The 144179-nt window shown below is 41.1% G+C and overlaps 4 protein-coding genes across 10 annotated transcripts in view; 2 read left to right on the top strand and 2 right to left on the bottom strand.

Annotated features, from left to right (window-relative positions):
• The window catches only part of LOC103013021 (ribulose-phosphate 3-epimerase-like), a 733-nt gene extending 323 nt beyond the window's left edge, over positions 1-410 (bottom strand). Inside the window, exon 1 of the mRNA XM_028163819.2 lies at positions 1-410. This exon is cut by the window's left edge and continues 323 nt beyond it. Coding sequence (XP_028019620.2) covers positions 1-397 — 397 coding nt within the window. The 5' untranslated portion in view covers positions 398-410.
• Positions 411-31189: 30779 nt separating this feature from the next.
• Positions 31190-67474, top strand: NFE2L3 (NFE2 like bZIP transcription factor 3). Its single transcript, XM_007171530.2, has 4 exons — positions 31190-31855; positions 60227-60394; positions 65394-65477; positions 66210-67474. The coding sequence occupies exons 1-4, from the start codon at positions 31274-31276 to the stop codon at positions 67467-67469; spliced, it is 2094 nt and encodes a 697-aa protein (XP_007171592.2). The 5' UTR covers positions 31190-31273; the 3' UTR covers positions 67470-67474.
• A 4253-nt stretch (positions 67475-71727) lies between these two features.
• HNRNPA2B1 (heterogeneous nuclear ribonucleoprotein A2/B1) lies at positions 71728-82126 on the bottom strand. Of its 6 annotated transcripts, none has more exons than XR_450121.2 (13): positions 81900-82125; positions 79091-79126; positions 78883-78993; positions 78569-78715; positions 78048-78258; positions 77795-77896; positions 77640-77720; positions 76867-76929; positions 75483-75602; positions 75105-75227; positions 74351-74433; positions 72833-72968; positions 71728-72277 (listed from the first exon to the last, which is right to left on the bottom strand). XR_450121.2 is itself a non-coding variant. In XM_007171508.2 (12 exons), the coding sequence occupies exons 1-11, from the start codon at positions 81903-81905 to the stop codon at positions 74372-74374; spliced, it is 1062 nt and encodes a 353-aa protein (XP_007171570.1). In that variant the 5' UTR covers positions 81906-82125; the 3' UTR covers positions 71728-72277; positions 74351-74371. The 6 variants fall into 6 exon arrangements, 4 of the variants coding, with proteins under 4 accessions (XP_007171570.1, XP_007171568.1, XP_007171572.1 ...); XR_009008888.1 differs by having other exon boundaries at positions 72896-72968; XM_007171508.2 differs by lacking the exon at positions 72833-72968.
• Positions 82127-82855: 729 nt separating this feature from the next.
• CBX3 (chromobox 3) lies at positions 82856-93351 on the top strand. Of its 2 annotated transcripts, none has more exons than XM_007171512.3 (6): positions 82856-82874; positions 84331-84382; positions 87309-87451; positions 88878-89040; positions 91568-91662; positions 92019-93351. In XM_007171512.3, the coding sequence occupies exons 2-6, from the start codon at positions 84359-84361 to the stop codon at positions 92143-92145; spliced, it is 552 nt and encodes a 183-aa protein (XP_007171574.1). In that variant the 5' UTR covers positions 82856-82874; positions 84331-84358; the 3' UTR covers positions 92146-93351. The 2 variants fall into 2 exon arrangements, with proteins under 2 accessions (XP_007171574.1, XP_007171573.1); XM_007171511.2 differs by lacking the exon at positions 82856-82874 and adding an exon at positions 83023-83150.
• The last annotated feature ends 50828 nt before the right edge of the window (positions 93352-144179 follow it).

Raw genomic sequence — 144179 nt, 5'->3', positions numbered from 1 at the left:
CAATGTCCAAAGATGGGAACTGGGTCCTCAACCAGTGAACCTTTGGCATCATATCTTCCATGAATTTCTGCCCTCGAAACCCAGGTTCCACTGTCATAACCAAGGCCATATCTATCTGATGAGCCCATGGTGCCAAATACTCAACTGTAGTTCCTGGTTTGATAGCAAGGCCAACCTTCATTCCATTCTCCCGAATGTCTTTGATCAAAGCCCCCGGGTTTTCAGTAGCTTCAAGATGAAAAGTATATTGATTGGCTCCTGCTACAGCCATTGGTTTTACCCACTGTTCCGGCCTGGACACCATCATGTGCATGTCAAAGAAAGGGTCCTGGCCTAGCTGCTTTTGGAGGCTTTCTACCACAGGGTGACCAAAGGTGATGTTGGGAACAAAATGCATCCAGGTGCAGATAATCAGCCCCAGAGTCCAGCGTCCGGAGGCACTCAGCCCCTAAACTGGCCAGGTCGCCGTTGAGGATGGACGGGCCAATCTTGCAGCCGGATGCCCTTCTTTCCTATTTAGAGAAGACCCTTCAATATTTCTTTTAGTGTAGATTTGGTATTGCTGAATTCTTTTAGTTTTTGCTTGTCTGAGAAATTCTTTACCTCTCCTTCTATTCTAAATGCTAATCTTGATGGGTAAAATATCCTAGGTTGCAGGTTTTTTGAATATATCATGCCACTCCCTTCTGGCCTGCAAAGTTTCTGCAGAGAAATCAACTGATAGCCTTATGGGAGTTCCCTTGTAACTGACTCTTTGTTATTCTCTTGCTGTCTTTAGAATCCTCTCTTTAACATTTGCCATTTTAATTATAATATGTCGTAGTCTTTTTGGGTTCATCTTGTTTGGGACCCTCTGTGCTTCCCGTACCTGGATATCTGTTTCCTTCTTTAGGTTTGAGGAGTTTTCAGCCATAATTTCTTCAAATACATTTTTTGATCCCCTTCTCTCTCTCTTCTCCTTCTGGAACCCCTATTATGCATAGGTTGGCATGTTTTATATAATCCCATAGATCTTATATGTTGCTTTCTTTCTTTTTTTTTTTTTTTCATTTGTCTTTCTGTCTGCTCTTCTGTTTGGGTGATTTGCATTGTCCTGTCTTCCAGATCACTTATTCATTCTTCTGTGTCATTTAGTCTGCTATTCATTGCTTCTAGATTGGTTTTTATCTCAGCAATTGAATTGTCTATTTTTTATTGGTTCATGTTTATAGTTTCTAGTTCCTTGTTACAATGATCTGTGTTTCTATTGATAATCTTTCTTAATTCAGTTAGCATTTTTATTACCACCTTTTTGAACTTGGGGTCTAGTAGACAGGTGAGCTCTGTTTCATAATTTGTTCTTTCAGAGGATTTCTCTTGTTCTTTTGATTGGGTGTAGTTCCTCTGCCTTTTCATTTTACTTAACTTTCTCTGTCTCTATGAATTTAAGAGAAACAGTTATCTACTGTGGTCTTGAAGGGGTGTTTTTATGTGAGAACATCCCTGTGTAGACTACGTATGTCCCACGTTTTTCATGCAAGGGCTGGTTTTGGTATGGACACCAGTCACATCTTTCCTCAGGGTGTGCTGGCTGTTATCCCCTGGACAGGGGGTGTGGTAGGTGTTGTAGTATCTAGAGCCTGTGCAGGATATGAGATGGGGCTTCCTCTCTTGCCACCCTGGCAGGGGTGGGGTCTGCCCCCCCCCAGTTGTTGGATTAGAAGCCCTGAGGGTTGGGTTCTGTCAGGCTCCATTGCCCTTGAGTGTGAGCCCTGCCTCAAAGGAGGTGATGCTGAAGCAAGTGAGGACCTATGCACGGCCTACACAGGCAGCTGCAGTTCCGCTCAGAAGCTGCCCAGGGTCACAACCCTTTCTCTGTTGTGTTTGTCCCAGATCTAGTGCAAGGCTGTGGTGTGGAGTAGCCTGGGGCTGGGGGTCGGGGTGTAGTGGCTGCAGGAACTGAGGTGGCTGTGCTGCCCCCTGGGATCTGGGCTGCCTCTGTGGCAAACTTCTCCCAGGACGCGTCTGCCCCAGACCTAGCGCTAAGCTGCGGTGTGGAGTGGGCGGAGCCAGGGCTCTCTGGCTGGGAGAGAACCCATGCAGACTCCTGAGCACACTGACAATGGCCATCACTGCAGAGGGAGTCTAAATTTTTAGCAGGCTCCTGGGGGGACCCTGATATACACTGCAGTTTGAGAACTGTTGAATTGTACTTGTTCCAGAAAAACTCCTCGCAAGCATCTGTATTTCCCTTCTTGCAAATATAACTCTTTGTCCCATCTGCTCTAAATGGCAAACAGTATTCACCGTTAGCTTGTAAAAATACTTCACATACGTCTTGGAAAATCTTTTAATCACTTTACTTTCTTTTCTCTGAGCACTTCTTTTTATCTTTGAGCTTTGGAGTGCCAAAGTGAGGTCAGTCCTAAATACTTTTTTGACCAACACTAACATCAAAAGGACTTCACTGTAATCCAGCTCATCTAAGCCATTTTCACCATTTATCTTCAGCCCAGTATTACCAAGGAGCTGGTCAGTGGATTGAGAACAGTTTATCACACTGACAAAAGATCAGGGTTCACTGAGCCACCAGACGTGTTTGGGGGCCACAGGCACTCAACTTCTTCTCCTGCCTGTTCCCTGGGAAAGGTGGACATGAGGAATCCCTCTAAGTCTTTGGGCAGTGAGGGGGACCCAGGCACTTGCCCCTGACCTAGAGAAAAGCTTTCGCATCTCATGCCTTTTCCTCTGAAGTTCAGTCTGCCTGGAATGGCCATCCCCACCTGCCGTGCCCATAAACTCCTATCCATCCTTCAAGTCCCAGCTCAGAAATGTGTAGTGATAATAAAAGCAATCATCATAAATCAGGTTTCCCTCTTCTGTTCTATCCTAGCATGCTATAATTTCCCTTTATAGCACTCATCAAATCTGTAATGATATATTTGTGTGAATATTTTATAAGCATATGTGTATCCTGGTTGACCAAAAGCTACATGAGAGCAAAGACCATTTGCCTTCTCACACTTGTACTTATAGCCTATTACCATGTCTGGCACATAGTAGGTACTCAGTTAATATTACTGGATGAATGAATTGATAGGTGTACATTTATTGAGTACTTCCACTGTGTCAGGCCCTGGGCTAAGTGCTCCTGATATATGGTTTGTTTTAATCTTCCCAGCAACCTTCTGAGGTAAGTATTATTATTACCTCTGTTGAATAGATAGGAAGTTGAGGCTCAACGATGTCTTGAGAATTTGTCAGGGTCACACAGCTAATAAGTAGGAGCACTGGGATTTGATAATAAATTTGTGTACCTCTAGACCTCAGCTCATTTGAAATGGTCACCCCCCTGTTACCTTCTTGGACACCCAAATACTAGTTAGTTGTTTCTTTGCTGTTTTTTTCTCATATCATGTCAGCTATTCCTCTATTACCACACTTACCACGTTACATCATCAGGATTTAAATATGTGTATCTTTGAGCTCCATGAGTGCATGGAGTTTATTCAACCAGCAGGCCAATTCCAACCACCTCATCCATACCCAGGTGCAATTACAATGCCGGACAATAAGTACCCAATTAACCCAGGATCAGTCTCTCTCAATACCTCATTGTCCCCTCCTGATAAAGAGAACAGATGCCATTAACGTAGGTTGACAAAGTAACCAAATGAACAAATAGCTCAGAGGCAGACCAACCATATATGGAAACTTGACATATGAGATAGTGGCTGTGGGAAAAGGATGGAGCCAGGACACTTGGTTATCCACATAAAAAGGAGTGAAGGGCTTCCCTAGTGGCGCAGTGGTTAAGAATCCGCCTACCAATGCAGGGGACGCGGGTTCGAGCCCTGGTCCGGGAAGATCATGCCGCGGAGCAACTAAGCCCGTGTGTCACAACTACTGAGCCCGCGAGCCACAACTACTGAAGCCCGCACGCCTAGAGCCCATGCTCCGCAACAAGAGAAACCACCGCAATGAGAAGCCTGCACACGGCAATGAAGAGTAGCCCCTGCTCGCCGCAACTAGAGAAAACCTGTGCACAGCAACAAAGACCCAATACAGCCAAAAATAAAATAAATCAATTTTTAAAAAAAGAGTAAAATTAGACTTCTATCATATACCATACACAGAAATTAATTCTTAATGGATTAAAGACTTCCATATGAAAAACAAAACTTACAGATATATAAAATGAGTAATTGCAGTGGTAATTAGGGAAATAAAAATTAAGACCATGATAAAATAATCATTTTAAAACCACTAAATTTGCCAAAATTAAGAAATCTTGTAATAGTGTTGGCAAAGATTTGGATCACTGCTGGTAGGGGTGTGTGTGTGTGTGTATGTATATATATAATTTTAGAAAAAAGTTTGGTAATATCTAATAAATTGTTATAGTCATACTATAGCATATGCAGTAAAAAAAAAAAAAATGATCATGTGCAGTTCCTGTGGAAAACAGCATAACAGTTCCTCAAAACATGGGATTACCATATGATCCCGCAATTCCACTTCTGGGTATATACCCCATGGAAACGAAAGCAGGTACTTGAGCAAATATTTGTACAGCCATGTTCATAGCAGCATTATTCACAAGAGTCAAAGGTGGAAGCAATCCAAGCATGCATCAATGGACGAACAGATGGACAAAATGCTGTGTGTATATATGTATATATACAATGGAATATTATTATCCCTTTTAAGACCATTGGTTAACTGATGCCAGCTAGTGCTGGACCTCCAGGATGGTGAAAGTTCTGGAAACTCTGAAAGGGAGGAAAGGCTGAATGAGATGGGATGCTGGTCTAGAAAATGCTCATGGGCTTTTTGGACAGTCTAGTTTAGAAGCACAGCTACTACTCTTTGCTAGGCTGAAGCACTGTTCTCTTCTCTCCAGGAAGTTCATTCTCTCTGATTAAGTGAGCCACCTCAGAAGGATCCAGATCCACAGAATCAGCCTGAAAAAGGAAAAGCCAAGTTGGAAGACACAAGAGACCTAACTTCAGGTATTAGAAAACCTGTCTTATAGACATGCCTTCACTCTGGGCCATTCAGAGAGGAGGCTGGGTATTTAGAGGCCACGGGGAAACCGTGTAAGCTTAGATCTGGGCAAGCATCCACGAGGTAGGCTGCCTGTGAGGTCCTGGGCAAGGTCAACCATATAGGCTGTCAGAGGTTCCAGGACTGGAGGCTGGGGAAAAGAGAGAAGATGACGGCTAAGGTCCTCTCTCACTCTGTGACGATAATTCAAATGCATCCAAATGTTAGACACCCCACCCGCCAGTAACAGCCCTCAGTCCTAGAACCACTCAGTCGACATCTCTTTTGAGTTGAGTTTTCTCTCTAATTGTTCCGTAACCCATTCTGATCTTACCATGAACCATCTTAGCCCTTTGAACATAATCTGTGCTCCCTGGAGAATTAAAACTGCTGCCAAGGCTTAGGTTTTACTATTGATAAAGCAAGCCGTGCATTTCACTAATAAAAAGCTGCTTAAAGCAGATGCATACATTTATTTTTTCTATGTTCCAGAAGGGTCATAGTTTGCTACCTCTTCTATAAACGAGTCTACCATCTTTTCAAGGTTTTCTCCCACATGCATTTTTAAAGCACTACCATATTCTGCCAACAAAAGTTCTGGAAGCTCACAAGATACTGAACTTGAAGATTTATATAAACAGCCACAGGCAGGTCTTTTCTGATACTGTCCAAGACACAGTAATGAAGAGGAACTCACAAATAAGTCAACTAAGTACAGTCACTTTAAAACCACAGATGGAAACGAGAGGCCACTGCAAGGTTTTGATCGATGCTGATGCCAACTTGAACACCGTGAGAAACGTGATGCCGGTGTCTTTTCCATCTGGCAGTTTCTTTTCTTAGCAGTAATTAAATCAGTGAAAATTGAATATAGTCATGCGAGTTGCTCACATTTTTTTAGCAGCAATCATGAAACCCAAATCCCATCGGTACACTTTGAAAATCTACAACTGGCAAATTTTTCAATGTCAGGTCCACGCTAGTTTATTTTGCAGGCTACTCCAGGGAAGCCAGGCATCAGCCCAAGTCTTCCCTGCAGGCAGGAGGAAGGCTTCTCCTCCAGAGCTGCAGGCGGAGCCCACTGGGCTCTGTGTCCCTTCCCCGGCACCATCCGGGTGGTGTCACCGTGAAATTTTCTGCGTGTGCTGCCAGCACTGGCATCCTGTCAAATCCTGGCCCAATACTTCAAGTGTGTATACGTACAGCTGATTCACTTTGTTATACAGCAGAAACTAACACAACATTGTAAACCAATAATGCTCCAATAAAGATGTTAAAATAAATAAATAAATAAAAATAAAAAAAATACTTCAAGCATGTGCTGAGTCAGAACAGGTGCAGGAATTAAGTAACCGCTTTGTACCCACATTTGCATATTGCAGCTCGTGAGCAAGTTGGCTCAGGTGTGCTTCCTCCTTTCTTTGGCCATTGGTTTCCCCTGCCCAGGATCAGTTGGCTGCCAGGCATGACCTGAAGGGTTACTTCATCACTGTCATTTGATGCGTTCCTGACAGCATGTTTGAAGTTGTCCTTTCATTCTTGTGAGGCCACTTCTTTCTGTTGTGGAATCACTTCTCCCCTCAGAACATACAAACATGCACTACCTACACGTGCCCCTGAACCTGTGTCTGGAGACCCTCAGGAAAGGGGAGCAATCATGACTTTGGTCTTAGGAGCATCTCACTACCTTTCTCCTCACCCAGACTGTGAAGCCAGGAAAAGAAGCAGAGGCCACCTTTAGAGACGGAGTAGGGAAAGTAAGGAGCTGACTCAGACTCACAAAGAACCTAGCAGTCAAGAGTGCAGACTTTAGCACCTCGTGCTGAGTGGGCAGTGCCAAATATGGACCTACTTTTTAAAGTTAATAGTGATTATGAAATAGGGGCTGGCTCTCAGCGTGACACAGGAACTGAGGCTGCTGCTGACGAGGGAACATCAGAGCAGTGTGTGGGGAACCTAGATGCCAGTGAGGTTTGCCCTTAACACACCAAGCTGCCGTGTGACCCCAAAACAGAAAGGTCTGAACCAAGGGCTGGGGTCCACCAAACTGGTCAGAGGTGGTGCTGAGAGAAGACAGAGGGACGCAAGTGGAGGTGAGAGGTGGGAAGACCTAGATGCCCAACGTCCAGGATGCTTTCATACCCAAGCACAGGGCTGAGGACACGACCTAGAGAGGAAATGGCACAGATAAGAAAAAGAGGCAGGAGGGCGCTGGCAGAGTTAGAGAGTAAGGCGGTTGCATTGACATTCTTAAAAAACAATTTTTAAACAAAACCAAATATATATTTCTGGACCCTGAACTGGAAAGGAAGATCCTTCCAAAACAAAAATGGGAGTGGGTAGGATCAGAAGGCAAAAGGGCTGTTAAAAGCAGTGACTTGGTCTAGTTTTAGCTAATTATATACTGAGATGAAACAGATCCCATGTCACCATGGGGGGATGGAGCTGGAGCCCCCCACTGTGCTGGCTGGTGGGGGGCTGGTTCTGAAAGCTGGGCCAGTGAGCACGCAGAGCCCCCTGGAACCGGTGCCGACAGGCCAGGTAGCAGGGGACACGGAAGCCTCTGGACACTGTGACGTGTGGACAGTCAGCTCTACTTGCCTGGCAGTTTCCGGGCACTACCCCCTCCCCACCTTCACCAGGCTATTATCAAGAGAAAGGAAGGCTGTGTTCAGTGATCCTAGGGAAGGTTTTCCCTTTTCTGATGCAGAAAATAAAAAGGAAAAACAAGCTGAGTCATCAGGAAAAAGAATTATAACCTGATACTAAGTTTAGTTGAAACTTTTGTGACTGTTCTAAAGAGAACAGATGAGAGACACGTGGGAACCACTGGAGAAGGAGGCCAGGAGGGGGACTCAGGTAACCTAGGGACAGGGGTGTGAACATGGCCATGACCCCCTTTTTCCTAGGGAGACAGGAGCAAACTGTGATCTGGGCCTACTGGCATGGAATGGGGCTCTGCAACCTTCCCTATTCCAAAAACGGGCGGGTGTCTGTTGAGTTCAAGATCCAGCTCTCCCCTCCCTGGCTTGCCCACAGGCAGAGTCCCTTCCCTCTCTCCTTTGCTCCTGCCCACCTGCCCTGGAGCCCCCCTCCTCCCCACTGCTTACCCAGCACCCCAGCAGCTCTCAGTGCCCAGCAGCTCACGGATCTGTCCTCTAAGCCCACCATTTAATCATAACAGGTAAATCTCAACACTTTACTAGGTGCCAGGCACGGTTCTAAGTGCTTTTGCATATCTTAACTCCTTTAATCTTCATAAACAACCCTATAAGGTAGGTATTACTTTTATCCCTCCCTGGGAAGACAGGGGCACAGAGAGGTGGAGTGACTTGCCCAAGGTCACACAGCTAGTGAGCAGCAGAGCTAGCATTTGAACGCTGGAAGTCTGGCACCAACATCTGTGCTCTCAACCGCTCCATTATCCTGCCTCTCAATGCCAGCCTGTCCTAGGATGCTGGATGTTAGGTTGTATAAGTTAATTTTTTTTTTAATTTATTTATTTATTTAATTTTTGGCTGCGTTGGGTCATCATTGCTTCACATGGGTTTTCTCTAGTTGTGGCGCGCGGGGGCTACTCTTTGTTGTGGTGCGCGGGCTTCTCATTGCAGTGGCTTCTCTTGTTGTGGAGCACGGGCTCTAGGCCCGCGGGCTTCAGTATTTGTGGCACGTGGGCTCAGCAGTTGTGGCTCGCGGCTCTAGAGCGCAGGCTCAGTGGTCGTGGCACACGGGCTTAGTTGCTCCGCGGCATGTGGGATCTTCCTGGACCAGGGCTCGAACCCATGTCCCCTGCGTTGGCAGGCAGAGTCTTAACCACTGCGCCACCAGGGAAGTCCCTAAGTTAATTTTTAGGTTAGGCCAGTGAGGCCTCCCACAAGCATACTCGGCCCTGCTTAACTCCTGAGCCCATCAGGACCAAGGCAGATGACTTCCAGGGTCCTGGCACCCTGCCCAACTCTGGCCAGGCCCCTTCCCCGGTATCCCCAGCAAATCTCTGACCTTGAACCACTCTACACTCCGGCTGACCTTCATTACCGCCTCTGCCTAGAAGCCCCAGTTACAGCACACACTTCACAGAGCTGGGTCCTCTCTTTAATAGTGAAATGGCCCAGGGTTTCCACTTTCCCCACACTGGATTGCTCACTACTCTTCCTCCTACCAGCCTCCTCCCACTCCCCACAAGCCCCTGCTACCCTGCTGAGCCCACCTAAATGATGAGGGCAGGCACCACCTTTGTGTCATGCTTCTGGCCTCAAAGGTGCAGATCACACAGCATTTTGCATGGCTGGTTGACTGGTTAAAAACTTTTAAAAAGCAAACTAGTAAGTGAAATGCATTAAAGTGGCCACGGGAAAGGAGTTCTGTCAAATTCCTGACCTTAGAAAGTCAACCAAGGAGTCTGCTAGACCCTCTCTCCACGTGACATCTGTGTTTAGCATTATCTAACCACGCTGACGTGTGGGTGGTGGGACAGAGCCCCCAGCAGTGTGACCCAGGGAAACATGAAGGGGGACCTCGGCATGGTTTGGGGGCCGTGTGGAGTAAAGCAATGAGGAGTAGAGAGGAATGATAAGCAGCTCTGGCTTACACATCAGTGTGGTGCTTCTCTAAGGTTTATCACAGGTGTCCATCAGACACTTAAGATTGAGGTGATGGGTGAAATTGATATTTGCTTCTTTGACTCAAGCATTCATTCCCAAGGACATAATCTCAATTCAGAGTTTCCAGGTGAAGCTTTGCCAGAAATACTGCCAACTCTGCTGTCCAGGGATTTTGCAAGAATACAGTTAACTTATGGCCACTAAGTGATAATAGAAGCTTCTGGGGACTGTCAGGTCAGTTCCAAACAGCTAAGAAACACATAGGTATAAATTAATTAGTAGTATTTTTTTTATTTCTTTTTTTTTTAAGGCTTTATTGAATTTGTTACAATATTGCTTCTGTTTTATGTTTTGGTTTTTTGGCCGCGAGGCATGTGGGATCATAGCTCCCAACCAGGGATCGAACCCGCACCCCCTGCATTGGAAGGCGAAGTCTTAACCACTGTACCACCAGGGAAGTCCCTAATTAGTAGTATTTTAAGTAACCTAGACACTAAAACAACATTCTCCAAAGCATGTTCCAATGGATAATAAGAATAAATATAAAGAAAAAAATATTCATAGTCAAATAAACTTGGGAAATACAGAGTTAAAGCTAAATAGGATTTTTGACTACACAGCTTCCCAGGGGCCTTAGCATGTGAGTGAGCACTGCAGTCTGCAGCAAGGGAATCCATCATATGCAGCTTTTCTCACACTTTTTGGTCACCAGCCCCCCTGCCCCCCGTTTTCTTCTCCTCATAGGAATGCATGAACTTGGTTGCCCAGAACAGTGCTGCTTTAATGTTAACTGAAAGTAAAATGGTTAGACCACCTCGACCTCTATGAGAAGTGTGCTGTTGGAACCCTATTGGAATAGGCAGTGGTCATCAATAGTGGCTAAAATCAATAGATGAAAGGCCCACAGGGAACATTATCATATATGGATCAGGCTGAGGCCAACTGAACCCACCGATGAGTCCTAACACCACAAAAAGACACTCCTAGGGATTAAAACAGGTGTTCCAGCAAAACGGTACATGAATGTTCATAGCATCACTATTCACAGAAGTCAAAAGGTGGAAACAACCCAAATGTCTATCAACTGAGGAATAGATAAATAAAATTCCACACAATGAAATATTATTTAGCCATAAAAAGGAATGTAGGGGACTCCCCTGGTGATGCAGTGGTTAGGAATCTGCCTGCCAATGCAGGGGACATGGGTTCAAGCCCTGGTCCGGGAAGATCCCACATGCCGCGGAGCAACTAGGCCCATGTGCCACAACTACTGAGCCTGCACTCTAGAGCCCGCGAGCCGCAACTACTGAGCCCGTGTGCCACAGCTACTGAAGCCCACGCACCTAAAGCCCATGCTCTGCAACAAGAGAAGCCACCACAATGAGAAGCCCGCGCACCATAACAAAGAGGAGCCCGCGCTCGCCGCAACTAGAGAAAGCCCGCGCGCAGCAACAAAGACCCAATGCAGCCAAAAATAAATAAATTAATTAATTAATTTTTTAAAAAAGGAATGTAGTACTGACACATGCTAGAAGCATGCATGAACCTTGAACACATTATACTAAGTGAAAGAAGCCAGTTACAAAAGGCCACGTATTACATGATTCCATTTATATGAAAAATTCAGAGAGACAAAAAGCAGATTCATGGCTGCCAGGGGCTGGGGAGAGGGAGATAGGGAGTGACTACTTAATGGGGACAGAGTTTCTTTTTGAGGTGACAGAAAAGTTCTGGAATTAGATAGTGGTGGTAGTTGCACAACATGGTGAATGTACTAAATACGACTGAATTGTACACTTTAATGTGGCTAAAAGGGTAAATTTGACGTTATGTATATTTTACCAAATATAAGAGAAGGAGAAAGCGAGGCAGGGCATACCTCCTAATGGGGTGTAACAGGAAGTTCACAGCACCTACCATGAGGTAGTCTTGCCAAAAAATCCAACTTGGTTATGCATCTAGAGCCAACTACCAGTTTACAGGAAAAACAAGGGGAAAGAGGAACATATTCACAACTCCATGGGGAGGCATTCAGCAAAATCCAAAATGAGGGACATCTAAGGAACAAAAGACCAAGTTTCTTCACAAATAAATGACAGGAAAACAAACAGGAAGGACGAATAGTCAGATTTTGAAAGATTTATAAGAACTAACACCCAAATGCAACGTGCACGTTTGGATCCCAATTTAAACAAATCAACTATTTTTAAAAAGCATTAATGAGACAACCAGGAAAATCTCATGACTGACTGGATTTTTTATGATCTTAAGGAATTACCGTTAAATTTGTAGGTGTGATAAGGGTCTTATGGTAAAGCAAAACAGAAAGATTTTATTTTCAGAGCTATATACTGAGGCATTCACAGATGAAAAGATATGTCTGGGATTTGCTGTAAAGTAATTCAATGTGAGGAGGGGGAGGAAAATACTAATACAGAAGAAACAACATTAGCCATTAATTGATAACTGCTTGAAACTGGGTATTCTATCTAATTTTGTATTAAGTTTGAAAATGTCCATAATAAGAAGTTTTTTAGAAAATAAATTGCCGAGGGGACTTCCCTGGTGGCGCAGTGGTTAAGAATCCGCCTGCCCACACAAAGTAGTGTACTCATCGGGACCCAGGGGAAGGAGCAGTGACCCCAGGGGAGACTGAACCAGACCTGCCTGCTAGTGTTGGAGGGTCTCCTGCAGAGGCAGGGGGTGGCTGTGGCTCACCATGGGGACAAGGTCACTGGCAGCAGAAGTTCTGGGAAGTACTCCTTGGCGTGAGCCCTCCCAGAGTCTGCCATTAGCTTCACCAAAGAGCCCAGCAAGGCTCCAGTGTTGGGTTGCCACAGGCCAAACAACCAACAGGGTGGTAACCCAGCCCCACCCATCAGTAGTCAAGCGGATTACAGTTGTACTGAGCTCTGCCCACCAGAGCAACAGCCAGCTCTACCCACCACCAGTCTCTCCCATCAGGAAACCTGCACAACCTCTTAGATAGCCTCATCCACCAGAGGGCAGACAGCAGAAGCAAGAAGAACTACAATCCTGCAGCCTGTGGAACAAAAAACCACATTCACAGAAAGAGAGACAAGATGAAAAGGCAGAGGGCTATGTACCAGATGAAGGAACAAGATAAAACCCCAGAAAAACAACTAAATGAAGTGGAGATAGGCAACCTTCCAGAAAAAGAATTCAGAATTATGATAGTGAAGATGATCCAGGACCTTGGAAAAAGAATGGAAGCAAAGATCGAGAAGATGCAAGAAATGTTTAACAAAGATCTAGAAGAATTAAAGAACAAACAAACAGAGATGAGCAATAAAATAACTGAAATGAAAACTCCACTAGAAGGAATCAATAGCAGAATAACTGAGGCAGAAGAACGGATAAGTGACCTGGAAGACAGAATGGTGGAATTCACTGCTGCAGAACAGAATAAAGAAAAAAGAATGAAAAGAAATGAAGGCAGCATAAGAGACCTCTAGGACAACATTAAATGCAACAACATTTGCATTATACAGGTCCCAGAAGAAGAGAGAGAGAAAGGATGCAAGAAAATATTTGAAGAGATTATAGTCGAAAACTTCCATGTTAATGGGACAGGAAATAGCCACCCAAGTCCAGGAAGCACAGAGAGTCCCATACAGGATAAACCCAAGGAGAAACACGCCGAGACACATAGTAATCAAATTGGCAAAAATTAAAGACAAAGAAAAATTATTGAAAGCAGCAAGGGAAAAACGACAAATAACATACAAGGGAACTCCCATAAGGTTAACAGCTCATTTCTCAGCAGAGACTCTACAAGCCAGAAGGGAGTGGCATGATATACTTAAAGTGATGAAAGGGAAGAACCTACAACCAAGATTATTCTACCCAGCAAGGATCTCATTCAGATTCGATGGAGAAATCAAAAGCTTTACAGACAAGCAAAAGCTAAGAGAATTCAGCACCAGCAAACCGCTCTACAACAAATGCTAAAGGAATTTCTCTAAGTGGGAAACAGAAGAGAAGAAAAGGACCTACAAAACCAAATCCAAAGTAATTAAGAAAATGGTCATAGGAACATACATATCGATAATTACCTTAAACGTGAATGGATTAAATGCTCCAACCAAAAGACACAGGCTTGCTGAATGGATACAAAAACAAGACCCATATATATGCTGTCTACAAGAGACCCACTTCAGACCTAGGGACACATACAGACTGAAAGTGAGGGGATGGAAAAAGATATTCCATGCAAATGGAAATCAAAAGAAAGCTGGAGTAGCTATACTCATATCAGATAAAATAGACTTTAAAATAAAGAATGTTACAAGAAACAAGGAAGGACACTACATAATGATCAAGGGATCAATCCAAGAAGAAGATATAACAATTATAAATATATATGCACCCAACATAGGAGCACCTCAATACATAAGGCAACTGCTAACAGCTGTACAAGAGGAAATCGACAGTAACACAATAATAGTGGGGCACTTTAACACCTCACTTACACCAATGGACAGATCATCCAAAATGAAAATAAATAAGGAAACAGACGCTTTAAATGACACAATAGATGAGATAGATTTAATTGATATTTATAGGACATTCCATCAAAAAACAGCAGATTACACTTTCTTCTCAAGTGCGCACGGAACATTCTCCAGGATAGATCACATCTTGGGTCACACATCAAGCCTCAGTAAATTTAAGAAAATTGAAATCATATCAAGCATCTTTTCTGACCACAATGCTATTAGATTAGAAATGAATTACAGGGGAAAAAACGTAAAAAACACAAACACATGGAGGCTAAACAGTATGTTACTAAATAACCAAGAGATCACTGAAGAAATCAAAGAGTCAATAAAAAAAAAAACTAGAGACAAATGACAATGAAAACACAACAATCCAAAACCTGTGGGATGCAGCAAAAGCAGTTCTAAGAGGGAAGTTTATAGCTATACAAGCCTACCTCAGGAAACAAGAAAAATCTCAAATAAACAATCTAACCTTACACCTGAAGGAACTACAGAAAGAAGAACAAACAAAACCCAAAGTTAGCAGAAGGAAAGAAATCATAAAGATCAGAGCAGAAATAAATGAAATAGAAACAAAGAAAACAATAGCAAAGATCAATAAAACTAAAACCTGGTTCTTTGAGAAGATAAACAAAATTGATAAACCATTAGCCAGACTCATCAAGAAAAAGAGGGAGAGGACTCAAATCAATAAAATCAGAAATGAAAAAGGAGAAGTTACAACAGACACCGCAGAAATACAAAACATCCTAAGAGACTACTACAAGCAACTTTATACCAATAAAATGGACAACCTGGAAGCAATGGACAAATTCTTAGAGAGGTGTAACCTTCCAAGACTGAACGAGGAAGAAATAGAAAATATGAACAGACCAATCACAAGTAATGAAATTGAAACTGTGATTTAAAATCTTCCAACAAACAAAAGTTCAGGACCAGATGGCTTCACAGGTGAATTCTATCAAACATTTAGAGAAGAGCTAACACCCATCCTTCTCAAACTCTTCCAAAAAGTTGCAGAGGAAGGAACACTCCCAAACTCATTCTATGAGGCCACCATCACCCTGATACCTAGACAAAGATACTACAAAAAAAAGAAAATTAGAGACCAATATCACTGATTAATATAGATGCAAAAATCCTCAACAAAATACTAGCAAACAGAATCCAACAACATATTACAAGGATCATACACCATGATCAAGTGGGATTTATCTCAGGGATGCAAGGATTCTTCAATATATGCAAATCAATCAATGTGATACACCATATTAACAAATTGAAGAATAAAAACCATATGATCATCTCAATAGATGCAGAAATAGCTTTTGACAAAATTCAACACCCATTTATGATAAAAACTCTCCAGAAAGTGGGCATAGAGGGAACCTACCTCAACATACTAAAGGCCATATACGACAAACCCACAGCAAACATCATTCTCAATGGTGAAAAACTGAAACCATTTCCTCTAAGATCAGGAACAAGACAAGGATGTCCACTCTCACCACTAGTATTCAACATAATTTTGGAAGTCCTAACCATGGCAATCAGAGAAGAAAAAGAAATAAAAGGAATACAAATTGGAAAAGAAGAAGTAAAACTGTCACTGTTTGCAGATGACATGATACTATACATAGAGAATCCTAAAACTGCCACCAGAAAACTACTAGAGCTAATCAATGAATCTGGTAAAGTTGTAGGATACAAAATGAATGCACAGAAATCTCTTGCATTCCTATACACTAATGATGAAAAATCTGAAAGAGAAATTATGGAAACACTCCCATTTACCATTGCCACAAAAAGAATAAAATACCTAGGAATAAACCTACCTAGGGAGACAAAAGACCTGTATGCAGAAAACTATAAGACACTGATGAAAGAAATTAAAGATGATACCAACAGATGGAGAGATATACCATGTTCTTGGATTGGAAGAATCAACATTGTGAAAATGACTATACTACCCAAAGCAATCTACAGATTCAATGCAATCCCTATCAAATTCCCAATGGCATTTTTTACAGAACTAGATCAAAAAATGTTAAAATTTGTAGGGAGACACAAAAGACCCCGAATAGCCAAAGCAGTCTTGAGGGAAGAAAACGGAGCTGGAGGAATCAGACTCCCTGACTTCAGACTATACTACAAAGCTACAGTAATCAAGACAATATGGTACTGGCACAAAAACAGAAATATAGATCAATGGAACAAGATAGAAAGCCCAGAGATAAACCCACGCACCTATGGTCAACTAATCTATGACAAAGGAGGCAAGGGTATACAATGGAGAAAAGACAGTCTCTTCAATAAGTGGTGCTAGGAAAACTGGACAGCTGCATGTAAAAGAATGAAATTAGAACACTCCCTAACACCATACACAAAAATAAACTCAAAATGGATTAGAGACCTAAATGTAAGACTGGACACTATAAAACTCTTAGAGGAAAACATAGGAAGAACACTCTTTGACATAAATCACAGCAAGATCTTTTTTGATCCACCTCCTAGAGTAATGGAAATAAAAACAAAAATAAACAAATAGGACCTAATGAAACTTCAAAGCTTTTGCACAGCAAAGGAAACCATAAACAAGACAAAAAGACAGCCCTCAGAATGGGAGAACATATTTGCAAACGAATCAATCAACAAAGGATTAATCTCCAAAGTATATAAACAGCTCATGCAGCTCAATATTAAAAAAACAAACAACCCAATCCAAAAATGGGCAGAAGATCTAAATAGACATTTCTTCCAAGTAGACATACAGATGCCCAAGAAGCACATGAAAAGCTGCTCAACATCACTAATTATTAGAGAAATGCAAATCAAAACTACAGTGAGGTATCACCTCACACCAGTTAGAATGGGCATCATCAGAAAATCTACAAACAACAAATGCTGGAGAGGGTGTGGAGAAAAGGGAACCCTCTTGCACTGTTGGTGGGAATGTAAATTGATACAGCCATTATGGAGAACAGTATGGAGGTTCCTTAAAAAACTAAAAATAGAATTACCATATGATCCAGCAATCCCACTACTGGGCATTTATCCAGGGAAAATCATAATTGAAAAAGACACATGCACCCCAATGTTCACTGCAGCTCTGTTTACAATAGCCAGGACATGGAAGCAACCTAAATGCCCATCAATAGACGAATGGATAAAGAAGAAGTGGTACATATATACAATGGAATATTACTCAGCCATAAAAAGGAACGAAATTGGGTCATTTTTTGAGATGCGGATGGATCTAGAGACTGTCATACAGAGAGAAGTAAGTCAGAAAGAGAAAAACAAATATTGTATATTATTGCATATATGTGGAACCTAGAAAAATGGTACATAGATGAACCAGTTTGCAGGGCAGAAATTGAGACACAGATGTAGAGAACAAACATATGGACACCAAGGGGGGAAAGCGGCAGGGGTGGGGGTGGTGATGTGATGAATTGGGTGACTGGGATTGACATGTATACACTGATGTGTATAAATTGGATGACTAATAACAACCTGCTGTATTAAAATTAAAAAGGTACTAATAGGGAAGGACTCTAAGACACATCAATAAGTGAGAAAAATAAGGTGTAGAATGGAGTTATAATATGCTGCATTTGCATAAAAAATAAGAATTATTTTTCTTTTTGCAAAAAAAAAAAAAGAATCTGCCTGCTAATGCAGGGGACACGGGTTCAATCCCTGGTCCGGGAAGATCCCACATGCCGCAGAGCAACTAAGCCCATGGGCCACAACTACTGAGCCTGTGCTCTAGAGCCCACATGCCACAACTACTGTAGCCCACACCCCTAGAGCCCATGCTCCGCAAGAAGAGAAGCCACTGCAATGAGAAGCCCATGCACTGCCACGAAGAGTGGCCCCCGCTCACCGCAACTAGAGAAAGCCCATGCACAGCAACAAAGACCCAACGCAGCCAAAAATAAATAAATAAATTAATTAATTTTAAAATAGAAAAAAAGAAGATAAATTGCCAAGAAGCAAATGAAAAGAACCTAGTCTTGGACATGAGGAAATTTTCTTATCATCAATCCTCTTTGTAAATGTAGGATGTTAAAACTGGACCTAAAGTTTGTAAGATCAGGATTTTTCTATATTAATGAGGTTTTTTTCTTCCAGTTTTATTGAGATATAAGTGACATACAGCACTTATACAGATAAGCTTAAGATACATAGCATAATGATTTGATTTACTTACATGGTGAAGTGATTATCACAATATGTTTAGTAAACATCTCATATGGATACAAAGTTAAAGAAATAGAAAAAAATTTTTTCCTTGTGATGAGAACACTTAGGCTTTACTCTCTTAACAACGTTCATCTATAACACACAGCAGTGCTCATTATATTGATCATGTGGTACATTACATCCCTAGTGCTTATTTGTCTTATAACTGGAAGTTTGTACCTTTTGACCATCTTCCTCCAATTCCTCCTCCCCTCACCCCTGGCCACTGGTAGCCACAAATCTGATCTGTCAGATCAGGACTTTTATCCTTTGTGCCATATTTTAGACTAAAAATGATCATTCTCATAACGCAGAATGGAGGTTAGTTACCTTTAGAGTCAAGAAAAGTAAAAACAAAAGCTAGAATTTTCAGTACTTACTGTGCACAGTGTTTGAAGTGTCTTCCATGTATTAATTTCTTGTTCACAATCTTCTGCTGGCTTCCCATCCTACTCAGAGTAAAATACAGAACCTTCACCGTGCTATGATGTCCAGCGTGAGCTGGCACCGGATACTGCTCTCCCTTCTACCCCATGGCCTCCCCTTATTCCTTGAACACAGTTGGTGCTCTTCTGCCTCAGGGCCTTTGAACTTGCTATTCTCACTCGCTGGGTTATGCTTTTCCCCACTGAACTGCGTGGTGCTCTCCCTCACCTCCTGCAGGTCAGACTTTCCATGTCTCCCTCTGTATGTAACATGGGTGTGTGCACCGTACACCCACCATCAGTCTCCTCCCCTTCAACCCTTTTTCCCTGCTTTATTTATTTATTTTTCTTAGCATGTATCACCCTCTGATAAATTATTTATTGTCTGTCTGCCCCCAGTGGATTACAGACTCCATTAAACCTGGGGCTTTGTTTTATTCACAGAAACATGTTCTCAGAACAATGCCTGACACATAGTAATGTTCACTGAGTATTTATTGAATGAATGCATAAATTTAGTCCATATAAAAAGCCATTAGAGAAACGTACCCATGTATCTTTGGGGGCTGAAATATATGTTTCCATAGTGGCCAAGACCCTCCGGTTTAGCTGGATCTAGTTAACCTGGGCCAAGATGTCCCAGATGCAGAGCAGTGTGGGAAGATCTGCCCTCCTGGTTCATTCCAGCCTACAGCAGGGACAGCTAGAGGGCCTACAGCCCTCTTGAGGCTGGGATGACTGCTCTTTTCCTGAGAAGAATGAGATTAGGTGAAGGTCCCACTGAGGGCTGGCGGCATCTACTGGAAATAAACTTGGAAGAAGTGACATAGCTGGATAAAGTGGGGAATCATAAGAACGTTATGGAATGTTCGAGGTTCCCAAATGAATGTGTTCTCAGGGGAGAGCTGACAGTACACAGATGGACTGAAATTCTAAGTGGCAAACATCCCACTGAGCCGTACTCTGGAGGAGGAGGACTGGGCCCTGAAAGCCGTCAAATGTATTTTGAAGAATTTCACTCCGACCTGAGATGATCTCTTCAATTACTCTTCAGGTTGCTGTTCAAAGGAATCTGGGTTTTCTCCAAAGGAAGCCAGGTGACCAGGTTTCCTTTGGAACCCAAGTCAGGCAACTAACCATACTTCAGAAGCTGGACTCTGTGTCTTATGCCTCCACCCTAAAACTTCAACAGAACTGAGCTTCCATATGTCGTAGAACAAAGTAGGGAGCTTATCTGCTTAAGAAACAGCACGGTTGAAATAATAAAACTCTGAGAAGGAAGCTGTGTCTCATCTTACCAGCTGCTTACTTCCTGAAAAGCTGTACAAGAAAATAACATGTTCATGATGGGAATGTTTAAATCAGCTAGGTGATCCTGCTGATTAAAAGATTCCTATGGGAAATATTTTGGTAGAGTAAATAATCCTTAGTTTATAGATTCAAAAATGAAACACATTTCTAAACTTCCCATTTTCACACAGCAAAGTCTCTCTTTACATCAGCCTGTTTCACCTCTGAAAGCCACCTTGCTGAATTTCAGTATCAGTTATGCCAAATAACCATCTCTTGGCTGTGAAAGGATTTTCCTGCAGCCTCTCAAAGACAAGGACAGATGGCATTCCATTGGGGGTAATCCCAGCTCTTTGTTTTAGCAAATATTGACACTAATGTAGGAAACAGATCCAGATACTGTTTCTTCCTAACTCATTCTGGCAGTCCTGAAGGTTTGGAGATATGTATTGCAACGGAATTGGGAAAGTGCACTTACCACTGAATTAAGAAAGACATACATCAGGGTGAGTCATGTTCATGGTTAATTGATGCTTGTAAGAGTCACAAAGTAGTAAATAACACACTGTGATCACAAAGCACTTTCAAACAGAAATAAGACAGAAAGGGAGAAAGGAGGCAACTGAAGGAAAATGCGCTCCAAAAAAATTCCAATTACTGTATGAAACTCTTTTTTTTAAGATCCTTTCTAATCTAGATGTTAGTAACAGCAAGGTTATGATAGTTTTATTCAGAAAATTAGGGAATATTTACTGTAACTCAAAATTAGGATATACTGATGAAAAGGACTGAAAGTCATCATACATGGTCCTTTCTGGAGAGTAACTGGCAGACTATATCTAACTACTCCAAAAGTTTATATTCTTTCACTCAAAAATTTTGGGGAATTTATGCTATATAAATAATCAGATATGTGCCCAAAATTATGTCTAAAAGAAGTTTATTGTAAAGTTGTTTATAATAGTGAAAATATATGAAAACAACCTAAACATTTATCAGTAGTAAACTCTTTAACTAAATCAAGGCACATCTGTGTTCTGGGATATTTTGCAGCTTATAAAGATGACAATGTGGAACTATATTTGCTTATAGTGGTTTTTAAAAAGCAGTTACAAAAACAATTTGTTACAAAGACAAATTATTTTTATAAAAATTGTTATATAACTTACATATGGTATTATATAAATTATAAAAATTATTTTTATAAAAATAATATAAATACAGGTGTGTATACTACGTTAGAAAAGTAGTTATCTTGGGTGGGGAAATTCTAGGTGATTTCAAGTTCCTATTTCCTTTCTCTCTCATCTGTTGGTGTTGTTTTACAAGGAGCACATATTACTTCTATCATCAGGAGGAAAACTGAAAATTATTTCAAGTTTGTAGGAAGGAAGTCACAGATAAGTTTTTATCAACTTCTCTTACAAAAGCCCGACGAAGTGTTTTGCTGGGGTCTCCCAGCAGGTGAGAGGTGGGGGATAGGACAAGAGTCAGTGCAGATGGAGCCTTGAAGGTAAGACACAAGGACGAGGCCCAGGGTTCAGGTGGTTTCCAAGACGAGCCACCCACCCATCTGCCCTTCCCTGAACAGGCCTCCTGAGTGCTAATGTCGTAACTCCTGTTTCAGCGACGCTCCTTCCTCTATCCTGCCTCTGAGGTTGCCATGAACATGGCGGTACCCAGAGTATCCCAGTCTTTACGCAGGGACAAAAATCGTTCTTCTAGACTAACAAGAACAAAACAAAAAGAGAAGGAAAATTGTAAAATATGTGTATTACATTCCTAGAAATGCCATAACAAATTACCACACAAAAACTTGGTGGCTTAAAACAACAGAAATGTGTTCTCTCACAGTTCCAGGGACCAGAAAGTCTGAAATCAAACTGCAGGCAGGGCTGTGCTCCCTCTGAAAGCTCAAGGGGAGAATCCTTCCTGGCTTCTTCCAGCTTCTGGTGGCTTGTTCAGCATTAACTCCAATCTCTGCCCCTGTCTTCACATCACCTCCTTCTCTGTAGGTGTGTGTGTCCTTGTCTTTCTCTTAAAAGGACACTTGCATTGGATTCAGGGCTCATCCTAATTCAGTATGATGTCACCTCAATCCTTACCTTAGTTACATCTGCAAAGACCCTATTTCCAAAAATGGTCACAGTCTGAGGTTTGGTGTGGTGACGTGAAATCAGGGGGGGTCTATCCAACTCACTACAGTATCATAGACAACATTTGGTCAGCAAGCAGAAACTATGACTAGTATATAGCTTTTCAAAAGGTGGGTGAAGGCAGGCAGAGGTTGGCAGGGGCTCAGAAGCAGATCTAGATGGCCCAGGAAGCCCTGCCTTCTGTTCTTGTATCAATAGTTTGGCAATCAGAAAGCTGCTGCTGAGTTAAGTTCAGATAGAGATTCCAGAATTCAGGAAGATAAAACTAGGAATTAGAGAAAACCAGCAGGGACAAAGAAACAGTTAGGCAGGAATTGGTTAATGATGTGAATCAGTAAAGAGAACATTATAGCTGCTATCAAAAATACAAATATGCTTAAGGGAGATGATTAAGCGAATCAGAGAGTTTAGGTGCTAAACTAAACCTCCGTTAGATAATTTTAAAAAACCGTCAACCTTATTAAATAATGATCAGGGTCACTGGCCTCAAAACGAGTTTCTTATAGCAAAGGAGCAATACATCAGTCCTCTGTAAACTGCACTTATATTAATTCTCAATGGTGGTTGCTTGGGTTTTCTGCTTTGTGAATGATCAGTGACTTTCCCCACAACCCAACTTATGTGCTGCTTCCCTATCATCAAATAGTGTAAAGTTGGAGAGTGAAGATCAATGGGAGTGTTAGACTTTCAAAATGTCATCAGACAGGGGCATGTGCAAAAAAAGTAAGGAAGATGCATCACAAAGATGCAAACTTGTCAGAGAGAGATGCCTTTCAGATTCTTCTTCTAGTTGGAGATGGTTAAGAGTGGAGTGTATTGTCTTTTGCTTTCTTTCTAAAGTTGTGTGGTGGTGCTTTAGGTCTGATAGCCTCATAGTTAAGTGAGAACACAGACCTGGTAGTAATTTTTATTTTTCAGGTTTTAAAACTTTTTATTTGCCTATTTTAAAAAATTGTGCATTCCAATAATTAAAATCATTTGAACAACAACAACAACAAATGGCACTCTGATTAAACTGCATTTTACAGCCCGCAGGACACTGTGGACCAGCTTGCTCTTTACTCTGGATTTCACTGTCGTCCCACCCAGCCTCCTCCTTCACCAACATGCAAGTTCTTTTCCTTCCCTGCCAGCCAGACAGGCGGGCAGATGGGAGAGGCAGGCACGGCCTTCGTTGTCAGTAGTTCTCCATTCTTTGATGTGAAAAGGGGCAGCACAGTCATTTAAACTTGATCCAACCTCTTTGCATCTTACAAAGTTAAACAGCTAAAAGAAGTAAAATAAGGAGGCAATGCTTGTGGAATGTACAGTGCGTATTGGCAGTGCACGCCTCATTTACGACTCACCTGCTTGCTTCTCCTGTTCAATCATTTCTTTTGAAGGCAGTGGATTTTTCTCTTGCGTTTCTGTTTTCTTCAACTTCGACTTATTGAATTTATCAATCTCACCTATATCAGGTTTGTCAGACACGGTTGCAGAGGAAGCAGAGTGAGTTGCGAGCGAGTGAAAGTCTGGTCTGCGCAGTGGTCACCACCGAGTGCCCGAATTTGGTAGTAATCTAACATAAGTCCTCAGTGGTCACCAAGACTTTCAGGGACACTCAAGGTGAGATGGGAACTTAGAAACCTGTCCAGTTCAAGTTCTGACTGTGCAGGTGAGAGGCGCAGTGTCCAGAGATGTAGGTGCCCTTCCCAAAATGACTTGCTTGGGCCAAGCTGGGATTAGACTGTGGAATCCCAAGTTCTCGCCACGTATGTACCATCAGCTTTGACCATTCTCATCAGGCAGCATTTCTGTTTTCTTTTTAATTTTATTTTATTGAAGTATAGTTGATCTACAATGTTGTGTTAATTTCTGCTGTACGGCAAAGTGATTCATACATATATATACATTCTTTTTCATATTCTTTTCCATGATGGTTTGTCACAGGATATTGAATGTAGTTCCCTGTGCTATACAGTAGGACCTTGTTGTTTATCCATTCTATATATAATATTGATAGTTTGCATCTGCTAACCCCAAACCCCCTCCCCCTTGGCAACCAAAAGTTTGTTCTGTATGTCTGTGAGTCTGTTTCTGTTTCATAGAAAAGTTCATTTGTGTCATATTTTAGTTTCCACATATAAGCAATATCATATAATATTTGTCTTTCTCTGTCTGACTTACTTCACTTAGTATGATAATCTCTAGGTCCATCCATGTTGTTTCAGTCAGCATTTCTTAAACACTCAGACTGTCAGTGTGAAGTGCTGCTGTACCTTGAACAAGCCATTCTAGTTTTGCATTTGTGTGCTAATTGCCTATGAGTGGCTAAAATAATATTTTTAGTCAAAAAGAGCTAGATACCCAGTAGTGCTGAATAAATGGTTTCTGAATGAATAGAAGACCAAGGGACAGATGTGCCAAAGACAGGTATCCACCCTTTCCCTTTGGTCTTGGGAGGACAGTTAGGCCCACCTTCCAAGCCTCCGCTGCACTTAGGTGAGGCCACACGGCCAAGTCCTGGCCAGTGGCATGTGAGCGGAAGTCGTGGGGGCCACTTCTGGGTTTGGCCCATACAGTCCTCCTGTGCTTGCTCCTTTCTCTCTTTCTCCATATGCCAGCTGAACGGAGAGGACGCTGAGGACCCAGAGGAGGACAGAGCTGCATAAGAAGAGGGCCTGTGTCCTCAAGTGACCCCAGAGAGCACAGACTCCCCTTATCCTAAACCCTCTTCTGGACTGTGAAATAAGAAAGTAAACTTTCACCGGGTTAAGCCACTGAGTGTGGGAGTTGTTTATTATAGTGGTTCGCCACCCTGGCTAGGTTTGTGGTTAAACGGAACAGGCCCACGATAGCTTAGGGGTCCAGCATTCTGGATGTGATAGACAGCATGAGGGTTGGCAATGGCAGTTCCCCTTTGCTCCCAAATGTCTCTACTGCAGACTTGTAGATTTCTCATTCCCTGCCGACCGGCCTCACTCCAATGTCCCCTAGACCTCTCTTCCTAATTTCCTTTCTGTCCCTGCAATCCCCTTACACACACACACACACGCACACGCACACACACAGCAACTGCAAACTTTGGAACCTTGACCTGAATGTAAGAATTCACACCACAGAGACTAGGTGGGGGGCAGCAAGGCTATTTAGCCTGTGAGTTCCCTGGCACAGGCCTGGCCTTACACATACTTCTCACATGAAGAGTCTTATGCCCCCAGATCAGTGGCATGCATTTCACCCTGTGCATATCCTGCTTCCCTAATAAGACTGTAAGCTCTTGTCTTACATGTCTTTGTATCCCAATGACTGTCACCAAATGGGTGCCTGCTTTGTCACTGATGGTAATTGAGGCTGACATGGATCAATAGGAGTCAAAACTGTGCAGGGATCGCCAAAGAGCCAAACCACACAGGGTGCTCTAAAAACAGAGATGGTTATTTTTGTGTAAAAGATCAAGAAGGTGGAGCATCGTACAGAGAGACAAAACCAATACTTCATTTCCCCTGAAACTCTGCAGAGAAGATAAACTGTGAGCAGATTTTACACCTTCAAAAGCTGTGGGAAGGGCTTCCCTGGTGGCGCAGTGGTTGGGAATCTGCCTGCCAATGCAGGGGACGCGGGTTCGAGCCCTGGTCTGGGAAGATCCCACATGCCGTGGAGCAACTAGGCCCGTGAGCCACAATTACTGAGCCTGCGCGTCTGGAGCCTGTGCTCCGCAACAAGAGAGGCCGCGATAATGAGAGGCCCGCGCACCACGATGAAGAGTGGCCCCCACTTGCCGCAACTAGAGAAAGCCCTCGCACAGAAACGAAGACCCAACACAGCCATAAAAAAAAAAAAAAAAGACAAAACTGTAGTTCCCAGAGGCTCTCATTAAAAAAAAAAAAAAAAAAAAAAAAGCTGTGGGAAGAATGCAGTGATTGAGGAAGGGCATTCTCTCCTGCAGGAGCAGGAGGTTGAGTCATGAATAAACAAGCCAGACAGCACAGAGGAGGTGTGAACTTCAGTGGAAAGTGGAGAGATTGTGCATTTGAATTCTGACTCTGCCATTTACCACCGACATGTCTGTGGGCACAGGGTATCATGACCCTGAACCTCAGTGTCCTTATCTAGACAATACAAAATGGAGGTAATTTCTACTTCATAGAGTTGCTGTGAGTAGTAAGTGAGATTGTGCCTGGAAAGGTCCCAGCACAGAGCAAGGTTCAGTACATCGCAGCTCCTCCAGTGAATGCCATGTGTGAACACACAGATGGTGATCATCACCATCCCAAAGTCCAGAGCAACTTTCAGAAGATTATAGGCTAATAAGAGAATGAGGATAAACTCTTCCTCTTCATGAAGTATCAGTTGATTCATCGTCACCAAGACTGGTAGATATTAGATCGCAAATTAGGCCATTCATGAACCTATTTTGCAGAAGCCTTTGGCAAAATGTCTCAACAGTTGCAGAGTCATTTAAATTCTAGTGACTATGCCTGTTTTGAAACTAGCTATGCTTAATTCTTCCTCCTAGATAATATGACTTATATCTTAATTTATGTCTTAGATTTTTAATACGCTATTAATCCTGGAAATTTTTTGCTTAACCCTGGAATTTCTACCACGAATTTAAATTTCTTGTAGCTAATATTAGCAGAAACTTTCTAAAAGAAGGATGCCAATATTCGGACCTGTTTTCTTTCTTGCTTATTTTGGATAGATAAAAGAAATTGCCATGGGAGAAGATATTGATACTTGTGCTCGCCTCACACCAGCTGACAGTGCCAATGTTTTAGTGATATCTTTCATGCCGGGTTACAATCTTATATTTATAGGGGTAAGCCAGATTATTGCATGAAGGGCCCAGAATGTACTGCTGTAATGTTACTTCACAGTTATAAATTATTCATGGAGAATATCACTAACCATACTACACAACTGCAGTTGCATTTTTAGTTTTTCCTTCCACTTGTCTGATGTCCACTTCTGACACAAGTTGTGTTAGTTAACTAGGCTGTGTAACAAATTAACTCCACAACTTAGTGGCTTGAAACAACATTTATTACCTTAGAGTCATTTCTGGGTCAGGAATCCATGTGCAGCTTAGGTTCATCCTTTGGCTTGGGTCTTTCACAAGGCTGCGATCAAGGAGTTGGCTAGGGCTACCATCATCTCAAACCTCAAGCAGGGAAGGATCTGCTTTACGCTCGCTCAAATGGCTGTGGCAGGCCTCAGGTTCTCACTGGCTGTTGGCTGAAGACACCAGTGCCCTGCCACATGAGCTTCTATATAGGGATCCTCGCAACATGGCAGCCCCCCCCCAAGAGGGAGACAGCAAGAGATGGAGAGAGAAGGTAGTGCTATGGTCTGAATGCTGGTACCCCCCCAAAATTCATGTGTTGACACCTAACCTCCAAGGTGATGGTATTACAAGGTGGGGCCTTTGGAAGGTGATTAGGTGATGAGTACAGAGCCATCATGAATGGGATAAGTGCCCTTAAGAAAGCAGCTGAGAAAGCTCCCTTGCCCCTTCCGCTCTGTGAGGATACAATCAGAAGCCAGCAGTCTACAACCCAGACAAGGGCTCTCACCAGAACCTAACCGTGCTGGCACCCTGACCTTGGACTTCCAGCCTTCAGAACTATAAGCAATAAATTTCTGCTGTTTATAAGCCACCCAGTTCTATGGTATTTTGTTATAGCAGCCCGACTAGGATAGTAAGCAAGACAGAAGACACTGAGTCTTTTTGTAACCTAATCTTGGAAATGACATCCCATCGCTTTTGCCATATTCTGTTTGTTAGAAGCAAGTCACCAGGTTCAGCCCACACTCGAGGAAAGGGGAGGACCAGAAGTCATCTTGGAACCTGCCCACCTCACAAGAATGCATTTAAGGCAGTGCTTCTCAAACTAATCCTGCTGAAGGACCAGCTTTTTTCCCCCCATTTGTTATAGGTCAGTACTTCCGTACAATTAAAAAAAAAACTCATTTCTAGACAAATTAAGTAACGAAAGTACACAGAAGCAAACCCACTGATCATGGCTTGGTTGTTGCAACAATGTCAAATTACTATAAACATTTCTAAACACTCTCAATTCTATTACTCTCCTCATCTGGACCAGAAACAGTTTGTGGACTGATCCCAGTTTTGGACTATCCTTTGAGTAGCACTGATTTAAGGATTTTAATAAACATAGATGACTTTTCAAGACTTTTACAAGGCAGTGGTGGAGGTATTCTAGAAAAGAAAAACAAAAAAGAAACCCCAACCAAACAAAAAAACCCATTCTCACTCCACTCTCTCTGCCTTCCTAAAAATGGGACCTTTTGTTATGTTGAAGGTCAAAGGTGCGTAGGACTGATTATGAGTCTCCTGTTTCATATTTGGCCTCAGGGTCCTTTCTGTGCCCCCCTTCTCACCAGTCCATAATCCACACATTTGAATTGAGCAGTCTGACAGATACTATGATTATCAGCTCACATTTTAAAGGTGGAGGGTCAGCCTCTTCGCCAACTACATTAGGAAGGAAGTTTGAAGGTCCTTCCTGTTCCTAGTCTATTCGGATCCCTCAAAACGCATCTCAAGTGTAAATGCCTCAATTCAACTCAAAAAAATATGTCTTGAGCTCCGACTGCGTGCGAGGTTCTAGGAGATACCACCTTAAAGAAGGTACCATCTCTGTTCTCACCTGGTTTACGGCACTTCCTGTATAGTCATTTATATCTCCAAAATATTTAGGCATTTGAGAACATTCTTTCCATCCCTAATGAAATCATTTCCTATCCTTCACAGTGTCAGGCAGTTCAGTGGGTCCTCAGTAAAAACTGAGGTAAATATCTGAATTCAGCAGACGTTAACCGAGCCCAGAACCTGAATCCCTGTCCAGGGACTAAGTGCTGTGAACAGGGCTACTGTTCCAAATCTCACTAACCCTGCGAGTGTCTCTCTTCCAGCCTCTTCACCACCCCATAAACCCACCCCCAAGGCTTAAAGCGGAAGCGACTTTTAAGAAGTCTGCTTCTGGGCTTCCCTGGTGGCGCAGTGGTTAAGAATCTGCCTGCCAATGCAGGGGACACGGGTTCGAGCCCTGGTCTGGGAAGATCCCACATGCCGCGGAGCAGCTGGGCCCGTGAGCCACAACTACTGAGCCTGCGCGTCTGGAGCCTGTGCTCCTCAACAAGAGAGGCCGCGATAGTGAGAGGCCCACGCACCGTGATGAAGAGTGGCTCCCACTTGCCGCAACTAGAGAAAGCCCTCGCACAGAAACGAAGACCCAACACAGCCATAAATAAAATAAATAAATAAAAATAAGAAAATAAACAGGAGCTGTTGTTTAAAAAAAAAAAAAAAAAAAGAAGTCTGCTTCTGCTCCCCTGGTTCTCACGGGGCAAACTGACATCTGGTGTGAAGTTCTCATTACAGTAGGCCCAAGACAGAGGAGAAAACCAGGTGGAGGAAGGGGCCTTTAAAAACAAGTCTTGCTCAACTTCTTACACAACTGCCAGCCCTCAGGTAGGCATCACCACCTTCTCCCTCTCTGCCCTCCCCACCCCGCCCCGGAAGGAAATGAGAGTTAATAAAACCTACAATGGCAAGGCCCAGGGCTGGGTACCACGTGGGCACAAAGGTGAGCCAAACAGCTTTTTTGCCCTCAAGAAATCATAATGGGCAAATCAGAACAATTTCAACTACAATGCAAAGTGAAAAGTGCCAAGTGTTGCAATGTTGGCATATGGAGAAGTCACTGTGGGAGAACAGATGGGGGAAGAGGATCACAAATGGTGAAAATTCAGAGGATGTATCTTTGGGTTAAGCCTTGGAGGATAGGTAATACAAATAATGGGTAACACTCAGAGACTGCTTCCTACCTACCAGGTACTGTGGTTGGTGGTATACACACGGCTCATTTGGGGCTCACAACAGGTGTGCTGAGGGGGTGCTCTTATTAGTCCCATTTCACAGTGAGGAAACTGAGGCACAGAGAGTGACCAATTTGTCCAAGTTTCCAGGCTAGTAAGAAATGGAAGGGGATTTGAAGTCATGCATGATAACTCTTAGCGCTGGTGCTCTTAACCCTCACTTCAGGAGCAAAGGAGACCATGAGGGAAGGCATAGCCTCGTGAAGGGGTAGCCCAGGACACAGGGAAGAGTCTGTGAGGCTGGAGCACAGGGTGGGAGTGGGGGGAGGCGGGAGGGAACAGAGAGCAGTGCTGTTTGATCCTTACGGTAGCAGTGGAATCTATATGTTGAACTCTGGGCTTTACATATAATATTTCCTCTGACTTCACCACATCCCCATTGGACAGGTACTACTATCCCCATTTTACAGATAAGAGAACTGAGGCACAGAGAAGTAACTTATTCAAGGTCACACGACTGGTAGTGGTGCTGAGATGTGAACCCACTGTGCCAGCTCAGTGTTCTCGTGTGGCTGGAAGCCCTTTGCGTGCTGCCCAGTGCCTCGACTCCTCCCCCCCTCCCCCACCGCCCCAAGTCTACACATCCTGTCCATTCCCACCCACCTTTACCCCGGACCCCCTACTCCCAACCCGCGAATTCAGCCACAACCGCCCAGCCCACGGCCACAGGGTTGGGGGCCACTTGGCGCCCAGAACAACTTCTGCTCCCAGAAAGCTTTGCGTTCCCCCCCGAATAAAGAGCCTTTGAGCCCGGGAGCCCCGCCCCGCGCGGGCCTGGGGCGGCAGTGGGCGCGTCCCCGGCGGCGGCGCCCGCGGCCCGGGGCGGGGCCTGGTTGCAGCGCGGCGCTGCGGGGCAGCGGGGCGGCTAAGCTGGCGATTTCTGCGCGCAGGTGGCTCCTCCTCCGCCTCTCCGGAGCCGCAGGCACCTGGGAGGCTGCGGTGGGACTGTTTTTGTGCCCGGCTCCGGGGGTCCGAGACGGCCGCTGCACGCCCGGGTCCATTGTTTCTGTCTCCTCCGGGCAGGTGCCGGCGGCGCTCAGCGGCCGCACGTGCCCAAGCGGCGGCCGGCGCTCAGGGACCCGCTGGCGCCGGCAGGGGCGTCCCCGGGCGCGCGGCGGGGGATGAAGTACCTGAAGCCGTGGTGGTCGGACGGCGACAGCCTCCTGCACCTCACCATCCTGCTGAGCTTGGCGGGGCTTCGCCTGGACTTGGACCTGGACCTCTACCTGCTGCTCCCGCCGCGGACCCTGCTCGGAGATGAGCTTCTGCTCCCGGGCGGCCCGACGAGCCCTGCCTACGCGCTCAGCCCCTTCCCGGCCTCGGGAGGGTGGGGGCGCGCCGAGCTCCTGCACCCCAAGGGCCGGGAGCGGGACCCCGTGGCGCCGCCGGAGGGCCAGCTGCTCCGGGAGGTACGCGCGCTGGGGGTCCCCTTCATCCCCTGCACCCGAGTGGACGCGTGGCTGGTGCACAGCGTGGCTTCCGGGGACGCCGACGGGGCCCACGCGCTGCTCGGCGCCGCCGCCGCCGCCGCCTCTTCGGCCGGAGGAGTGGGCGCCGGCGTGAACGGCGTTAGCCAGGCTGCGCCGGGTAGCGGCGGGAATCCCAGAGCGGCTCCGAGTAGCCCCTTGGCCGCCGGGGAGGAGGAGAAGGCTCCCGCGGAACCGACGGCTCAAGTGTCGGACGCCGGCGGACACGCGAGCGAGGTAACAGGAGAGCGGGACGCGAGCGGGGTGCTGGGGGACCTGGCCGGCAGCCCTGGAGGGTAGCGAGGGACCTGAGGTGGGGCACACCTGCGTTCTTCCACCCTCCGCCCCCGGGGAGTTGCGGGTTTGCGGGCGACTGTGCGCCTCTTTCTTGTGAATCCGAACGAAGCCTCCTAGTGCTGTCGCTGTGGCTCTTAACGCTTTTGGGAATGAAGTGCGTGAAATCATGCGTTAGGTTTTAGAGAACACCTTTCCTGTGTTTGACGGTGATCAAGGGTAGTTCGGGAGTGGGGAGGGGAGACGGTATGCTGGAAATTTTCTGGCCCACTCTCTTCGTTCGGTACCTCGTGTAAGCTGAGATGTCTTTTTCTGGAACCGAAGGAGGCTTTGGCCTCCGGGAGGATGCACGTTTCTCTTAAGAACCACGCACCCGGCCCACCGCGGTGGCCCCCTCTGGATTTTAACCCATTGCAGTTCGTTTTTTGATGCGTCCCTGGATTAAGCAGCTGTGGTTAGTGTCAGCTCCGAGGCTAGCGCACAAACGGACGTGCTCGTACTTAACCATCCCCCACGCCTAACAATCCTCCTCCCCTCGGAACTTGTGTAATCCCTTTTTAGCATAAAGAAAACAGGTACCCTGACAGTCACCTAGTGACTAACAAGTCCCCTTTGGTTTGTAGGTTCAAACCTTTCAGTGTAACTTTCTTTTAAAACAAAGTTCACCGAGATCTGTTGACTGAAGCATCTGGGGCTCCCAATGGCGAGTTGGAGTCTAAAGACGCAGCACAGCAATTTCCACAAAATGGCCTTATCCAAAGTTTCCTCAAAGGGACCTTTTTCATTCTCTCTTGGCCCAAACCTTAGTGTTCACAATCGGTAGTAATCAACAAGAGTTCCTTGGACGTTGTTTTTTGTGGACTGCAATCTTATGCAAAATGGGAATTGGGGCCAGACTGGTTTGTTTGCTGCTCTTCAGAATTGCCCTGTTTTTGTAGGCAGTTGCCAGACGAGCTTCTCCACCCTCTCCTGGAGGGGTCATTGTGCCGAAGTGCTGGGTGATTCAGTGTTATGCAGATCTGATCCCTTCCTCTTCCTGGGGCCGGAACTAATGGCGAGGGGGTGGGTGAGAGTCTCGGTGGGCTCCTGTCTGTTCAGAACACCGGGAGGGGAAGATTCTTTCAGCTCGCTCGTCCAGTCTCTCTCTACCCTGTGGGGTGGTCTCCCCTGAATCCCCTGCCCCTGCAGGAGTGGTACGCGCTGCACTGCTACCTTTCCCGATCCTGCGACATACATGGATGGAAGCCAGTGCGGGCTGCCGGCCCAGATGGCACCCTGCCCTTATCACAGCTGAATGCCAGCCGGCCTGCAGAATGTGCAGGGAGGGAGACGAGGCTGTTCGCTCTTCAAGGACTTCCCTCCCCGGCCCAGCCTCTCCTGGTTGATACCTAGTTAGAGCAGCAAGCCTGCCTTGGGGGCAGCTCTGAGGACCTAGGCCCAGCCAGACCGTGGATACCCTTGAGCCCAGATTTCCTAGGGGAGAGGGTGAGGTTCACACCGGGCCATTCTTCTGGTGGTGCCTTCCCCAGCTGGCATGTGTGGACCTGCTGGACCGTGGTAGCTGCTGGGATGACCTGGTTTTGTTCATTCTGACGATGATCAGCTGTCGAGCACCTTAACGGTTTTTCACAGCCAATTCACCTTTATGGGTAACACCTTTTACATGCCCTTGTGAGGTCCACAGGCCAGGCATCCTTATATCCAATTCGTATTTAAGGAAAATAGAGGCCCAGAGAGGTTGGGGGGCTTGGCTAAACCAACACAGTTAATGAATGCCAGAAGTGGGTCTAGACCCTGAGCTTCCTGGCTCCCAGGCTGGCACATTAAGCATCTACGCTGTACTCAGGTTTTCTGTGCAAGCTTGCAGCTGGAATGGGGCAATGCGCCCCACTCCTGACCCCAGCACCACTGCTCTCCAATGCTGGATTGACTTTTAAAAGCAGATTGTACCATCCATAATGCCAAAGTTACGATTTGAAACCATGACTCTGGAGAAAATGAGCTGAAAAAACAGCACTGGTGTTTGCAGTCAGCAAAGCTGCATGTTGGAGCATCACATAATAATCTGCCCTCATATAGGTTACTTTAATCTCCCCAAGTCTCAGTGTCTCATCTGTTGAGTGGGAAAGTAATGCTTACCCTCAAGGGTGTTGTGCCAGTTAAGTAGGAAAAGCACGTGGGAAGTGCCAGCCCAGTGCCTGGGATGTAATTGTTGTTCTCTTCTTTTGCTCCCATCCTCAACCCACCCTCCTTAACCTGTCCCCACTCACATTATTCCCTTTTGTCTTGTTTGTCTATATGTCTGGCTTGGTTGTTTGTTTGTTAAGGGGGTGGGGTGTGTTGGAGCCAGACTGCCTGGTTTGGGATCCCAACTGTACCACGCATTGCTGTGTGACCTCGGGCCATTTCTTAACCAGTCTGTGCTTCATTCGCACCTGCACAATGGTGCCTACCACAGGGGTTGTTGTGAGCATTAAACAATTCATTCCATGCAACAGGCTTAGAACTGTGCCTGTCCCGTCTTAAACGCTCAATAAATGTTAACTTCGAAGAGAGTGAGTGCTGTGCCCCATAGGAACATCATAGGTTTGTTTTGTTTTAAAATAGATAATTCTGGTGGCTTACATTTGAGTTGTAGGAGATTCCAGTTTTATAGTGTAACTTTCCATGATTTTTGTACATGTGCAAAAATATTTTGGAGTAGGGGATTTTCCAAGTATCAAAAGAAGTACTGCTTTGGTTTCACTTCTTAGTGGGGCTAATCATTAGCTGCAAACAGTATGTGGAATTCCCCAGGGTAGACAAACTTCCCTTCGTAACCACAGCCATTCACTCCCAACCCATGAAGCGCATGTTCTTCAAAGTCATGCATGGGTTAAACAAAGAAATGAACAGTTGTTGCAGAATTGTGTGTGTGAGCATATTTGAAGATGGGGTGACTGCTAAAAGCCAGCATCCGTATTTCAGAGAACTGTTGCCACTTTAAAACTGAGAGGGGCTGTGGTCATCTTGATGTGGTTTCATGCCCTGGGACAGACGGGGACCCTCTGCTGGGAGAGGGGTACAGCAGGACCTCAGATTTACTGTCCTTTGGACTTGGTTTCTTCAGGTCACAGGAAGAATCTGATACAGTCAATATTTGCTTCTAAAAGTAAAGGGAAGGGAAAGAAGGTCCTTGATTGATAAAGTAAAAGTTGGTTTTTGTTTCAGAATCAAAGATAGTCCCTGATGCCCGGGCAATTGGAGATAGATGAAATATCAAACACTTGCCAGTTTTCAGCTCACAACCATGATACAGAGATAGTCTTATATGTAATTACATCCGTTGCAGTACAAGGTTTCACAGTAGACTTTATTTTACTTAGTAAAATATGCAGTGAAGATGCACCTATGGTCTTCTTATTGGAAAGGATGGCATGCGTCACTGCATCAGTGTCCTAGGGCTGCTGTGACAAAGTACCACAAACCAGGTGGCTTAAACAACAGAAATATATTGTCTCACAGCTCTGGGGGCAAAAAGTTGGAGATAAGGTCTCAGCAGGGTTCCTTCGCTCCTAGCTTCTGGTAGTTTGCTGGCAATCTTTGGCAACCCTTGGTTTCTACTGCATCACCCCAGTCTCTGCCTTCTGCACGTGGCGTTGTCCCTGTACGCATGTCTGTAGCCAGATTTCCCTCTTTATAGGACACCAGTCATATAGGATTAGGGGCCCACCCTACTCATCCTAACTAATCACGTCAGCAACGACCCAGTTTCCAAATAAGGTCACATTCTGGGGTACTGAGGGCTATGACGTCAACATATGAATTTCAAGGGACTCAATCCAATCTGTTATGCAGTCACCATCTCTCTTTCCTGGCACCTCTTGGGGTGTTCAGCTTGCTTATCAAGTATGCTCCAGTTGTTGAAAACTAAGTCAGCCGTCCTGGACACAGGCAGGCTATGCGTAGTGGCATTTGCAGAAGGACTTGGTATAAGTTCATGAGCAAATTGGGGTTTTTTGCTGGCTTGACGTGCCACAGCCCACAGGAGCCTTACTCCAGACTTCTTCCAGTCAGCCCCCTTCACCTGAAGTGGTAGGTTACAGAGAGGTCATCTCTGCGGCGTATGAGTCTCCTCTTCGTTCCCCCCACTTCTCAGCTCAACTCAGAATCTGCACCGGCGAGCAGACCCAGGCAGGCTGTTCTAGTGGTCAGTGTGCCGGGCCTGGAGTTAGACCAGCTTGGGTAGCTGTAGATCTCAGCTCACCGCTGACTCGTTATATGACCCAGAGCACAGTTCTTGACCTCCCCGTGCCTTGGTTCTCATATCTGTAAAATGGGATGGTACGAGTACCTTCAGGAGCTGTTGTGAGGGTTAAAAGAGATCACGCAGGTTCAGCAGGGTTGGTACATGGTAAGCCCTCGATAATGTTAGCAGCTGCTGTTAATTCAGCGGGGCCTCTCTAATGCCCCTTCCCAACTTATTCCTGTGCGTTCCGTTGCCACATGCAGGTTTCCAAAGCACGCCTTGGTCCTTACCATTTTCGTCTGGGGAGCTTTCACTAGCTCCTCATTACCTACCAATTTGATATTTTGTCATTCAAGGCTCCCCGTTTGGCCAGTGTGGCTCCCCTAGCTGAGCTCATCTCCCTCTGGTCCTCCACCTGTAGCCTACTTTCCCACTATAACCTTCTCCCTTCCTTTTCCCCAGACAGCCCAGTGCTTTCCTGCCTTTTACTTTGTTGCCTTTGCCCAGAATGCCTCCTTTCATTCCTCTCAAGTCTTTTACTGTTAAATTCTGACTTCTCTCCACTATCACCTCATCTACAAGCATTTCCTGTTCTTTCCTTTGACCCTATTGCTCTTTGTGACATTTCTTCTGTGGGACTTGCATCCTCTACTTTGAACCGCAGTGTCTTGAGTGTGGAAACTGGATCTTTGCTTTTAACCTGCAAATGGCGCCCAGGGACGGGGTTGGGAGCAGAGGCCAGTTCAGCGCTCCTCATCCATCCTCCACGTTGGCTCTGCAGAACTTCCAAGATGCTGTGAGCTTGAATATGTCTTGGGACCTTCAAGGCCAGAGTCCCAACCAGAAAGTAGGTCATATCTGAAATCCTGATGGGCCATCTGACCACTTAATGCCAATTTGAGTGGATGGGGCAGTGGCAAGCAGACTTGCAGGTTGGCATCATAATTAATCAGGTGGTGAAACTCAGGATTGCCTAAAGTGATAGTGACCTTGTTAGTGACCTTGCCCAGAATACACAGGTCACTGTTCTTAAGCACTGAGTAAACCATACCTCCCTCCCACCCACTACAAAACTTAAAACGTAAAAACAAGCTTCTCCCATTTGTGGCAGCCTTTCGATATGAATAATTTATTCTCAAAATCTAGTTAAGGATCTGCATTAATATTCAAATACACTTCTGGAGAGTTGGAGTAGGCTGAGGCTCAGGTACATAGCTGGGTGGTTTTTGGTTGAGTTGCAGGTGGTGGTTGGCAGAGTATGGGCAGTGGCTAGAAGCAAGGCACGGCCTTTTGAGATTGGGTGCACCCGGGTTCCCATCGGCATCAGCCAGCATTCTCTAGAGAACACAGCCAGTATGAGAGGTGTGTGTGTGTGTGTGTGTGTGTGTGTGTGTGTGTGTTTTAAGAGACTTATTTCAAGGAATTGGCTAGCGTGTTTGTGGAGGCTGGGCACATCCAGACTCTAGGGCAGCTGGAAACCACCAGCAGGAGCTAATGCTGCAGGCTTGAGGCAGAATTTCTTCCTCAGGGAAACCTCACTTTTGCCCTTAAAGGCTTTCTTTCAACTGATTGGATGAGATAAGGCCCACTCAGATTACCGAAGTTAATCTCTTCTACTGAAGGTCACCTGGCGGGTTAGCCACAGCAGTTAGCCACATCTACAAAATACCTTCACAGCAACACCTAGGTTAGTGTTTGATTGACTTCTAGGTATGATAGACTGGCCACGCTGACACCTAAAACTAGTCGTCACCCCATCCCAGCTCCGTCTCTTCCTGGGCAACCTCCATGAGCCGTGGTATCCAAATTGTAAAAGGAGAATATTAACCTCTTTCTGGGAGAGTTTGAGGATTAAATAATGCTGTATGTTAAAGGACTAGGACCATTCCTGGCATGTTAATAAATATTCAACCGATGATTTGCTCTCAGTGCCCCTGAGCTGGGGGTTGAATCCCCAGGAAAGTCCTGTCTTCCAGAGGACATAACGGAAGACTGCTAGGTCATGAAGTAGGCCTTGGGCGTGTTGGGGAGGCAGAAGCCTGAAGGCTCATCTGAAGGAAGAGCTTCTCAGCCTTTCTTTAGAGCTGAGTTTCTCATCCCAGTGACTGTATCAATTACCTCGTTGCTTGTTACAATGTAGATTTCAGGACCCACCCCAGACTGGCTGAATCAGAGCCTCTCAGCTGGGGCCTGGGATGGGTTCTGCAGTTTAGAAGACCTCCAGGTGATTCAAGCTTGACCTCAGCCATGGTGTTCCTCCCCCAGGGCCTTTGACTACCCAGCAACGTGTGAATGGAGGGGGTGCCTGGCTGAAAACTGCCTTTCTATGAATTGAAGGCCCAGAAGAGCTCATGGACTGGGCCACAGTTACCTGCTTGGGCAGCAGGACCTGGGCTAGTGCCCTGGTTTGCCAGCTGTTTTTTTTTAAATTGTTTTCTTAACATCTTTATTGGAGTATAATTGTTTTACAGTGTTGTGTTAGTTTCTGCTGTACAACAAAGTAAATCAGCTGTACGTATACATATATCCCCATATCCCCTCCCTCTTGCGTCTCCCTCCCACCCTCCCTGTCCCACCCCTCTAGGTGGTCGCAAAGCACTGAGCTGATCTCCCTGTGCCATGCAGCTGCTTCCCACTAGCTATCTATTTTACATTTGGTAGTGTATAGATGTCCATGCCACTCTCTCACCTCGTCCCAGCTTACCCTTCCCCATCCCTGTGTCCTCAAGTCCATTCTCTGCATCTGCGTCTTTATTCCTGTCCTGCCCCTAGGTTCTTCAGAACCTTTTTTTTTTTTTTAGATTCCATATATATGTGTTAGCATACTGTATTTGTTTTTCTCTTTCTAACTTATTTCACTCTGTATGACAGACTCTAGGTCCATCCACCTCACTACAAATAACTCAATTTCGTTTCTTTTTATGGCTGAGTAATATTCCATTGTATATATGTGCCACATCTTCTTTATCCATTCGTCTGTTGATGGACACTTAGGTTGCTTCCATGTCCTGGCTATTGTAAATAGTGCTGCAGTGAACATTGTGGTACATGACTCTTTTTCAATTATGGCTTTCTCAGGGTATATGCCCAGTACCGGGATTGCTGGGTCATATGGTAGTTCTATTTTTAGTTTTTTAAGGAACCTCCATACTGTTCTCCATAGTGGCTATATCAGTTTACATTCCCACCAACAGTGCAAGAGGGTTCCCTTTTCTCCACACCCTCTCCAGCATTTATTGTTTCTAGATTTTTTGATGATGGCCATTCTGACCGGTGTGAGATGATATCTCATTGTAGTTTTGATCTGCATTTCTCTAATGATTAATGATGTTGAGCATTCTTTCATTTGTTTGTTGGCAATGTGTATATCTTCTTTGGAGAAATGTCTATTTAGGTCTTCTGCCCATTTTTGGATTGGGTTGTTTGTTTTTTTGATATTGAGCTGCATGAGCTGCTTGTAAATTTTGGAGATTAATCCTTTGTCAGTTGCTTCATTTGCAAATATTTTCTCCCATTCTGAGGGTTGTCTTTTGGTCTCGTTTATGGTTTCCTTTGCTGTGCAAAAGCTTTTAAGCTTCATTAGGTCCCATTTGTTTATTTTTCCTTTTATTTCAATTTCTCTCAGAGGTGGGTCAAAAGGGATCTTGATGTGATTTATGTCAGTGTTCTGCCTATGTTTTCCTCTAAGAGTTTGATAGTGTCTGCCCTTACATTTAGGTCTTTAATCCATTTTGAGTTTATTTTTGTGCATGGTGTTAGGGAGTGTTCTAATTTCATACTTTTACATGTACCTATCCAGTTTTCCCAGAACCACTTATTGAAGAGGCTGTCTTTTCTCCACTGTATATTCTTACCTCCTTTATCAAAGATAAGGTGACCAGATCAAGCCTCTTAGATACCCTCAACCACCAGAGGGCAGACAGCAGAAGCAAGAAAAACTACAATCCTGCAGCCTGTGGAACAAAAACCACATTCACAGAAAGAGAGACAAGATGAAAAGGCAGAGGGCTATATACCAGATGAAGGAACAAGAAAAAACCCCAGAAAAACAACTAAATGAAGTGGAGATAGGCAACCTTCCAGAAAAAGAATTCAGAATAATGATAGTGAAGATGACCCAGGACCTCGGAAAAAGAATGGAGGCAAAGATCGAGAAGATGCAAGAAATGTTTAACAAAGATCTAGAAGAATTAAAGAACAAACAAACAGAGATGACCAATACTATAACTGAAAAGAAAACTCCACTAGAAAGAATCAATAGCAGAATAACTGAGGCAGAAGAACAGATAAGTGACCTGTAAGACAGAATGGTGGAATTCACTGCTGCAGAACAGAATAAAGAAAAAAGAATGAAAAGAAATGAAGACAGCCTAAGAGACCTCTGGGACAACATTAAACGCAACAACATTCGCATTATAGGGGTCCCAAAAGGAGAAGAGAGAGAGAAAGGACCAGAGAAAATATTTGAAGAGATTATAGTCGAAAACTTACCTAACATGGGAAAGGAAATAGCCACCCAAGTCTAGGAAGCGCAGCAAGTCCCATACAGGATAAACCCAAGGAGAAACACACCGAGACACATAGTAATCAAATTGGCAAAAATTAAAGACAAAGAAAAATTATTGAAAGCAGCAAGGGAAAAACGACAAATAACATACAAGGGAACTCCCATAAGGTTAACAGCTGTTTTCTCAGCTGAAACTCTACAAGCCAGAAGGGAGTGGCAGGATATACTTAAAGTGATGAAAGGGAAGAACCTACAACCAAGATTACTCTACCCAGCAAGGATCTCATTTAGATTTGATGGAGAAATCAAAAGCTTTACAGACAAACAAAAGCTAAGAGAATTCAGCACCAGCAAGCCAGCTCTACAACAAATGCTAAAGGAACTTCTCTAAGTGGGAAACACAAGAGAAGAAAAGGACCTACAAAAACAAACCCAAAACAATTAAGAAAATGGTCATAGGAACATACATATTGATAATTACCTTAAACGTGAATGGATTAAATGCTCCAACCAAAAGACACAGGCTTGCTGAATGGATACAAAAACAACACCCATATATATGCTGTCTACAAGAGACCCACTTTAGACCTAGGGACACATACAGACTGAAAGTGAGGGGATAGAAAAAGATATTCCATGCAAATGGAAATCAAAAGAAAGCTGGAGTAGCTATACTCATATCAGATAAAATAGACTTTAAAATAAAGAATGTTACAAGAGACAAGGGCACTACATAATGATCAAGGGATCAATCCAAGAAGAAGATATAACAATTATAAATATATATGCACCCAACATAGGAGCACCTCAATACATAAGGCAACTGCTAACAGCTATAAAAGAGGAAATCGACAGTAACACAATAATAGTGGGGGACTTTAACACCTCACTTACACCAATGGGCAGATCATCCAAAATGAAAATAAATAAGGAAACAGACGCTTTAAATGACACAATAGAGCAGATAGATTTAATTGATATTTACAGGACATTCCATCCAAAAAGAGTAGATTACACTTTCTTCTCAAGTGGGCACGGAACATTCTCCAGGATAGATCACATCTTGGGTCACAAATCAAGCCTCAGTAAATTTATGAAAATTGAGATCATATCAAGCATCTTTTCTGACCACAACGCTATGGGATTAGAAATAAATTACAGGGGAAAAAATGTAAAAACCACAAACACATGGAGGCTAAACAATACGTTACTAAATAACCGAGAGATCATTGAAGAAATCAAAGAGGAAATAAAAAATACCTAGAGACAAATGACAATGAAAACACGACGATCCAAAACCTATGGGATGCAGCAAGAGCAGTTCTAAGAGGGAAGTTTATAGCTCTACAAGCCTACCTAAAGAAAGAAGAAAAAAAGTAAACAATCTAACCTTACACCTAAAGAAACTGGAGAAAGAAGAACAAACAAAACCCAAAGTTAGCAGAAGGAAAGAAATCATAAAGATCAGAGCAGAAATAAATGAAATAGAAACAAAGAAAACGATAACAAAGGTCAGTAAAACTAAAAGCTGGTTCTTTGAGAAGATAAACAAAATTGATAAGCCATTAGCCAGACTCATCAAGCAAAAGAGGGAGAGGACTCAAATCAATAAAATCAGAAACGAAAATGGAGAAGTTACAACAGACCCTGCAGAAATACAAAGCATCCTGAAAGTCTACTACAAGCAACTCTATGCCAATAAAATGGACAACCTGGAAGAAAAGGACAAATTCTTAGAAAGGTATAACCTTCCAAGACTGAACCAGGAAGAAACAGAAAATATGAACAGACCAATCACAAGTAATGAAATTGAAACTGTGATTAAAAAATCTTCCAACAAACAAAAGTCCAGGACCAGATGGCTTCACAGGTGAATTCTATCAAACATTTAGAGAAGACCTAACAACCATCCTTCTCAAACTCTTCCCAAAAATTGCAGAGGAAGGAACACTCCCAAACTCATTCTATGATGCCACCATCACCCTGATACCAAAACCAGACAAAGATACTATAAAAAAAAGAAAATTACAGACCAATATCACTGATGAATATAGATGCAGAAATCCTCAACAAAATACTAGCAAACAGAATCCAGCAACACATTAAAAGGATCATACACCACGAACAACTGGGATTTATCCCAGGGATGCAAGGATTCTTCAGTATATGCAAATAAATCAATGTGATACACCATATTAACAAATTGAAGAGTAAAAACCATATGATCATCTCAATAGATGCAGAAAAAGCTTTTGACAAAATTCAACACCCATTTATGATAAAAACTCTCCAGAAAGTGGACATAGAGGGAACCTACCTCAACATAATAAAGGCCATATACCACAAACCCACAGCCAACATCATTCTCAGTGGTGAAAAACTGAAACCATTTCCTCTAAGATCAGGAACAAGACAAGCTTGCCCACTCTCACCACTATTATTCAACATAGTTTTGGACGTTCTAGCCACAGAAATCAGAGAAGAAAAAGAAGTAAAAGGAATCCAAATTGGAAAAGAAGAAGTAAAACTGTCACTGTTTGCAGATGACATGATACTATACATACAGAATCCTAAAGATGCTACCAGAAAACTAAAAGAGCCAATCAATGAATTTGGTAGAGTAGTAGGATACAAAATGAATGCACAGAAATCTCTGGCATTCCTATACACTAATGATGAAAAATCTGAAAGTGAAATTAAGAAAACACTCCCATTTACCATTGCAACAAAAAGAATAAAATATCTAGGAATAAACCTACCTAAGGAGACAAAAGACCTGTATGCAGAAAATTATAAGACACTGATGAAAGAAATTAAAGATGATACCAACAGATGGAGAGATATACCATGTTCTTGGATTGGAAGAATCAATATTGTGAAAATGACTATACTACCCAAAGCAATCTACAGATTCAATACAATCCCTATCAAATTACCAATGGCATTTTTTAAGGAACTAGAACAAATCATCTTAAAATTTGTATGGAGACACAAAAGACCCCGAATAACCAAAGCAGTCTTGAGGGGAAAAAACGGAGCTGGAGGAATCAGACACCCTGACTTCAGACTATAATACAAAGCTACAGTATTCAAGGTAATATGGTACTGGCACAAAAACAGAAACCTAGATCAATGGAACAAGATAGAAAGCCCAGAGATAAACCCACGCACCTATGGTCAACTAATCTATGACAAAGGAGGCAAGGATATACAATGGAGAAAAGACAGTCTCTTCAATAAGTGGTGCTGGGAAAAGTGGACAGCTACATGTAGAAGAATGAAATTAGAATACTCCCTAACACCATACACAAAAATAAACTCAAAATGGATTAGAGACCTAAATGTAAAACCGGACGCTATAAAACTCTTAGAAGAAAACATAGGAAGAACACTCTTTGACATAAATCACAGCAAGATCTTTTTTGATCCACCTCCTAGAGTAATGGAAATAAAACCAAAAATAAACAAATGGGACCTAATGAAACTTCAAAGCTTTTGCACAGCAAAGGAAACCATAAACAAGATGAGAAGACAACCCTCAGAATCGGAGAAAGTATTTGCAAATGAATCAACGGACAAGGGATTAATCTCCAAAATATATAAACACTCATGCAGCTCAATATTAAAAAAACAAACAACCCAATTAAAAAATGGGCAGAAGACCTAAATAGACTTTTCTCCCAAGAAGACATACAGATGGGCAAGAAGCACATGAAAAGATGTTCAACATCACTAATTATTAGAGAAATGCAAATCAAAACTACAATGAGGTATCACCTCACTCCTGTTAGAATGGGCATCATCAGAAAATCTACAAACAACAAATGCTGGAGAGGGTGTGGAGAAAAGGGAACCCTCTTGCACTGTTGGTGGGAATGTAAATTGATACAGCCACTATGGAGAACAGTATGGAGGTTCCTTAAAAAACTAAAAATAGAATTACCATATGACCCAGCAATCCCACTACTGGGCATATACCCAGAGAGAACCGTAATTCAAAAAGACACATGCACCCCAATGTTCATTGCAGCACTATTTACAATAGCCAGGTCATTGAAGCAACCTAAATGCCCATCGACAGACGAATGGATAAAGAAGTTGTAGTACATATATACAATGGACTATTACTCAGCCATAAAAAGAAACGAAATTGAGTCATTTGTTGAGTCGTGGATGGATCTAGAGACTGTCATACAGAGTGAAGTAAGTCAGAAAGAGAAATACAAATATCGTATATTAACGCATATATGTGGAACCTAGAGAAATGGTACAGATGAACCGGTTTGCAGGGCAGAAGTTGAGACACAGATGTAGAGAACAAATGTATGGACAGCAAGGAGGGAAAACTGCGGTGCAGAGAGGATGGTGGTGTGCTGAATTGGGCGATTGGGATTGACATGTATACACTGATGTGTATAAAATTGATGACTGATTAAAAATAAAGAAAGAAAGAAAGAAAAGAAAGAAGTTTAAAAAAAGGAAAAAAAAAACAGACAGACAGAACCCTAGGACAAATGGTAAAAGAAAAGCTATACAGGCAGAATCACACAGAGAAGCAGACACATACAAAAAAAAACAAGAGAAAAAAAAAGAAAGATAAGGTGACCGTATGTGCGTGGGTTTATCTCTGGGTGTTCTATCCTGTTCCATTGATCTATATTTCTCTTTTTGTGCCAGTACCATACTGTCTTGATTACTGTAGCTTTGTAGTATAGTCTGAAGTCAGGGAGCCTAATTCCTCCAGCTCCATTTTTCATTCGCAAGATTGCTTTGGCTATTCGGGGTCTTTTGTGTTTCCATACAAATTGTGAAACTTTTTGTTCTAGTTCTGTGAAAAATGCCAGTGGTAGTTTGATAGGGATTGCATTAAATCTGTAGATTGCTTTGGGTAGTAGAGTCATTTTCACAATGTTGATTCTTCCAATCCAAGAACATGGTATATCTCTCCATCTATTTGTATCATCTCTAATTTCTTTCATCAGTGTCTTATAATTTTCTGCATACAGGTCTTTTGTCTCCTTAGGTAGGTTTATTCCTAGATATTTTATTCTTTTTGTTGCAATGGTAAATGGGAGTGTTTTCTTAATTTCACTTTCAGATTTTTCATCATTAGTGTATAGGAATGCCAGAGATTTCTGTGCATTCATTTTGTATCCTACTACTCTACCAAATTCATTGATTGGCTCTTTTAGTTTTCTGGTAGCATCTTTAGGATTCTGTATGTATAGTATCATGTCATCTGCAAACAGTGACAGTTTTACTTCTTCTTTCCAATTTGGATTCCTTTTACTTCTTTTTCTTCTCTGATTTCTGTGGCTAAAACTTCCAAAACTATGTTGAATAATAGTGGTGAGAGTGGGCAAGCTTGTCTTGTTCCTGATCTTAGAGGAAATGGTTTCAGTTTTTCACCACTGAGAATGATGTTGGCTGTGGGTTTGTGGTATATGGCCTTTATTATGTTGAGGTAGGTTCCCTCTATGTCCACTTTCTGGAGAGTTTTTATCATAAATGGGTGTTAAATTTTGTCAAAAGGTTTTTCTGCGTCTATTGAGATTATCATATGGCTTTTATCCTTTAGTTTGTTAATATGGTGTATCACATTGATTGATTTGCAAATATTGAAGAATCCTTTCATTCCTAGGATAAATCCCACTTGATCATGGTGTATGGTCCTTTTCATGTGCTGTTGGATTTTGTTTGCTAGTATTTTGTTGAGGATTTTTGCATCTATGTTCATCAGAGATATTGGCCTGTAGTTTTCTTTTTTTGTGACATCTTTGTCTGGTTTTGGTATCAGGGTGATGGTGGCCTTGTAGAATGAGTTTGGGAGTTTTCCTCCCTGTGCTGTATTTTGGAAGAGTTTTAGAAGGTCAGGTGTTAGCTCTTCTCTAAATGTTTGATAGTATTCGCCTGTGAAGCCATCTGGTCCTGAGCTTTTGTTTGTTGGAATATTTTTAATCACAGTTTCAATTTCAGTGTTTGTGATTGGTCTGTTTATATTTCCTATTTCTTCCTGGTTCAGTCACAGAAGACTGTCTTTTCTAAGAATTTGTCCATTTCTTCCAGGTTGTCCATTTTATTGGCATATAGTTGCTTGTAGTAATCTCTCATCATCCTTTGTATTTCTGCAGTGTCAGTTGTTACTTTTTTTTCATTTCTAATTCTGTTGATTTGAGTCTTCCATTTTTTCTTGATGAGTCTGGCTAATGGTTTATCAGTTTTGTTTATCTTCTCAAAGAACAGCTTTTAGTTTTATTGATCTTTGCTATTGTTTCTTAATTTCTTTTTCATTTATTTCTGATCTGATCTTTATGATTTCTTTCCTTCAGCTAACTTTGGGGATTTTTTGTTCTTCTTTCTCTAATTGCTTTAAGTGTACGGTTACGTTGTTTATTTGAGATTTTTCTTGTTTCTTGAGGTAGGATTGTATTGCTTTAAACTTCCCTCTTAGAACTGCAATTGCTGCATCCCATAGGTCTTGGGTCGTCATGTTTTCATTGTTATTTGTTTCTAGGTATGTTTTGATTTCCTCTTTGATTTCTTCAGTGATCTCTTGGTTATTTAGTAGCGTATTGTTTAGCTTCCATGTGTTTGTATTTTTTTACAGTTTTTTTTCCTGTAATTGATATCTAGTCTCATAGCTTTGTGGTAGGAAAAGATGCTTGATACAATTTCAATTTTCTTAAATTTACCAAGGCTTGATTTGTGACCCAAGATATGGTCTATCCTGGAGAATATTCCATGAACACTTGAGAAGAAAGTGTATCCTGTTGTTTTTGGATGGAATGTCCTATAAATATCAATTAAGTCCATCTTGTTTAATGTATCATTTAAAGCTTGTGTTTCCTTATTTATTTTCATTTTGGATGATCTGTCCATTGGTGAAAGTGAGGTGTGAAAGTCCCCTGCTATGATTGTGTTACTGTCGATTTCCCCTTTTATGGCTGTTAGCATTTGTCTTATGTATTGAGGTGCTCCTATGTTGGGTGCATAAATATTAACAATTGTTATATCTTCTTCTTGGATTGATCCCTTGATCATTATGTAGTGTCCTTCTTTGTCTCTTGTAATAGTCTTTATTTTAAAGTCTATTTTGTCTGATATGAGAATTGCTACTCCAGCTATCTTGTGATTTCCATTTGCATGGAATATCTTTTTCTATCCCCTCACTTTCAGTCTGTATGTGTCCCTTGGTCTGAAGTGGGTCTCTTGTAGACAGCATATGTACGGGTCTTGTTTTTGTATCCATTCAGCCAGTCTGTGTTTTTTGGTTGGAGCATGTAATCCATTTACATTTAAGGTAGTTATCGATATGTATGTTCCTGTGACCATTTTCTTAATTGTTTTGGGTTTGTTGTTGTAAGTCTTTTCCTTCTCTTGTGTCTCCTGCCTAGAGAAGTTCCTTAGCATTTGTTGTAAAGCTGATTTGTTGGTGCTGAATTCTCTTAACTTTTGCTTGTCTGTAAAGGTTTTAATTTCTCTGTGGAATCTGAATGAGATCCTTGCTGGGTAGAGTAATCTTGGTTGTAGGTTTTTCCCCTTTCATCACTTTAGATATGTCCTGCCACTCCCTTCTGGCTTACAGAGATTCTGCTGAAAAATCAGCTGTTAACCTTATGGGGATTCCCTTGTATGTTATTTGTTGCTTTTCTCTTGCTGATTTCAATATTTTTTCTTTGTATTTAATTTTTGATAGTTTGATTACTATGTGTGTTGGCATGTTTCTCCTTGAATTTATCCTGTATGGGACTCTGTGCTTCCTGGACTTGATTGACTATTTCTGTTTCCATGTTAGGGAAGTTTTCAACTATAATCTCTTCAAATATTTTCTCAGACCCTTTCTTTTTCTCTTCTTCTTCTGGGACCCCTATAATTCGAATGTTGGTGCGTTTAATGTTGTCCCAGATGTCTCTGAGACTGTCCTCAATTCTTTTCATTCTTTTTTCTTTATTCTGCTCTCTGGCAGTTATTTCCACCATTTTATCTTCCAGCTCACTTATCCGTTCTTCTGCCTCAGTTATTCTGTTATTGATTCCTTCTAGAGTATTTTTAATTTCAGTAATTCTGTTGTTCATCACTGTTCATTTGCTCTTTAGTTCTTCTAGATCCTTGTTAAATGTTTCTTGTATTTTCTCCATTCTGTTTCCGAGATTTTGGGTCATCTTTACTATCATTACTCTGAATTCTTTTTTAGGTAGGTTGCCTATTTTGTCTTCATTTATTTGGTCTTATAGGTTTTTATCTTGCTCTTTCATCTGTGACAAATTTTTTTGTCATTTCTTTTTTGTTTGTTTTTTTGATGGTGGTGCTGTATTCCTGTCTTACTGTTTGTTTGGCCTGAGACGTCCAGCGCTGGAGTTTGTAGGCAGTTGGATAGAGCTGGGTCTTGGTGCTGAGATGAGGACCTCCGGGAGGCCTCACTCCGACTGATATTCCCTGGGGTCTGAGGTTCTCTGTTAGTCCAGCAGTTTGGACTCGGAGCTCCCACCACAGGAGCTCGGGCCCGACCTCCGGCCTGGGAACCAAGATACCTCATGCGCACAGTCCAGCAGCAGCTCCAGCCTCCTCGCTCAGTCTCTCACTGCGGGACGCCAGCTGTTGTTTTAAAGTTAAAGCCAGATCTCTCTAGTTCCTTGCTGGGGGTGGGGAACTAGCTTGCCCCCAAAACTAATAATGAATGCAGAACTAACTTGCAAATAAGTGCAGTTTAAAATTAACTCGTGCTTAAGTTCTAGAACAGGCAATGCTAAGGTAAAAATATGAGAACAGCAGAGAACTTTCTGGGGAGGTAGAAATGTTCTACCTCACAGTTGAGGTGGGAGTTAAAGCATTTGTCAGAATTGTACAGCTAAAGTTTATGCATTTCTGGCCGGTGTAAATCCTACCTAAAAACTGAAAGAATAATTGAGTGATGGGGAGGGGGTGGCAGTATTAGGGATATAAGAATGGCAAGTAATTGTTGCAACTGGGTGTGATGGGTACCTGGAGGGCTTACTGTATTCTGCTTTCTGTTTACTTTATGTGCTTGAAATTTTCCATTATAAAGAAAATACAAAAACATCATGCATTTTGAAAGCCAGTTGGCCTGTCCCCCGTGCTGGAGTAATCTAGCATTAAATGAATCATAAATGAATGTCTGTTGCTCCCCTGCCCCACCCTCTCCCGGTCCCTCAGCCTGCACCAGGCGTGACTTGCAGGAGAAGCAGCTCCTTTTAAAATCAAAGCCTGCAGGTTGGCGTTCATGCCCTTGTATCCTAGGTGTTGAGGCTCCTGTTTAGAAACACTGGTTATTTTCATGCCCAGCTTCTCCTGATGGGCAGTCGCATTGCGTGGCTGTCTCGGCCACGTGGAGGATGCCCGCCAGTGTTCTAGCTGCCTCCCTGTCTTCTCCAGGGGCCTTCAGAAGTGAGTTCAGTCTATATCACATGTTATGGTGGAAAGTTTCCAGCACATATAACAAGGGGAGAGAATGGAGACTGGATAATGGAGTCCCGTCCCTGTCACCAGCTTAACAGTCACCAGTGCAGGGCCCGTCATAGCTCATCTGTCACACCCCCTGCCCCTCCCCCCATTATTTTGAAACATGTCCCAGACATCATTTCTTGTGATTCTTGTACCAGCTCTTTGCAGGCACTTAGCCAAGAGAAGAGAAAAGCCTGGTTTTGTTCCTCTCTCACTCTTCCCACAACCTTCACCAACTCCCAAAATCTTCTATAAATATTTTAGTATATATCCCTAAAATATAAGGACTCTTCTAAACATCACCACAATGCCATTACCACATCTAAAAAAGACAACAAAAATTTATCACCAAATATCCAGTCGGTATTCAACCGCAATTATCTCATGATAAGTTTTTTCTCAGTTGGTTTGTTGGACTCGCAATCCAAATAAGATCAGCGCCTTGCACTGTAGCTAGCTGTTCTGCCTGATAAGGTGCTATTCAGACAGAGAGGAACTTGCTTTATTTGGGAGGCATGAGCTCTTCCCACCTCTGCTGTTCTCAGCTGTGTGAAGCAAGTGGGAGCCAGCGTGGGTGATTGTGCAGTCGGCATCCCTGCCGAAGGCACGCTTCACCCCAGTGGCTCAAGTGAAGAGTCTTCAGTGAATGACTTCTCACAGGAGCGGACCGGGATGTTGGGACACCCAGTGACTACCGGAGCCCGGCACAGGGGGAGAAATGCCCGGGCTTCTCCTCCCTCTCCCCAGCCCCCTCCAGTGTCCTGCTGCTGCCTCCCACTGGTGAAACTTGCTGGGAGCCCCAGAGTTTGCAGGGGTCAGTTTCTGGGGTACATGCGGGGACCTGGAGGGGCAAACAAGAATCAGTGCAGTGTCCAAGAGCTGGCTATCAAGTAAAAACACCTGCAGCCAAACCCTGGTCCTGTCACTTACTAGCTCTGTGACTTAAAGCAAGTTGCTTAACCTCTCTGTACCTCAGTTTCCTCCTTTGAAAGAGGAGATAACAACAGTACCTACCTTACAGGGATGCCAAGCAACTTAAGTGAGATCATGTATGTGTTGCCTGGCCCACAGTGAGTGCTCAATAAATGTGAGCTATAATTATTATAAACTGCTGCTAAAAACCACCCAGGCCAAACAGGTCACAGTCTCTCTTTATCTGGCTCCTCGTTTCTCTCTAGACCTGATGACTCCAGCTTGCCTCCAGCCTAGAGATGGGCCTGAGAATTCTTTGGCCTTCACCCCTGTCCCTCTGATGTCATCCTTCTTATAGGCCCCGCACTGTTGTTTGTCTTTGAAGGTTCATCCAGCCCTGAAGGTCACAGCAGGTCTCAGTCCTTCCTACCCCAGATGACTAAATGAAAGGCCCAGCTAAGCCAACTGGGACTGTTCACAAAGAGTGTTTTCAGGGTCAAATTCTCCATCATACTATTCAGGTCCCAATACAGTAGAGTAAGTACAGACTCAGAAATCATGTTGCCAGTTATCAGGAGCTTCAGAGACTTAGCAAAGAGAGCAGAAAAGCCCAGCTTTGCTTCTTTCTTCCCCTTCCCACTACCTTCATTGTCTCAGAAAACCTTCATGCCAGGCTCAGCTCTGCTCCCTATGTTGGTGGCAAAGGTGAGTTAACAGCTGCAGGACAGGTGTCAGAAGTTTACAGCCCTGGTTACCAGGGGGGAAGGGTGGGGGGAAAGGATAGTTAGGGAGTTTGGGATTGATATGTACACCCTGCTATATTTAAAATAGATGACCAACAAGGACCTACTGTATAGCACAAGGAACTCTGCTTAATATTCTGTAGTAACCTAAGTGGGAAAAGAATTTGAAAAAGAATAGATACATGTATATGTATAACTGAATCACTCTACTGTACACCTGAAACGAACACAACATTGTTAATCAACTATAATATATTGGGTTGGCCAAAAAGTTCGTTTGGTTAATGAATACGTTATTCGATAAAGTTCTTGGTGAAAATGAAATGTGTTTTATTTTTACCTAAAACCAAATGAACTTTTTGGCCAACCAACCCAATAAAATAAAAAAAAATTTTGTTAAAGCTGTTTACAGCCCAGTAGGAAAGAAGAGACCCAAATAATTGTAATTTTACATAGAGTAGAAGAAATGTCATAGGAGAAACCCTAGAAGCCATGGGATTTTAGAGACAGAAGAACCCAGTTTTAGCTAAGGGGCCCAAACTGAGAAGGTTCTGGATCCATGCAGAGGATGGGGTGGGTCGGCTCCCATCAGCCAGGGCTGTGGTGGGCAGGGCCTGCCTTACCAGCAGCTGCCAGTTCAGTACAAGTCCCTGGGTGTTTAGTTGTGATGAAGCACCCCAGCTCACAAGTTTACGATGGCTTCCTGCGATGAGCGTGGAAACTTTCTTCTTCTCCTTTTTTTTTTAAATTGAGTCCCAGCCCCACGAGAGTAAAAATCACCTACCTACACACAAATAAAAAGTAACTTAATAGGGCTTCCCTGGTGGCGCAGTGGTTGAGAGTCTGCCTGCTAATGCAGGGGACACGGGTTCGAGCCCTGGTCTGGGAAGATCCCACATGCCGCGGAGCGACTAAGCCCGTGAGCCACAACTACTGAGCCTGCGCGTCTGGAGCCTGTGCCCCGCAACGGGAGGGGCCGCGATAGTGAAAGGCCCGCGCACCGCGATGAAGAGCGGTCCCCGCACCGCAATGAAGAGTGGCCCCCGCTTGCCGCAACTGGAGAAAGCCCTCGCACGAACCGAAGACCCAACACAGCCAAAAATAAATAAATATATAAATAATTTAAAAAAAAAAAAAAAAGGTAACTTAATAATGGGTTTAGCTAACCCATTCTTTAAGGGCATGGGCCATAAATCTCCAGTATGTACAACAGTGCTTATAAAACACGTGTACTGTCTATTTCAGCTCCATGTCGTTGAGTTGAGGAAGACAGGAAAAGAAGAGAGCAAGGAGGTAGTAATTACTGGCTACTAGGGGCTGGACTCACTTTCTCTTGGGGTTTTGATTGAGTTGTCACCAGTTAGTCATTAATTGCAACTCTTCAGAATCAAAAAGCAGTAGAAAGGAGTAGTGATTAATGTCTATACAGCATCTTAAAATGTATAAAGTGCTTTTTCTCAACTAATTCCTTAAAATGTGAATTAGAAATACTACCCTTTCACATCACAGACAAGGAAACTGAGGGTCAAAATGGCCCAAGGTCACATAGCTGGTAGGAGTAGGATGGGCCTCTTTTACTCAGCCTGTTTTGGACCTGAGCCTTCCTAGCCACCAGGCTTTCGTGGGGCCTTGCAGACTGTGCAAATTATACTATAAGTGCAATAGGCCGTTTTCACTTTCTAAATAGAAATATTATAATGTTGGACCCTCCACCCCTCCCTGCCTTGAGATCCTGGTGTCTGCACCCCTCTCCCCCCTGCAGATTGCTAACTGTCACAAATTGGGTTCTCTGGGAAGGGGACTCTGAGCCCAAGTTTAGTGGGCAGGATGTTTCTAAGGGAATACCTTTGGGATTTACAGCTGTGGAAGGAAGTATAAGAAAGCACGTTGGACAGAAGCAGAAGTGAAGCTGTGGACCAGGCTGACAAAGCCAGGAGCTCTGGGGCCAAAGTGGCATGTCACAGTTATCCCATGATGGGCCGAGGTGGCCAGGCCTTTGGGCCCTCCCTGCTCGGTCCTGGGATGTGGGTGGCCCTAGGTGAGGCGGCCCTGGGTAGGCGAGGCATTCCATAAAGGCCCAGCTGGAGGCTGTCTGCCCGCACGTCCCCAGCAGCCACCAAGAGTCCATCCTCGAGGGCTGTCTGGGTTGCACAGCACCATGTGCGTTACACTGACCTGGGGAAATTCTCATCCATCACTTCTTACTACACCTGTTTCTGTTAGCTTTATAGTAGGCTCTCAGTAAATGATCGTTGAATGAATAAGTGAAGGACTAGCTAAAAAAAATACTCACTGAATAACTAAGGCTGTGCAAGTTAAAGTATCTGTCTTCCCCAGGGCTTTGGCATTCAGTCAGTGCTTTTTATTCTGCCATCAAGATTCTTGATAGTCATGCGGTCTCCTTCCCCTGTGCCCTCGTAGATAGGGTGGCCATTGGGACAGTCTTGGTTTATGCCTGTTGTCCAGCTTAATTGTTAATAGCACCCTCTTACCTTCTCAGAAATGGACTGGTTTGGGTAATATATCATATAGCCACTTATTCATGGACCCTTGGAGTGTCAGAAAGGGCCCTCTTCTGAAACCAGGCTTTCAGCACTGGGGTGACTTGCCCCAGCTCTCACGTCTACCTCTTCTGCCCCTTGCTGTGTGTCTGCAGAGGAAGCTCAGATTCCTGCTCTGACCGTGACTTTCCTCCCTTGGCCCTTTTGCTCCTCATGCCTCCATCCTTAGGCGTACTCAGGCATTCTCTCCCCTACTGTCTTCAGAGTCACCACTTGTTTCATATGTGCATCGATCGGAGACTGAATGGGAGAAGGTGAGTAAAAATTTTATGCTACTACTGATCAAGACTAAGACCCGGATAGAAAAATGGACAAAGACCACAAACAGTTTACAGAAAAGGAAATACAAATGCTTTCAAACTTGTGAAAGATGTTCAACCTCATTCATAATAAGAGAAATAGAAATTAAAACCACAACGAGATGCCAGTTTTCATCTCTCACATTGGCACTTTTGTTGGTAGGATTATTGTAAATTACCACAAACATTTTTGGAGGGCCATTGGGTAGAATCCATCAAATGAAAAATAAAAGTTATCTGTTGACCTAGCATACATTCTAGGAATTTATTCTACTTGCACATGAGTGCAAAGAAGTATGTGTGAGGAGATTTTAATATCTTTTTTTTTTTAAGAAATGATTGGAAACATCTAAATATCCATCATTAAGAAACTAATCAAATACGTTATGGTAACAGGAATGTATTCTTTTCTCTCCTCCGTACACAGCTTTCTCTTTTTTTAGATTTCAGCTAAAATATCACCTCCCCTGAGAGGCCTTCCCTAACCAGTCTTTCTAAAGGAGGGCCCCCTCTTCTCTCTTTCACTTGCCATAACTTGCAGTAATTTTCTTAGTTCATTTGTATTTTGGGCTCCCTCTCCCTTTAGAATGTAAGCTCTGAAGGGGCAGTCTAGAATTCTTTTTCACTATTGTATCCCCAGCATCTATCAATAGCATAGTATTGGGTTGGCCAAAAAGTTTGTTTGGATTTTTCCATAACATCTTGCAGAAAAACCCGAACAAACTTTTTGGCCAACCCAGTATTTAGCACTTAATATGTATTGATTGAATGAACCCAATATTTAGCACTTAATATGTATTGATTGAATGAACGACTTTAAAAAAGACTGTTGAATCTCAGATAAAACTGCATGTTATCCTTATTGGTGAAACATTAAAATAAAAATAATGTCAGGTGTGGTAATGTGATTTAGTGTGTATTTGGTCCTCATCTCCCCCCCAGTCCCCATTTGGCAGAGCTACCAAAGACCTTGGAATTTCCTAAGCATTAAGAGCAATGGGAGCAACTTTTGTTACAATATTTGGTCTTTCAGTCCTCAGTTCCTGAAATAGCTCCAGAGCCATAAAAGTGAAAGGAGTGTCTTCCAATTCATAACATGCCCCTTCTAACCACACCTGTCTTATGTTAATGAGGTGACTTTTGGAGAGCCGGCTGGTTGCCAGGGGAACCAACCAAGTGATGAGAGGGTTGGAATTTTAAACCCCACCTCCCAGACCTCTGGGGAAGGGAGAGCAACTGAAGATTGAGTTAAGTCACTAATAGCCAGTGATTTGATCAACCATGCCTGTGTAATGAAGCCTCCATAAAAAACCAGAAGGGCGGGGTTTGGAGATCTTTCAGGTTGGGGAACACGTGGAGGTGCTGGAAGAGTGGTGCACGGCATGGAGGCTCTGTGCCCCTTCCCACAATCCTTGCTCTTAGGCATCTGTTTGTTTCTGAGTTTTGTCCTTTTGTAATAAGATGGTAATCTAGTAAGTAAACTGTTTTCCTGAGATCTGTGGGCCACTCTAGCAAATTAAACTGGAGGAGGAGGGATTGTGGGGACCTTCTATTTATAGGCACTTGGTGGGAGGCACAGGTGACAACCTGGACTTGGAATTGGCCTCTGAAGGGGGAGGCGGCGTCTTTGAGACCAAGCCCTTAAGCTGTGGCATCTGATACTGTCTCCAATTAGATGGTGTCAGAACTGAGTTAAATTATAGGACACCCAGCTGGTGTCACAGAATTGCTAGATGTATGGAAAACCCACACATCCGGTGTCAGAAGTGAAGTAGTGAAGTAGTAGACTATTGAGAATAGAGGGGCAACAGAGTGTTTTCTTTTACGTCAGGTATCACCATTGTTATTGAAGAGTATTCTGGAAGCATGATCAAAAAGCAACTAGACAAGAAAATGAAATAAATTTAAATGTTGGGAAGGAAGAGGTGAAAATAATTAGTAACGCAGTTGATGTGACTATATATACTTTGGGGGAAAAATACAGATTAACAAATTATAATGGAAGAATAGTTTTCCTGAGTCTACCTTTTGCTGTTGCCCTGGCCAAAGTGATTTTGCTCTGTAGGGATTTTGGGGATAGCTTTAATCAGATATAATTTCAAACTTTAAAGTTGCAAGAATAGTATATATCCCTTACTTAGATTTACCTATTGTTTACATTTTGCCCCGTTTGAGTTGCCTATTTATAATTACATCTATATACACATATAATTCTTTCATTCTGAAACATTTAAGGATGAATTGAAACTATTGTGTATAGTATTTCCTACAAAATGATTTTTTTTCCTATAACCAATTAATCAAAATCAGAAAAATTTAACATAAGTTTAAGACTATAATCTGTTGTCCATATTCAGATTTTATCTATTGTCCCAGTAACATCCTGTGTAACTACTTTTTCTCCTGGGTCTGCATCTAACCCAGGATCACACATTGTGCTTAGTTCTCAAATCTCATAAGTCATCTTTAATTTGGAAAAGGTATTTCAGTTCTTGACCTTTAAGTTTTGGAAGAGTATCAATCACTTATTTTGTAAAGTGGCCCCCAATTTTGATATATCAAATATATATATATTTGATGTTTCCTCATTACATTGAGATTATGAATACCACAGACGTGGTATTGTATCCTTCATATCGTATCAGGAGGCATCTTGGTTTATCGCCATATTGTGATGATAGATTTGACCACTTGGTTTAGATGGTGTTTGCCAGGTTTCTCCTAAAGTGTTATTATTTTTCTCTTTGTGTTTAAAAAGTAATCTGTGGAGTGACGCTTTAAGACTGTTTATCTTATTTTCATCAAACTTTTATTCCCTAGTTTTAGCGTTCATTTATGATTTTTTTTTAATTTATTTATTTTTTGGCTGCACTGGGTGTTCGTTGCTGCACGCCCGCTTTTCTCTCTAGTTGTGGTGAGCGGGGGCTGCTACTGTTCATTGCGGTGCATGGGCTTCTCATTTTGCGGTGGCTTCTCTTGTTGTGGAGCATGGGCTCTAGGCATGTTGGCTTCAGCAGTTGTGGTGCATGGGCTCACTAGTTGTGGTGTGCAGGCTCTAAGGTGTGCGGGCTTCAGTAGTTGTGGCACACGGGCTCAGTAGTTGTGGCGCACAGTCTTAGTTGTTCTGCGGCATGTGGGATCTTCCTGGACCAGGGCTCGAACCCATATCCCCTGCGTTGGCAGGCGGATTCTTTACCACTGTGCCACCAGGCAAGTCCTTTACCCTATTTTCTGCTTCTTGCCATGTGATTTGTAGTCGTACAGAATTTCTCTACCTTCCGTTCTCCTCTTCCCGAGGTTTTAGGCAGGACCATCTTACATACTTTTGTTACCAAACTCTCATACACTCTAAAAGTTTGATCGGTTTCCTTATGGGCTAGATCTAGTTGTGTATTAGCCACCTGTTCCCTCTGTTATTGTTTATTTATGTATTGTTATAGATAACATTCTTATGTTTGCACGTTCATGTATGTCTCCACATGTGTTGTGTTAACTCAAATATTACAGATTAAGGGGACCCTGCTTCATGGTTCTAAAATAGATCATGTGATTTAGAGATAAGAAGCTCCAGTGCCCACCAACAGCAAATTTATTTGCAAACAAAGTTAGCTGCCTCAGGAATCTAGAATTTTGAATTAGATTCTCTTAAGGTTTAACAAAAGAAACCTTCCCTTGGCAAAAGATTGAGGTTAAAAGAGTGATGACCAGTCTACCTTTTCCTTTCTTCCCTGAATTTAGATAGGAATCAGTGTTTTAATTGCAGGAAAGAGCAAGACGATGGTATCTCACCCATGAGAAATCGGATCCCTACCAAAGTCTTCGGGTGTTGTGTTTGGGAGTTCATCTATTCAACAACTATTATTAAGGGTCTACTATATATATCAGCTGGTGCTAAATGCTATGGGGAAAAAAAATAAAGCAAGATAAAAGAGACTGATATTAATGGGAGGGGGGTGCTTTTTTATAGAGAGTACTTAGGAAAGAAAAGTGAGATGGTGATATTTGAATAGGGACCTGAAGGAAGGGGGGCGGGGGCGCTGGGAGGGGTGGAGATGGGGGGAGGTGAGCAGAGGGAGCGCCTTACAAGTAGCAGGAACGGGGAAATGGGGGAGGAAGTTCAGAGACTGCTTGCTGTGCCTGAGGCTGAGCATTGGGGCATTGCCGTGTTTATATGGTGAAGATGAAGAATCAGCAAAGGAGAAGTAGTCGGTGAGGCAGGAGAGTAGAGAGAGAAGGTACTTGGATGCCAGGTGAAAAACCTGTTTCCAGAAAAAGGGAGTAAACTCGGTGAAATGTTGCTGATGGGTCAAATAGGTTGAAGATGGAGAACTGTAGCCTTGGGGGACCCTGATGTGCTGCTTCAGTGGAAGGGGTGGAGACAAACCCTCATTGAAATAGGTTCAAGAGAGAATGCACTGAGTCCGGATGACTCTCGAGAGGATTTTGCTCTCCAGAGGAGCAGAAAAATGGGATGGGATCTAAAGAGTAATGTGGGACCAAGGAAGGGATTTTTCAAGATGGGAGGTGTTATTTTGTTAGTGGGCTGATGGGAATTAGCCGATAGACAAGAAACAATTGTTGACCCAGAAAAGAGGATAGGGTAGCAGAAGCAATGTGCTTGAGCACACGAGCTCCTTGTGATCAAGTACTTGAACGGAGAGATCATTTGAGGTAGGAAGAAGACTGGCATCCACAGTGTGAAGAGGGAAGCTGCGTTTGTTGTATAGTTTGGTACAGTGAACAGAGAAGCAAGTAAAACCAAGTGGGCCACCAGCACATCAGCTTCCTTTTCTGCTCTTGCTTTGATTTCTCTCCTTGTTTCTGGCATCTGTGGATTTCCATTTCTTTGACCTTCACTTTTTTTTTTTTTTTTTTTTTTAAAGATGAACATTTCTGTGGTTTAGAGTTGGGGGCAGTGGTGCTGTCCTTCAGTTAGTCCAGTGTGTTTTGTTGCTGGAAGAAATTAAAAATAGATCCTTTGAAAGGATTTAAGAGGCCTTGATGTTATATTACAGGGGAAACATTATACAGAGAACTTTTAATATCACAATTGAAAGTATCAGAATATACAGTATATGCTAAATAACTATTTGAATGTTCAGAAAAATTCTCTTGCCTTTTAATTGTCTCCTCAGTTAAAGGTGGAAGGACTCATCTGCGTAAATAAGCATAGTTGAAAATATCAGAGATGTTAGTTTAAGCTTTATTGTTAACTTTATTTTTTCAAAATAAAAATATATTTACCTTTTTCCTGATTGTAAAAGAAATACATGTTTGTTGTAAAATATTCAAACAGTACAGAAATGTATAAAGTGAAGTCAGCTCTTCTAACCCACCCTGAAGTCCAGGGGCTTTATAAATGCATATAATTTAAATTATCCAGATCAGAACAGCCCATCTCACAGTGAGTTCTTAAAAAGGACAGGACACAAAACTGACCTTTGTTTCAGAATTAAATGTTTGATAATGAAATGCCAGTCTTAGCTTTTGACTTGTGGGTTTTCCTGATCACTGAGCAGTAAGTACAAAACAGTTTTAAAGATTGGACTTATTTGATGAAATGCGGATTTGTACTTAGCACATCTTGGGGTCCTTTTTATAGGAGAAAGAGGTACTAGGAGCTGTGGATCACAGTTCCCAGCATGAGGAAAATGAGCAAAGAGCATCAACCCAGAGGGAGAAATCACTACAGCAGAAGAATGAAGATGAAAATAAAGTAGCAGATAAACCTGCCTGGGAGGCAGAAAAGACCACTGAACCTAGAAACGAGGTAAGCAAGTCAGAATATCCCGGCCGTACCATTTTGGCTTTAAGGTAGATTTTATGGCTTTTGATGGTTTGTGCTGAGAATGAATTTTGTATATGTGTGCCTTACCGTTAAGTAAATCTGATATATGAAAATACATGTTTTTTAAAAATTGTGGATGTGGTTGTTTGGTTTACAAAGGAATCAGCCCACGGAACATTGTATCTGGTTAAACTCACAGACACCCATCCAGGAACTTGCTAGCAGGTTTTGTTGTGTTTGCAAGGGATACAGAGATGGCTGGCATCCTGAACCCAGGAATCCTCAATCAACCAGCCACTTGCAGAAGCAGTCAGGTTGGCTAGGTCTGGCAGGGCAAGCCAGAGGACCCTGCAGGCATAGCACCCTCAATCCAGCTGGGACTTGGGCTCAAGTCCTCACTCGGTCTCCTGGTACGCCACGCTGAAGGGGCAATCCAGGAGCCCACTTTGCATCTTTGACTAGGCCGAGTAGGATAACCTCCTTGGCTCCTCTGTGTATAACCACACTCATCAGCAGTGAAAAGGGTATGTAGAAAGATGAACTCCAGAAGCTAGGCTGAAGGGATGGATTCTTCCTGTAGCCTGTGCTTCCTCCCTTCTTTCACTTGGAACATAATCTGGACTGTAATTTTGCTCAGCCCTGCTGAGGTCCTAGCCCACAAGCCTGGCAAACAAATGCTCCAGACGGGTCTGGAGGTTCCACAGACCTTTAACCACTTGACACTTCCCCTGGAAGGTGCCACCCTTGCAGGTCTTACCCTGATGGGTCTCTCAGCCCTGAATTGCCCCAGGTGACATTTGGAGCTGTGCCTTGAACAGCTGGGAGGGTAGAGAGAGTACCATGTCTTGTCCTTTCTCAGACAGCCCACCATCATTGTAGCCTTACCTATGTAACATCACACCGAACATTACATGATTAACAGAGCTAAGTCAGAAAACAGCTCTGCTCCCTTTGCCCACCCACCATGCCCCCACCCCCTCCAGCCTATTCTAACCTGTTCTAGGGAACTAGTTCTTCCCTATACGCTGGGTGAAATCTGGGACAGACCCTGTGACTTCTAGATAATCAGACAAAAATTTCTCTCTGGTCATCCCAGTGCCGCAGTTGATAAGTATAGCCAGTGTAATTCTCAAAAACTGAACTGAAATTTAGTTTTTCCCCTCCTATCCCTGCTGCTGCAGCCTCAAAGCGTGGCTGAGTGGAAAGGGGTGTGTGTGGCCAGCTTCTTGGTTTCCCCAGTTCTTCCTCCCTTGCTTGTACAGACAGCCGCCTTCTCTGGAGCTGGGGGTGTGTGATGGGTGGTAAGAGCTCAGCACAGGTGTTCCTTGACTGGAGCCAGCCTGAAACTGCTTTCCCTGGGCCGTAGGATGTTATTTAAAACTGCTTCTCTGTTGGATGGGCTCTTTCATTTCACAGGTTCTTTGGAGACCCCACCGCCCCGCTGGGAGTCCTTCACCTGCCCCTCTTCACAAGGACACATGCACCTCCACCTCCAGGTGGCCTCTCAACCACGTGCTGGTCCTGGAAACCTGCACCTCACCTCCTTTATCAGTCCAGTCACTTCTCTAACTGCAGCCCTTGCTTGGCCTCTTGCCCTTATTTTTCAGGCAAGCTCTGGATGCACATCTGCTGTGTTCCCTAAACACACCATGTTTCTATGTGGTTTCTAAGTCCCTTTTTGCTAGTCTCACGGTGGGGAGCTCACCCCAAAGAACCCTCCCATTTTCACTTTACCTCTCAGGCTGTTCAACACCTTTATGACCTACAGTTGAGGATCCCATCGCAGCCTGGTATTTCACTGTGAAATGCAGGTATTTCCACTTGCCTCTGCTCTTACCCACTGTTGTTCTCCCCAGGCCTCCTTGTGTTTTCCTTGTAATTCACGTACCTTGCTGTGGCTTTACCACCTGCTTACACACACACATCAGTGCCAGTGAACACTGAAAGAACCATATTTGTTTTGAAGGAGACCTTTCAGCTCACATTCCTGAGTGCCTCCGAAGTCATCTTTTTTGAGGCAAAAGATGTTTTTACCACTTCATCGTGTATAGATTTATGCTCTTGGTTCATTTTTCTCCTGGGTATGTCTTTGCAATTACACCCCTTCACTAGACTTCCCAGAAAAGTAGCAACTGTGTTTTCTACTTTTTTGAATTAACTATAGTAACTAAGGTAGTTACTATCACTGCTAGATAACAGGCACTCGTTAAATAATAATGAAGCAATAGATGAAGTAGGGAGCTTTCCTCGGAGAATTTCAAATTTGACTTCAGACAAACATCAATTTGAACAAAACCTTCTAGAAACACATTAGCCATTTAGAGCATGACATGACAATTATACATTTCTTGTAGGAGCATCTAACAACGCATCTGCTCTTTTACTGAGATATGTTACTTAGTAGGGAGTTGTCTGTGACCAAAGTGAATCACTGACATAATTTACTCTTTAACAGTAAGTTCTTTCTAGCCCCACTGCAAGCCTGGACTTGGCTAGCTGTTAATGAAGACTAAATACACAGTATATATAGGTGTATATATACTGGTCTGAAGATACTTTCTTCTCACTAAAGACAAGTTGAATTTATATATTGTTTTATCTTTTAAAAGGTATAAAATTAAATGTGTCCACCATATTTTTTGAATACTCCTAGTGACCTGTTCAAAATGCAGTGAATTCTTGACGAAAAATAGAACTGTTTGTACTTTATGTGAAGATTTAGGAAGGAGGATGACTGCAAACAGAATGCTGTCCATAGTTAAAGCCCTCAAGTAGAAGGCATCAGCCCATGAGGTTCTGAATAGAAGTGAATTTTTAAGAGGTGAAGGCAGGTTTAAGGGAAACACGAAGAGGGAGACGCCCCCATGGACTAGCAGCTACCTGAAGCCAACACCACCCTCAGAGCAAAGGAACCTGGGGAGAAATGCAGCTCGATGAGGTGTCACACCTTGCACCCGCCCATCTCTTGCCTCTGTCTCCTGTGGAATCACCCAGGGGGCTAGCTCCTCAGACCTCTATCTCCAGGGGCACTGAAGAAGAGGTAACAGGTATCTAATGAAACACATCTTTGACTAACCTGAAGGATCAGTCCGTAATTCATTTTAAGCAGAATGATCTTCATACATAATAACATAATATTTCTATGTTCTACATGTTAAGGATTGTTTTTTTGCAGGAATGCAGATTTGTGATGTTATTCATTCTCACACACTTGTGACCATCAGATTTTGGTCAGTGGTTGGCCAGGACTGATGAATCAAGTTTCTGAAATTTCTGAACTAGGAATCATTTAAAATAATCCAACTGGTGAAGAAGTCTGCTACCCACTAAGAATGTGTCATTTGCCAGTTAAAGAATAACAAGAAATCTTATTCACCAGTTTACCTTAAATAAGTCCTATAGCATCCACAGAAATAGACAGAAAGCCTTGAAAACATGGCTTCATAGAACCCAAGGTATTTTTTAGAAAAAGAAACCAAGTATTTATACCCACATATACAAAATCAGTCCAGCTGATCTGAATCTTCAAAAAAGAAAACCCTAAAGTAAAAAGTTGGGGGTGGGAGTTATACACAGCACATTAGTCAGGAATGTGAACTTGCTAACATGTAAAGACATCCCTTTGACACATCAGATACAGAAATCCTGGATAAGACAGAATGGATAATATCTTCAAATGTATAACTGAACTCAAAAGCAAGACACAGAACTCTACAGATACAAGCAGCAAAGAGGGAACTCAAAATCCAGAATTTAAGACAGGCACCAAGGCTGAGGAGTCCCCAAGAAGAACTGTATCCAGATGCCACGACAGAGGCTGGAGTTGAAGAGTTCCCTGCTTTAAAGCTCAATGTTTAAAGGCTCTTCTGGTTCAGGAAATGAGGAATAGAACAATTCTAGCCACCAGCGAGGAGACAGAGCAAGAAAGCTGTCCATCCAACCTTTAGAAATCAGAACACTAAGTGGTGTGGATTCAGACTACCATCACCATCAGGAATCCTGAGTCAAGAAAAGGTCTAGAAAATGATACAAAAACTGGTCCTGGCAGAGAAAAGTATAAAACCTAGTTCATAAACCCTTGGTATGTGTCATTCCTATAGAAACTGTTCTCAACCAAAGACGAGCTCACCTTTACATATAAGAAGAAAAGACAGTGATAGAATAAGAAAAATCTAAATTATTTCTAATAGGAGTCCCAGGAGAGGCTGGGAAGTATGAAGGAGCAGCAGTATTCAAAAAGTTTATGGCAGAATATATCCAATAATTAAAATGATCTTATGGCTCAGATTAAAGGAATACACAAGAGTCCCAAGCAGAGTAAATAAGTTAAATCCCAGACATATCACAGTGAAATGGCAGGGCAACAAAGACTAAGGAAAAAACCTTTAAAACTACCCAAGGGAAAAAAAGATTAGCTGTTATAAAATGACAGACCGATAGCAAACATGTTAGTAGTAATAAATGCCGTAAGACAGGGCTGAGGAAAAACATTAAGCTTGATAAACTATCACTTAAGCATGAAGGCAAAATAATTCCAGGTTACAAAGACTAAAGAGTTCATGGAGCCGATCTAGAGAACTATCAAAGTAATTATTTCAACAAACTAAACCCTCAAGGGAGGAGACAGAGCAATAATAAGCTGATAGAACTTTGGTAACTCTAAATATGTAACTGCAACATCTTGTAATCAATTTGGAAAGTTGGCTGGAGAGGAACAAAATAAGGTGGAACTAAGAATATAAGCTAAAAAAGATGAACGGTTAGGGCAGGAATGGAGGAGTTGTCGAGTTAAAGGTTGTCTAAAGCAGGATGTTAAAATACTGAGTACTAAAAAAGGAATAGAACGTGAAAATTTCAAACTAGAGATAAAAATCCAGCACGGATGCAACACCTGGTTTACCCTTTCCAGATTAAGCCTAAAAGCCCCAGTCAACCACTTCAGTCTTTTAATTTAAATGAATGATGCACCTTCTTTTTCTAGAGACATCGAAATGGAACAGACACATCTTTCTCTCTGGAAGACTTATTTCAGTTGCTTTCATCACAGCCTGAAAATCCACTGGAGGTAATTGGAATCTTGGCTTTTATCCTTGCAGGAAAAATATCTGCAGTGACCTCTCTGTGAATAAACACAACCTTATTACCTGGGATACACAGCAGTTTAAACGAATACTTAGATAACGGTTTCTAGTGCATTATTTAAGCACAGACTTAGGATTTACTTTTTATAGGAACACTTCTTTGGAGAATTAGCCAAATATGTATAGTTCCCCCTTCCAAATAATCACAAAGATATAATCAAATTCATAAAATCCATATTGAATCAAAACAGCAGTACATAACTTGACTAAGTAAGGCACACCTTAGTTTTTTTGGCAGCATTACACTTTATGCTGGTCCAATTTGCTTTAAGACACATCTCCCCCCACAGTAAGACTGTTTTCACTATTGCCGTGATTATCCGTGACAGTCCACAAGGTGGACTTAGATTGCCAACAGCTAGGGTAAGAAAGATATTACAATTTTTGAATAACAAGACCTTTCATACCAACATAACTTTTCTAATTTCCCACGATGTTCAAAGAACACATCTTTCCCTGACATAGCATGTTCTCACCTGGGCTCACATCATGTATTCTATTGCCTGCATTATTTAACTAAGGGAGTTATTTGTAGCCAACAGCATATCCTTACTTACATAGAGGAATTAACACAAGAGGAATAAGAAGTATTGTATTAGGCACTAGAACTGCTATTAAAAGTTTTATGTTAATAGTGTTTTCCTTTCCTTTTTCAGGGCATCTCACTGGGAGACAGTCCTCTCCCAGTAAGTATCAACGATGGCGTGAATTCTCCTACACATTATAATGTAAATTTTAGCCAGGCTATAAGTCACGATGTAAATCTCCACGAGGCCATGTTGTTGTGTCCTGACAATACATTTAGAAGGGATCCAGTAGCAAGGACTTCACAGCCACAAGAACTATTTCTGCAGTTAAATTCTCTTACCAATCCTGAACACACCCGTTCTGGAACTAATTTGACAGGATTTCTTCCATTTGACAATCAGATGAGGAATCTAACAAACCAAGACCTTCTGTATGACCTTGATATAAACATATTTGATGAGATAAATTTAATGTCTTTGGCTACAGAAGGTGGTTTTGATCCAATGGAAGTTTCTCAGCTTTTTGAAGAACCAGATTCTGATTCTGGGCTTTCCTTAAACTCAAGCCACAATAGCACCTCTGTCACCAAGTCTAACTCCTCGCACTCTGAATGTGAAGGTGCTTCACGTTCTAGTAGTGACCTTGGATCTCTTTCCCACCGTGACTTAGAAGGGGCTGTAGGAGGCTGCTACCCAGAGCCCACTAAACTTTGTCACATGGATCACAGGAGTGACTCTCATTTTCATGAGGACCTTGCATTTCAACCCGTATTACATAACCACACTTACCACTTAAAGCCAAGTGCACTAGAATCCACTTATGAAACTTTTTCATGGCCTGGGAAGTCACAGAAAATAAGGCATGGGTACCTCAATGACACAGACAGAAACTTAAGCCGTGATGAACGGCATGCTAAAGCTCTGCACATCCCTTTTTCTGTGGATGAAATTGTCCACATGCCTGTAGATTCTTTCAACAGCATGCTAAGCAGGTACTATCTCACAGATTTTCAAGTGTCGCTCATCCGTGATATTAGACGAAGAGGGAAAAATAAAGTTGCTGCTCAGAACTGCCGTAGGCGCAAACTGGATGTAATTTTGAATCTGGAAGATGATGTATGTAACTTGCAAGCAAAGAAGGAAACCCTTAAGAGAGAGCGATCCCAGTGTCACAAAGCTATAAACATAATGAAACAGAAACTGCATGATCTCTATCATGATGTTTTCAGTAGGTTAAGAGATGATGAAGGTAGGCCAGTCAATCCAAACCAGTATGCTCTTCAGTGCAGCCTTGATGGAAGTGTTCTGATTGTACCCAAGGAATTGGTGACCCCAGGCCAAAAAAAGGAAAACCAAAAAGGAAAACGAAAAAGTGAGAGAAGAAATTGAAGATGGATTCCATCCATATGCATAAAGCCGTAATGTTCATAAACTGATCAAAAACCACTGAATCTGCTTCAAAGTTTAGCTCGTTATCTACTGCTACTTCACTCAGTTAAGGCTACATTTTGAAGCTTATGTGAACCAGTTTAGGACTTCAGTATCAGACTTGGGGGCTTAAGCCACAATGTTTCATGAACTCCCAATAGTATGTAGAAATAGGGTGACGTGAAAACTTGCTGTCCTTCACTAGCCATTTCTTAGTAAGATGGTCCCTTCAAAGAGAGCAAACACTGGATGTAATCATTTCAAAACATGTTTTTATGATTTAAAATACAAGTAGCCTTAACATTTTCATTTAGTTTTCAAGAACTGTTTTAGCTTAATTCTGATGAAAACTTATGTAGCTTTTTCTGTGGAAATAAATTTTGTATTTGATTTTATAAACTAACTTTCCCCTTTTATACAGAAATCCTAAGCAAACTTCTCTTCCAAAATACCCACATTTAAAAACACAGGTGAATATCTAGCAAATCAGGCAGGATAGTGTTAAATTTTAATTACATAAATTGATCACTCAAGTCAAACCGAATATAGTGAACACTGAACCGACAAGCAAAATTCCCCCCCTTAGACCTAACACATAAAACATGACATGAAATAGACCAAGCTCTACACCAGGATGCCCAAACAAAACAAACTGGAGCTTTAAAATATTACTGCATTAGGCTTTAACACCTGAGGACAAAGAGCCTCCCTCCCTCTCATAAATAGGACTAATTCCCTGGCAGTAAAGCCAGCCTGTAGGGATAGCTCCACATCTGGAACCCTGACAGCTCACACCAAAAAACCCCAACTTGCTTAAATATGGAAAGATTTAAGCAAGCATGTACAGGAGACCATACAAGAACGCAGACCACCACTAAGGGATGATAAGCACAGACTTTGCAAAGAAATGAAAATACTGAAGCAAAATGAAAGATATTCAAAGAGGCAAAAACACAGCCATTTGATAAAAAGGACAATAGAAATAATGGCACTTGAAATGAAACCTCAAGAATTTTCTGTAGACAACTGCCCTGTCAAGGTTTTAGAACATTAACATGAATACTGTTAGTCTAATTTCAAAATTAGAAGAAGCAAGGTTGTCAGATGTTTTCTGCAGTTAGAGTAATTGCCTAATAACATAAATGTCACAAGTCAAAAGTTATTTTGGGTTACAGAAATGTAGGGTGTGGGTTTTATGGTAAACCTTTATACTTTAAATTGGAGCTAGGAATTTGTTTCAAGCCCCACATAGTAGCAAAATGCTTCTAGATGCAAGTTTCGCTCTTCTGACCAGTTTTGTGCAATAACCACTTTTTCAATGGTGACAGGCTGGCTTTTTGCAAGGGAGCCCAACCTCAAATGTCTTAGCTTCTTAAATACAGAGCTTCAAGGCACATTCTTTCAAGCCTACATACAATGTAAAATGCCACGACCAATTTTGAAACTGCAGGTATCCCGATTTGCTCAAGTGCAGTGCTTGCTCTTGTCAGGCTCAGCATTCTCCGCAATCCCTGAAAATATCAGGAACATCAAATGGGCAAAAAACAGGCACACAGCAGAGAGAGCTGGGATTCAAAACATTCACAGCAACTGAAATTTTGAGATCCATAAGGTATTTGGTGCATTGTGACCAAAGGTCAGCGAATGCAGCTTCCACCAGCCAGTTTCATCTCATTTGCCATGGGCTAGTTTCTGGACAGTCACTTTGTACAAATACCACACTGCTCTTCAGTACAGTGCTGAAGCTGCTTCCTCTCCATCACTGATACGTCAGCAGTGAAAATTTCACACCACTATTTTAGCCTAAGCTCCCTACTTACAGATTAAGATACACCAAGATTTACTATTCTGCTCAGTAGTCTTTATCGAGCTGAAAGGAATAAATAGGTGGAGTGTTGAGAAAATTTGATTCTCAAGCTTTTGAAAACAGATCAAAATGTCAAGTTCTAATGGAAGCCATATGCATTTTAATTTTACTGTGACTGTTCAACAGAGCTGTTAGCTACCTGACCCATTCCTTAAATGGTGTAATCAGTCTTCAGCTGAACAAGACATGGATAAACAGTCAAGACTTAACTTGCATTGAGAAACAGTTCCATCAATCAAGGTTAGGGGGATGATAAACTTAAGTTCCCAAGTGTCTCCAAGTATTTGTTTGGGGGTTTAAATACAGACTCAAGCTGCAAGAGGACCCACAGAACTAGGTAAGATCAGCAATGTTTACACCCATACATCTGATAGTCTGTATATTGGCCTTCGGCCTCTGAAGCATGTTTTTTGCTAGGCATCATTTTCCCTCCTGATTTCAGTGGACTGGCCCAAACTTACATTTCACTTTTAACTGCTCCCAACATAAAAGTAGTCTTACCTTCCTTACTTATAGAAAATACTGTTATTCCTGAAATCATCCCTTTGTCATAGAATCACATCAGTTGAAAATTAATAGTGAAATCTGGTTCCGACAGGCGCTCAGCATCTCACTTGTCCTTTTCCTATTAAAACCTTATTTCCTTTTGGTAGCTAACAACAGGCCATGATGAAATCCTCACAGGGAAATTACAACTATTGCGTGTAATCTTCAAGCAACGTGTGCTCAATAAGATGTGGATCTACGGGTTCCATTCAAGGCTGGCTCCAGTTCAGCACTGACCTTTAGAATACAGGAGCAGTTAGAAGTCAGCCCAGCTGCCAGAACAACAGTGATCCTATGGAGTACGTATTAGTGCTTAATAATTTAACTATTTTTCACTTAAATACTTTAGTTGCAGTAATAGCAGAGCAGCATTAAAATCATTGGGTATACCACCTGAGAATATTTGTTCCAAACTTTAGACTGATTTAAAATGTAACTAAGCCACAATGAACACACGCACTTTGGGTATACTGAGGTTAGTGATGTTGTCTACCTTCTGCAAAGGCACCACATATGCGCACACGTTTTAACTAGTAATTGTCATTACTAAGGAACCAAGACACGATTCTTTTAAAGCCTCCCTTATTTGCCTCTCAGTACTTTTAAATATTAAGAATCACTTCAGACCAACTTTTAACGTACTCATGCACTTAATCGGAATATTGAAAACCACACAGAAGATCCAGTTTCAAAAGCTTTTACCAAAGAGAAAAACACTCCAGGTATGGGAGCCATCCCCCAAGATGGCTCCCAATAACGCTTGCTTTTTGGTCATGTGAGTAAAACCCTCCCCTCCCACACTGGGATCACAAGATAACTTACAAAAACACTGGTTGTATTGAGGATTCTTCTGTTGCTTCACTATGGGTAAAGGAAATAGCCAGTACCAACCTTCAGTCCTGTCAGTAGGCCATTTTGGATTCAAATATTCCAGCCCCAGTCATGTTTTCCCTGATTTATACAACCCTGAGCTTCAGCTAGAAATCGCACAGCTAAGCTGCTTCTAAATTGCTGACCTACAAACACAGTGAGGTGAAAATATAACAGTACTCTAAAATATTTCCTTTTAGAAAAAAAAGGTCCTTAAATCTCAATTTCTGAAAGAAAATTAGCAGCTCAACACACAACATACACACACACAAAATACTCAACATTACCTATTCCATGTTTCAATAAGCTAGGTCATTTTCGCCCTGTTAATACGTAATACAGATGGTCTTCCCCTATTTGTGCTGGTGTTAAACGCTGGGTATTTTAGGGTTGTATTATACCAACTTGATTTATCTTCTTCAAAAGTTAACTTCTTTGTAGAGCTAGACATTTTTAAGACATTAAGAATTATTTTTTCCTAGTAAATCCACGGCCAAATGTAAACAAATTTATAGCTAACAATGGACGCAAAGCTCATCTTCCGTTAGCCATCATTAGTTTGACTTACCTGTAAGATACCTCGTATCAAAACCAAAAGAAATAGAAGTCAACTTTACTCTTTGTCCCCTACTATTTTTCTGGTTTTTCATTTCAGGTGAACATCCAAGTAAGAAACTCACTGCTTGCTATTAAATTTTATCCACCATGTTTAACCCTTTAAGACAACCACCTGATACTAACGGTGTAACGAAACAGAGCTAATTCACATTTGAGAAACTAATGACAGATTTTGTCTCAGTGCCTTTGCATAGCCACTTAAACTTGGTTGGACCACTTCAGCTGGTTAGAATCTGTAATGACTTTAAAAACACCACCAGCAATGTTAAACATACAAGGCAAAGCCAGAAATCTGTAGCATTATTCAAACGCTGAATATACAGTGTATAAAGAATGGCATTTTATTAGGGACAGCCAATAACGTCCACAGTGCTTTTCTCGTTTGTCTATCCGTATTGAAAGGAAAATGGCAATACGCATTGCTTTGTGAAACTGCTTTAGAAATCTAGCAGATGGCAATCCTTTAGACAACTTAATGTTCATAGAACAAGATTCACATTTTATGTGTAAACATTACACCAAGTATTTGAATACAAAAGTATTTATTTTAATAAACTTTATATTTAAAATAGAATTTTAATCTGTCTACTCACAAAACCTAATTCAAAACACGATACATTTCTCTCTCTAGCTGATTTGATGTTACTCCGTTACAAACAATACTCAATTTGTAATTGTTTTATATTAAGAACCTGTACTAAATGAAGTCTGTTATTTTATCAGAAAACATTTCCCTTTAATCTTAAAGAGTGCTTTTTAAAATGAAGGCACCAACAAGAACTACTTTCAGATGGTACAGAATTTCTTATTTCTTGAAGATTCTGTGGTTGACCACTTCTTCATTAGTTACCTGCAGCAAGACACCTTCCTGCCAAAGGAAAAAAAAAGTATCTGAAGAAGTTTATCATGTTTGTCCAAAGAACCTAAATAATTTCAGTGGTGGTCTTAGGATCAAAGAAGTCTCACAGGTGCATACAGTAGAATATGCCCTGATTATCACATTCCTGAAAAGGCAATAAAGCCAGGCAATCAATCTCTGATGACATCTAAGAAATGAAACTTCAGCAGCCAACCTACGTCTCTCCTATAGGTTAGGGGATTGGGAAAAGAATTACCACATTTAAACCTAAGTATTTAGAATTGGATACATACAAGATTTATAATGTAGACACTTTTATTCATAAATATAAATTATCTGAAAGTAGATTTAACCATCTTGCCCTACCGTCTCCTTAGCCTGATCCTGATAAGCATGTAAAGCTAGAACCGTATCAAAATAACAGAAGAACAAAACGTCTTTATTTTTAATAAAAAAAAATCCCTAATTCACTCAAAATGCTTGATCCAAGAAATGTGAATACACAAGGGTGTAACGATGGGAAATTTCATGATTTATTCAACTTGCAGCCTAACTTTTACCTACCATTTCACTACCAACACCACTGAAGGAACCAAGAAAAGCTTTATTAATGATCACTTGGCTTGCCTCAGCTGTTGAAATGAAGCACTTTACAGTCTTTGTGGCAGCAGAATATACTTGTCCATGGTTCATATCAATGCTAAAATTCCAGCAGGGAAAAAAATGATATGTTAAGCACCTGAATCTTCATAGAGGGGGAGGGGGATGGGAAAGAAGGAAAAAAAGGGGGTAAAAAACAACCAAAATAATTTAAGTAAATGACAGATTGGAAAACAGGGTTTATAAAATTATTCTCTTGAGTTTATAAATTGTTAAACTCAATTTATAGCTATGTTAAACTACATGAGAACCACTATACTGAAAGACCATTGAAGAGTATTAGTTTATCTTTTGGGGAGGAAAATTAAGAAAGGAAAAGTAAATGAGATCTTACCTAAAGAAGTTTAACTGAAGCTTAGAACTATTTTGCTCTACACCCTCAGCTTTCGTTGGCATCCTTATAAACTACTGTAGTTAAAGCTTTGTAGAAACAGCACAGTTTCTTAAGACTGGCTGAACTTAGTAGCCGTCAAGAGTTCTCTTGTACTAGACCTGTATCCCTGAAGAGTACCTCGCTGGGGTTATTTCCTTTCCTTGCATTGAAGAAGCAGCATCTAAAAGATCTAAAAAGGTGTTTCTCCTTGCAGAGATATCCCTTAAGTTATCTACATAATTTAATCCTGATGAATTGCAGACAACACACTTATATCTGACCAGCATTTATCTTACACAAATATAACAACAGCTTTGCAATGGACCTTAATTATACTACCCACTCCTTAACTTATTTAAAATAAAAAGTCTATAATTACACAATTTCCTTTAGAATTATTTTATTAAATCATAAATGTACAACAGCTTCTTAACTCTACACACGCACTTAAATTTTTTTTAAAGGAAAAACGTTATGTCTTATTACACCATGATCCTGGCTAATAGCTTTTCAAAACTTTGAGAAAAATCTTAAAAAAGGTTTCACATGTCACCTGAAACTTACAAATTTAACATTATCAAAGAAGGAATGCTTCTACACTCTTACAAAGACCACTAGAAAGAAACAACAATTAAAAAGCTAAGAAACTGTCTCAAAGGCATTTTTTTTTTTTTTTTTTTTTTACAATCCTTCCTCCACAGTAAGGTAATGTTATTAAATAATCCAATCCATTCACAAAATGGCTCTCTGCATCTGCTCTGGTGTCTTCTGCCATATCACTGCATATTTATGCATGACTGAGATAAGAGTTTCCTTAACATTGTTATTTCGATAACCTGAAGCTGTTCTGTTACCTCTGGGCTCTCATCCTCTCCTATTTATACAGTGAAGCCTGTTTCAACAGAAGTAAAGAGTAAAAAAAAAATAGGTTATGAAATTATCCATCTAACCAGATTTTAAGGAAAGATAACATGATCCTAAAAAGCTTTTAACTCCTGGCAGCTAGGTCTCCCAAGACATTAATAACGTGAAACTTAAAAGCTACTTACCCATGGTAAATAGGAAGAAGCTCAATATCGGCTTCTCCCTCCATAACCCCCACTTCCTCCACTGCCTCCTGGACCATAGTTTCCTAGAATTATTGGAACAAGAGAAAGCAAACTTATTTTGATTTCCCAAGTTCTACAACTGATTTTATTTTACAGCCATACACTCCTTAAAACATGCAGATCAGAGACCATTACTTGTTTCTAGTTAGCCTCGTTAACTCAGAAGATTAAATTATCCAGATTCACAGATTTTTCAACTTCTTCCTCTAAACTTGAAAACATTTTACTACTGCTACTCCTTTAAAGGGCTCTCTTCCATGATCATTTAGAAGTTTTAAGAAAGTATACTCAGCGTAAGAAACATAAGGAATCTGTTTCTGTCCCACTAACAACGATTTGAACGAAAAGTTCAGATTTACTAAATTAGCTTTCTAAGAGTCATACAAAATTTATACCACTTGCAATATGCTCAGCAATTTTATTTAGCTTTTTCTTTATCAGCCAAAGGGAAAAACTCCACTGAAAACATCTAATCCATTTCACTAACCCCAAAATATTTCATATCACTGAACATCCCACCTCTACCACAACAATCCCCCCCCAGTGATATTTTTATTTTCCCAGAATTTTACTCTCAGTAACACTGTGTATTTGATGGGAAGTGTTACCCAAGCATAAACTTGAAAGTTATCTTTCTTCAAAGTCATAGAACACTAATATTTTCATCACAAGTTTGAAAAATCTAATAAATTACCTCCACCATATGGTCCCCCCATGTTTCTGCTACCACCAAAGTTTCCACTCTTCATTGGACCGTAGTTAGAAGGTTGCTGGTTATAATTTCCAAAATCATTATAATTTCCACTTCCATAATTTCCTGTAAAAAATTTGGAAATTTCTGTACAATAAACCCCATAACACAACCAAGCATTAAACCAGTAATACATGCTAAGTACTTAAGACAAAATTCCCACAAAAACAAATCAGAACAAATGCGAAACACCTATCTACAATTCTACATTTTTTTTTTTAAAATACAACCATCAACAACAATGAAGTGAAAAATCTCACGTGTTGAAAAGCATTAATTCCAATCCAAATTCCCACATAAAGATGCAGGTGAATTTATTACCTCCTCCATAGTTGTCATAACCACCTCCGTAGCCCCCACCCTGGTTGCCATATCCAGGTCCTCCACCACCATATCCTCCTCTTCCTCCTCCATAACCAGGGCTACCTCCAAAATTGCCACCTATTATAAAATAAGCCTTTAAGTAATTACTTAATATTTTCAATGCCATTTGAACACCCACTTCCAGCTTTCCAAAACACGTATTTTTTAAGTAAGATATTCGTTCTACAAAATCTCTAAAATCCTCAAGGGCAGATTCTGATATCCATCCTTGGTAAACGGTTGGGGGTGGGGAATGCCTACCCACTAACAACTGGATAAAACCTTTAGAAATACCTGTAATGCCACAGGTCTCCCCTAAAACTAAAGACACATCATGGATTCTCTGGAAGATATCTTGAAATCCTATTTATATTTTGTGCAAGGTTGTAGGTGGGGTGGGGCAGACCAAGATGTGTAGACTAATGGAACAAAGTAGAAGAGCCACATCTTCCTGCTGGTCCGAAAGATTAAGTTCCCAACTCATGTTTCCTTGTGAATTACCATGTCTCTTAAATAAAATGCCCACCACCCTTCTCCCGAGTAGAAATGGGGGGAGGACCAGAAATTAGCAAACTTGCATGTAATTAAACTTAAATTGGTAGTCTCAGATTGCTTGCAGTAAGTACAAAAACTCATCTTTCTCAAACCAAATCAATATTTGGATTTCAAAGCAATATTGGAAATAGACTTAAGTGACTCCTAAGTCATGCCTAATGAGGGCAAAACCAGAAATAAGGCCTATTATTTAGACCAGTTTTAAATGTCTTGTTCCTTTCTATTAGGACATTTGTCAGCAAGTATCACTCTTTCCTGTATTTCAACAAAACATATCACTTCATATTTAACAGTGGCTCACCACCTTAGTTGGATACAGGAGCACACTTGTGTATGTTTTGGAAAAGTTCCTTTGGGGACTTTTGGAACATTATCCTCCTAGACTCATCTTGGTAAGAGCTAAGAGAACACAGGGCTCTTATATACATTCCCCTTACATGTTAATCTTGCTCATAACCACTTGTCCATACTTTTTCAGGAAAACAGTATACAAAATATCACATCTATCTCCAATTCTCTTGCTTGAAGAACAACAGGACATCTTTAAATTCTCATTTAAAATCTACCCAACTGATTTTGCAAAAGTACACAAACCCCTACAACTATATTTTTCCTTTTATAATTTGCAACAGGTAAAATGCAAATCAGAATAAAAATACAAATAACTGAACCATCATCACCTAATCCCTTTACAAAAGGTAAAACATTAAGAAAAATTTCATGTATACACTCAAAAACGGACAACACACAGTGTGATTCAATCTTAAGACACGTAGAAGAAACTGACCTCCAGGTCCTCCTCCATACCCATTATAGCCATCCCCAAATCCACGACCACTTCCATATCCATCTGTTAAGGGCAGGAAAAAAAAAAAAGATTATTTTCCTGTGGTTCATGCCACTCAATTCCTTACCCTCCCTTCCTCCACGTTATCTATTAGTATCTATAAATACGAGTTATTAGGAACCCTTTCCCCTTGTGCTGTACACTCCTGTTACTGTGTATTTTATGCTGTATTTTAGTGTTAAAAATACGCTAAAGTATGTGATTCAATTTCATCATCAGGATAACTGCCTGATTTGGGGCTTGACTTGGCAAGCCTTCACTTAAGATATTCATTTATAAAAAGGAATGACGATGGACAGGGGCAGTTTTTCTGTTGGCACCACACTACATTATTCAGATTAACTTACATACAAAGCCCAAAGCAAAAAACAAAGACACAAACCTCTTCAAACCTACACGTACAAGCCTCTACAGTATTTCCACCGACTATTCAGGAATACCTCATAAATTTAAAATGGCTGCACTATCTTAACTTTTCCAGAAACTGAAAACCATAAAGGATCTACGCAATTATTTATCCTTAACTGTAACTATAGGACTTTTAAAATGTTACCTCTTGCCTAGCCAAATCATAATATCCCATCAGGACAGAACCTACATTAGATCTTAAGAATAACTTTTTAAAAATTAGGTTGGATTTCCTAGATTCTAATTAAAACTCACTCATAGTTTACAAGCACATTCACCCTTCTAAACTTAGAAGGCGGACTTACCAGATCCTCCTCTGAAGTTACTTCCTGGTCCTGGTCCAAAATTTCCACCACCTCCACGAGAATCTCCAAAACCAAAGTTGCCTACGATAAGTACCCTGGTTAGTAACAAACACTTACACAAATAAATCTTAAGAAAAAAATGGAATTGAAGTTACCTCCTCTTCCACTTCTAGAACTTTGGACTTCTTGCATTTCTTGTCTAGATAAAGCCTTCCTTACTTCTGCATTATGACCATTGATAGTATGGTATTTCTGCACTGGAATGAAAAGTTCAGAGTCCATTAAGTCAGCATCCTATATTAGCTAAGTTACAAGTTAAACTTTACTTTTTAACGAAGTTTTAGGTGTTAACATACCCAAAACTTATAATGTGAAAGAGCCACACCCCTAGCACTTATAGACACTTACACACAATCTTATCCACAGGATCATGGTCATCAAAAGTAACAAACCCAAAGCCTCTTTTCTTTCCAGACTGCCTATCGGTAATTATCTCAATGGTATCAATTTTTCCATATTCCTCAAAGTAATCTCTAAGATGATGTTCCTCAGTATCTTCTTTAATTCCACCTACAAACAGCTTCTTCACAGTTACATGAGCCCCTGGCTTTCCAGATTCCTGAAACAGAAAAAATCATCCTGACTGAAGAAACCAAACATGAACGAAAGCACACTATCTGAGTAACATACATGGCTTCTATCCTATGACCAAATACTAAAGCACCTTATGAATAAGAACCTAATCTTTGAAATAACTTAGTCTAGGAAATTAAAAGCACAGAAACCCAACGAAGCGCTATTAAAGAAACAAAAACACTTTGGGCTAAATACAGATAACTTTGTTCTTTTAAAAGTCACTTTCTAATCTTGAGCAAAAACAAAATGCAATTTTCCTCAAAACCGTTTGAACAAGTTATGTATTTGCTCACCTCTCTTGCAACAGCACGTTTTGGCTCAACCACTCTCCCATCAATTGAATGAGGTCTTGCAGCCATGGCAGCATCAACCTCAGCCATGGATGAAAAAGTTACAAAACCAAATCCTCTTGATCTTTTGCTTGCAGGATCCCTCATTACCTTTAAATCCAAAGGAGTGATGTTACCATTTAATCTCATCACTTACAGTATTTTAAAATAATGAACATGAATTTAAAAGTGATTTTCTCCACGATTCACTCATTTTAAACAAAGAAACCCAACACTTGAAGGACCACTATCCCTAAGCACTTCCACACTTAACGTACCACACAATCTGTAAGTTTTCCCCATTGCTCGTAGTAGTTCCTCAAACTTTCTTCTGTAGTTTCAAAGCTCAAGCCACCAATAAAGAGTTTACGGAATTGTTCCTTTTCTCTCTGCAAAGGAAAACATCATTTCAATTTTTATTTACATTTTCTCTTTGTATGCAGGAAATTAAATTCTTAAATATGAGGTGACCTGCTGGCAGAGTACCTTTTTCCTCTCCAAAGGAACAGTTTCTAAAGTTTTCTGGGGGGGGAAAAAAAAAACTTACATCAAATTTAAACCATATGTTAAACTGCATTAGTTGTGTTACACCAAAAAAATTGCCTCAGCTGAACTACACAAATTTCAAAATCATTAACGCTTGATCTATATTTACTTCACATTAAATTATTTTAAACAAATCTAGCATAACTTAGTTTAAAAAAAACTTTCTGAAGAAAACGCAGCAAATCTACTCCCTGGTGACTGAAAAGTTAAGATTCTTATCAAAATCTGCATTCAATCCTATAACCCAGAACAGAGAATTTTTAAATATTCTGTTTAAATATAAATTTTCAAATTATAAAAACTGTTGCCTTTTTATAACCAAGAATTGTCATTTATTTCAGGATTCAGTTATTTGAAAAGTGAGTTTCCCTTCATTGCTCCCTCTGGTGGTGATTCTAATGTAACGCAATTTTCAAAAACCTAGTATTGTTCTCTCCCCACATACCAACTCTCCATTACCGGAAATTTTAAGCATTCAATATATGTACCAAAATATCCTTAAAATTTACCTCTCTTCTGACCAAGGCAGAATAACTTTCATAATTAACGGTGTCTAAAACTTAAAAAAGTTTTAACATAGCTAGTTTTTGACATGTAGACAACACAGAAGCAATCTGAACCGTTACTGAGCGTAAAAGCAGAAACATAGTAAGACACTGTAATCATCTCACTTTTCGAAACCATAAAAATATTTAAATGACCACTGTGACTATCCTGTAGCTACAAAGTACTACAATTTACACTTCACCATGTTGAACTTAGTGGTCTTCTGGCAAATTACACAGCATAAACAACTTTCACATGTGAAAAGAAAAAGCCTGGGCTGAAAACTCAATCCTTAGAAACCAGCAAGCAAATAAGTTGCATTAACAGCTCTGTATTTTGGGCTATCAGTTAAGGAAGGCTGGGTCATTGTTTTCAGTTGACTAGGTTAAAAAACTAAGAATATTCAGAAACGATAGTTAGTCACAATGTCCATGACCAACTGTTATCAAACAGCATTACAACTCAACCCATAGTTCTATGAAGTTCCTCTCTCCATGCATGACATTCTCCCAACAGCTCAGAAAATACAGCAATAAGCAATTCAGTTTTTTCCCTATATAGTTAACTTTTCAGGATTCTGAAAATTTTTAAAACAAATTATCAAACTAGCTCCTGCAACACTTAAAAAAAAATTATAGAGGTTACTTAGCATACTGATATTTGGACTCTGAAGCAAATTTTACTAACTCCAAATATTGTCAGTTAATAGGCCTTTTAAAACCCAAATAAATTAAATAGATTAAAAAAATACATCTACAACAACTTTTACGAATCACTAACAAAGGCAAAAACTCATTACTTACCTCATTTTCCAAACTTACCCGCTGTCCACTATCGATTACAAACAAAGTTATTTTATAAGCGTGCTTAGGGTCAAGGAAAATACCCAGGTAGACCCCCTTCGCTTGAGACCTTATGTTTATCAATGTAATCATCAACCATGATTGCAAACATAAACGAGAAAAGCAAGTGACAAAGTTCAAAAACACAGCGGCCCAGCCTAAAAGTTTTGTATATAGCAATACACGCATTGAAAGACTGAGCCATGTTTTAACCAGAGTACAACTATAAAGTCATTTTTATTTCATTTTCATCATGATTTCTAGCTTATCACTAATAAATACCTGTGGTCTTGCCCAGTAAAGAATTAAATTTCCCAGTAAAAATAATATTTAAAATACAAACACTACGTTTCAAAGAGAATCCTTCAGTTAAATAAAGGATTCTTACCCGGAATACCGCCCCCCACAGACCTCCTTCCCCCACGGCCTCCCACATGGTCGGTAGTAAGCTGATGGCTCTAAATCTGATTCTTCATTTCTAAAGTTTCCTACGATTCAACTGCCTTTTTAATCACCGCAGACCCAGATAAAACCGTTACTCAAATAAACAAGGGCTGGAAAACAAAATGTGGTCTTCATACTACCGCTCGCCTCAAACCGGGCCCGACACCCTAGATGGTTTTACCTCCTCCTAAGCCGTGCGAACCCGCCCTGGAGAACGCCGCCCCCTCCCCCGCCCTTCGGTGCGGCTCCTGAACGCAATGGCGCCATTTCATCGAGGGGAAGGGAGCGAGCCTCTAATGAGGTGCGCAAGACTTTAAAAACCCAAGCTCATAAAACACTCGGAGTCCACCTCGAACGGCATGAAAATAGCCCCAGAAAAAAAAAAATAGTTAACCACTTCTATTCTTTGTTAAAAGAGTCAAACTAGTTGAACTTAGAGAGTTAAAAGGAAAACACTACGAGGAAGGAGAGAAATGAAAATGGCGGCCGCCAAATCCGGTTCCCGGGAGGGGGGAGGGGAAGCTCCGCAGTCCCGCTCGCGAGGACCCGAAGCCCGCCGTAAGGCTCAAGCGCGGAGACGCCGGGGCCCCCAAACCAGCGTGCTGTAAAAAGGGAGTAAGAATTCCTGCCTCCGCGCCCCATTTTCACTAAAGTGGGGCTGCGTCCGCCATGTGGAAGCTCCCCATCCCCCACCCCCAGCAAAGGGAAATGGCGCCGGGAGACTGAGGGCGGAGAAAGCGCTGTACAATCAGGCCTCCACTAACGACCCCTCTTCAAAAATATCCTGAGACCAGCCGCTTCTGAAGTGGCCCAATTTCGCTGCCGCTCTCCCACGGAGGCGGATAGCCGACTTCCAATGAGGCGCCAACGGCCTCGCCATGCCCTTTCCAACAACTCATTGATTTCAAACCCGTTACCTCCATCGCGGACTCAGTCGCTTCAGCCCGATTTCCCGCAGCCGAGCGAGATGAGAGAGCTCTCCGCGGACGAACACGAACCGGACTCGTCCTGGCGCTGTAGTGAGAACTGCCGCTGCTCGAGAAACAACACCGCTAGGAGCACCTCCACTCTGGGCCCGGCGCTGCTGCTACTGCCGCTAGAGCCGCTGCCGCCGCTTTTCTAGAACCTTCCCCCCGACTAACGCGTCCTCCCCTACGTCAGGCCGTTGCGTAAACGCCCTAACCGCCGCCAATGGCGGGAACGCTCTACGACCTCCTTGCGCCAAGTACGTGCCCCTCCCCCCTGCGACCAGTAGTGGTGCTTGACGTCAGTTGCGTAAAAGGGCTCTGTGAATTATGGAAGGCTCGAGTTCTGCGTATATGACTCTCGGAACTGGGTCCAGCCCCCTTAGCGCAGGGCAGGTGAGAAACGGTCGCGCATTTTGAAATTAACGCTGTTGGGAGGAGCTTAATCTTCAGCCCAGAGGTCCAGCCCCCTCAACCCCGGAGGTAGTCCTTACAGAAACACTTTGTTAATCTCCCCCTACCTCCGTCTTAAAACTTAGTAGCCTTCTCTACTGTGTTTTCCCTCCCCCACCCTTCCTCCCCTGCGCGGAGGACCGACTCGGCCCCTTCCGGAAACACCCGAAGCGACTTCTAGTCAAAAAATTACATTTCACGCTCTACCAACCTAATCCTGGCCAACGCTTTTGGGGTCGACCTCGCGGGTAGTCGAAAGGGACGCTCGTTTTTATTTCCACCCCCCACCCCCAGAGTTCGGAGACACCCAACCCCAGGGGCAAGGAAGTGGGCGGAGTCCTGTTTTGGCGCCAGCCACTACTGCTGCAAAGCAGGAAAAACCTCCGCCGAGGAGACTTCGGTCACGGCTCTCATCCCCACCCCCGCTTCCCTCTCCCTCCCCTCCGGGGACCACCAGGCGCCACGCCACGAACGGTAAACGCCACTGTCACCGCCCCCTCCCCCTCGCTCTCCCGGGCTCGGGCTCCCGGCGGGCACTGCGCGGCGCACGGCCCCTCCCCGCCGCGGGGCGCGCGCCCACCCCACCCCTCGCGGCCGCCGGGCGTGGGCGGTGCCACCTTCCCCTCCCCCCGGCGGCGGCCCCGCGCGCAGCTCCCCAGCCCCCTCCCCTTCGGATGTGGCTGGAGCTTGAGGCGCGCAGGGCCGGAGACGCTGCAGACCCGGGACCCGGAGCAGCTCGGAGGCGGTGAAGTCGGTGTCTTTCTTTTTCTCTAGCTTTCACTCGGTGGTGTTGCTTAAGATACCACATGCCCCCAGAGACCCCCCAGTTCCCCGCTTCCCATCCCTTCCCCGCCCGACCCTGAATCAGGAGCTGGTGGGAAGGAAAGGAGAGGCGAAGAGACCCCGCGGCGGGCCTGGCGCTGGGCCGGCGTCTGTAGTTGGTTTAGGGGACGAGACTCTCTTCCCCAAGGTTGAAAGCTGTGGCGACAGCTACCTTATTTCTAGACAAAGCGCATTTCTTTCTCCCCTCCCCCATCCCGCATCAAGAAGGGGGCTCTCCTTCTCCTCCCGGCCTCGGTCGGCGACTTGGGCCTCCAGGGAGGGCGGTGCATTCTCCCGTTTCCGCGCGGCCCGATGTCCGGAGGCTGCGGCGGGCGCTCCGTTACGTGGCCGTCGCCTGGTCGGGGGAGGCGCGGGCCCCGTGGCGCAGTGCCCTTGAGCCCCCGCGCCGCGGCCTTTGTTTCTCCCCGCGGATGCGCTGACCACGAGGCTCGCGCTCCCTTGGGGGGGAGGGGGCGGGGCGGGGGCTGGGCGTTAAGGCCTTGTTAAGCCGGGTGGGGCAGGGGCTTAAGGGGAGCGGATGAAAGTGCAGAAAGAGGTGATTTGGTTACAAAAGTGGCACGAAATGGGACTGGAACATCTCGGTTTTTTTTTTTTTTCTTTAGTTTTTTAACTAGTGATTGGAAAGGGAGGGTTGCTAAGAGGAAACCAGGTTGGGATTACATTACATAGGCGACTCTTTGGACTGTTAAGTGTAGAGGAGAAATTCACAGTAATTGGTTATTGTGATCGTTTGGGCAGTCGTTTGATTTTGAACCAAACTATTTGGCCATTTTTTAAAAAATTGTGACTATGGTTATAAGTGGGATTTGGATTGGGAAAAAAAAATTGTCTATTTTTTACTCTGTAAAGCTTTCTCGGGTACTAACGTGCCCGGTAAGGTTATCTAGGTACACTTGGTTACAACACTGATATACTCTTAGGCATGTATCACTAGTTTGTGCAGAATCTCAAAACTGCTTCTCTGTGGATTTGTATACATGTTTGATAACGTGAGTTACCTAGGTGGGGGTTGGAATCCAAACAAAACTTATGTTTAGCTACTTTTTTGTGTCTTGCAAACTTTTTTAACTGTTATGTATTTTTCTAGTAATAGCTCTTCAAGTCTGCAATAAAAAATGGCGTCCAATAAAACTACATTGGTAAGTTAATGACAACCTAAAATATTTATGGATCTAACGCAAACTTTTTTTCTCCAAAAATTATAACTTTGCATCTCTGTGGTTGAGAAATTTACATCCATATATAGTTTCCAGTCCCTTCTCGCCCCACTGTTATTATGGGGAGAGTTAGGAGCAAAAAGGAAATTACTACATTGAGATATTTATTGACTTGGCTTAGTAGTGTCTTGATTCGTTTAGAGAAACCTAATCTTGGGAGAGTAGCACGAAATAAATTTTTACCAAGTATTCTTATCTTGAAATAAAGATACAAAAATTTATGTGACCTGGAAGAATGTTACAAGCATACACGGACAAAGCAATAAAGCCCTTGTTGATTGGCATACTATTCTCTAAATCACTCTACTGAATTCTAGAGAAAGCAAGTATTTTCAGCATTGCCCTGTTTAAAGAACGGTTACCTTGCACACTTAGATGGAGATAAAAGTCATTGAATATTTCGAATTGTTTTGGTCACTCATATTTCAAACTTGCTTATTCTAAAATACAGAAGGGTTTAAATTTAAGTCATTGCAATGCGGTTTTTTTAATACATGACATGAAAAAACATCACACGTACGTCCAGGAAAGAGAGGAAATTAGATTTTCTGGATCTTTTGAGCAATTAAGTTTTTTCTCTCCAACAGTTTCTTAAACCCACAGTTTGCATTCTTAGGCTTCATTAAAACTTCTGTAAACCTGTAGACATGTATGTGTTCAGCCATGTCAACTTTGGAGTTTTAACATAGCCATTGGAATATTCACATAAAAATCACGAAATTCAAAGTTATGGTTCCCACAGTATTTAATTCTAACACATTGCGTTAATAACAATTGGAATTATATAAAGGTGAGTGTTAACATCTAAATAAAGCAAAATGGTTTTGGTTTGTGTAGTCTCCCCTTGGCTTTCGCAATATAAAGGGCACGTTGGTGATTTTTCATTTGTTTCATCATTAGATTGCACTTTTAAGTCAAACATCCAGAGAAACATTTAAATATAAAGCCTGTCTGGTGGCATAATTTATTCCCATCAAATCCATCAATGGAAAAAGCACAAAGCATAATCTGTGCTTCCTCAGGATTGAATTGCCCTTCAAATTTCATAATCAGTAAACCAAAATGTAGATAATTAAATTGGCTTTACAATCACCAGTATCAAAAGTATTGGATGGGAAACGAAATAGCTGTCCCTGAGACTGTGAGGATGAGCATAGATACAGAAAGCAAATAGATGCTTCTATTAAAATTAAATCGCTTTGCATACAGTTTAATAGTCTTCAGAATCTACCTAACTTTGCATTTTAAAATAATTTTGTTAGTGTTGTGAGATAATGTGTGCTGTAATTTAAATGGGAAAGTGGGTGGATTTTCTTTTAAAAAGAAAAGGATGAGCATTTGAAACTAGTTTATGGGTGCCATAGTAGTAAATACTTCATTTCCTTTGCCAAATTTTTTTTGTCTTTCATTTTCTGTGTTTATTTTTGTTTTCCTGTTTACTCTGTTAGCCTCTTAGTTTCATGGACATACTTTTTTTGTTTTTCATTTAGGATCAGTGTCTGATAAGCTTTGGTCTATACCAGTTTTTCTTCACTCTTTCCACTACCACCATCATTACCTTCCTTGTACTGTACGGAGGCAGAAGGCTATTTGACTGGGTGCAGTACCCAAGTATCTTGACTAATGAAAGTTGTAAGACCTGACATGGGGAATGGTATCCAACAAAATCAGGTGTTTGCTGCATTATTTAAGTTTCAGAGGATTTTTATTTCTTGTATGTGTGTGTACACCTCTAAATGATTACGTATTTTTAAATGTCCTTTGCAGTCTGGAGGCATTGCTGTTAATTTTTCTGCTTACATGCTTTAGGAGGGATGACTTTAGTGACTGAGCAATTAATTTTTTTTTTTTTTAATAGCACCTGTTTTAAGGTGAAATGATTCCAAGATGAACATAACATGTGGGATTTCCCCCCTTAGTCTCTTAATAACCATTTCCGGGTTTTTTTGAAAGTTTATCCATTTTCAATAACAAATCTGTTTTGAGTTATTGGTCTGTTGAGCTTGGTCTCCTGCTTCTCTCAAAGAGTGTTATACCCAAAAAAAGAAAAAAATCTAACCTAAAAACTTGTAAGTTAGTTTCATTGGCTACCAGTTTAGAGTCTTTCTCTTGAGAAGCCAAGAAAAAAGGATTTTTTCACATTAGATAATTAAAATGATCCAGCATTTTGGCCTCTTGAAGTGACAGCATTATAGGTTTGTTCCAAGTGGTGAGTGACATTATATACAGAGATTATGGGGAAATGATCTTGTCCTTTTTAACCTATTTATGGTCTCATTGGTTGACCCTGCAATTGATATCAGGGTTCTGAACCATGTTTTTGTTCTGCAGTTATCTTTTCTCTTAAATTGTTGAGGCTTTTAACATCGGTGTTTCAATTGGGAAAGGGGGTCTTAGTGTTTGGGGGCTGTAGTTTTAATGGGTCTATGGTTCACTAATAAGACCTGTCACTACTAGTTATTCTCCTTTGTATAATCCTCTAATAGTTTCTAATAGTTGTTTGTTGCTGTCCTGTGGTTAAAATAAGTGAAAACTCTACTAAATTTGGTTTTGTAGACTACATAGAAATAAGACCAGGAAAAGATAAAACAGTGTTTTCAAAGAACGTTTTTGATTGTATTATTTCAGTGAAGGGTGGTGGGTAATAGTTTTGAGCTAAACCCACAGAATCAAGAATTCCTTTATTATCTGTTAACTTTTACCTTTTCAGAAGGTATCTGCTCTGGGATATAGAAGTGGAAATGTAGGTGTCAAATGCAACGATAATATAAGTAGTCTAGCCTTTAATAAAATGTACTAAAAAAGTCAAAAAAGACATTTCTTAAATCTCTCTTTTGTTTTGTTTTAGCAAAAAATGGGAAAGAAACAGAATGGAAAGAGTAAAAAAGTCGAAGAGGCAGAACCTGAAGAATTTGTGGTAGAAAAAGTACTGGACCGACGTGTAGTGAATGGGAAGGTGGAGTATTTCCTGAAGTGGAAGGGATTTACAGAGTAAGAAATCTCAGTGCCTTATTATATGTTTAACTGTACTTAAGTAACATTTAAAATTTGTTTTTAGTCTAAGATCTTTTTATCCATTTTCTGTAAGTTTCTTTAAATTTAAAAGCACCTTTAATCCAGGGTATCTTGTTTGACGTATGTTTAAAAAGAGCCATGTCTTTTGCCTACAGTGGTAACCTAGCAGATTTGAGTCTAGTTAATTACCTTGGAGAGTCAAATTTATATAATATAGAGTACAGTTTGCTTTTTAATGTAGTTGGATACTGTACTACCTAGAATACCTAATCTACATGGTTTTCCTACAGAGGACATTAAAAAATAGTGAAGCTATGTAAGGTATACTAGTGGGTCTTAAACAGAAGTGCTCATCATAATTCAGGTCCTACACTAGGTTTACTGTATCCTAATCTTAAAGAAGTAGAGTCTGGGCATCAACAGACCAAGTTGTAACTAGAGGTTAAAAGCATCTTTCCTAGCATCTCTAAAATGATTAATTTCATTCTGTCTAGTTCTGTAAAGGCTTTTTGGATCAGAGCACACAAAGTTAGCAATCTTGTAACTAGTGGTGTAGGGTGATCTTACTTTCACATTTGGTAATTGATATTCATTTTCTTTCCAGCCCTTCTGAAAAACACATGGAAATGGTCATCCCTGCCGTATATCAGGGATTGGCAGACTTTAAGAGTCACATAGTAGATAATCTAGGCTTTGTGGGCTTCTGTCACAGCTATTCAACTCTGAGAATGTAGTACAAAAGCAGCAGTAGGCAATACATTAAACAGATGAACATGGCTGTGTTCTAATAATGCTTTTGTTTATGGGCCCCAAAATTCAATTCCATATGACTTTTATTGTGACATTTCTTTCCCAACCGATTAAAAATGTAAAAAACAGTTTGCCAGCCATACAAAAGGCTGATTTTGACTTGTGAGTTGCCAACCCCTGTTTTATATCACTTTCCAATTTGAGTACCCAGCAGAAATTGAAAATACTGTCTCACATTTGAGAGCGCCTCTGAATTGCTGTGTTTTAAAACACAGTATTGGAGGCCTCAACCCTAGGCACAATCTGATAAAGTAATTTGAGGTGGGAACCAGGAATCCACCTTTTTTAAAGGCTCTTCCAGAGGAATTCTAAAGTGAGTTGTCCGCATAACTTGGAAAAATATTGGTTCCAGTTGTTCTGCTAGAGTCAGGTTCAGTTACCTTGGAGGTAATAACATTGCCGACTTAGTACGGACTGTGAAAGTAGACACAAAAGGAAGTATAGATTCCCTCAAAAGAATGTGAGGGGAGGGGGGAAATGATTAATATCTGCAGTACAGAGGGCTTTTTGTCAGGTGTGTATTAAATGGATCTGGATGATGGTGATGAACCATGTTTAATTGAATGAATTTTTTTTTTTTAACTGAACACAGTGCAGACAATACTTGGGAACCCGAAGAAAATTTAGATTGTCCAGAGTTAATTGAAGCATTTCTTAATTCTCAAAAAGCTGGTAAAGAAAAAGATGGAACAAAAAGAAAATCTTTATCTGACAGTGAATCTGATGATAGCAAATCAAAGAAGAAGAGAGATGCTGTACGTATAAAACATTGGCCAGCAAACTGGCTTTTTGTAAAAGGATGACTTGATTTTTTAAATACTTTTTAAAACTCAAGTACTTTAAAAATATCATTAAAAGGCCTTTTTAAAATACTTAATATTTAATATTTGGGACAGAAAGGATAGGCATGGTTTACCCTACATTGTGTAAATGTCTAGTAAGTGCTTACACCACTTAAAATTGTGCTAGTGTTATTTTGGATAGATTGATGGATTTGACTTCAGATCAGACGATTTCCTCTCATCTAGACCAGCTGTCTTAAGTAAAAACAATACAAAATTGATCATTGAAAATCCCTTACAATACAGTGAAAACAATCTACATAGCACATTTTGATTACAGATCATTAGTGAGTGGTAGTGACCAAAACTTTGGCACATGATCCTTGTATTGCCAAACAGTACTTTGATTTTGAAGTATATAATCTTGGATAATAATTTTTTTATTAATTTTTATTGGCATAAAATGAGATAATTGGTTCATTCACTGCATGTGTATTTTGAGCCAATCTTTGCTTCATTGATTTCTTTGTGGCTTTGAGCAAATTACATAACTCTTTGCTTCTACCCTCAACTTTAAAACATACTTGCCCTGCCTTTTGGCCTAACACGGCAATTTGGGAAAAGGTCTTGGGTCTGAAATATATCTAGGCTTGGGGACTAAACATACAATACAGATTTATTGATAAGGACTTTGGATTTAAAATTTGATCATTTGAACTAGATGCTAAGTACTTCACAGTCCATTAACTTTTTTTTTTTTTTTTTTTGGCTGTGTTGGGTCTTCGTTGCTGCATGCGGGCTTTTCTCTAGTTGCGGCGAGTGGGGACTTCTCTTCATTGCAGTGCGTGGGCTTCTCATTGCGGTGGCTTCTCTTGTTGCGGAGCACGGGCTCTAGGCGCACGGGCTTCAGTAGTTGTGGTGCGCGGGCTCAGTAGTTGTGGCACATAGGCTCTAGAGCACAGGCTCAGTAGTTGTGGCGCACGGGCTTAGTTGTTCCAAGGCATGTGGGATCTTCCTGGCCCAGGGCTCAAACCCGTTTCCCCTGCATCGGCAGGCGGATTCTTAACCACTGCACCACCAGGGAAGTCCCAGTCCATTAACTCTTAATGACAATTCTGTCAAGATCATAGGTATTACCCTCATTTTTTACAGAAGGGAAACAGAGGTGGGCTACAAATTTGGTTCTGAGCACTTTAGCAGCCAAGGCAAAAAGGTAACAATCTTAAGAATCAGTTGTAAGTAAACTGGAAGTCAACCACATGCTTAGCAGAAGCACTGTTTAATAACAATAGTTATCCTGTATTGAGCCCTCCTAATGTGCCAAGCAGTGTTCTAAATGACTTAATTTGCTTTCCATATACTTTAAAATTCCTATGAAACATAGTATTAATTGTATGTATTTTATAGAAAATGAACCTGAATCACAAACAGGTTAACTTGCCCAAAGCCACACAGCGAGTGAAGGTTAGAGTCATCATTATAACCTAGGCAGTCTGACTCCAGAGCTCAAGATAATGATGTAAAAAGTCTCATGGGGAGAAAGGATTTGTTATGTAAGCACTTCTCTTTTTTGGTCTCAAGTCCCCTTTACACTCTAGAAAATTATTGAGGATCCCAAAAAACTTGTTTATATGGATTATAACGATCAGTACTAACTGCATTAGAAATTAAAGTAGAAACTTACACAGTTTTGTATATTCAGTTAAGAATGACGAAGACTGTTACATGTTATTCATAAGTTTTCATGAAAAATAACTTTAAATGAGAAGAGTGACATTTTACATTTTTGCAGATCTTGTCAGTGTCTGTCTTAATAAGGCATTAGTCCTGTATTCGATTTGCTGTGCTATGTTGTTTGGTGGAGATCTGCAAAGACAATCTAAAGTCACAGATACATGAAAAGAGGAGATCTTGCAGATAAACAGATACTCCAGAAGGTCTCAGGCATCCCCGGGAGTCCCTCAGACCACAGTTTTGGTTTATACTAAGTATTTTATAAGGTTTACTGTAATGCAGATTGATTACAATACTGATTAGTCTCATTTTAAAGCTTTTATTATTTTGCTGTTTACAGTTTCTGTGTGCTTTAAAAAATACGTGGGTAATTTAGACAATTCCTAGAAGTAATTTGAAATACTGACTTTCAAGAATTTATAATTACTAATTGATTAGAATTATCAGAAAAAAAGAGATTGGGGTTTTTTCCTGCCTTTTGGTGTCTTTGAATGAAGAAAGTTTTGTCTGCTTTCTTGATTTTATGATTCAGAATATTTTAGACATCCAGATTTGTTTTTTCTGCTTGTAAGTTTAATGGAAATTAATATGTGTTTTAGTACTAAATAAGGGCTCTTGCTCTGGTCATTTGTTTCACCATCAGAAGGTTTTTATTTAAAAGTTACATATCATGAAAACAAATTGGAAGTTAATATTGTTAGATTGCTCTCTGAAAAAAATGTGTGGGAACATTTATGTAAATAATCATTTAACCTCTTTTAAACAGGCTGATAAACCAAGAGGTTTTGCCAGAGGTCTTGACCCAGAGCGAATAATTGGTGCCACAGACAGCAGTGGAGAATTAATGTTTCTCATGAAATGGTAAGTGTGTGGGTAATTTCTGTTATATTTTAAAGTAAGAATAGATAATGTTTTTTAAAAACTTGTGAAGTTTTAAAAAACATATCTACCTAGGTTTTACAAATAGTTGACCATCATTAGGTAGAGAGTAATTATCTGCTAAAAGGATGATTCTAGTTACTTTGCTAAAGCAACGAGTGGCAAACTGTGGCCTGTTTTGGAAAATTAAGTTTTATTGGAACACAGCCACAAGTAACCACATAACCCTGAAGCACTTGAATACCTTTTGATTGAGTTATGATCCTTAAGTGAATGGTTATCAGTTGACAAAAAACAGTTTAGACTTTTTAATTGAATTTTTTTTTTCCTCACAACAGGAAAGATTCAGATGAGGCGGACTTGGTGCTGGCAAAGGAGGCAAATATGAAGTGTCCTCAAATTGTAATTGCTTTTTATGAAGAGAGACTAACTTGGCATTCTTGTCCAGAAGATGAAGCTCAATAATTGTTTGCATTGCTTTTTATATATATTTATATATATATATAAAATCTGGGTCTTGGTCTTTTGATTTATTAGTGTGAAGAAATAACTACATTCTAATGAAAATCACATTTGATATGTTCGTTTTGAAGTAGTATTGGGGAAGTTGTTGGGTTTGGGGGGGTTTTGGGGAGGTTTTGTTTCTGTTTTTTTTTTTTTGCATCTGTAGCACTGGTTACTTTGAACAAATAAAAGCTTTCTGTAGTTGCTTCCTTTAGCAGAAAAGAACATTTGATACTATGGTATATTATTTCCTCTGCATTAGAGAACAGCTTTTCTAAATGTTGGGAAAAATCTCCATAGTCATTACTCAATCAGAATTTAGAATTTGCATTTAACTCATATATGCCTAAGGACCATTCTGGGTTTTCTGTATGTGTATACATAAAATACATATGTAAATGGTTTGGGGGTTTTTTGGTTATTGTTTAAACACATTTACCAAAACAAAAACAGCCTTTCACAACCATGGATGAGCCCATGTTTCTGGGATTCTATCATTTTGAGCAATATAAGAAATCACTTCAACTTAAATTGAAAATTTAAGTCTTAACCTTCCAAATTAAACAATTTTGTAATTAATGAGACAAATTAATTTAAATTGGATAATTTTTTAAAGCAGCCCTATCAGAATCTGCATGCATATCTACCATCATATAAATGCAGTTTTATATGTAAAATCCCCTGAAAGGAAAATTTTATCTCTGTCAACCCAAATGAAAAAAATGGAAAAATTCTGGTATGTTTTAATTAGCCAAGCAAGACTTAGTTAAGTGTACATTTAAAGCTTCCTTTTGGCAAACCATTCTTTATAAGAAGTTGAAATCCGTGTGCTGTATTTACTGAAAGACTGTGATACATGGAATGTCTCAGACTTGTTAATGGAAACCTAATCAGATGGTTAGAGATGTTGGCAGTTTAGGATCTGCAGGAATAAATGAGTGAACAAAGTTTTCTAATCTAAACTTGACCTGCATGTTTTTTCAAACTTTACCCCAACCCACTCCTTACATGTAGGCTCAATCTTCTCAGTATTTTGGGTTACTGGTTCAGCAGAAGCCAGGAAAAACAATAACTTTGTAGTAATCAGAATGTTATTCAACTGTATATTGTTTACTTTATTGTAAATACTGGTGAACAGTGGTCAATAAATAGTTTTATATTCCTTTATGTGATTAGACTTTTTTTTTTAATCTGATGACCTTTATAGTGGGAGTAGAAACACATTCACTGTATTAACTTCATATTTGTAAATAGTGTGATATCACTAAGGCATTAGAGTACCTGTTTTAGATCCTTTGAGTTTAGGAATTTCAAGTAGAATATGTATTAACACAAAAAGGTTTTCTCGTTAAAATGAGTTTCAGGGGACTTCCCTGGTGGCACAGTGGTTAAGAATCCGCCTGCCAACGCAGGGGACACGGGTTTGGGCCCTGGTCCAGGAAGATCCCACATGCCGCGGAGCAAATAAGCCCGTGAGCCACAATTGCTGAGCCTGCACTGTAGAACGGGGAGCCACAACTACTGAGCCCGTGTGCCTAGAGCCTGTGCTCCTCAACAAGAGAAGCCCACGCACTGCTACAAAGAGTAGCCCCTGCTCACTGCAACTAGAGAAAGCCCACGTGCAGCAATGAAGACCCAACGCAGCCAAAAATAAATACATTATTTAAAAAAATAAGTTTCAGGTGATGCCTAAGAGGAACTTGTTTCATTAAAGTGAAATTTTGATACTCAGACTCTAGTTTGTTGAAGCTGCCATCTAAAAAAAAACAGGTATTCTGATAGGACTGATCCTGTTGTGATATATTTCTACTAATTTCCAAAATCTATACAGAAAAAAGGAAATCATCTATACTAAGCTGTTTATCAGTCTTTTTGTAGACCTAGCACTGCTCTCAACAGTGGGTTTGTAAATGATACAGAACCTTTTGTTCAGATCAGAAATTAATGACTGTACCTTGAATTTTAGCTTAGTGAGAGCATTTCTGGAAACTCTTGTCCATGTATTTTAATATCCCTTATGTTGTATCTGTTTCTTACGGGTGCTATAAAAAGTTGTCACAAACTTGAATGGCTTAAAACAACAAATTTATTATTTCTGGAGTCCAAAATACAAAGTCAAGGTATTGGGGCTTCCCTGGCAGTCCAGTGGTTGACTCCACACTTCCACTGCGGGGAATGTAGATTTGGTCCCTGGTCGGGGAACTAAGATCCCGTATGCCATGCGGCGTGGCCTAAAAATTAAAAAAGTCAAGGTATTGGGCTTCCCTGGTGGCGCAGTGGTTGGGAATCCGCCTGTCAATGCAGAGGACACGGGTTTGGGCCCTGGGCTGGGAGGATCCCACATGCCGCGGAGCAGCTAGGCCCATGTGCCACAACTGCTGAGCCTGTGCTCTGGAGCCCGTGAGCCACAACTACTGAGCCCGTGTGCTGCAACTACTGAGGCCCACGCACCTAGAGCCCGTGCTCTGCAGCAGGAGAGGCCACCGCAATGAGAGGCCCGCGCACCGCGAGGAAGAGTAGCCCCTGCTCGCTGCAACTAGAGAAAGCCCACATGCAGCAACGAAGACCCAACGCAGCCAAAAATAAATAAATAAAATAAATAAATTAAAAAAAAAAAAAAAAAAGTCAAGGTATTAGGGCTGGTTCCTAGAGGCCATCTATACCTTGGTTCCTGGCCCCTTCCATCTTCAAAACCAGTATAGCACAGTCTCTCAACAAGTTACTTCACCTCTCTGTACCTCAGTTTCCTCATCTATAAAATAGAGGTAAATCAAGATGAAATATAAGCACATGAGACACTTAAAACAATGCCTTGTATGTGGTAATAAAAATGTGTGTTACCTATTTTTAGTGGGGACACCGTAGGCTGTTGTATGGAGGTTCCCCAACTTAATCAGTTGCTGGGTATGAACACTTAGGTTGTTTGTAGTTTTTTGCTGTTAGATTAATGTGGTGAACATCCATTTCTTTGTGTCTTTTCAATTTCTTTCTCCAGTGGCATATAGTTTTCAGAGTACAGGTCTTTCATCTCCTTGGTTAGATTTATTACTAGGTATTTTATTTTTTTGGCCGTGCCACGGGGCATGTGCGATCTTAGTTCCAAGGATCTTAGATCAGGGATCGAACTGGTGCCCCTTGCGTTGCAAGCACAGACTCTTAACCACTGGACTCCAGGGAAGCAAGGTGGTGAACATTCTTTTACATAATGTATAGTGAAACTTAAGTAGATATAGATGGATTTCCAGAAATTAATGAAGTCAATCTTGTACTGGTGTACGACTCTTCCATCAGTAGTCATTACCCCATATCCTCAGTGGTACTGCAGATTAATAATACTAAGACTGATTTTGTTGCCAATTCAATGGCATCTTGTTTTAATTTGCCTGTCTGTGATATTTTTGTTGAACGTTCTTTTCATGCTTACTATTTGCATTTCTTCATCTATAAATGAATTGCCAATTTTACAAATTATTTAATTTGTAGCAGTTCCTTATGTAATAATATTTTTTGTGTTGCAAATATTTTCTGCCAATGTTTTTTGACATGATTTATGATAACCATTTTGTCATACCAAATTTTATGTGGTCAACCCTTGTCAGTATGTCTTCTGGATTTCATGTCTTGTTTGAAAATACCTCTCCCATTCTGAAGTTACATGGATAGGCTTTTAAAATTTCTTCTATTTTCATTTTCTTCATTTCATTTCATTTTTACAGTCAGGTCTTTAATCTGAGATTTTGTTGAATATTTCTGTGAAGGTTTCTGACTTTTGTTTCCCAGGATGGACATCGGTGCCTCTGAAGAAGTAGATGTGTAGTTATCAGTTTCCCTAATCTCATGGATCAAAGATAATCATTATGCCACTACAAAAAGACTTGGCCAACATATAAAACTGAAGTTTTTCTTTTTCATAAAAGGCCTGAAATGTGTTCAAATACCTGGACAAATATTGGCATCGAGCAAAAGATAAAAATCTCTTAACATGAAGCTGAATATGAATAGTATGTGTATTTGTATGTAACCTATATGATACATATACCCTTTCATCTTTTGTTGAAAAAATGAATTTGTACCTTTGAGTATTCACTGATCAAGGAGAGCAATTTTAACAACTTAAAGCTCCAGTAGGTGATTTGGTATAATCAAGGAAATTGTAGTAGATGCCAATCTTCATAGCTTGATTCTTCTTATGGATGTAGTTATCTCCTCTAAATGTGTTGCACTATTCAGATACATGACAATCATCAGCATATCTGCTAATAGCGAAAAAGGAGGGGGGATTTAGGGCTGTTGGGATTTTTGGTGGGGTTTTATGTGTGTTTTAAGAATGTATATTACGTTAAAGGATTTCTGCAGGCTATCATGTCACCTGGAAAATACAAAAATATGAAACTGTTCATTTGGAATCTTTATTTTCCCTTTACAGCCCATGTTTTTACTGTAAAAGCAAACAGTATGAAAATCTCCATGATCACACATAAGAATTGTTTCATTCCTAGAATAAATAACAGTTGATGAATACTTATTTATACTTTATCTCATTTAATCCTCAAAATAGCCTTCTGGAGTAGGCATGATTGACCCCATTTTACAGGTGAGGAAACTAGGGCACAAAAAGGCTGAAGAACGTCAAGGTCAGTTGTATGAACAAGAGCATTAACTATGGGAATAAAGAGAAGGGGACTGGTTTGAGGACAGGGTTTTGTCCATAGTAAGTCCCCAATATGTGCTTGTAGAATAAAGTGGTTTTGGATATAAAATGAGGTGATGTGGAGGTCAGGAAGAAAGGGATCCAGAATGACTCCCAAGTTTTCATTTTTTCTGGGATGGATGAAAATGTCATTTAGTGAGAAAGGGAACCTAGGAGAAACCTTGAAGGGGAGGATATTAAAGTGGCTTTGGACATATACTGAGGTATTCCTTTGATTAGTATATTACTTAGTACGCTTACAACACATTACATAATTTGGCCAAACGTAGGAGACACCCAACTCAAACCTGCTTTGATAACGGAAATTACTGCTGGCCTAGACACAAAATAACAGTGGTTCAGGACTTCCCTGGTGGCACAGTGGTTAAGAATCCACCTGCCAATGCAGGGGACATGGGTTCGAGCCCTGGTCCGGGAAGATCCCACATGCCGTGGGGCAACTAAGCCTGTGTGCCACAACTACTGAAGCCTGCATGCCTAGAGCCCGTGCTCCACAACAAGAGAAGCCACTGCAATGAGAAGCCCACGCACTGCAATGAAGAGTAGCCCCTGCTCGACATAACTAGAGAAAGCCTGCGCACAGCAATGAAGACATAATGCAGCCAAAAATAAATAAATAAATTTATTTTAAAAATAATAATAACAGTGGTTCAGAGCATGGGCTCTGGAGTTTGACCCCATGGGTTTGCATCCCAGCTCAGCTATTTATTGTAGTTACTTAACTTCCCTATGCCTCAATATTCGCATCTATAAAACTAGGAGGACGATCTTGATGGTATTTATCTAATGGGATTTTCAAGGTTAAATAAAAAACACCCAGAGCTGAATCTCCAGTACTTAATAAGGACCAGATAAATATTATTACCAATCTCCACTGTAAACCTCAGGATGACTGCAACCCTGGACTGGCACAACCCCAAGACTTGCCATCTCTGGTTATTGGCTCTCTTCTCTGGAACTGATCTCTGCAAATCAAAAACAGAAGTGCTGACAGCTCCCAGATCTCCAAATCTGCCTCTAAAGAAACGATGAGTTTTTCTTTCTCTGACGTCCAATTCAAAAATCCTTTAAGAGATCTGTTGGGCTTGGGTCAGATGCCCTCCCTGGAACTATCAGCTATAACCAAATGTGTGGAGAAATATAATTGGATCAATCACTGGAAGAGTGCTTTCCAGAAAAAAAGTGGATTTTTTAAAATATTTATTTATTTATTTATTTATGGCTGTGTTGGGTCTTCGTTTCTGTGCGAGGGCTTTCTCTAGTTGCGGCAAGCGGGGGCCACTCTTCATCGTGGTGCGCGGGCCTCTCACTATCGCGGCCTCTCTTGTTGCGGAGCACAGGCTCCAAACGCTCAGGCTCAGTAATTGTGGCTCACGGGCCTAGTTGCTCTGCGGCATGTGGGATCTTCCCAGACCAGGGCTCGAACCCGTGTCCCCTGCACTGGCAGGCAGATTCTCAACCACTGCGCCACCAGGGAAGCCCCAAAAAGGTGGATATTTTATATAAACAAAATGTATAACTAATGCAAAGGATTTCAGCCAATTTGAAAACACCTTCTTAAAATACCCTCTGTCCTTGCCTTTTAGAAAACTTCTAATGTGAATATTTTCAGTGTCTTAGAACACCCTGGAACTTCCTACCAACTCTACTTTTCAAATGAAGGTTGAAATCTGCCCTTTTACTTAAATTTAAGTATTGGGGGAAAAATTGACCTGAGAGCAGGACAAGGACATTGATATTTAAAACTGCTCTTGTAGCTCTATGAGTGCATAGAGAATTTTCACTTTTTTTTTTTCCAGCTCTATTGAGAAGTACTTAACATACATTACTTGTTTAAGGCGTACAGCATGATGGTATGATTTACATATATTGTGAAATGATTACCACAATAGGTTCAACTAAAATCCATCTTCTCATACAGACACAATAAAAAGAAAAGAAAGAAGAAAAAAATTTTTTCTCCTTGTGATGAGAAATTTTTAAGATGTATTCTCTTAGTAACTAACCTATATATCCTACAGCAGTGTCAGCTATAGCCATCATGTTGTACATTACATCCCTAGTACTTATTTATCTTATAACTGGAAGTTTGTACCTTTTGACCCCTTTCCTCCAATTCCCCCTCACCCACCCTCCACCTCTGGTAACCACAAGTCTGATTTCTTTTTCTATGAGTTTTTTGTTTTTGTGTTTTAAGATTCCACATTTACATAAGATCATACAGTATTTGTCTTTCTCTATCTGACATTTCACTTAGCATAATGCCTTCAAGGTCTATCCATATTGTTGCAAATGGTAGGACTTCCACATTTTTAATGGCTAAATAATATTCCTGTGTGTGTGTGTACTGTAGATAGATATAGATATAGATATCACATATATATCACCACTTCTTTATCCATTCATCCATCAATGGACACAAGTTGTTTCCATATCTTGGCTATTATAAATAATGCTGCTATGGGGATGCAGATTACTTTTTTTTTAAATTTATTTTATTTTATTTATTTATTTTTTTGGCTGTGTTGGGTCTTCGTTGCTGGGTGCAGGCTTTCTCTAGTTGCAATGAGTGGGGGCTACTCTTCACTGCAGTGCGCGGGCTTCTCATTGTGGTGGCTTCTCTTGTTGCAGAGCACAGGCTCTAGGTGCGAGGGCTTCAGTAGTTGTGGCACATGGGCTTAGTTGCTCCACGGCATGTGGGATCTTCCCAGACCAGGGCTCGAACCCATGTCCCCTGCATTGGCAGGTGGATTCTTAACCGCTGTGCCACCAGGGAAGTCCCCCAGATTACTTTTTGAGTTAGTGTAGTGTTTTTGTTTCCTTTGGATATATTCCCAGAAATGGAATTGCTGGATCATATTGTAGTTCTATTTTTAATTTTTTGAGTATCCTTCATATTGTTTTCCATAGTGGCTGCACCTATTTACAATCCCACCAACAGTGCACATGGGTTCTCTTTTCTCCACATCTACAACAGTATTTTTGTTATCTCTTGTCTTTTTGATGATAGCCATTCTAACAGGTGTGAGGTGCTAGGTCATTGTGGTTTTAATTTGCATTTCCCTAATGACTAGTGACGTTAAACATCTTTTCATGTACCTGTTGGTCTTTCATATTATCTTCTTTGGCAAAGTGTCTATTCAGGTCCCTTGCCCAGTTTTTAATTGGGTTATTTGTGGGGTTTTGCTATTGAGTTCTATGAGTTCTTTATATATTTTGGATATTAACCCCTTATCAGATATATAGTTTGCAAATATTTTTATTCATTCCATAGGTTGTCTTTTCACTTTGTTGATGGTTTCTTTTGCTGTGCAGAAAGGTTTTAGTTTTAGGTAACCTCACTTATTTTTTATTTTGTTGCTTGTGCTTTAGATGTTATATCCAAAATATCACTACAAACACCATGTCAAGGAGCTTTACTCCTATGTCTTCTTCTAGGAGTTTTATGGTTTCAGGTATTACAGGATGGATTGGGAGTTTGGGATCAGCAGATGCACATTATTATATATAAAATGGATAAACAACAAGGTCCTACTGTATAGCCCAGTGAACTATATTCAATATCCTGTGATAAACCATAATGGAAAAGAATATGAGAAATAATATATATATGTATAACTGAATCACTTTGCTGTACAATAGAAATTAATGCAACATTGTAACTCAACTATACTTTATATAAATTATACTTCAATAAATTTAAAAAAATATTAATCCCTCTCATTCATGAACACAGGATACCTTTCCATTTCTTTGTGTCTTCTTCCATTTCTTTCATCAGTGTCCTGTAGTTTTCAGAGTAGAGATCTTTCACTTCCTTAGTTGAATTTATTCCTGGTATTTTATTGTTTATGGTGCTATTGTAAATGGGATCAATTTCTTTCTTTTTCAGAAAATTCATTGTTAGTGTATAGAAATGCTACTGATTTTTGTATGTTAATTTTATATCCTGCAACTTTACTGAATTCATTGATTAAAGTTCTTTGGTCGAGTCTTTAAGATTTTCTATACATGAAATCATGTCATCTGCAAATAGAGACAATTTTGGGCTTCCTTGGTGGCGTAGTCGTTAAGAATCCGCCTGCCAATGCAGAGGACACGGGTTCGAGCCCTGGTCCGGGAAGATCCCACATGCCATGGAGCAACTAAGCCCATGCACCACAACTACTGAGCCTGAGCTCTAGAGCCCACGAGCCACAACTTCTGGGCCCACGTGCCACAACTACTGAAGCCAGCGCACCTAGAGCCAGTGCTCCGCAACAAGAGAAGCCACCGCAATGAGAAGCCCGCGCACCGCAACGAAGAGTAGCCCCTGCTCACCGCAACTAGAGAAAGCCCTTGTGTAGCAACAAAGACCCAGTGCAGCCAAAAATAAATAAATAAAATAAATAAATTTATTTTTTAAAAAAATAGAGACAATTTTACTTCTTCCTCTCTAATTCTGGTACCTTTCATTTCCTTTTTCTTGCCTGATTGCTCTAACTAGGACTTCCAGTACTATGTTGAATAGGAGTGGTGAGAGTGAGCACCCTTGTGTTGTTCCTGATCTTAGAGGAAACTCTTTCCACCTTGCACCATTGAGTATGATGTTAGCTATAGGCTTGTCATATATGACCTTTATTATTTTGAGATATGTTCCTTCTATGCCTAATTTGTTAAGAGTTTTTATCATGAATGAATGTTGGATTTTTGTCAGATGTTTTTTCTGCATCAGTTGAGATGATCATATAATTCTTTTCTTTCACTCCATTACTGTGATAGATCACACTAATTAATTTGCATATGTTGAACCATCCTTGCATCCCAGGGATAAATCCCACTTGATCATGGTGAATGATCCTTTTAATATACTGCTGAAGTCAGTTTGTTAGTATTTTATTGAGAATTTTTACATCAATATTCATCAGGCATATTGGCCTCTAGTTTTCTTTTCTAATACTGTTATAGTGTTCTTTTCTGATTTTGGTATCAGGATAATGCTGGTCTCATAAAATGAGTTTGGGAGTGCTCCCTCCCCTTAGATTTTTTGGAAGAGTTTGAGAAGGATTGGTGTTAATTCTTCTTTGAATGGTTGGTAAAATTCACCAGTGAAGTCATCTGGTCCTGGGCTTTTCTTTGTTGAGAGATTTTTGATTACTGATTCAGTCTCCTTACTAGTAATTGGTCTTTTCAGATTTTCTATTTCTTCCTGATTCAGTCTTGGTAGTCTTCCAGTTTTTTGGCATATAGCTGTTTATGGTAGCCTCTTATGATCCTTTGAATTTTTGTGTTATCATTTGTAATGTCTCCTTTTTCATTTATACTTTTGTTGACTTGGGTTCTTTCTCTTTTTCCCTTGGCTAGTCTAGCTAAGGGTTTGTCAATAATGTTTACCTTTTCAAAGAAACAACTCTTAGCTTAGTTAATCTTTTTTACTGTTTTTCTGTTCTCTATTTTATTTATTTCTGCTCTAATCTTTATAATTTCATTTCTTCTGCTAACTTTGGACTCAGTTTGTTCTTCTTTTTCTAGTTCTTTAAGGTGTAGTGTTGGGTTGTTTATTTGGGATCTTTCTTCCTGCTTAATGTAGGCATTTATTGCTATGAAATTCCCTCTTAGAACTGCTTTTGCTTCAACACATTTTGTTCTGATGTGCTGTTTCCATTTCTCTTTGTCTCAAACTTTTTATTTCCCCTTTAATTTCTTCTTTGATCCTTTGGTTGTTCAGAAGAGTGTTATTTAATTTCTATGTATTTGTGAATTTTCTAGTTTACCTCTTGTAGTTGATTTCTATTTTAATGCCATTGTGGTCAGAGAAGATACTTGGTATGATTTCAATCTTCTTGAATTTGCTACATAAGACTTGTTTTGTGGCCTAACATATGGTCTATCCTAGAAAATGTTTCATGCGCACTTGAGAAGAATGTGTAGTCTGCTGTTGTTCGATAAAACATTCTGTATATGTCTGTTAGGTCCATTTGGTCTATAATGTTATTTGAATCCTCTGTTTCCTTATTGATACTCTGATCTATCCATTGTTGAGAGTGGGGATTAAAGTCCCCAATTATTATTGTATTACTGTTTATTTCTCCTGTTAGCTCTGTTAGTTTTCACGTATATTTATGTGTTCCAACGTTGGGCACATAAATATTTACTACTGTTATATCTTCTTGATGGATTGACACCTTTATCATTATATAATGACCTTCTTTGTTTCTTTTTTACTGTTTTTAGTCTGTTTTAAAGTCTATTTTTTCTGATATAAGTATAGCTAACTGTGTTTTTTTGTTTGTCTGTTTGTTTTGTTATCATTTGCTTGAAATGTCTTTTTGCATCCCTTCACTCCCAGACTACATGTGTCTTCAAGGCTAAAGGGAGTCTCTTATAGGCAGCATATTGTTGGATCTTGTTTTTAATATATATCAGCCATTCTCTGTCTTTTAATTGGAGAACTTAATCCATTTATGTTTAAAGTAATTATTGATATGTAAGGACTTACTGCAGTCAGCCTTCTATATCCACGGGTTCCACATCCACAGATTCAACCAATGTGGATCAAAAATATTTGGAAAAAAAGTTTCCATAAAGTTCCAAAAAGCAAAACTTGACAGTGGACTGCAACTACTGACATAGCATTTACATTGTGTTAAGTAATCTAGAGCTGATTTAAAGTATACAGGAGTATGCGTGTACATTATATACAAATACCATGCCAATTTTTAAAAGGGACTTAAGCATCTGCAAATTTTCATATCTGCAGTAGGTCCTGGAACCAATCCCCCATGATACTGAGGGACAACCTGTATTGCCATTTTATTAATTGATTTATCGTCATTTTGTAGATCCACTGTTCTTTGTTTCTTATCCAGTTGTCTTTCTTTGTATGTTTTGATTTCTTTTGGTATAAGTATGCTTTGACTTGTTTATTGTGTTCTTTTGGATAATTACTACAGGATTTTCCCTGTGGTTACCATGAGGCTTACATAAAACATCTTAAACTGATAGCATCCTATTTTAAACTGATAAAAATTTAACTTCACTAGAATTCATAAGCTTTGCACTCTTACTTCTCCTTCCCCTCACATTTTAGGTTATTGCTGTTACAATTCACATGTCTTTTATATTGTGTATCTGAAGGACATCTTCTTTATATCTGACTTTGGGCAATTTATTGATAATTACAATCTGTCTTGGTGTAGTCCTATACAGGTTCAACCTACTTGTGGTTCTTTGGGCCTCATGGATCTGAATGTCCATTTCTCCCTAGGTTGGGGAAGTTTTCAGCCATTATTGCTTCAAATATACTTTCTGTCCCCTTCTCTTTCTCTTCTCCTTCTGGAATTCCTATAATGTGAATATTGTTTCTTCTTATTGTGTTCCATAATCCCCATAGCCCTTTCTTCACTCTTTTTCATTCTTTTTTCTTTCTGCTCCTCTGACTCGGTGAGTTCTAATGTCCTATCCTCAAGGTCACTGATTCTTTCTTCTGCCTGATTGAGTCTGCTTTTGAAACTCTCTATTGAATTCTTCAGTTTAGTAACTGTATTTTTTAACTCTAGGACTTCTGTTTTTTTGTTTTCTGTTTTTGTTTGTTTGTTTTATGGTTGCTATTTCTTGGTTTACCTTCTTGTTTTGTTCATGCCTTGTTTTCCTAATGTTGTTGTCTGTATTTTCTTGTAGTTCACTAAACTCTTTTTTTTTTAAGTTTTTTATTTTTTACTATTTTTTAAATTTATTTATTTCATGTATTTATTTTTGGCTGCGTTGGGTCTTCGTTGCTGTGCGTGGGCTTTCTCTAGTTGCTGCGAGCAGGGGCTAGTCTTCATTGCGGTGCGCAGGCTTCTCATTGTGGTGGCTTCTCTTGTTGAGGAGCACAGGCCCTAGGCAAACGGGCTTCAATAGTTGTGGCATGCAGGCTCAGTAGTTGTGGCCCACGGGCTCTAGAGCTCAGGCTCAGTAGCTGTGGCACACGGGCTTCATTGCTCCGTGGCATATGGGATCTTCCCGGACAAGGGCTCAAACCCATGTCCCCTGCATTGGCAGGCGGATTCTTAACTACTGTGCCACCAGGGAAGCCCCCACTAAACATTCTTAAGAGGAATATTCTGGGGCTTCCCTGGTGGCGCAGTGGTTAAGAATCCACCTGCCAATGCAGGGGACACGGGTTCGAGCCCTGGTCCGGGAAGATCCCACATGCCGCGGAGCAACTAAGCCCGTGCACCACAACTACTGAGCCTGCGCTCTAGAGCCCGCGAGCCACAACTACTGAGCCCGTGTGCCGCAACTACTGAAGCCTGCGCACCTAGAGCCCGTGCTCCACAGCAAGAGAAGCCACTGCAATGAGAAGCCTGTGCACCGCAACGAGAGTAGCCCCTGCTTGCTGCAACTAGAGAAAGCCAGCGCGCAGCAATGAAGACCCATAAATAAATAAATTAAATACATAAATAAGTAAAATTTTTAAAAAAGAAAATAATTTTTAAAAAAAAGAGGAATATTCTGAATTATTTGTCCTACAGTTCATAGATCTTCATTTCTTCAGGGTCAGTTATTAGAGTTTCATTAGATTTCTTTGGAGGTGTCCTATTTACCTAATTTTTCATGATCAGCCTCCTCTTTTAGACTTTACCGGTTTGCTCTGGCAGAGACTGTTCTACACCAGTCAGCTCAGTACGGGTTTCTGGGTACACCTGCTGGTAATGTCCTTCGGCAGGTGGGACCTGCCATTATGGTCTGTTCTGGGGCAAGGCAACTGTTCAAGCTCTGAGGATGGGGGCAGGGTGTCTCTGGTGAGAACAGTTGAATAGGACTGCTGGCTTGGTTCCATACCCCAGAGATGCTGCAGCATGAGCTCTGTGGCTGCCTGGATTCTCTGGTCAGGCTTACTACATGGTTGGGACTGGGCACTATATTCAGTAGTAGATGGGCTATGAATTAGCTTCCTTGCCCTTGCAGGGCAACAGGATAGGGTCCAGCTCATTGTTTGGGGACCTCAATCAGGCCAAAGTGTGCACTGAATTCCCTGGTTGGGTGAGGCCACTGGTTTTGTTCTGCAGACAAGGGAAGCCATAGGCTGTGCTTTCTGTTCAAGTGCCACAGTACACAGGGCTGCTGAATGGCCTATGCAGCTAACTGTGTTAGGTTCCCTGGTCAAACAGGCTGAAGACTGTATTCAGCAATGAGTGGGACTGTGAATTAGATTCCCTGCCCAGTGCAACAGGAGAAGTAGCTCTAAAGCTGAGGAAGAGTTTTGTCTGTTGTCTTAACTTAAGCCAACCCAAATCCCAAGTTCCCTGGTGGAACAAGGCCACTGGCTTTACTTTGCAAACTATCTGTTCTGCCTGCCCTTCTCTGGGCTCAAGCACTGCTGGGTCACACAGCTTCCAGGAGTTGTCACCAGCCCTTCTGGTCAGGGGGCCAGAAGACACTCTCCACAGCGAGTGGGACTATGTCTCAGCTTCCTTTCCTGGGTGTGAGGGGGAGGGGTTGCTCCAGGCTATTCTCAATTTCCCAAACCAGCTCTCTGGTTGGGAGGGGCCAGGAGTTACCCTTAGCCTTGGCTATAGATTAATCTCCCTGCCTACTCATAGCATGGGAACCCTCCCTGTACTGGCTTTTGCTCTGGAGGCAATTGACTGTGCTCCTCCACCTCTCAGCTCCAACAGCACTGGGACACAGTTTCCGGGAATTGTCACCAGCCCCTCTGGTCAGATGCAACTGAAAGACTCTCTTCACAGTGCGTGAGGCTCTTTGCCTGGGCATGGGCAAACCAGGCTCTATGGCCAGCAAAACTCCTCATTTGAGGATCCAAATCAGGCAGAGCTGCACCCTGCTGAGTTCCCTGGTCAGAGTGCACCCTAGACTTGGTTCTGCATATGAGCAAAGCTGCTGGTTGGGATTACTACTTGGGCACTGCAGGTTTGAACTTGGTCTGCCAAGATCTGTGCACTGGTTATTGCAAGCCCTTCCCTCTTCTCCATCACAGATTCCCAGTGGTTGAGCCTCACAGTGGTTGAGCACTCCTCGTGGAGTGAAATCAGAGTTGGGGGTTCCACAAAGCAACCCAAGGCTAGAGGGGTTAGCTCCTTCCACTAGTTCCCTGGGTTCTTTTTTTCCACTGCAGGAACTAGAGGTTCAAGGGAGACCTCTCAGCATGGCCCTCTGGTGCAGGGGCCTCACTCTTATGTTCTAGGATTCTCTCAGTGATGTCTTGAATAGTTAGTTGTTAGTCGTTCTTCTCGTGAAGGGGACCAAAGTCAGGACCTATTCTGCCATCTTGGTGACGTCATTCCTCACTTTTAAAAAATAAAACCATACATTCAACCTTTTATCCTTATTCAGAAGTCCTTCATTTTACCTTCTTAAAGGAGAAAATAATGACACTGAAACTAATATTAAGTGACCTTGCATAGCAACCTTTTTCATTATCGTGATATTTCAGTGTGACTATACAGATCAAGCTCATTGGTATCCACCAACTCCTACCTACCTCTTCCCCTGATGCCTTTATTGGATAGTGATAACACCCTAAAACAATGTCCTGAAGTGGTTGTTGTATAAGTTAAGCTTATATTTTTAGAGCTCCAAGGTTACTTTTAGTATCTCAAAGCTCTTAGCCATTTTGATGAGCCGTAGGAGAGAATCAAGTGGGAAGAGAAACGAGGGGCAGATATCCAGGGGAAAAATCTAGGTGAGAATGGGCATGGAGAAATTTGAGAATGAGATTAGTAAGCCAAAGAAGATTCATATTACATTCAGGATCCAGGCTAGCACTTAACAAGGCTTTTTCGGTATTTCAGAAACTGAATACCTTTGGATAGATCCCAAGGTGGACTCACTTTAAAGTGAATTCATCTTTCTAGCAAATAGTGTCACAATGAGGCTCCTATTATACCTTCTCACTCCTATGGTCTCTTTATTTAGCTTTCATGGATATCTGATTCCTCTACACCAGGAAAACTTTCGGAGTACTAGAAACTTATCTCTGATGTGCTGAAAGGGATAAGTGTTTGTAAATTTTACAGAGCGAATGCTGTAGCTTTCTTGCAGTTTGCTATACAGAGTGGCAACACAATGAAAAACTCAGTTTTACTCTGAAATCTCAGTTGTTCTCCAGAGAAAGCCACTCTCAGCAACCTTCTAGCACCAGAACGTTACACCTAATAGGAGAGGATTCTTAAATTACACTTCTCTCATATTATCATAGATAAATAGAATATTGATCTCTCTACAGGTGGGTGTTATGCAACTGAGGGCAGAGGAGGACTCTGAACTTTTATTTTCTCCCTTCTAGAATGTAAGTGCTATGGGAGCAAGTACTTGTTTTTTTTTTTCACTGTAGTGTGCCTAGTACCTACAAGAGGGCCTGGCATCAATTTGAGGAAGGGAGTGATGGAGAGAGAGAGGGCCCTGGATTTAAATTTGGGCTTGTAATATAGTGTTTCTACCATTCAAAAACTCAAAACGGATCTGCCAAAAGAGTAAACCCCTAAACTAGGTGTGGAGAAAAAGGAACCCTCCTACACTGTTGGTGGGAATGTAAGTTGGTGCAGCCAGCATGGAAAACAGTATGGAGGTTCCTCAGAAAACTAAAAATAGAACTACCGTATGATCCAGCAATCTGGCATATACCCAGACAAAATTATAATTCAAAAAGATACATGCACCCCTATGTTCATAGCAGCACTATTCACAATAGCCAAGACATGGAAGCAACCTAAATGTCCATTGACAGATGAATGGATAAAGAAGATGCAGTACATATATACAATGGAATACCACTCAGCCATAAAAAATAATGAAATAATGCCATTTGCAGCAGTATGGATGCAACTAGAGATTACCATACTAAGTGAAGTAAGTCAGAAAGAGAAAGACAAATACCATATGATATCACTTATATGTGGAATCTAAAATATGGCACAAATGAACCTATCTATGAAACAGAAACAGACTCACAGACGTAGAGAACAGACTTGTGGTTGCCAAGTGGGAGGCAGGGGAGGGAGAGGGATGGACTGGGAGTTTGGGTTAGGAGATGCAAACTATTACATTTAGAATGGATAAACCACAAGGTCCTACTGTATAGCATAGGGAACTATACCCAATCTCCTGGGATAAACCATAATGGAAAAGAATATAAAAAAAGAATGTATATATGTGTATAACTGAGTCACTTTGCTGTACAGCAAAAATTAGCACAACATTGTGAATCAACTATACTTCAGTAAAAAAATTTAATTTAATTTAATTTTAAAAAGGCAGGGACTTCCCTGGTGGCGCAGTGGTTAAGAATCCACCTGCCAATGCAGGGGACACAGGTTCGAGCCCTGGTCTGGGAAGATCCCACACACCACGGAGCAACTAAGCCCGTGCACCACAACTTCTGAGCCCGCGAGCCACAACTGCTGAAGCCCATGTGCCACAACTACTGAAGCCCGTGTGCCTAGAGCTGGTGCTCCTCAACAGGAGAAGCCACCGCAATGAGAAGCCCGCGCACCACAACGAAGAGTAGCCCCCGCTCGCCGCAACTAGAGAAAGCCCGCACACAGCAACGAAGACCCAACGCAGCCAAAAATAAATACATTTTAAAAAGGCAAAAAAAAAGTAAATCCCTAAAATAGAGCAAGCTCAGTATACGGACCTCATATTAAGGCTGGAAAGGGCAAAATTATATATTTTAAAATTTAAAGTGCTGTAGTTTGGGTGAGTCAAGTGCCTGAATTAATAAAATACATCTGGGAATGTTCACTCTTTTTTTTTCAGAATCATGAAGCCTACTTTAATTTACCCCCACGTAATTTGTAATGGCCTCCCTTGTGCTTATCAGTGTTTTTAAGCTGTTGATAATTTCTCCTTCTATTACTTCTAACTAAAGCGTAATATGCATTCCCCATTCAGCATATATATTCCAAGAAAAGTGGACTCAAATCGTCCTATTTTTCTATTTTGACCTGAAAGAAGTAAGAGGAAGGAGGAGAAGTGAGAAGAACTTAGAGATTGTGAGTACATGTTCATTTTCATGGATGAATTAAATCTATGGTGGAAACTGTCGTGGTCTGAGCGCAGGTTGGAAAAGAATTTCCAGACACAAGGCAGAATGTAAGGAAGATAGAGTTTATTAAAGAGAACGGTCGCTGCAAGAACAGCGGGCCACCTTCCTGGTAGCCAGGGAAAGTCGATGATGAGCATGGGTTGCTTGTCTGTTTTTATAGCCAGGGAACAAAGGGACTTGTGAGTCACCTGCCGATTGGGTAGGGTCTGCATGTTTCCAGTGGGATGAATACCTTTCTTTATATGGGATGGGAAAGGAGCAAGGCATGCTGCTTGGGAGGGTTCTGGGACATTGCAGTGGTCTCACTGTGACAGAGCGATAGGAGTCCTGTAACTCTTTGTTCCAGCCCTTTGAGTTTATCTTCTTCTTTGTCCTTGGAGCACACCACAGAAATCACTATCATCCCTTCCAACAAACAGGTTCCAGTTAAAAATGGTATAATTATTATGAAATAAGTGTTGTCCATTTGCTCTGTTCTTGCTTGGTACTGTCCTAGGTGTTGGACCCAGGTCTATTTTAGACAGACATACTTCTCTTCCTGCTGGCATTTACATTTTAAGATGAACACTGGTGAGAATACCCAATCAGGTTGGCCTGAAAATAAAGCACTGAATAAAAGACATGCAATTGTGACACCATGTTCAGCCAGCCAAAAGAAAGAATATGCCACATTTAAGAGTCACGCCTCCAGTTGTATATACTCAAAGCCATTGAATTGTACAATTTAAGCAGGTGAACCTTATGGTATATAAATTATATCTCAATAGTTTTTTTTTTTTAAAGAAAAGAATGAGGTAGGCTTGACAATTTTTGAACTTTGGCAGGTTTTCAACAGAAAGTTAAAAAATAACCCATTTTTTACTGTTTGTTTACTGATTGATTTTAACTGATTTCTCCTTGACACCACCCCCCGCCCAACCAAATTTCAAAATCAACATGCAAAGCAATTTCTAAAGTAACCCAAAGAAAAACCCTACAATAAAGTACTAAAAAAAGCTGGTGAATTTTTGGAATAATTTCTCTTAATGTGTCAAGTTAATTATTATTACCAATTTGTTCCTATGCAGCAATAAGCCAGGAGTTTAATTCTCAAACACAAGAAATAAATATCTTTAGGATAAAGGCTCTAGAAATTTGCAAATCATAGAAGAGCCCTTAGACCTTGATTGAAATTTTCCTGAGAGGCGTCACATTTCATGCTCATTGAAAGGATTCTTGTACTAAAGTGGTCAACTAAATTTTAGAAGAATTTTTTTTTAAGTTGTGATTGTCATAGTACTTGTATTTGTAGCATAGAAAGATGCCAGAGATGCTAAAATAAATATGACTGCACTGAAGTCTGGCAGCATGGCTACCCATACCAATCAGTGAACAGACAATTCCAGTAAGGGGGTAGAAGGTGAAGTGAGTTAACTCTAAAATTATACTTTGATTTTATATCCCTTGATTTTCCCCTATATTTTAAATAAGGAATCACCCTAGATTAATAGTTCATATGTAGATTTATTGCATATTTTAAATTGTCTTAGCTTCAGTGATATGTTCCCTAAGGATTAATATGAATGTGAGTACATGAGAAAGATCTTTGTAAGAAAGATCTCTCTAGTCCAACTGGTGTATAAGAAATGCAATGATCTGTTTTTATGAGAATAATTATTTCATTGATATTAGCCCCAAATAATTCACATCATCGCTTAGGTCTTCCGATGCCTACTAGCTTTATTTAAAGCAGAGGATGGCAAACTTTGCCTATCAAGGACCACATAGTACATAGTTCAGGCTTTTGTGGGCCATATGATTTCTGTGGTAACTACCAACTCTGCCACTGTAGCAGGAAAGCAGCCATAGATGAACGAGGGTGGCTGTGTTCCAATAAAACGCTTTATTGACACTGAAATTTGAATTTCACATATTTTTCACAAGTCATAAAATACTTTTGTTGATCTTTTCCCAACCATTTAAAAATGTAAAACCCGTTCTTTGCTTTTGGGTCACAGAAAAACGGGCGGATTTGGCCTGAAGGCTGTAGTTTGCCAATGCCTGTTCTACAGCATTAAGTGTGTGGATAAACCTTCTCTCTAAAAGAATGGTTAAGAATCTTTACCCTACATTATCAGTGTGGCATAGCTTTTTTTTAATCATCGTACACTATTACCTTCCAGGGCCAATGTCTGGAAAATCGTGAGATTTCTATTTGAGTCCCTCCTCCTCACTTCCCAAGATCCCTCTTGCCTTCACTGGTTCCTCCACAGCTGCCCCGGGTCTCCTCCACTGGGGACTATCCACACCTGTGCTTTAAGCTGGGCCTTTTTAACCTGATGCCAGAGACCCCATGAATTTAATGCAAAACTGTGTGTGTGTGTGGGGGTGGGTGGGTGGGTGCGTGCACATGTGTGTGTGTCTGGGGAAATGGCCCATGATTGGAACATATTCTCAAATAATTCTACAACCAAAAGTTGGTTCAAGACTACTGTTTTAGTTCTTTTCTGCAGCATTTTGCAAACCCACAGATCCTGTTTCCTATCTTTCAGAACCATATCTAAGTAATATTTGCAGGCATGTTAAATGAGATGCAGCCCTCTCCATAAAGGGGAAAGGTGGTTTGTGTGGGAGGATATGGACACAGCTGGAGCTGGAGCAGTGGATGTTGCAGCTACATCAGAGTGGCCGCAGGGGGCTTCCGTGAAATCCATAGAAGGAAGAAAGGAAGTCTCTTTGCAAAAGAAAGTATTTTTATTCAATTGTATTTGTTAAATGGAAAAGAGGGAAAGAATCTTGCACTGTCTTCTGTGGTGGAATTTAATTACTATGTTAAAAAGAGTTATATATTCCTCACTCCCCTCCTCCAAAAATACTGTTTTTCCACAGTATTTAGGCAAACTAAGGAAATACTTTGGCCTTCCTTCCTCATCCTTTAAATATGTGTGCACTTTAACAGTGTCATAAAAACGATACCCAAACACAAAGTTGGAATTACTGGTAGGCTAGAGGACTCAAAGTGCCCCTTCGAATGCTCACGTAGACTTAGACATGCCCTGCCATTCTGTGATCTCTCCCTTCTTTTACTTACCTCCTCCATTTCTTACCAAATTCTTTCTGCCTTCAGTTACCCTCTACCTACTAATTTTCATTTTTCCCCTAAAAAGAAATTTATGAGTTAGACTTCTTGCCATGAGCTTCCTGTCTCTACCCCATCACACCTCTTACCTCTCATGGTATTGTAATTGCTAGTTCATTTGCCTGTTTTTCTACGACAAGCTCCTAGGTGACAGGGACTGTGTCCTGGTCACTGTTTGAGCCTCTGTCTAGCACACACACAACTGGTTCTTATTAACCATTTGACAAAGATGTGAATAAAATCTCAACCAGTTACCTGTTCAAGCACCACACACATCCACGTGTTCCCAGAGTCTAAAGACCATTTCCATCTAAACTTACAGGTTTATTCTTCATAATGTCCTTACTGGCCTTTGACCAAAACAATTCAACTCACTTCACAAACCAGACACTTCCAGCCCTAGACAGATGCAGTTCATGTATGTACACATCTTGTAAAATTCCAAATATGTCTAACATATTGTAACAGTACATCTATATCACACAGTGTTACTGTATCACAGCAACAAAGGAAGCACTAGTCTGATTATTTATTGACTCCATATCAATAATTCATAGCTCATTTGCTCCTATGACAGAATCCATTGTTCATTATCTATAAGCATGAAATAGATGCCCAAAAAGCTGTAAAGAAATCCACTCTTCAAAAAACAAATTGGGAGGGAGGACAAATTGCTTGAATTTATAATATTTTTAACTAGAGGGCTAAAAGTTCTACAATTTATTGTCATCTCCTGATGGCAATTCTGAAGCATCCTAACAGTATTTTAAAAGCTATAGTAAATAATAAGGTTTGGGGATTACACTATCTGATCTCTCACTCATTTTCAGCCCTTTTCTTTCTTTAATTTTTCCTGTCTCTAAATTCTGTGTGTGCTGAGGCTGATCACTGCATTGATTCTGAAGGGAGATAGGAACTGGAATCACTAGAAACGAGGGTAGAGCTTGTGAATGGAATGGCTGACTGGAGAGTTGGGGGGGAAGTTCCCAGGAAGATAGCAGCTCTGAAAGTGACTGCAGTCTGTACTAGGTGGGTCATTTCTACTTTTTGTCTACCTGACTGTTGCCTGCCTTCCCCCACCAGAAGGTAAGCTCTATTAGAGCATAATTGTTTTGTTCCCCACTGTACCTTTACCACCTAGAATAAACCCACGTAGAGCAGATGCTTAGTAAATATTTGATGAACGAATGATTACTGGGGAGATAGCGTCTCCAGTATGTAACTAACCCAACTTTACCTTTCCCTTCCTATCCTCCATGGATTAGATCAAATTGGCTTCATGATCCTCAGGGATCACAGCTAAGGATTCCTTAATGGGTTACACCCACAACTCAGCAACTATATGGAGCAGGTTTCTCAAACATTTTGATAGTAAATCTTAGTAAGATATAAATTTCACATGAGCATAAGTATACACACCCACCCACACACATACCTGAAATTAAAGTTTCACAAAACAGTACTACATTTTCTAATTTTTATTATTATTATGATAATTATTATTTTGCTGGTCCCAGACCACCACTAATTTCATGTACAACCCACTAATAGATGGGAACCTGCAGTTTGAACAACATTGCCATAGATCATGCTCAGTCCTGCCCAGCTGTTCCTGACTGGCAGTCAGGAGAGCCCTGCTCCAGGCAGGAGGTAGTAGAAAAAAGACCATAGCTTTTCTAAGACGTGAATGCAAATTCTCCTCCCACCACAGGGTGAAACTAGGGCAAAAACTTCTCAGCCTCAGTTTCTTGGAAAAGGAAACTGAGGAACGGAAAACCTCCTTATCTGGAAGAAGAGGATAATATCCTTGTGGGGCTTCTGTGAGGACTAAACAAGACAGTGTATAGCACGGTTTCTCAACCTTGCCACTACTGACATTTGGGGCTGGATAATTCTTCTTGTGGGTGCTGTTCGTGCATTGTAGGATGTTAAATAACATCCCTTGCCTCTACCCACTAGATGCCAGTAACACCCCCTCCTGCTATGACAGCCAAAAATGTCATAGATGTCATAGAATTGACATAGAATTGACATAGAATGTCATAGAATTGACAAAGATGTTGTCAATTCTCCCCTGGGGGGGGGCAAACAACCCCTGGTTGAGGATCACTGGTGTTATATAAAGTGTCTGCCACAGCCCCTGGCCGCCATTATTCCCTAACGTTTCTTGCTTTGAAGAGACTGGTTTAGTTTACAGGAGAGGACATACAAGAAACACAGCACCAAGCTGTGTGTCCATCATAGTAAGTGAGGACATGAGCGCTGTGGTGGCAGGAAGACACAAAAACTGTGTCAGCTGTGCCATAATGAGGGGCCCGACTGAGTTTGGAGTCAGAGGAACGTTATATGGTGAGAACACTATTGCAGGCAGTTGCATTTCAATGGAGGCTTTGGGAAGAGGGAATGAAGATCCGAGTTAGACTCAGGTGGGTTAGGATGGTGGGGCCTGCTGAGACTGGATATGGAGGACGAAGGAGACCAAAGCAAAAGACCAAAGCAGGCACCCCCAGCTGGAGGATTTGGTGGAGCAGAGGGGTGATGAAGTTGGTAATGTTATTGCGGAAAGTAGGAATGGGAGAGTGGCAGAAAGGCCAGAAGTCAGTGATGAGTGTGGCTGCTTCTGAGGAGTGGACTATCTTACTCGGCACCCCAGGGCAGAAAGCAGCACACTCCTAGCTGTGAGACAGAACTCTGGAATGAGGACAGCTTATTGTTTGAAAAGAAGTCAGAAGTCGTCATTTCTCCAATTTGCGTAACGGCCCAGAAAGGAATCCCCTCAGTCCTGCAACAGTGGGTGTACTTCCTTGCACAGTGTGCAGAAATACTTGAATTGTGCAAAAATCTAGTAAGCAAAAGAAAACTAAGCCATAAAACAAATAAAATGTGGATTTCTATCTATAATTCCTTTTTAACTGTAAAGAGCACTTACCTAAGATTACACCATTACCATCACAGTTAATATACTTTATTGGGCATTTGTATCCTTTATTGAGAAACAGAATGCCTATTACCCTATGACACAAGGAGAAAGCAAAAGTATTAGTATTTTTTCCATGATCTCTCATCCCTTTTTGTAGAATATTAGTTGTAAATACCTTTCATGCACAGATTTTTTAAAACATTAATTTATTTATTTATGGCTGCGTTGGGTCTTCATTGCTGCGTGTGGGCTTTCTCTACCTGCGGTGAGCAGGGGCTACTCTTTGTTGCGGTGCGCAGGCTTCTCATTGCAGTGGCTTCTCTTGTTGCGGAGCACGGGCTCTAGGCGCGCTGGCTTCAGTAGTTGGGGCATGTGGGCTCAGTAGTTGTGGCTCGCAGGCTCTAGAGCGCAGGCTCAGTAGTTGTGGCACACAGGTTTAGTTGCTCCGTGGCATGTGGGATCTTCCCGGACCAGGGCTCGAACCTGTGTCCCCTGCATTGGCAGGCGGATTCTTAACCACTGCGCCACCAGGGAAGTCCTCATCCACAGATTTTTAAGTTAAATTGTAGGTTAACTAATAGAAGCTTTTATTTAGGTATAGGAAACTTTAAGAGTAAATTATATAGCTGCATGCCCACAATGTCCACAATGGTATGTGTGTTTCTTTTCTAAAACATGCTGGAATATGTGAATTTGAGCTCACAGTAAAACAAAGACTCTATGAAAACATGTCATAATTATTAAAATAAAGGTGGAAAACTTCTGGGAGAAAAAGCACTTAATGTTAAAAAAAAAACAAACCAGTAATCTTATAAGTAAAGAGCTGGTAGAATGTTATATAAAGCTAGTTTCTTCAGTAGGGAAATAGAGACCTATGATAAAATAACGAATACCAACAGTACATTGTATACAACGTCCGGGTGTCAGATAAGCACAAAATGCCAATTAAATACCACCAAGAGAGCAAGGAAATTTCCACTCCCAGCAACATATGCCTGTACAAACCAGAAAGGGCTTGGTGAACCATGGGTAAGCTTACAATTCCCAGGGTGACTGAGTAGGAAGCTCATTGTTTAAAAGTGAAATTATATTCCCCTGTTTCTACTGATCTTCATGAGGCATAGGCAGATTGCAGAGACAGGAAGCATTGGTTAGGTGCTGTGGTAGCCAGCCTCCAAGATGGCCCCCAAGGACTCTGCCTCCTGGCATTCACACCCTTAGGTAGTTCTCTCCCAAATGGTACCAGCCTTGGTCTGTGTGACCAAGAGCATACAGCAAAGATGGTATGCCACCTCCAAGATTAGGTTATAAAAGATTGCAGCTTCTGTCTGGGTGCTCTCAAATTACCCCTCTCCCTCCCCACCTCAGATCACTTGCTCTGTGGTGAGCAGTCCTACGGAGTGGTCCTCTTGGCCAGGACATGAAGCTTCTAGCCGACAGCCAGTGAGGAACTGAGGGTTGCCAACAGCCTCGTGAGTGAGCTTGGAAGCAGATTCGCTGACTGGACAGATGAGCCTGGAGGTAAACGCAGCTCCAGCCAACACCTTTACTGCAACCTTCTGGAGATACTCTCAGAACCACTGTGCTAAGCCACTCCCAGATCCTTGACTCTCACAAACTAGTATGAGATAATAAATGATAGCTGTTTTACACTGCTAAGTTATGCAGCAATAGATAACTAATACAGATGACTTCCTTGTCTTTCACCGAGAGAACTCTAAGAAAACTGGATGAAGTTAGTTTTGCTAATCTAGCAGAACACCAGCATGGGAAAAAATAAATAAACCTAGGACAAAAAATCAAGCAAGTGAATAATCCTTTAAGGAGGAATAGTACCTCATTAGATGGCTCCTATAGTGTTTATTCCTTATTAATGAAGTATTAACACCTGTATAATCTTCAAAAAATTTTCATTATACCCATGAAACTATGCTAGGTTGAGCATGTCTGCTGAGACAAAGGAGAGAGAAAACACTTATGTACTTCCCCTCATTTGTCTTCAGGGGGTTGGCGGCTCACTCAATAATTGTACATTGAACTTCTACTTCTATAAAACTATTAAATGAGGTATAAAAATGAAATTCAAATGGCACATGAAGAGCAAAATGTCAAACACTGGAGGAATGGTAAATTATGACACAGATATGTTATGGACTTTTAATGGAACCATATGAAAGAATTTCGATGAAGAACATTGAAATTGAGAAATGTTATGGATATACTGCTAATATAGAACTATACCTATAGAGTATTACACTATATATAGAGAGAATACGTAATGTAATACTAAGCAATATACATTAAAGAAGAAAAGGGGTATGCATGAAGTTTTAATTGTGATTGTCACTGGGAGTGAGATTATAGGAGAATTTTTTGGTAGGGCAGGTAGAGCAGGAGGTGTTTCCTCATAGGATAACATAGCCAGTAGGTCTGGAGTTAAAAATTCTAGCTGTGCCACTTAACAACTATATAACTTTTGGCCTGCTAGTTAATCTTTACCTCTCTATGCTGCAGTTTCCTAATCTATGAAATGGGGATAATGTTAATAATGTCAGTGCCTACTTCATAAGATTGATGTGAAGATTAAATGAAAAAATACAGGTAATGTATTTAGCACAAGGGCATGTTATATATTAAACAAGCAACGAGTTAACAACCATATTCTCTTCGTTGTGTTTTCTGCATGACACATATCATTTTCATAATAAAAAGAAACAAAATAAAAAATAAGACACCTTTCCTTGCCCACTAAACTATCACCATGGCAAATCACAGATAACTGACAGAAAGATGTCTGTGACACACCAAAGATATAATATAAAGTACCGATCTTCAAGTTATGGGGTTATGTCCTAATAAATCTATCATAAATTGAAAATATCTTAAGTCAAAAATGCATTTAGGGCTTCCCTGGTGGTGCAGTGGTAAAGAATCTGCCTGCCAATGCAGGGGACACGGGTTCGAGCCCTGGTCCGGGAAGATCCCACATGCCGCAGAGCAACTAAGTCCACGCGCCACAACTACTGAGCCTGCGCTCTAGAGCCCGACGTGCCACAACTACTGAAGCCTGCGCACCTAGAGCCCATGCTCCGCAACAAGAGAAGCCACTGCAATGAGAAGCCCGCGCACCGCAACGAAGAGTAGCCCTGCTCGCCACAACTAGAGAAAGCCCGCACACAGGAACGAAGACCTAACACAGCCAAAAATAAATAAATTAAATAAATAAATTTTTAAAAAATTCAGTAACTTAAAAAAAATAGAATGTATAATATATATGTATATGTATAACTGAATCACTTTGCTGTACAGCAGTAATTAACACAACACTGTAAATCAACTTCAATTAAAAAAAATTCAAAGTATGGTTTCTACTGAATCGTATCACTTTTGCACCATCTTGAAGAATTATAAGTCAAACCATCGTTAAGTTGGGGACTGTCTGTATTAGTAAATACATAACACCTATTACATAACCCCTACTCATGACTGCACTTTTTAAAATTTCGAAGTGATTTTAATTTCCTTGCAAGGTAGGGGCCACACAGATAATTTAACAGTTAAGTTCATAACTATATATTTTAGTTTGGGATTGGATTTGTGGTAAGAATGGGAGTATCCCATTGTATTGCACCCCCTAGGGTTGTGCAGAGCAGAATCTGTACAACCAAGCATGGTGGGGTAGGGCTGGGGTTGGTGGTATTAATAGGTATCTCTACATGATGGGGAGTATTTAGAGACGGTCTTAGAGGCAGTGGGTTTTAAGACCATTTCTTGACGCAGAGGTAAATCAAGAGATGCAGGGACTACGTGATCCCAACCTAGGCCCTTGCTAGCCTCTCCTAATTGTGCTGATACTGGGACCAGCTATAGCTCCAGATGTTAAGGGCCCTGCTTTGCAAGGTCATCTGTTATGTCCCATGTCATCATGAAGCTGTGGTTGGTCACTGGACTAACCCAAGAACATGCCTTTTAGGCTAATCCTGGACTTCAAAAACTAGCCAAAATGTTATTAGGCCTGCATCCACAGCAATGAAAATAGCATAAAATTGAAAGTTTGAAAACAATCTGAATGTCCAACAATAAGGGACTGTTAAATAAAGATAGTGTTTCAAGCTGATAAACTAGTATACAGTCATTAAAAATGAAAATTAGAAAGAGTAGGTGCTAATAAGTTATAGTAAAGTTATAATAAAAAAAAGACAGAAAAGTAAGTAAACTGTAACTATATAAATCATTTATGCTTATGGACAAGGCTTAAAAGGAAAAATAGGGTTTCCCTGGTGGCTCAGTGGTTAAGAATCCACCTGCCAATGCAGGGGACACGGGTTTGAGCCCTGGTCCGGGAAGACCCCACATGCCACAGAGCAACTAAGCCCGTATGCCACAACTACTGAGCCTGCACTCTAGAGCCTACGAGCCACAACTACTGAGCCCGCACACCACAACTACTGAAGCCCGCACGCCTAGAGCTCATGCTCCGCAACAAGAGAAGCCACCACAATGAGAAGCCCGCGCACCGCAATGAAGAGTAGCCCCCGCTCGCAGCAACTAGAGAAAGCCCGCGCACAGCAACGAAGACCCAATGCTGTCAAAAATAAATAAATAAATAAAATAATTTTTTTTAAGTTAAAAATAAATAAAAACAAAAAAATCAGAAAAGTTTGTTCAGGTGGTAGAATTAAAATGACTTTATTTCATGAATTGCCTTTATTGATAAAATATGCTTGTGTAAGTAATTTTAAAATATATTCATATTTTTAAACCTAGAAATTTGACTCAGCAATTCTATTTCTAGAAATGTAGTCTAAAAAAATAAAATAGAAAAAATATACATTTAAGATTATTCAAAATAAGCATTATTTATAATAGAGAAATATTAGAAGTAACCTATGCTGCTAAAAATAGGGTCAGTTACATCAAGAGAACTGTGTGGTTACATCCTGAGACCTGTATAGTTATTGAGATGATGCAGATTTATGTTTATAAATATGGATAAATGTTGCTGATATGATGCTAACCTAAAGAGAATATAGCTATGCATATACCAACACAAAGTTTGAAAGGATGCAGGCTGAAATATTAACAGTGGCTATGTCTGAGCTTTGCTGTTTCGGTGATTATTTGAATTTTTGCCTAATCTGAATTTCCAATTCTTCTACAATTAAAATGTACAGCTGGGCTTCCCTGGTGGCGCAGTGGTTGAGAGTCTGCCTGCCAATGCAGAGGACACGGGTTCGAGCCCTGGTCTGGGAAGATCCCACATGCCGCGGAACAACTAGGCCCGTGAGCCATAACTACTGAGCCTGCACGTCTGGAGCTTGTGTTCCGCAACAAGAGAGGCCGCGACAGTGAGAGGCCTGCGCACCGCGATGAAGAGTGGCCCCCGCTCGCCGCAACTAGAGAAAGCCCTCGCACAGAAACGAAGACCCAACACAGCCAAAAAAATGGGTAAATAAATAAATAAATAAACAATTTTTTTTAAAAAAGAACCAAAACCCCCCCCAAAAAAACTGTTAAAAAAAAAATGTACAGCTTATGTAATTTTAAAAAGGGGGAGAAATTTAGGCATACAACTGTGCTGCATATTCTTTCTTATCTTCTTGCCTGAAACAATCAGAGGCCAGTTTGATGTCCAGGTGGCATGTGGACAGTTGTGTTGAGCCCTAGTACACACCCCTGTCAGATGCACAGATGGGAGCAGCTATGGGAACCTGTGGTCCAGGGGAATGAGTAGCAATCCCAGAGTTAGTCTTAGTTCTACCCCTACTTCTTCAGCGCTTTGGACAAGTCCCTTAACTGCCACTTCTAATATTTTTTGAAAGCAAATTGAAAATAAATTCCCTGAGTCTTATTTCTCTGTTTACCAAATGAGAAAATAATGTCGGTCTCTATCTCGCAGAGGGGCTTTAAGAATCAAGTGAGGGCTTCCCTGGTGGCGCAGTGGTTGAGAGTCTGCCTGCCAATGCAGGGGACACAGGTTCGAGCCCTGGTCTGGGAGGATCCCACATGCCGCAGAGCAACTAGGCCCGTGAGCCACAATTTAGTGAGCCTGCGCGTCTGGAGCCTGTGCTCCGCAACAGGAGAGGCCACGACAGTGAGAGGCCTGCGCACCACGATGAAGAGTGGCCCCCACTTGCCACAACTAGAGAAAGCCCTCGCACAGAAACGAAGACCCAACACAGCCATAAATAAATAAATAAATAAATAAATAAACCCAAAAGTTAAAAAAAAAAAAGACTTTTAAGAATCAAGTGAAAGAATAGGGAAATATTTCTAAACATGTCAACATCATCATTTCAAAATGACAAATATGCACATTATGAAACAACGTGGGAAAATGTTTTCAAAATAAGTGAAAAAGAAAACATCACATCCTTGCACAGACACACTGATGACACTGATATAAAACAGGTGTTGCAGTAGAACAGGGAGTAATATTTTTACAGTATTTTATTGAGACGTAATTTACATACAATAAAATGCCTAAATCTTAAGTTTACAGCTCAATGACTTTTTTCATAGGTATACAACTATTGGACAATCACCCAGATCGAGGTAGAGAACGTTTCCTTCTTCCCACAGAGTTCATTCACGGTCATTTCCAGTCAATCCTCACCCCCACCCCAGAGGTAATCTGACCTTCATTTTAACCATAATGTTAATGTTTAAAGGTTGTTCAGGAAATTCCTGGCAGTCCAGGGACTCTGTGCTCTCACTGCTGAGGGTCCAGTTTCAGTCCCTGGTCAGGGAACTAAGATTCCACAAGCCGCGGGGGAAAAGGTTATTCAAAAATCCATTCAAGGTCATTTGACATGGAACCTGAAGTCCTGGGTTCATGCCTGAGATCTGCCCTTTCCTATGGGGAAGTCACAAATGCTTTTTGTGCCTCCGATTCCTCATCTGTTTAATGGGAATGATAATTCTCCCATGGCCTTCGTGGCTGTGGGGAAATTTAAAGCACCATGAGTGAGTCCTGTTGCAGTGCCTGCTCACGGGATGCACTTCACAAACGTTTGTTGCTTGTGTATTTTTCCTGTAGTGATTAGTGTTCCAGGGGCTGAAGTCCTGGGTTTGGATCTCTGTTGTCTCCCAACCCAGCTGAGCGACCTCGGTCAACTTTTAATCTATCTCTTTCGCAATTTCATCATCTGTAAATTAAATACCTTATTGTTTTCAGAATATATAACGTGCAGAGAAAGGCACAAGAATCTGCATGCAAAAAGATTTTGAAAGCTGGAGCTAGGGCACTATTCTGAACACTGGGAGGCTTCCCAGGTCATTGTTTTAAACCCTTTTGGAAATGGGCTCAGAGGACCTTAAACACAGTGGATTAGTGACGGAAGTAAGATCAGCTTTGTGTCATGTCCAGGTTTGACCTTCACACCACCAGACATCTCTCTTCATAGCCATATAATTTTAAAAGAACAATGAAAGCATAAAATATAGGGAAACCACTGTCAAATTTTCTTTCACTGACAATTTTTTTTAAAACAGGACTATTTTGTCTCAGAGACTACATAATTACTTTTTGTTATCTTGTCATCACATACTTTTTTTTTTTTTTAATTCATCTAGTTGATCCATGCTTATTGAGTCCTTCTGTGTGCCAGGCACTGTTCTGGGCACTGGACATAAGCAGTGAACAAACCAGACAGAGACCCTATTCTCATGGAGCATACATTCTGGTGTGGGAGGTGGTGGTTGACAGAAAATATATACAGCTCCCTGATCTCTTATCTCCAGTGATGAAACTGAAAAAGCTACGAAGAAGTAGTACCCTTGTCCCTAAACAGTATTCTTTTTATAAGGAAATATTTGTTTGGATTTACCTAAAAGTCAATCACTTTCTACGCTCACCATCTTTTCTTTTCTTTTTTTTTAATTTAATTTTATTTATTTTTTTATACAGCAGGTTTTTATTAGTTATCCATTTTATACACATCAGTGAATACATGTCAATCCCAATCTCCCAGTTCATCACACCACCACCCCGCCGTGGCTTTCCCCCCTTGGCGACCATACGTTTGTCCTCTACATCTGTGTCTCTATTTCTGCCCTGCAAACCGGTTCATCTGTACAGTTTTTCTAGGTTCCACATATATGCATTAATATACGATATTTGTTTTTCTATTTCTGACTAACTTCACTCTGTATAACAGTCTCTAGATCCATCCACGTCTCAACAAATGACTCAATTTCGTTCCTTTTTATGGCTGACTAATAATCCACTGTATATATGTACCACATCTTCTTTATCCATCCATCTTTCGATGGGCATTTACGTTGCTTCCATGTCATCACATACTTCTAAGCCAACATGGTGTCATCTATATCCATGACAACAGCTTCCAGTGCCTACTTCTGCCTTCACCATGGGAACATGGAAAAACACAAGCATAATTGAGAGAAAAATCCCCAGAAAACTGGATTTAATACAAAGTAAAAAAGGCAAGCTTGGCAAAGCAAGAACTATTAGTAAAACACCTTGATGGTAAGAGCAAAGTGGAAGCTGAGTATTTACAGTATATTATTAAAGGCAAAGCAGGAGAAGTTGTGCTTAGAAGCATTTCTAATAGCATTGTTTTATTTTTCAATTCCAAAGGTAATTCTTATTCATTCTAAAAAAGAAATGCTAAAATTGAGAAAAATTCACTATGTGAGTATTTTGATATATATTCTTCAATCTTTTTCAAGCATACTTTAAAAAATCTTAGAATCATATTAGATATAAACTCAGCTGTGCAAGGACTGTAACTTTTGAAACTCTTCTATATAAATGAACTTAATATTTTTTTCAAGCCCCCTTCCATCTAGGAGTAGAAATTGACTCTCAGTAGATTTAATATCCCTCCCCTTTCTCCGCCCAAGGTTGGGGGGAGGGAAGAGAAGGCTAATGCCAGGTCTGAGCTCATTTTCATCTATCTACACTGGCTTCTTCAACTTTTGAATCTTAAAAATCTTCATCTCTTCCACTGAGATGATGACTACCACATATTGAACGGGGAGAGAGCAAATGGTTCTAGGAAATGTGGGGGATCCTTTCTTAATCTCCCCAAAACATAATTACATTTTGTTCAACTGCAACTTATTCCCTCATATGGATATTATAATTTATTTAACTACCTTCTATTATTAGATATTTTAGGGGGAGTTTTATTTGCTTCCTTAGCACAAATTCCTTCAACTAAGATTGCTGCATCATGTGATATGCTAATGTTTAAGGATTTTGAAACAAAATGTCAAATTATCCTTGATTGTAGGAATTTACCCTTCCATCATAATATGAATTTCTATTTATTTGTACATTCCACACAATATGGTTTTGATCTCTCAGAATTGAAATAAATCATAAAATTAATATATGTTAATTTAAAAAATTAAGCAGTGCCAAAGACCAATCAGCAGAAAGTGAAAACCCTGCTTCTCCCAACTCTACTCTCCACTGCTTTATCACTATCTTTCCAGGATTTTTTCAGATAGTAAGGTAGAGATAGATAGATGATAGAGAAAGCGGGGGGCCAGAGAGACAGAGACAGAGAGACAGAAACATAAAAAATATATATAATATAATGTAACACAGAGATATATATGTTTTTAAAAAACAAAAAATAGAAACATACATATTGTTTTATAACTTTTTAAACCTAATATATTATAAACGGATTCATCTAATAAATATTACTGAATATCTACAATAGTATATAAAACATTGTTTTCTATGCTATTTTTCCATGTCAATAAATATAAATCTGTATAATCATTTCAATGGGTACATAATATTCCATGCTACAATACACCATAAGTAATTAACAAATTCTCTACTATTGTCATTTAAAGCTACATTTAATTCTTGTACAACCACCTTTGTATTTTTGGATTATTTTCTTAAATTAAATTTCCAGAAGGGGAAATGCAGAGGCAATGGACATGGACATTAAAAATGTTAATACAGGGCTTCCCTGGTGGCGCAGTGGTTGAGAATCTGCCTGCCAATGCAGAGGACATCGGTTCGAGCCCTGGTCTGGGAAGATCCCACATGCCGCGGAGCAACTGGGCCTGTGAGCCACAACTACTGGGCCTGCGCGTCTGGAGCCTGTGCTCCGCCGCAACAAGAGAGGCTGCGACAGTGAGAGGCCCGCGCACCGCGATGAAGAGTGGCCCCTGCTCGCCGCAACTAGAGAAAGCCCTCGCACAGAAACGAAGACCCAGCACAGCCAAAAATAAATAAATAAATAAATATATATTTTTAAAAAATGTTAATACATACTCCCAGATTTATCCCAAGAGATGGTTAACCTCACCAATAGGGTATGAGAATTCTTGCTTCTCAACATCTTTACCAAAATGGGCACTCTTTGTCTTCTTAATTTTTGCCAACCAGATAGTCAAACAAACAAAATAAAAACCTCAGCTTGCTATTCTATTTTGGTTTTAATTAGTACTTATTTCTATATATAGTTGAGAGAGCCAATGAAACTTCTGAGCAGGGAAGGAAGGACTTTGCTCATCAATGTGAGGGCTGGAGTTTCAGGAGGAGGCCTAGAGGCAGGGAGACCTGATGTGAAGTACTGAGGTGTGAAGCAGGCTGTGAAGGTGGGATTGGCGCTTCAGGGTAGTCAAAATCCAATTAAAATCATCTGGATGAAATATCAGGACAGTGTGGACTGATGTGGTTATGACTAAGAAAGATCAAACTGAATCATTTATATAGTCCTTTAAGAAAGAATTAACAAAAAGAGGATGATATGCATGACAAATTTGGGTGCATTTAGCCAGTTGTATGGAGGGGAGAGGGAACCTGACCCTAATGCTCATGAATGAATAAATGACCTGCCCCAGTGTACCCTGGGGGGGAGAGCTAGATAGTTCATTCAAACCTACCATGACCTGGATTTTTTTTTTCTATTTAGCAGAATAATTTTTTTCTCCTGAAGGAAATCATGCTCACAAGGGAAAAAAAATCAAACATTACTAATATTTATACAGCAAAAAGCAAGTGTCCTTGTCTTAAGATTGCCAGAGTTAGACACTGCTTTCCTTCCCTCTCTAGGTATAGTAATGATAATAGCTCACATTTTTTTTAGTGGTTACTACGTGCCAGAAACTAAACTTCCTACATATATTAACTCATTCAACACCCCCCCAACTCTCAGAATATGTTCAGTTTATGATCTCATTTTTCAGCTGAGAACACTGTATCACAGAGAGTTCAGTAACTTGAGCAAGGTCGCAGGATTGAAAAAAAACCACAGTTACAGAAAGACAGAGAAGATGAAAAGGCAGAGGGCTATGTACCAGATGAAGGAACAAGAAAAAACCCCAGAAAAACAACTAAATGAAGTGGAGATAGGCAACCTTCCAGAAAAAGAATTCAGAATAATGATAGTGAAGATGATCCAGGACCTCGGAATAAGAATGGAGGCAAAGATTGAGAAGATGCAAGAAATGATTAACAAAGACCTAGAAGAATTAAAGAACAAACAAACAGAGATGACCAATACAATAACTGAAATGAAAACTACACTAGAAGGAATCAATAGCAGAATAACTGAGGCAGAAGAACGGATAAGTGACCTGGAAGACAGAATGGTGGAATTCACTGCTGCGGAACAGACTAAAGAAAAAAGAATGAAAAGAAATGAAGACAGCCTAAGAGACCTCTGGGACAACATTAAACGCAACAACATTCGCATTATAGGGGTCCCAGAAGGAGAAGAGAGAGAGAAAGGACCAGAGAAAATATTTGAAGAGATTATAGTCGAAAACTTCCCTAACATGGGAAAGGAAATAGCCACCCAAGTCCAGGAAGCGCAGAGAGTCCCATACAGAATAAACCCAAGGAGAAACACGCCGAGACACATAGTAATCAAAGTGGCAAAAATTAAAGACAAAGAAAAATTACTGAAAGCAGCAAGGGAAAAACGACAAATAACATACAAGGGAACCCCCATAAGGTTAACAGCTGATTTCTCAGCAGAAACTCTGCAAGCCAGAAGGGAGTGGCATGATATACTTAAAGTGATGAAAGGGAAGAACCTACAACCAAGATTACTCTACCCAGCAAGGATCTCATTTAGATTTGATGGAGAAATCAAAAGCTTTACAGACAAGCAAAAGCTAAGAGAATTCAGCACCACCAAACCAGCTCTACAACAAATGCTAAAGGAACTTCTCTAAGTGGGAAACACAAGAGAAGAAAAGGACCTACAAAAACAAACCCAAAACAATTAAGAAAATGGTCATAGGAACATACATATCGATAATTACCTTAAACGTGAATGGATTAAATGCCCCAACCAAAAGACATAGACTGGCTGAATGGATACAAAAACAAGACCCATATATATGCTGTCTACAAGAGACCCACTTCAGACCTAGGGACACATACAGACTGAAAGTGAGGGGATGGAAAAAGATATTCCATGCAAATGGAAATCAAAAGAAAGCTGGAGTAGCTATACTCATATCAGATAAAATAGACTTTAAAATAAAGAATGTTACAAGAGACAAGGAAGGACACTACATAATGATCCAGGGATCAATCCAAGAAGAAGATATAACAATTATAAATATATATGCACCCAACATAGGAGCACCTCAATACATAAGGCAACTGCTAACAGCTCTAAAAGAGGAAATCGACAGTAACACAATAATAGTGGGGGACTTTAACACCTCACTTACACCAATGGACAGATCATCCAAAATGAAAATAAATAAGGAAACAGAAGCTTTAAATGACACAATAGACCAGATAGATTTAATTGATATATATAGGACATTCCATCCAAAAACGGCAGATTACACGTTCTTCTCAAGTGCACACGGAACATTCTCCAGGATAGATCACATCTTGGGTCACAAATCAAGCCTCAGTAAATTTAAGAAAATTGAAATCATATCAAGCATCTTTTCTGACCACAACGCTATGAGATTAGAAATGAATTACAGGGAAAAAAACGTAAAAAAGACAAACACATGGAGGCTAAACAATACGTTACTAAATAACCAAGAGATCACTGAAGAAATCAAACAGGAAATAAAAAAATACCTAGAGACAAATGACAATGAAAACACGACGACCCAAAACCTATGGGATGCAGCAAAAGCGGTTCTAAGAGGGAAGTTTATAGCTATACAAGCCTACCTAAAGAAACAAGAAAAATCTCAAGTAAACAATCTAACCTTACACCTAAAGAAACTAGAGAAAGAAGAACAAACAAAACCCAAAGTTAGCAGAAGGAAAGAAATCATAAAGATCAGAGCAGAAATAAATGAAATAGAAACAAAGAAAACAATAGCAAAGATCAATAAAACTAAAAGTTGGTTCTTTGAGAAGATAAACAAAATTGATAAGCCATTAGCCAGACTCATCAAGAAAAAGAGGGAGAGGACTCAAATCAATAAAATCAGAAATGAAAAAGGAGAAGTTACAACAGACACCGCAGAAATACAAAACATCCTAAGAGACTACTACAAGCAACTTTATGCCAATAAAATGGACAACCTGGAAGAAATGGACAAATTCTTAGAAAGGTATAACCTTCCAAGACTGAATCAGGAAGAAACAGAAAATATCAACAGACCAATCACAAGTAATGAAATTGAAACTGTGATTAAAAATCTTCCAACAAACAAAAGTCCAGGACCAGATGGCTTCACAGGTGAATTCTATCAAACATTTAGAGAAGAGCTAACACCCATCCTTCTCAAACTCTTCCAAAAAATTGCAGAGGAAGGAACTCTCCCAAACTCATTCTATGAGGCCACCATCACCCTGATACCAAAACCAGACAAAGACACTACAAAAAAAGAAAATTACAGACCAATATCACTGATGAATATAGATGCAAAAATCCTCAACAAAATACTAGCAAACAGAATCCAACAACACATTAAAAGGATCATACACCACGATCAAGTGGGATTTATCCCAGGGATGCAAGGATTCTTCAATATACGCAAATCAATCAATGTGATACACCATATTAACAAATTGAAGAAGAAAAACCATATGATCATCTCAATAGATGCAGAAAAAGCTTTTGACAAAATTCAACACCCATTTCTGATAAAAACTCTCCAGAAAGTGGGCATAGAGGGAACCTACCTCAACATAATAAAGGCCATATATGACAAACCCACAGCAAACATCATTCTCAATGGTGAAAAACTGAAAGCATTTCCTCTAAGATCAGGAACGAGACAAGGATGTCCACTCTCACCACTATTATTCAACATAGTTCTGGAAGTCCTAGCCACGGCAATCAGAGAAGAAAAAGAAATAAAAGGAATACAAATTGGAAAAGAAGAAGTAAAACTGTCACTGTTTGCGGATGACATGATACTATACATAGAGAATCCTAAAACTGCCACCAGAAAACTGCTAGAGCTAATTAATGAATATGGTAAAGTTGCAGGTTACAAAATTAATGCACAGAAATCTCTTGCATTCCTATACACTAATGATGAAAAATCTGAAAGAGAAATTATGGAAACACTCCCATTTACCATTGCAACAAAAAGAATAAAATATCTAGGAATAAACCTACCTAGGGAGACAAAAGACCTGTATGCAGAAAACTATAAGACACTGATGAAAGAAATTAAAGATGATACCAACAGATGGAGAGATATACCATGTTCTTGGATTGGAAGAATCAACATTGTGAAAATGAGTATACTACCCAAAGCAATCTACAGATTCAATGCAATCCCTATCAAATTACCAATGGCATTTTTTACGGAGCTAGAACAAATCATTTTAAAATTTGTATGGAGACACAAAAGACCCCGAATAGCCAAAGCAGTCTTGAGGCAAAAAAATGGAGCTGGAGGAATCAGACTCCCTGACTTCAGACTATACTACAAAGCTACAGTAATCAAGACAATATGGTACTGGCACAAAAACAGAAACATAGATCAATGGAACAAGATAGAAAGCCCAGAGATTAACCCACGCACCTATGGTCAACTAATCTATGACAAAGGAGGCAAAGATATACAATGGAGAAAAGACAGTCTCTTCAATAAGTGGTGCTGGGAAAACTGGACAGCCACATGTAAAAGAATGAAATTAGAATACTCCCTAACACCATACACAAAAATAAACTCAAAATGGATTAGAGACCTAAATGTAAGACTGGACACTATAAAACTCTTAGAGGAAAACATAGGAAGAACACTCTTTGACATAAATCACAGCAAGATCTTTTTCGATCCACCTCCTAGAGTAATGGAAATAAAAACAGAAATAAACAAGTGGGACCTAATGAAACTTAAAAGCTTTTGCACAGCAAAGGAAACCATAAACAAGACGAAAAGACAACCCTCAGAATGGGAGAAAATATTTGCAAATGAATCAACGGACAAAGGATTAATCTCCAAAATATATAAACAGCTCATTCAGCTCAATATCAAAGAAACAAACACCCCAATCCAAAAATGGGCAGAAGACCTAAATAGACATTTCTCCAAAGAAGACATACAGACGGCCACGAAGCACATGAAAAGATGCTCAACATCACTAATTATTAGAGAAATGCAAATCAAAACTACAATGAGGTATCACCTCACTCCTGTTAGAATGGGCATCATCAGAAAATCTACAAACAACAAATGCTGGAGAGGGTGTGGAGAAAAGGGAACCCTCTTGCACTGTTGGTGGAAATGTAAATTGATACAGCCACTATGGAGAACAATATGGAGGTTCCTTAAAAAACTAAAAATAGAATTACCATATGACCCAGCAATCCCACTACTGGGCATATACCCAGAGAAAACCGTAATTCAAAAAGACACGTGCACCCGAATGTTCATTGCAGCACTATTTACAATAGCCAGGTCATGGAAGCAACCTAAATGCCCATCAACAGACGAATGGCTAAAGAAGATGTGGTACATATATACAATGGAATATTACTCAGCCATAAAAAGGAACGAAATTGAGCCATTTGTTGAGAAGTGGATGGATCTAGAGACTGTCATACAGAGTGAAGTAAGTCAGAAAGAGAAAAACAAATATCGTATATTAATGCATGTATGTGGAACCTAGAAAAATGGTACAGATGAGCCAGATTGCAGGGCAGAAGTTGAGACACAGATGTAGAGAATGGACATATGGACACCAAGGGGGGAAAACTGCGATGAGTTGGGGATGGTGGTGTGCTGAATTGGGCGATTGGGATTGACATGTATACACTGATGTGTATAAAACTGATGCCTAATAAGAACCTGCAGTATAAAAAAACAAACAAAACAACTAATACTAAACTTTCATTGGGTTATTTGTATGGAAATATGTTAATATAAATGTTTCAGACATTACATGAAATTTCTAAAAATCTTATATTTGTATTTGTATGGAAATATGTTAATATAAATGTTTCAGACATTACATGAAATTTCTAAAAATCTTATATTTGTATTTGTATGGAAATATGTTAATATAAATGTTTCAGACATTACATGAAATTTCTAAAAATCTTATATTTGTATTTGTATGGAAATATGTATGGAAATATGTTAATATAAATGTTTCAGACATTACATGAAATTTCTAAAAATCTTATATTTGTATTTGTATGGAAATATGTATGGAAATATGTTAATATAAATGTTTCAGACATTACAGGAAATTTCTAAAAATCTTATATTTGTATTTGTATGGAAATATGTATGGAAATATGTTAATATAAATGTTTCAGACATAAAAAAAAAAAAAAAAAAAAAAAGGTCGCAGGATTTATAAGCAGTGGAGCTGGAATTCAAACCTAGATGGCCTGGCTTCACAGCCTGTTTGCTTAATCTAATCACACTGCCCAAAGTTCTTTTCAAGATAGAGGGATGGACATTTGTGTCCAGAAATGACACAAAGAGACAAGGGCCACTAAAAGGGCTTTACATTATTTTGTATCACAGGGATGCTAAGCAGATTTCATCTACCTGACTTCAGAGATGGTGTGGCCCCCTGACTGGTAGGGGTGGACCCAAGTGGTTTGTCCATAGCTGCACATTATTACCATTTCTCATCTGTCCTTCCTGGGTTATATAAGTATAGGGATAGTGTCTCTATATAACTTTTAACAAAGTAGTTACAAATTCACCTTGGACATTATTATTTTTCAATCCATAACTACCTTATTCTTTTTTATCAGCTGATATTCCATTTCCTTATTTAACCAATCCTCTGGTAATAGATATTTAGATTGTTTCTAAACAATGCCGCAATGAATATCTTTGGGTAGAAGTCCTTTCCATAAGTGAAAGCCACACTATATTCCTAGTTGTGAAATCATTATACCAAAAGGTATATGCATTTTAAAGTTTAATAGATTGTACTTAATTGCCCCCCCAAGGTACACCAATCTGCATTGCCATCAAAGTGTATGAGAGCATCCACTTCGTGGATTAAATACAGTTGACTCTTGAACAACTTGGAGGTTAGGGGCGCCAACTTCCATGAAGTCAAAATCCACATATAACTTTACAGTCGGCCCCCCATATAAGTGGTTCTGCATCCTGGGATTCAAAGAAATGTGGATCATGTAGAACTATAGGAGGTATTTAGTGGGAAAAAAAATCTGGTATAAGTAGACAGCACAGTTCAAACCCTTGTGGTTCCAGGTAAATATACCTCTGTCTGACCATCCCCACCCTCACCTCCAGAAATCCATACACTGATTCCGTGCTTCCAGGAAGCTATTTTTTTTTTTTTTTAATTATTTATTTATTTATTTATTGGCTGTGTTGGGTCTTCGTTTCTGTGCGAGGGCTTTCTCTAGTTGTGGCAAGCGGGGGCCACTCTTCATCGCGGTGCGCGGGCCTCTCACTATTGCGGCCTCTCTTGTTGCGGAGCACAGGCTCCAGACGCGCAGGCTCAGTAGTTGTGGCTCACGGGCCTAGTTGCTCCGCGGCATGTGGGATCTTCCCAGACCAGGGCTCGAACCCGTGTCCCCTGCATTGGCAGGCAGAGTCTCAACCGCTGCGCCACCAGGGAAGCCCTCCAGGAAGCCTTTTGGTCAGTAATTCTGCCCCCTGGGCAGAAGAGGAATACAGTTGATAGAGGACATGCCTATTCCCTTCACTGGATACTTATGTGCTCTTCATTGTAAAATTAACAAATAGACATGGTATGGTTAACCTAAGCCTGTCTGCTTAACTCTGGCTTATGGACAAAAGCAAATTTCTAGAGCCACAAATCTGTGCATGAGACCCCAAAATGCTGTGACAACATCAAGGCACTGGTCATCACAGGTGGGGCCTTATGCTTTCGATGATAAGTTTGTTTGTTTGTCTGTTTTAAGTCAGATATGACTCCAGTTGTCTTTTTTTTTTTAATATTTATTTATTTGGTTGCATTGGGTCTTAGTTGCAGCAGGCAGGCTCCTTAGTTGCGGCTCACCAGCTCCTTAGTTGTAGCATGCAAACTCTTAGTTGCAGCATGCATACAGGATCTAGTTCCCGGACCAGGGACTGAACCCGGACCCCCTACATTGGGAGCGCGGAGTCTTAACCACTGTGCCACCAAGGAAGTCCCTTGATAATAAGTTTTTTTTTTTTTTTTTTTTAAATTAATTTATTTATTTTTGGCTGTGTTGGGTCTTCGTTTCTGTGTGAGGGCTTTCTCTAGTTGCGGCGAGCGGGGGCCACTCTTCATCGCGGTGCGCGGGCCTCTCACTATCGCGGCCTCTCTTGCTGTGGAGCACAGGCTCCAGACGCGCAGGCTCAGTAGTTGTGCCTCACGGGCCCAGTTGCTCTGCGGCATGTGGAATCTTCCCAGACCAGGGCTCGAACCCGTGTCCCCTGCATTGGCAGGCAGATTCTCAACCGCTGCGCCACCAGGGAAGCCCAATAATAAGTTTTAAAGTTAACATTACTGGGGGTAGAGGGGTAGACCATGTAGAACCTTGTAGATCACTGAAAGGACTTTGGCTTTTACTCTGTAGTGGGAAACTATTGAAGGACTACCATCAGAGGAGGATCTTTAAGGGGAAAAAATGCAGTAGAATTATCCTTTTCTCACTGGTCCTCCAAAGGGGTTTTGTGAGAACTTGGTTAGTTGGTGTCACATTTAGAAGCCCTCTACTTAGTTGTTCTTTCAAGTCAGAAAATAAATCAATCAAGATTTTATATGCAGTATCATCTTTTAGATCTGGTGCTTACGTTATATGGCGTGGCTGTGGCTGGATCTGCTCCACATAAGCAGATAGGGACGATGCATCACCTTACAGGGAATTTCACCACTGTTCTGTTAGGACCAGCAAGGATCTGGTCTTCAGATATCAGCGGGAACACTTGGATTTGCGATTGGATACTTTCTATACTTTGTTCTCCTTGATTTCTGCACTCCAAGGAGGTAGTTAGGCTTTTTAAATGTCCTTGTCTTCTTATGTCTTTTTTACAGGACTTGAAGAAAGAAACTTCTTGAAAATGGCTATTCCTGCCTTTTGTGAAGAGATTATGCTAGGAATCCAGGAGTGGGCATGGAGGACAATGGATCGGGAATAGATCCCGGGAGAGGTGGGCAACAGGCCGCAAACTTGGTAGTGTCCCCAGCAGGGGGCAGGCAAGCTAGATCCAGACAAAGGGATCCTAGCCTCTGCAGGGATTCTTGGTCCCCCACTCCCACTTCGCAGGGTGGCCAGACTTAACAGGGACCATGTGGCTTGGAAATGATTATATGAGTGGTGACTGATGGAATGGATATGACCTAGAAATCTGAGGTCCTCTGTTGTTTTCTAGATGCCCTGGAGCCCTCCAGTCTCTTGTGTGGAAGGTAAGAGAGCCCCAATAATGACTGAGATTGAATTTCTCACCAGTGTGATGGGATGAAGACTCGATAATAATTAGATTGATTTAGAGAAAATAAAGAAAGGCAATACTTTGTTCATAATCCTTTAGCAAGAACACTGCATAGGTGATATTGTGTATTTCTGATTGCATCACACCAGAAGATCCCCTTATTTTAATTCTGTTTACACAAGGGTCTAGCTGTGTCACCTTGAGCAAGTTACTTAAACACTCTATGATTCAAAATTCTCATTAATAAAATGGGAAAAATAATGGTATTACCTTATAAAGTTTTATAAAAATTAAGTAAGTTAATATATACAAAGCACTCAAAATAATGTCTGTATGTAGTGTTTGTTGTTATTATTATTCTCTATTTAAGTCATTATAATTCTTATTATAACCAAAACGTTAATTTTTGGCTTGACACAAATAGCTGGTGGGAGCTCATCATGGCTATAGAGATGAATGCTGTTGGACCTGGAAATATTTCTCAAGTCAAAACCAAAGCTTTGTATCTGTACAACTGTTACTATTCACAAACTTCTTCCGCATGCATGATTTCATTTGGTTCTTTAAACAAACCTTTGCAATGGGCAGATAAGGACTTCTGATTCCCATTTTATTTTTTATTATTTTTTATAAATTTAGTTATTTAATTTTGGCTGCGTTGGGTCTTCATTGCCGTGCGCGGGCTTTCTCTAGTTGCTGCGAGAGGGGGCTACTCTTCGTTTCAGTGCACAGGCTTCTCATTGCAGTGGCTTCTCGTTGCGGAGCATGGGCTCTAGGCGCACGGGCTTCAGTAGTTGTGACATGTGGGCTCAGTAGTTGCGGCCCGTGGGCTCTAGAGCACAGGCTCAGTAGTCGTGGCACATGGGCTTAGTTGCTCCATGGCATGTGGGATCTTCCCGGACCAGGGCTCAAACCCATGTCCCCTGCATTGGCAGGCAGATTCTTAACCACTGCGCCACCAGGGAAGCCCCGATTCCCATTTTAAAGAAGAGACATCTGAAACTCAGAGAGGTGTCTTTTTAAAAATCTGTCCAGAAGAATTAGTTTGTATTTTAAGAGTATTAGGGCACCTGTGAAAAGGCTTGACAGATGACATTTTACTACTATTTTACATTTACAATATACATATTATATCACTATTGTTGCAACTTATCACATATTATATATTACATATTACTTATTATTGTTGTTGTTGTTATGAAGAAACAGCACTGCTTAGGTTGGTAGCTCCAGTCTGGCTTCAGGTCATTTAAAATCCAGTACAGAGGATTTAAAGGCAGCTTAACTCAATCTACAGTAATAAGTCTTATTTGCACCTGCCTTAGAGTGAAAAGGGAATGATATCTTGGTCATGCAAAGACACAATCTCTTTGAAATTCTGCTTAATTACTGTTGGCTTCTTTTGGTTCTGGGACGCACCTTATGGAGCACGGCTCTGAAGAGCAGGCAGTCATTGAGAAGCAAAGTCCTCTTCCAGTCATTCTTATTTGCTGGTGAGCTAACAAAGGAACAATTATATTCTGTTTCTGGCTATAAAATGAAGAGAAAATTCCCATTTCTCACCAATCTGAACTATATATACACTTGAAATTTGAGGTATCTGGTAATCAAAATTGACAATAACAAGTAAAAAAGCACCAGCAGCCTTGAACTTATGAAGAGGCTATTTTCTAATAGTTCATTTATCAGCCAGCTGTTTGGAACTAGGGCCAGAATTGCCTATTTCACCTACAAGAAATGCATAAGACAGTTAGACCATGCTACTGGGACTAATAACAGATGGAAGACAAATTCCTACTATCCCATCCTCAACCCTGCGTATATTAATATCCATGACCACTGCTTGAGCAGGTATTATATATGTTGTAGAATATATGCTATTGAGCACTTACTATTTATTGCCCTAATAGTCCTAATCAAGCCTCGAGTTGTAAGTCTCTTGGGAATCTCCCAGACACCCAATACCTTGTGAGTTATTTTAAACCTCTCTGATTTCCCTTGGGGAAAGGCAGGCAGACAAGAATAAACCTTGTGGTATCAAATTGGAGGCATTGATGTATCTCATGATTTTGAATACATATACATATATTAGAAATTGAGATAGATATAAGTGTATATATATGTATACATACTTACATTTCCCAGCTCTGTCCATTGAGAGGGACTAGAAGCAAGACATACCAGAAGCAATGAGCACACCCAGCACCCAGGTCTTCATTTCTAAATTAACTAAACATCATTCTCCCTGAAAAGGAATCAATGCTCCTTGAGAAATGACTGATTCAGGGCCAGGGCAGAGAAACTACAAATGGTCCTGGAACGTCTTATTGTGCTGAAATGTAAGGAAGTGCTCAAAGAATTACGGGGGCATGTCAGAAGGACATAAAACCAGTATTGAGGGGCTCCCACTGTACAATATGTAATAATTTGTGCTATAAAAATAATTTTGATTTATATAAGCCATTGCATCAGATTATAACCTATTGAATAAAATAGGAATCCTTGAGTCGGTTGTCACAAAAATAAATGAATGGATAAACAAGTGGAGAAAGTAAATTTCTACCTTTTAGTAATATGCCAACAAATAAATGTAGAAGGAATGACAAAATTAGAAAAACACCAATTGGCAACCACTGTAATAGTAATAAATGAATCATCAATAAATCTTAAAGAATCATCAATATATCCTAAAGTTTAGGGTTGAAAGCTGGATGAGAAACAGGATATTTATATAAAGTATCTCTTTACAGAAATAGTCATTGATTACTTATTAATAGTACAAAATACTTACTAATTAACTTTACAGTGGGAAAACATGGGAGACATTAACTTAACCAAGTGATAAGAGTTAACATCACCAGTAGTGGAACAAATAGACATGATGTGCCTTCTGATATGTTACACTGAGAAGAACACAGCATCACTTGTGTGTTTTTTTTTTGCCAACAGTGCATAGCTTGAACATAATCACGAGGAATCATCGGGCAAACCCAAATTTCAGTGCGATCTACAAAGTAACTGAACTGTTCTTTTAAAATATGTGAAGGTCATGAAAGACATGAAAGACAAACTGTTCCAGGGCTTCCCTGGTGGCACAGTGGTTGAGAATCTGCCTGCCAATGCAGGGGACACGGGTTCGAGCCCTGGTCTGGGAAGATCCCACATGCCGCAGAGCAACTAGGCCCGTGAGCCACAACTATTGAGCCTGCGCGTCTGGAGCCTGTGCTCCGCAACAAGAGAGGCCGCGATAGTGAGAGGCTCACGCACCACGATGAAGAGTTGCCCCCGCTTGCCGCAACTAGAGAAAGCCCTAGCACAGAAACGAAGACCCAACACAGCCAAGGAAAAATAAATAAATAAATAAATAAATAAAAATTTAAAAAAAAGAAAAACTGTTCCAGAATGAAAAGACTACAGAAGCATAACAATAAGTGCAATTTTGACCTTGGACTGGATCTCAGACCTTAAAGGACATTATTGGAACTAACAGTGAAATGTGAATAGGGTCTGTGGACAGATGGACATATAATATCTATGTTAATTTTGTTGGTTGTATGTGGTTATGTAGAAGAGCATTTTTGTTTTTAGGAAATACACCCTGAGGAATTAAGAGGTAATAAAACTTCATGTCTGCAACTTATTCTTAAATCTCTCAGAAAAATACATATGCAACATAAAGATAAAAATAAGGCAAATATGATCAAATGTTAACAATTGGGGGAATCTGGGTAAAGGATATACGGGAATTCTTTGTAGTGTACTTGCAACTTTTCAGTAAGCTGAAATTATTTAAAAACAAAACATTAAGACAATGTTGAAAAACTAAAACAAATCACCATGCCTACAAGAAAATTCTGCTGAGCTTTCAAGGAATAGACCATTTCCAATTTAATAAAAGCCTTCCAAAGAATACAAAAGGGGGACTTTCCTAGCGGTCTGGTGGTTAAGAATCTGCACTTCTACTGCAGGGCGCAGGGGTTCGGTACCTGGTCAGGGAACTAAGATACCACAAGCCGAGAGGTGTGGCCAGAAACCAAACCAAACCAAATCAAAACAAAAAAACAAAAGGAAGAAACACTCCTTAATTCATTCTGGAAGAAGGGGAAATTACAGACCTATCTCATGCATGAACATAGTTGAGAAACCCTAAACAAAATATCAGTAAACTGAACCCAGCAATGTGCAGAAAAGATAATACACCTATACCAAATTCACTGTATTCCTGGAATACAAGTCTAATCTAGCATTAAAAGTTTTATAAATGCAATTCATTGCATTAATAGATTAAAGAAGAAAAACCCTATATTCTCAATAGTTGTTGAGAAAGCATTTGTGGAAAAAACTTTGGCAAACCAGGAAGTAGAGTGAAATTTCTTTAGCCAGATAAAGAGTATCTACAAAAACCCTACAATCAAAATAATTCTTAGGGGCTTCCCTGGTGGCGCAGTGGTTGAGAATCCGCCTGCCAATGCAGGGGACACGGGTTCGAGCCCTGGTCTGGGAAGATCCCACATGCCGCGGAGCGGCTGGGCCCGTGAGCCACAATTGCTGAGCCTGCGCGTCTGGAGCCTGTGCTCCGCAGCAAGAGAGGCCGCGATAGCGAGAGGCCCGCGCACCGCGATGAAGAGTGGCCCCCGCTTGCCACAACTGGAGAAAGCCCTCGCACAGAAACGAAGACCCAACACAGCCATAAATAAAATAAATTTAAAAAAAAAAAAAAAGATGGCTAGCAGGACATCAGAGCCGTTTTTTTTAAAAAAAAATAATTCTTAGTAATAAAACATTAGAAACTTTCTCCTTAAAAACCAGGAACAAGAAAAAGATGCTCACTATTATCACTACTATTCTACACTGTACTAGAGTTTTAGCCAGTGCATTAAGGAAGGAAGGGAAAGAGGGAAGAAGGAGGGAGGAAGGGAAGGTAGGAAGGAAGGAGGAAAGAAAGGCAGGCAAACATTAGGGTCAGAAATGAAGAAACAAAATTGGTTTTATTCACAGATGATAAGTATCTACACAGAAAACCCAAGATTATTCAGACAAATTAATAAATTTAGTAAGATGGCCAGATATAAAGCCAATATACAAAAAATCCGTTATATTTAGATTCACCAGCCACAAAGATAACTTAATTTCCAAAACACCATTAACAATAGCAAAATAAAGACCCTAGTAATGAGACAGGCTGGGACCTGGGGCCCTTTAGTGCCATGCTTGCACCTGGACACACGTCTCCTCCAGCAGCAGAATACAAAGAAACTATGAGACTAAAAATAACTGCAGGCATGCACAGTTGGGGCACATTATGAAAGAGATACACAAAGGCCAAAACCCAACTGCCACTTCTGAGGTGCAGGGAGCAAAAGCAAGGTACTACCACGTGATCCCTGCACACAACACCACCAAGGGGGGTGGGCAGACCACCTAAGCCACCCCTCCCGCCCAACCCACAGGTCCGCCCCCAACCCTCTTTGCATTTAAAGGACCAGCTCCCCACCCCCGCCTCCCCCTCCAGGGAACAAGCATGGGCACCTGTTACTTGTTCTCTCTCCCACTCACTCCTACTCCACGAGTCCCAATAAAGCCTTGCCTGAATTCCTCATCCGGCCTCTTATCAATTTCTATTGATCAAAGAGTCCAAGAACCCAGGTCCTGGACTTGGTAATAAATTTAGTAAAAGTATACAAGACATTAAAGAACACCTAAACGCAGATATATCCATGTTCCTGGACAGGAAGATATTATCTTTAAAACGCGGCTCAAGAGCATAAACTCTGGATGCAGATTGCCTTTGGCTTTGCCTCAGCAGGCAAGTTACTTAAGCCCTCCATATCTCCGTAATAATAGCACTTACGTCATAAAGTTAAGAGGATTACATGCAGTAATGCATATGAGAGGTTTAGAACAGTACCTGTCACGTAGGAAAACTTCCAGAACACATGGTGAACTTGGGGTCGAAGCAAGGCGTTGTGGAGCAACAAAGTAAAAGCGTATTCCCTAACCAATGTGTACCGGCCTCTCAGTTCTTATGTTAGAAATACACTTCTATCTTGTTTAAGTCTCTCTTGTTTGGGGTTTTCCGTCCCTTATCCCTGAGCTTTATCCTAACTAGTACACTGGCCAACTCAAGCGCCATGACCAAACCCTGCTCTCTCCTTCATCTTCCACCAGAGCGGCTCTCCCAGCCTCTCAACAGCTGAGGGAGCCCACGTGACCCAGTTTGACCAATAGGCTGTAAGAGGAGTCCCCAGAGGGCTTCTGGGAAATTCCCCCTCCCCCCAGAGGGGAGAGCACCAGGGCAATAGGGCTTCTGGTGCTGCTGTCACTCACTTCCTGTCCCCTTATAAGCAAACTCTGAAGCAAGGATTTGAGCATCAGTGGTTTATTTGGAAGATGTTCCCAGGAAACATTGGTAGGGAAGTGGGGAAGAGAGACCAGGAAGGTCAAGAAGCCAATAAAAGATGAGTTATCAAGGCAAGTCACCCAGTGTGGCTAACTGAGACATATTCCCCCTGGGGGGGAGCAATGTAGAACATAACTTTAATGTGATTCCCCCTTCCAGGGGCGAAGGAGCAGGATTTACTCACCATCTCTCATCAACTATTGCTTGAGTGCTGCTCAAGGAGGTTTGGGTGGCCAGAGAGAGACCTCAGCAGGGTGAGGGATGCTGGCAGTTGGAAGTGGGGTGGTGGGTTGCTGGCAGTTGGAAGCTGGGCCAGCACCCCTGAAAATGGAACAGGCCATAGGAATATGGGGTGATCGCATCTGCTACACACACCTTGCTTGCCCTGTTGAAATGGCTGTGAGAGCCCCTGCAGCCATCTTGCAGCCATGATGGGAAGGGAGATAGAACTCAAGAGATGCGGACCCAGAACTCTGGTATGGAAGAGTTTCTGAACCCAAAGAGCAAAGCCCTACCTCAGGACTATCTGTTGTATAAGGAAAAAAGAAACTTCTCTTTATTAAACCACTGTTTGTTGGATTAAATGCATTCTTAATAGTCATACTGATTTTTCTTGATGTGTCACGCAGGGACACTTAGGGTAATCTCAGTGGGGTTAGGATTTTGGAAACCAGCCAGGAGACTTAATGATATTTCTGGTTTTTGCTTGAATGGAGAGAAAAAAAAAAAAAAAAAAAAGGAAAGCACTGTGGATGAGCAAGAGGTGGGGAGAGGAGAAGGAAGAATATGAGATAATATCTTTAAAATATTATCCTGCCACAGTGGTTCATGATGGCTGGAGCTTAGCGTGTGGAGGCCAGGCCTGCATCTAGGTTAACACCCCAGGCCCAACTCTCACCTCAGTGTGTAGTCCTATTGTCCCTTGCAGTTCTCTGTCCCACTCTCAGGTAGAGACCTGAGAACTGACAAGAACATCAAGAATTCAAAACAATTCTGAAAAAGTCTGAGAACAACCTAAGTATGTAATTTGTTTCCCTGACCATGCATGTTGGGTTTAAACTGATGTGGAGAAAAATCTGACCGGATATTGGAGTGTGGGAAGAGACTACTTAGAGTCACAAGGAAAGAGTGATACTTTCTGGGGAGAAATTACACAGCCTACTCTTCTTCCTTACGCTATCTTGACCTCTTGTGTTTCTCTGTCAGGATTAACCTTATGGTTGCCTGCATTCGGTGCCTGAACTTCCTCTTTTAAAAGCTGCTCCTTCAGTGACTGGTAGAAATTAACCTCAGCCTTAACAGGATCCTATTCCCTTCCTTCTTGTGGTTCTGTCCCACAGTACTGTGTCCATATGGCCACCGTGTTCAGCCAAGGCTGGCAGATTTATAACTGCCTTCTACCCTTCTAGATACTATCTTCAGTGTATTGTTCTATCTTGAACATTTTTTTTCATGTTTTTTTTTCCCAAACTTATCACCTTTCCAGAATCTTAAGGGAAGGGGAATGACAACATGTCAGAACTTTAGCTAGATTTACTCATATGTTACTCTCCCTATCACCCTGACAAGGTGTTGTTCTACCCGTTGTGAGATCATTGACGGAGACATTTTTCAATGTATCCCAGAGGGATTGAAAGAAGGGGTTGCCTTTGAGATGTCATGTGATGGAAAGATTCCCTGGACGGAAGGTATATGAGTCCTCCAAGAAAGACCACCAAAAGTTTGTTCTGCCTGGTAGAAAAAACTGGAGGCCCTCCTGCAAGGTTGCCCCAGCCTAAAATCTCTATATGAGTTTATATTTGGGTCCTAGACCCTCTTCCAGACTGCAGGCTGGGTAGTTTGTCTTAACTACACACAATGCCTCTTTCTGAACCCTGCCTGGAAGGACTGGGTAGCTGCATTTCATTTTCTGGCAGGTCCAGGGCCCTGGGAGGCCTATGGGCTTGGTGGTACCTTTAGAAGTCTGACCTATGACAAATGACCTCTGGGTTTTACCGAAGATCCTTTCCTCCT

The sequence above is a fragment of the Balaenoptera acutorostrata genome, chromosome 7 (genome assembly GCF_949987535.1).
Source record: "Balaenoptera acutorostrata chromosome 7, mBalAcu1.1, whole genome shotgun sequence".
In the NCBI taxonomy this organism is placed as follows: domain Eukaryota; kingdom Metazoa; phylum Chordata; class Mammalia; order Artiodactyla; family Balaenopteridae; genus Balaenoptera; species Balaenoptera acutorostrata.
The sequence above is the reverse complement of the archived record's forward strand: the minus strand, read 5'-3'. Positions and strand labels throughout refer to the sequence as shown.

What these genes read in the sequence shown, in the direction of transcription:
- NFE2L3 (XM_007171530.2), top strand. Translation starts at nt 31,274, where the DNA reads ATGAAGTACCTGAAGCCGTGGTGGTCGGACGGCGACAGCCTCCTGCAC. An exon ending in CCGGCGGACACGCGAGCGAG is followed by an intron (nt 31,856 to 60,226) that starts GTAACAGGAGAG and finishes TCCTTTTTATAG; the next exon opens with GAGAAAGAGGTACTAGGAGC. An exon ending in CCACTGAACCTAGAAACGAG is followed by an intron (nt 60,395 to 65,393) that starts GTAAGCAAGTCA and finishes TTCTTTTTCTAG; the next exon opens with AGACATCGAAATGGAACAGA.
- HNRNPA2B1 (XM_007171508.2), bottom strand. An exon ending in TTCTAGAAGTGGAAGAGGAG is followed by an intron (nt 77,721 to 77,794) that starts GTAACTTCAATT and finishes TACTTATCGTAG; the next exon opens with GCAACTTTGGTTTTGGAGAT. An exon ending in GGGGGGACCATATGGTGGAG is followed by an intron (nt 74,434 to 75,104) that starts GTAATTTATTAG and finishes CAATAATTCTAG; the next exon opens with GAAACTATGGTCCAGGAGGC.
- CBX3 (XM_007171512.3), top strand. Translation starts at nt 84,359, where the DNA reads ATGGCGTCCAATAAAACTACATTG. An exon ending in CGTCCAATAAAACTACATTG is followed by an intron (nt 84,383 to 87,308) that starts GTAAGTTAATGA and finishes GTTTTGTTTTAG; the next exon opens with CAAAAAATGGGAAAGAAACA. An exon ending in TTAATGTTTCTCATGAAATG is followed by an intron (nt 91,663 to 92,018) that starts GTAAGTGTGTGG and finishes TCCTCACAACAG; the next exon opens with GAAAGATTCAGATGAGGCGG.